General features: G+C 47.4%; 4 protein-coding genes and 1 non-coding gene across 6 annotated transcripts in view; 1 reads left to right on the top strand and 4 right to left on the bottom strand.

The window, feature by feature from the left end:
• Positions 1-15,738: 15,738 nt before the first annotated feature.
• Fzd9 (frizzled class receptor 9) lies at positions 15,739-18,035 on the top strand. The gene has a single exon (XM_042268480.2). The coding sequence runs from the start codon at positions 15,947-15,949 to the stop codon at positions 17,723-17,725; it is 1,779 nt and encodes a 592-aa protein (XP_042124414.2). The 5' UTR covers positions 15,739-15,946; the 3' UTR covers positions 17,726-18,035.
• A 3,291-nt stretch (positions 18,036-21,326) lies between these two features.
• On the bottom strand, positions 21,327-81,704 carry Baz1b (bromodomain adjacent to zinc finger domain 1B). Its single transcript, XM_006971297.4, has 19 exons — positions 81,090-81,704; positions 71,635-71,751; positions 69,274-69,418; positions 64,972-65,173; positions 61,408-61,529; positions 58,888-59,085; positions 50,376-52,074; positions 47,591-47,729; positions 46,682-46,815; positions 42,538-42,643; positions 40,715-40,813; positions 39,074-39,251; positions 37,374-37,556; positions 31,322-31,469; positions 29,531-29,678; positions 26,899-27,008; positions 24,549-24,691; positions 23,466-23,569; positions 21,327-23,253 (listed from the first exon to the last, which is right to left on the bottom strand). The coding sequence occupies exons 1-19, from the start codon at positions 81,194-81,196 to the stop codon at positions 22,896-22,898; spliced, it is 4,440 nt and encodes a 1,479-aa protein (XP_006971359.1). The 5' UTR covers positions 81,197-81,704; the 3' UTR covers positions 21,327-22,895.
• A 6,432-nt stretch (positions 81,705-88,136) lies between these two features.
• On the bottom strand, positions 88,137-108,877 carry Bcl7b (BAF chromatin remodeling complex subunit BCL7B). Its single transcript, XM_006971298.3, has 6 exons — positions 108,658-108,877; positions 104,420-104,495; positions 94,055-94,151; positions 89,870-90,040; positions 89,346-89,425; positions 88,137-89,117 (listed from the first exon to the last, which is right to left on the bottom strand). Exons 1-6 carry the CDS (start codon positions 108,747-108,749, stop codon positions 89,025-89,027), a joined length of 609 nt encoding a protein of 202 aa, XP_006971360.1. The 5' UTR covers positions 108,750-108,877; the 3' UTR covers positions 88,137-89,024.
• LOC121825552 (U6 spliceosomal RNA) lies at positions 105,816-105,924 on the bottom strand. Its single transcript, XR_006067879.1, has one exon. It is a non-coding gene; the product is annotated as a U6 spliceosomal RNA (small nuclear RNA).
• An 8,209-nt stretch (positions 108,878-117,086) lies between the features above and the next one.
• Tbl2 (transducin beta like 2) overlaps positions 117,087-123,479 on the bottom strand; it is an 11,933-nt gene continuing 5,540 nt past the window's right edge. For both annotated transcript variants that reach the window (XM_042268478.2, XM_042268479.2), the window contains 4 exons: positions 123,380-123,479; positions 122,579-122,705; positions 121,329-121,481; positions 117,087-120,874 (listed from right to left, as the gene is read on the bottom strand). The exon at positions 123,380-123,479 is cut by the window's right edge and continues 52 nt beyond it. In XM_042268478.2, coding sequence (XP_042124412.1) covers positions 120,412-120,874; positions 121,329-121,481; positions 122,579-122,705; positions 123,380-123,479 — 843 coding nt within the window. In that variant the 3' untranslated portion in view covers positions 117,087-120,411. The remainder of the gene's footprint in view (positions 120,875-121,328; positions 121,482-122,578; positions 122,706-123,379) is intronic.

Genomic DNA, 123,479 nt, shown 5'->3' with positions numbered 1-123,479 from the left:
GCCCAGCCGGGACCTGGAGGGTAGAGAAACCAGGTCAGAAGTGAGGAGAGGGCTCAGGCCCTGACACCTGAGTCCTGGAGGGAGCTGAGTGACTTCTCTTCATTTACTATTATTGTTGTTATTTTCTTTGACACAGAGCCTCATGTGGTCCAGGCTGACCTCAAACATCCTATTAGACAAGAATGGCCTTGAATCCTTGACCCCTCCCGTCTCCATCCCCAAGCGGAGATGTATTCTGCCATGGCCAGTTAATGTAGTGATGGGATTCAAACCCAGGGCTTTGTGCATGCTAGGCAAGCACTCTATCAAGTGAGCTACAGCCCAGCTCTTTCCCCTTTCTCTTTTTCCTTTCTTTCTTTCTTTCTTTCTTTCTTTCTTTCTTTCTTTCTTTCTTTCTTTCTTTCTTTATTTTTTTGTTTGTTTGTTTTGTTGTTTGTTTTTTGAGACAGGGTTTCTCTGTGTAGCTTTGGAGCCTGTCCTGGATCTTGTTCTGTAGCCCAGGCTGGCCTCGAACTCATAGGGATCCTCCTGCCTCTGCCTCCTGCGTGCTGGGATTAAAGGTGTGCGCCACCACCACCCAGCCTTCGTTCCTTCCTTCCCTTCCCTTCCCTCTCCCTCCCCCTCCCCCTTTCTTCCTTCCTTCCTTCCTTCCTTCCTTCCTTCCTTCCTTCCTTCCTTCCTTCCTTCCTTCCTTCTTTCTTTCTTTCTTTCTTTCTTTCTTTCTTTCGGTCAGAGTCTTCTGTGTAGCCCAGGCTGGCCTTGAACTCTCTGTTCTCCTTCCTCAGCCTCTCCAATGCCGGGTGTCAGGTGCCTCCCACCAGGCGGTTCTTCCCCACATTTTGGACAAGAAAATCAAGTCCCGCTTGGGCGTTTCTTATGAAAAAGTGTAGGGTCTGCACTCCCAAACCCACGGAGCCTGCCGAGTGCCTGCATTATGTAACCAGCCACTCTAAAGGAGGAAATGCCCCCATTTTGAAGCCATGGAAACCGAAGCCAGAGGACAGCAAGCAACTGATCCACGTCAGAGCTGGGGACCAGGTGCTGTGGCTGTCCAGGAAGCGTCCCATGGGAGGAACCCATGTCCAAGGCTGGATGGCAGTCATTTCCTTCCTAAATCAACGCCAAGCAGGCACAGCAACCCAGAGCTTGCCATGCACCCCAGATCCCCTTTCCGGAAAGTTCGTCAGCTGGTTTAGCCCCCTGCCCAGGCCCAGGCTTCCTCTTTGGGGGTAGCACCTGGAAGGGAGGCAGGGTAGGGTGCCCAGGGCAAAGCACCCAAACCTTCAAGAGGATCTTGACTTCCCAGAGGTCAAAAAGTCTCAGAGAGTAAGGGCGCAGCCCGTGGGGTGCCGGGGAAGGAAAACCCCAACTCCCCTTTCTCCACCCCAGGCCCCAACTTCTCTGTATTTGTTTATTTACCTTGGAATAGGCCCCAAGGCCTAGGCAGGAAATGGGCCAATTCCAGCAGGCTGAGCTAGGGAACAAGGAGCCACATTGTGTTCCCTGACTGCGTTCCCCACCCTGGGCCAGCCACAGAAGCCCTGGGACAGGAGGCAGCGAGGGAGCCCGGGCAGGAAGGAGGCGTGGCCCGCGCTGCCCGCGCTCAGAGCCAGTCCTGTGAAAGAGCTTCTCTGTGGGGTGGGACGGAGGGCTGCTGCTCATGGCACCACTTGGGAGGGACCAAGGCTGAGGAAGGGATCGGAAAGAGTCCCAGTCACAGGCTAAGGTACCCTATGGCCGACCTGTGAGCCCAGGGTGGAGGGAAGAAGCCTCCAGAGGCGGCTAACCTGGCGCTGATCATGCTTATCCTGGGTCCAGCCTACTGCCTAGCATCCTCGCCCACACCTCACCCACCTCTTGTCATCCTATCCATCCACTTGAGGGGCCGGAGGCTGGACAGCGCTGTGGTCAGAGCCAGCTAGGGCCTTCGGACCTGATGTCAACCCGATTATTCTTCCCTGACAAATCAATGCTCCTGATCTGTTCATCCATTCATCCAAGCGTGCATGCATGCATTCATTCATTCATGCACTCATTTGCTCACTTATGTGCACATTTGTTAATTCATGCATTCATTCGTGTATACATTCATTCATTTTTGTATGCATTCATTTGTATATGTATACTATACATTCATTTATAATCATTCATTCATATTTTTATGCATACATTCCTTCCTTCATTCATTTGGGCATGCGTGCAATTCAAGTCTTCCTGTCCATTAGACCAGGGTCACCTTTTCACTCTTGTCCCATCATGCACCTCTGTTGACGGCTGACAGCGACCTTCCTCACTCTCTCTCTGTACTCTGTACTTTTTTTTTTTTTTTTTTTTTGGTTTTTCGAGACAGGGTTTCTCTGTGTAGCTTTGCGCCTTTCCTGGAACTCACTTGGCAGTCCAGGCTGGCCTCGAACTCACAGAGATCCTCCTGGCTCTGCCTCCCAAGTGCTGGGATTAAAGGCGTGCGCCACCACCGCCCGGCCTGTACTCTGTACTTTTATTTCATATGTTTTTGGGGACCGAGTCTCAAGTAGCTGAGACTGTCCTCCAGCTTGCTATGTGGTCCAAAACGACATGGAAGTCCTGATCCCCTTGCTTCTGTCTCTTGAGTGTTGACTTTACAGGCTGAACCATCACCCTTGGTTTATGTGGTACCGAAGACAGAACTCAGGGCTTCATGTATGTCAGGCAAGCAGACCACCAACCCAGCTTCTTTCCCAGCTCGAAATATGGCTCTGATAATGTCATCTTGTTTTGTTTTGTTTTTGTTTTTTGTTTGTTTGTTTTGGTTTTTGAGACAGAGCTTCTCTGTGTAACAGCTCTGGCTGTCCTGGAACTCACTTTGTAGACCAGGTTGGCCTTGAACTCACTGAGCTCTGCCTGCCTTTGCTTCCTGAGTGTTGGGATTAAAAACATGTGCAACCATTGCCCAGCTCTGATAATGTCATCTTTTTAAAATTTAATGTTAATTAAGATATTTAAAATTAAAATTTTTATTTTACACTAGTTTTGCCTAAACATTTGTCTGTGTGAGGGTGTCAGATCCTCTGGAACTGGAGTTACAGACAGTTGTGAGCTGCCATGTGGGAGCTGGGAATTGAACCTGGGTCTTCTGGGGGAGCAGCAAGTGTTCTTAACCACTGAGCCATCTCTCCAGCCCCAATGATAATGTCATCTTTACCTCAAAAGATCAACAAAAAAGGGAGCTGATGAGTCAGATGACCTGGGTTTGGCTCCCAGCACCCACATAATGGTTCACAACCATCTTTAACTTCAATTCTGGGGGATCCAACACCCTCTTCTAACCTGATGGTCACCAGGCATGGATACACACATATGTGCAGGTAAAATACTCATACACACTGTGGTGGTTTGAAAGAGAATGGCCCCCAAAGGGAGTGGCACTGTTAGGAGGTGTGGCCTTGTTGGAGCAAGTGCGTCACTGTGGGCGTGGCTTTGAGGTCTCATATATGCTCAAGCCACAATCCCTGTGTCACAGCTCACTTCCTGCACAAGATGTAGAACTTTCAGCTACATCTCCAGCACCACGTCTGCCTGCACACCACTGTGTCCCACCATGATGATGATGAACTAAACCTCTAACTGTAGGCCACCCCACTTAAATGTTTTCCTTTATAAGAGTTGCCGTGGTCATGGTGTCTCTTCGCAGCAATAGAAACCCTAACTAAGACACACATAAAGTAAACCTAATTTTTTAAAGTTCTACAAAATGGCTGGCTTCTGCATATGACTATTCAGTGTCCACAACACTAGCCCCCAGGAATCCCTTCCTTCCACTGTCCGTTTGGATCTTCATGCCCCAGTCATAGCTCAAGGTCATGGGCGGAGCAAATACCACTACCCCAGTCTACAGGGAAATTAAGCTGTTTGGGCTCCCAGGGACGGAGGATGGAGGAGGGGGTCCCTGCTCCTAACCCAGTGATCAGGGAGGATGCGTGATGGATGAGTCTATCCAGCCGGAAGACAGAGCCCATAGACGTCAGAGACGGAACTGGGATCGGGCCTGGCGGCACATGCCTGAAATCCCAGCACTAGGAGTCCCTCACTGAAGTAGCCGGGGTTCAGGGCCAGCCTGGGCTATAAAGTAAAGGCCAGTCTCAAAACACCAAAGAAATAAACTGGGCTTGGGACCTAGCTCAGCTGGCAGAGTACTTTCCTAGTTTTCCCAAAGCCCTGAGTTCGAATCCCTTTAGCACAGACACTGGGTGTGTTGGTAGCATGCCTATAATCCCAGCGTCCAGGAGACGGAGGCAGGAGGATCAACAGTTCAAGTCATCCTTGGATGCATCATAAGCTCCAGCCTGGGCTACATGATACCCTGTCTTAAAAAAAAAAAGACAAGATGAGACATGAGTACCGGTTAATGTAGAGGTGGGCCTGTGGGAGTCAGCAACGGAAACGAAGCCAGGGCAATTGAGCCATCTCTCAGGACCCTGGGCACCAGGCTCAGAGGCTGACACATTTCTAGAGGTTTCCAAAATGCTTCTACTTGTTTTAAAATCAGAAGGGGAAAAAATCATGTAAATTAATTCTTTGATGTGTGTGTGTGTGTGTGTGTGTGTGCTTTCAAATGCGTGTTTGTTTACTCAAACAAGCCCTGTGTGTGTTTGTCCAGGCCTGAGGACTATGCTGAGTGTCTTTTTCTATTGCTCTCCAATTTTTTAAGGATTTGTTGACGTTTTGAAAAGAACCTGTATTTACTCTGAGGAACATGCCACAGCACTGTATGAAGGTGGTCCTCTCTTCCCACCGTGTGGGGACAGGTAATTGAATTCAGGTTGTCAGCCTCTGCAAGCACCTCTGTCCACCGAGCCATTTTGTCGTCCGTCTCCACCTTGTCTTGAGACAGGAGTTCTGTGTGAACCTGAGGTCCACCACTCTGGCTAGGCTGCCCGGTCTTCAAACGCTTAGTATTCGGCTGTCTCCGCTTCACAAGGCTGGCTAGGGTTAGAGGCCCATGCAACCACGCCAGACTTTCTTGTGGGTGCCAGGGACTTGAACTCAGGCCCTCCGCCCTACACAGCAAGTGCTCTTACCCACTAAGCCATCTCCCCAGTCACCAGCACACTCGTCCTTTACCAATACAGTCTCCTTTCTATTTTCTCCTGTTTACATTTCTTTATATGTTTTTACTGGGGGGAGGGGGAGACACATGCATGTCAAAGCATACATTTAGAGGTCAGGGGGCAGCTTGTGGGGGAGCTGATGCTCTCTTTCTACCGTGGGGGTCTCAGTGATTGAAGCCAGGTCATCAAGCTTGGCGGCAAGCGCTTCTCTCCACTGAGTTCTCTTGTATCTCTTTTTATGCCCTTATGCACGTTAGAAATCATTATACACAAGAAAGCGTCCCCCCCCCCTTTTTTTTTTTTTTTTTGGCTTTTTGAGACAGGGTTTCTCTGTGTAGCTTTGGAGCCTGTCCTGGATCTCACTCTGTAGCCCAGGCTGGCCTCGAACTAACAGAGATCCCCCTGCCTCTGCCTCCCGAGTGCTGGGATTAAAGGCGTGCGCCACCACCGCGCAGCAAGAAAGCGTTCTTAGGCATTTCCTTCATCCCAGCACTCACAGACTGAAGTGAGTTCAAGGCCAGCCACAGCTACACACAGAGACCCTGTCTCAGAGAAACATGCATCCTCACCACACTCTGGCCACTGAGCTATGCTCCAGCTCTTGGGTTAAAAAAAAAAAAAGAATTGTTTTATTATTTTAATTAGACATGAGGGGTGGGAGTAGGTGCACTCAGGTGGAGGTTCAGAGGCGTTAGCTTCCCCTGGTGCTGGAGCTGTAGGCGGACGTGAGCTGCCTGGCTCTGGTGGCCCACAGAGGCTGTCTAGTGAGATCTTACTCAGGATCCGAGAATCTGAGCTTGCTTTACCCAGCAGGGCTGCATAATGGGATGATCTGGCCAGGGGCATGGTTACCAGGTGTTTGGAAGGGGCTATGCTTGGCTGCTTTGATCTTGCAAGGGGGAGGGCTTTTATATTGGCATATTATAAAAAGCCCTTTTGAATAAAGCTCTGGACGGCTGGGTACTGACCCAGGACCCTCCTGAAGCTGTCCTGTCTCTGTCTTTCCCCTCATCACTAGCTCTCTACCTAATACTTCTCATTCCTTTCTCCTCCACCCAAGAACCCTTCAAAAGGCGGGAGCAGATCAGAGCTGGACTCCCCCAGACTCCCACACCTGGCATGGGTGCTGGAATTGAACTCTGGGTCTCTGCAGGAGGGCCTCTGAGGTCCCCCCCAGACCTTCATGGGATCTAGACAAGTACTGACCCTGGACTGCTGAGCTACATCACCAGCCCCTAAACCCTGTTTTGAGACAAGGTCTCACTGTGTTGCCCTAGCTGAACTGCAACTCACTATGTAGACCAGGCTAGCCCCCAACTCAGACATGGGCCTGCATCTGCCTCCCAGGGGCTGGTATGAGAAGCTTGTGCCACCATCTCAGGCTGATCCCTTTTCTTTATTATTTTGAGGCAATGATACTGAGGAAACTGGGGTCCCTTCTTGGGGTTCTTAGACTCATTAACAAAAAGATTTAAGAGCAGACTCAAATGGAAGCGTGAGGATGATTTTGAAGAAAAACCCGGGGCTGGAGGGTCGGTTCAATGGTTAAGAGCACATGTTGCTCTTGGTGAGAACCCAACACCCGCATGGTGGTTCATGACCACCTGTAACTCCAGTTCCAGAGGATCCAACACCACCTTCTGACCCCAGAAGGCACCGGGCACACAATGGTACACACAGAGACATGAAAGCAAAGCACTCAGATACGTAGATAAACCTAAAAGAAAGAGAGCTCATGAGGCGGTTGATCTGCAGATCTTGGCAGCTGCCTTGAGGAAGGGCACAGAGAAGAAAGAGAGATTGAGTTTAACCAGCCAGGAGGTCAGCCACGGCGTGGACAGGTAGCCACATGGTGAGGAGGGGAGCTTCGGAGAGAGAATGAAAAAGCCCAGAGTGCCAGGAAATGCTCATCTGGGGCCAGCATCCGAAAGGACAGACAGACAGAAAGACAGACAAGGGGAGAAATAGCCCTCTCTCAGTCACAGTAGCTCTTAGGGACCGTGTTAGGGGCGGGAATTCTGGGAAGAAAAAGTATATTATCTCATTAAAGGGCTAATTATTCCTCCTACCTCTGCGGTATGGCTTCGGGAACGTGCTTCCTTCCTGAGAAGCGGTTCCTTGGCCAGAAGATTGCCAGTCCCGCTGGACCAACTCTTAAGGGGACACAGTAGCGGGTCACCATGACCCAGGAGTAGGTTTTCTTCTCCTTCCCCCGGGATCTTCCCCTTAACGTGCATGCCTCCAAGTCAGCTGCGCTACCAGACTCTCACCGAGTTGCCCTCTCTGGCCGTGAATTCACTTTGTGGCCCAGACAGGCTTTGACGGCTCTAACCCAGTGGTTCTCAACCTGTGGGTCGCAGCCCTTTTCACGGGAGTCACCTAAGACCACCGGGAAACACGGATTTTACGCGATGATTTATAACAGTAGCAACATTACAGTTAGGAAGTGGCGACGAAAGTCATCTTACGGTTGGAGGATGACACCATGAGGCACTGTGTTAAGGGGCCACAGCGTTAGGAAGGTTGAGAACCACTGGTCTATCCTGGTTTTGCCTCTGCATCCTGAGTACCCTGGGGTTCCAGGCCCGCACCACCCTGTCTCTCGAGAACCCCACATTCACCACTAGTGTGAATGAGTGTGTACGTTTTTTGTCTCATAGCCAGCTTCGTCCCAGTTCCTTACCTCGTTGTCTCTGAATTCTTTCTTGGACAATAAGACCCGGAAACACCGGGCGCGGCGCTCACACCTCTGCAGGGCCCTCCCACGGCTTCCCTAGCCTTCACTCTTCATTTCCATCCTCACTAAGCACGCATGCGCTGCCCGCTCCAGTCTCCTCCCACAATTCTACCAACCTCGCGTGGGCCCCACTTGAATGGCCACCTTGTTTGTTTATGTACCCCTGCCCTGGAACTCCTTATGCGGATCAGGCTGACCTCAAACGCACAGAGATTCTCCCACCTCCACCTCCTGCGTGCTGAGACTAAGGACATGCACCATCACACCTGGCTCCCGCCCTTTTTTTTCACATTTATTTATTGGGGGTTGGGGGGATACACATGCCTCAGCAGGTGAGTGGAGGTCAGAGGACAACTTTGCGGGGTGTGTCCTTTTCTTTTCCTATGTGGATTGAACTCGGGTCTTCAAGCTTGGTAGCAAGCCCTTTATCTAATCACACACACACACAGGCACGCACGCACCACACCTTTTTTTTTTCCCCTTTGAGACAGGATCTTCCTACGCACTGGAGTTAGCCTTGAAATCATGCCAGACCTCCTGCCTCAGCCTAAAGAGTGCTGGGATCACAGGTACACGCGGCCACATCCTGGTTATCTAGTACTATCTGCCTCCTATCGCGGCCGCCTCCGCGGACCAGTCCTGGATGAATTTGGTCACTAAATTTCCAACTTAGATCCAAACCCGAGCAGCCATAACTGCTCAGACTGGATGGGAAAGACCTCAGATGAGGCTTGGGATTGCAAAGTTCATCCATCCCAGGGGTGAACTCCTGCGGCTGGCCAGTCAAAGTGGAGGACTCTTTGGTGAAGCCAAGAAGTCCAGCCAGGCCCTGGCAAATGTTATTGGGACAAGATTCGGCCCTGGCAAAGGCGGGGTGCCCCTCCCACCGGGCTGATTCCCACCCTGGGCCATTCGCCACCCCAGAGGAGGGCTGGCGTCCTGTAGAGAGGCTTGCTGGTCGAGGACAGGCCTAGTGTGGGCACCCCCAGGGCAGCTTGAGGCTTCTCTGCCTGGCGTTTTGAGGCCCCCTCCGGGCTGGGAAGGGCTGTGGAAGTTGGCAGGGCCTCTTTCCTCCTCGCTAACTCAGCAGCTGAGGCTTTTTTTTTTTTTTTTTTTTTTTCACCCGCCCGGGCCGCTGCCGCCGCCGCACTGGATAAATAAGCAGGAGCGTCCAACGTCAACGAAACAGGAGCTCGCTCAGGCCTCAGCTGCACAAAAGCCGCTTTGAGCAGAGGCGGGAGGGAGGCGCCCCGGGCTGTCGGGGCTCCCCCCAGCCCAGCCAGGCTGCACTTGGCTTCATGCTCGCCCACGCCTTTTCCCAGCAGCGCCCCCGGCTCTGCGCTCGGGATCCCGCCTGCCCCCAGCAGAATCTGGTCCTTTCCGCCGGGCTTAGAAGGCGCTCACTCCTTTATATAGCTTTCCCTTGGCTCTCTTTTGCCCCGGGGGGATCCCCCAGTTCTGTCTGGGGACCTCCTCTTTACTCCACCAATGCCCCCGCAAAACATGAAGCTTCTCTCCCTCCCTCTGTTCTTCCTTCCTCTTTCCATCCCTCTTCCCCCTTCTCTCTTCCTTCCTCCCTCCGCCTCCTCTTCCCCTCTTCCTCCTCTCTTTCCTCTTCCTCTTCAAGCCCTCACCTCATCCTAGGTCTTTCTTCTATTTGGTGTTTTAAGACAGGGTCTCTTGTAGCCCAGGCTGACCTCAAATTCTCTATGTAGCTGAGGATGACTTCCAATTCATGATCCTCCTGCCTCAGCCTCCCAGGGGCTGGAAGGAGTTGTGCACCCACGCTGCTCATCTTGATCACCCTTCTCTTTCCTTCTCCATGGCTCCCCTTTAGGGCTGAGCTTCAGCGCGGCGGGGAGTGTCACGTCTCTGACTTGGTCCCCTCCACTCTCCTTTCTAGACATTAGCTGGACCATCTGGGACTCCAGAGGCGTCCTTTCCCTCCTCAGTCCCCACCTGTGCAGTGAGGGCTATGGACTGCAGGGGGCGCAAAGGAGCCGCGTTGTCTGGCACCGAGAAAGCCCTTGTGGCGCAGGCCTTCACTTCCAGCAATCGGGAGGCAGAGGCAGGCGGATCTTGGGCATAGTGGTAGAGGTCTTAAACCCTAGCAATCGGGTGGCAGGGGCAGGTGCATCCCTGTGAGTTTGAGGCCAGCCTGGTTTACATATGTGAGTTCCAGGCCAGCCAGGGCTACATAGTGAGACCCTGTCTCAATAGATTAGATAGATAGATAGATAGATAGATAGATAGATAGATAGATAGATAGATAGATAGATAGATAGATGATAGATAGATGATTGATAGATAGATAGATAGATAGATAGATAGATAGATAGATAGATAGATAGATAGATAGATGATAGATAGACAGACAAGAAAATCCTGGTATTATTACTTACTCTTAGGTAGGACGCTTCAAGACTTCAATACCTCGGTTTCCTTATTGAATAACTACAACCAATAAATAAGTCCTTCGGGGAGAGGGCTCAGTGTGGGTAAGAATACCTGCTGTGCAAGCATGAGGAGCTGAGTTCAAATCCCCAGCACCCATAGACTCTCTCGTGGCCACGTTTGTCCGTAGCCCCACTGGGGAAGCAGAGACATGCGCACTGGCTTCAGGTTCAGTGAGAGACCCTGTCTCAAGGGTGTAAGGCAGAGCATGATAGAGTAAGGCACCCAACACCCACCTCGGGCATAGAGGCCCATCCACACTGCATACAACACGCAACACACATGCACACATACTCATGCACACACACATGCACACATACTCATGCACACACACACATGCACACACACATGCGCACACACACACACATGCACACACGCATGCACACACACACAGGCACACACAAACAGGCACACACAAACGCAAAGTGTCTTATAAGGCATTACGGGAATTAAATGAGATGCAAATTAATTCTGAATAAATGGTGTTTACGTTTAAGTTTACTATACTCCCATGTGAGAGGTGCAACAGTTATGGATACTTTGGTCAGTTCTGGGTATTAACAATTTATTTTGCGGTATGACATTTGCATTTTAGCTGCAAGATAGTCATGATTTGGACCCAGCATGGTAATGACTTCATAAGTATATTATAGTCATATGCCAGAACTCAAGTTATGTTTCTTTTTCTTTTTTTATTTTTGAGACAGGGTTTCACTGTGTAGTCCTGGCTATCATGGAACCCACTCTGTAGACCAGGCTGGCCTCAAACCTCACAGAGATCCACCTGCCTCTGCCTCCTGAGTACTGGGATCAAAGGTGTGCGCCACCACCGCCCAGTTGAGTTCTTTTCTTTTCTTTTTTTTTTTTTTTTTGGTTTTTCGAGACAGGGTTTCCCTGTGTAGCTTTGTGCCTGTCCTGGAACTCACTTGGTAGACCAGGCTGGCCTAGAACTCACAGAGATCCGCCTGCCTCTGCCTCCCGAGTGCTGGGATTAAAGAGGCGTGCGCCACCACCGCCCGGCTATTTTCTTAAAATATATGCGATTTGGGTCTGGAGAGATGGCTCAGTAGTTGAGAGAGTGTACTGCTCTTGCAGAGGATTCCAGTTGGGTGGCCATGTTAGGTTACTCCCAACCACCTGTAACTCCAACTTCAGGGTCATCTCGCACCCTCTTCCGGCCTCCAAGGGCACCTGCACTCGTGTGCACACACACAGTGATACATAAATAAAAATAAATTCTAGGGCCAGGCATGTGGTGCACGCCTTTAATCCCAGCACTCAGGAGGCAGAGGCAGGAGGATCTCTGTGAGTTCGAGGCCAGCCTGGTCTACGGAGCGAGTTCCAGGACAGGCACCAAAACAACACAGAGAAACCCTGTCTCGAAAAAACAAACAAGCAAACTTTTTTTTTTTTTTTTTTTTTTTTTTGGTTTTTCAAGACAGGGTTTCTCTGTGTAGCTTTGCGCCTTTCCTGGAGCTCACTTGGTAGCCCAGGCTGGCCTCGAACTCACAGAGATCCGCCTGGCTCTGCCTCCCGAGTGCGGGGATTAAAGGCGTGCGCCACCACCGCCCGGCTACAAGCAAACTTTTAAATAAAATTTTTTTTAAGAAAATGCTTTGTTAGGGTTGGTAAGATGGTCCATGGGGTTAATGTGCCTGCGGCCACTCTAGTCCCAAGAGTCAGGCAGTGGAGGAAAGAACCAGCTCCTGCAAGTTGCCCTTTGACCTGCGAACATGCCACTGTGGCACACATACTGTAACCGGTATATACCCCCGCCCCATAAACAAATACGTGGAACAAATTTTAAAAAAACCTTTTAGCATTTTTTTTTTTCAGTTTCACTCTGTAGCCCAGGCTGGCCTCAGACTCACAGGAGTCCACTTGCCTCAGCCTCCTAAATGCTGGGATTAGAGTTGTGTGCCACCTTGCTTGGTTATCACTTTTTCTTAGTGTGTGTATGTGTGTGGGTGTGTGTGGGTGTGGGTGGGTGTCTGTATGTGTGAACACAACTGTCCATGTAGAAGCCAGTGGACAACCTCGGGTTCGAGTCAAGGCTTTTTCGCTCTTTGCCTCCATGTACGCCAACCTAGCTGGCCTGTTAGCTTATGGGAATTCTCCTGTCTCCACCTTCCCATCTCCCTGTAGAAGAAGCACTGGGATTACAGGTGCTGGCGACCATACCTGGCTTCGTGCGACGTCTGGGGACTTGAACTCAGGTCCTCACACTTACACAGCCAGCTGCCTGGCTGCCTCCCCCGCCCTCTTTAAGCGTTTTTAATGGTCCCTCTCATTCAGACATTCTTTTTACACAATGGACATTTATAGGCGCCAACTCCAGGCCAGGAGCCAAAAGCCTTTTGGGGCATGGCACAGTGCCTTCCTCCGGGAGCTCCCAGGTTTTGTAGGGGTGAACAGGCTCTGGAGCGGCTGGCTGCACTCGCCAATGGGGTGCGGGGTAGGACTCATCCTAACAGAGTCTGTATCGGAGCCGAGGTGGGGTCTGGCGGAGGGGGTATGGGCTTACCCTTGAAGGGAGGGTGACTGGTGGTTTACACATGCAAGAGAGGCCTCTGGGAAGGTTGGAGGCAGAGCGTGGTGAGGGTGGGAATTCAGGACAGAAGGCTGTCCCTCCCCATAGCGGGCCCCCAGCCAAGGCCCCTAGCAGGTTGGCATCTTCCAGGGAGGTGGAGCTTCGGGGGGCTCCCGGGGGGCGGGCATTGACGGTGACCTCCCTCCATCCCTGTCCTCCTCATCATCTCCCTTTCAGTGTAGGCCCGAGGTATTGTTCCTCTTTTGTAAAGAGGGGGATCGGGTAACAAAGCCGGGTGGGTGGGCAGGCAGCCCGAGGGGCCTCTTCTCTTCTCTCCCCAAGCTGCGTCTACACTGAGGGGTAGGCAGTTCGGCAATGTCCCATACATAACGCGTACACCTCTGGCTTCCCAGGAGCTGGCTGTTGCCATAGTGACAGGCAGGCCCTGCATCCCACTGGCCCCTGGAGTACGCTCCCCACTATGGCTGCCAGAGTTAGGGCCCCCAACTCTTTAGCATCCTGGAGTGGGAGGCAGGGACATACAGAATAGGGCTCCCAGGCCGGGCTCTGCCTCCTAGATGGCATTTGGAAAGGGACTGCTCCAGAGAGTCCTAGTCACTCCGACAGGTGTTCAGGAGGCAGGATAACCCTTGAGATAAGAAAGAAACGCGCACTGACCCTGGGGCCCGGTGTGGCTGTTGGCGCTCGGGAAAAGGAAGGGAAAGCTGGACAGAGGGCTCAAGGGGTGACTGGGGACCCCAGAGCTGAGCCTTCAGCTCTGTCCAGAGGAGGTGGGGATTGCCCCTAGGGGGTGATCATTGAGTCTACTGTGATAGAGAGGAAATTAAAACAAAAACAAACAAACAAACAAACAAAAAACCCCACAAAAACCTCAGCCTGGGGGGGGCGTGGCGCACACCTTTAATCCCAGCACTCGGGAGGCAGAAAGAGGTGGCCCTCTGAGTTCAAGGCCAGCCTGGGCTACAGAGCGAGTTCCAGGACAGTCAGAGAGGTTTTACAGAGAAACCCTGTCTCAAACACAAAACAAAACAACAACAAAACCTTAGAGAACGGAGGTGTGAGGGTAGGTTGTGGGGTTGAGAGGAGAAATATGGGGGGGGGGGCTTTGCCTGATAGGGCTTCTGAGGATGTCACCTCCAGGGATCTTCCTGTCTCCTGCTCCCCAGCAGGAGGATCACATGTGTGTACACATGTGTGTATTACACGCCTGGCTTGGCACATGGGTGCTGGGAATCTGAACCCAGGTCCTCATGCTTGCCGGGAAAGCTCTTGACTGCCTAAGCCATCTCCCCAGGCCCCTGTTGAGGATCTCCCAGCAGTGCCTCTGGGGACTCCCAGGGCTGAGTTTGGTGCACAGGGCTGGCTGGATCCTCACAAAGCCCTTTCTCCTCAGTTCTTTGAGAGGTAGAGGGGCTGGGCGCATGCCAGTGACAGCATATGTTTTTCTTTGTCCCCGCCAAGCTCCAGCTCGGCTCTCAGGGAGCCAGGGGACACTGGGAAGTGACTACCCCACTTTCTCACTGTGGCCATCAGCCCTGTCCCAACTCCTTCCTGAATCCCGGCTCTAAATATAGCGGGATGGTATTGGTCAAGTCGGAACATTTGGGCATCTGACTTTCCGTGTGTGTGTGTGTGTGTGTGTGTGTGTGTGTGTGTGTGTGTGTGTGTGTAAGAGAAAGAGAGACAGACAGACAGGCAACTTCAAGCAGGGAAACAGACCGCCTGCCAGTCCTGACACCTAGGAGGCATGTGAATCTGAGTAAACACTTTCACCTTCAAAGTTGTACAGTGGCCACAGGCTTTCCTGTCGGACCATCAAGAGGACTGGAAATATCGCTCTGAAATGCCTGGCTCACGGGCAGGAAGTAGTGCATGCCTATCATCCCGGCACTTGGGAGGTGGAAGCAGGCAGGGGCATGAGAAGTTCAAGGTCATCCTTGGATACACAGCGAGTTTGAGGACAGTGTGGACTACGGGAAAGTCTCAGAAACAAACAAACGGGGAGTTTGAGAGATGGACCAGGGGTTAAGAGCACTGGCGGCTCTTCCAGAGGACCTGGGTTCAATTCCCGGCACCCACATGGCAGTTCACAATTAGAGTTCCAAGACCCTCTTCTGGCCTCCAAGGGCACCAGGCACACATAGACATACACACAGGCAAAACACCCACACACATAAATAAGAAAATTTAAAAATGAAAGACAAAGCGAAACAGGCAAAAGGAGAATCCGTAGATGGCTCAGCATGAAGTTTGGGATGACCTAAGTTTAGTGGGCATGGTGGAAGGAGAGCTGATGCCCCCAAATTGTCCTCATGGGCGTGCAGTTTTGTGAATGTGTGTGCGCGCGTGTGTGATAAATGTAATGAAAACCAAACCAAACCACCAAAGCTTGGGCTGGGCAAGCGGCATAGTTGGTTGAGTGCCCGTCTGGCATACATGATGTTCTCTGGGTTCCATCCCTAGAACGAATGGTATAAAACTCAAGTGGTGGCAGCCCTTATGAGGCAGGAGGATCAGGAGAGTTCAAGGTGAGCTTGAGGGCAGCCGGGGTTACAGGAGACCCTATCTCAAAAACAAGATCAACAACAAAAACATCCTGAGAAGGAAGAGGAAGAGGAGGAGGGCCTTGCCTAGGGCTTGGAGACTTTAGGGTGATCCCCATTCCACCCGGAGAAAAAGGGCGCACCTGACATAGGGGAGGTACGCATGAATATGCTTCCGCGGACAGTCGCGTCTGCAAAGCAATGGAAAGGAGATGTCGCCCACACATCTCCAGCGTGGCAGAAAGGCGCGGCACCTTTAAAGCGCGGCGGGGGCGTGCCCGGCGAGACTGTCCCGCCCCCCCGGGCGTGTCTTCCCGCTGACCACGCCCTCGGGATTCGGAGCGGCGGCGGCGGCCGCTGGCGGAGACCGCGCCGGCTCTGGCTGGAGTGGCGGCGGCAGCAGCGGCGGCGGCGGCGGCGGCGGCAGCAGCGGCTGTTCCTCCAAAGGCGCCGCGCGCTCCGGGACACACGTGGGCGGCCCGGGAGATGGCGCGCGGCTCGCGACGTGGCGCGCAGATCCCGGGACGCGGGATGGAGGGGCGCGAGTGAGCCGGGGCGGCCGCGCCGCGGGGCGATGGCCGTGCCACCGCTGCTCCGCGGGGCGCTGCTGCTGTGGCAGCTGCTGGCGACGGGCGGCGAGGCGCTGGAGATCGGCCGCTTCGATCCGGAGCGCGGCCGGGGTCCTGCACCGTGCCAAGCGGTGGAGATCCCCATGTGCCGGGGCATCGGCTACAACTTGACCCGCATGCCCAACCTACTGGGCCACACGTCGCAGGGCGAGGCGGCTGCGCAGCTGGCCGAGTTCGCGCCTCTCGTGCAGTACGGCTGCCACAGCCACCTGCGCTTCTTCCTCTGCTCGCTCTACGCCCCCATGTGCACCGACCAGGTCTCCACTCCCATCCCCGCCTGCCGGCCCATGTGCGAGCAGGCTCGCCTGCGCTGCGCCCCCATCATGGAGCAATTCAATTTCGGCTGGCCAGACTCGCTCGACTGCGCCCGGCTCCCCACGCGCAACGACCCGCACGCGCTCTGCATGGAGGCCCCCGAGAACGCTACTGCAGGCCCCACCGAACCCCACAAGGGCCTGGGTATGTTACCTGTGGCGCCTCGGCCCGCGAGACCACCGGGAGATCCAGCCCCAGGTCCCGGCAGCGGTGGCACCTGTGACAACCCCGAGAAGTTCCAGTACGTGGAGAAGAGTCGCTCGTGCGCTCCGCGCTGCGGGCCCGGCGTCGAGGTGTTCTGGTCTCGGCGCGACAAGGACTTCGCGCTCGTCTGGATGGCTGTGTGGTCTGCCTTGTGTTTCTTCTCCACGGCCTTCACCGTCTTCACCTTTCTGCTGGAGCCTCACCGATTCCAGTACCCCGAGCGCCCCATTATCTTCCTTTCCATGTGCTACAACGTCTACTCGTTGGCTTTCCTGATCCGAGCCGTGGCAGGTGCACAGAGTGTGGCCTGCGACCAGGAGGCAGGGGCTCTGTATGTGATCCAGGAGGGTCTGGAAAACACCGGCTGCACCCTGGTCTTCCTGTTGCTCTATTACTTCGGGATGGCCAGCTCACTTTGGTGGGTGGTTTTGACTCTCACCTGGTTCCTGGCTGCAGGCAAAAAATGGGGCCATGAGGCCATCGAGGCCCATGGCAGCTACTTCCACATGGCCGCTTGGGGCCTGCCAGCTCTCAAGACCATCGTGGTCCTGACGCTGCGCAAGGTGGCTGGGGACGAGCTGACCGGGCTCTGCTATGTAGCCAGCATGGACCCGGCCGCCCTCACTGGCTTTGTGTTGGTGCCCCTCTCTTGCTATCTGGTACTGGGCACCAGTTTCCTCTTGACCGGTTTTGTGGCTCTCTTCCATATCCGCAAAATCATGAAGACTGGTGGCACCAACACAGAGAAGCTGGAGAAGCTGATGGTCAAGATCGGAGTCTTCTCCATCCTTTACACAGTGCCGGCCACCTGCGTCATCGTCTGCTACGTCTACGAGCGCCTCAACATGGACTACTGGCGCCTCCGGGCCACCGAGCAACCATGCACTGCTGCCCCTGTGCCCGGAGGCCGCAGAGACTGCTCGCTGCCCGGGGGCTCAGTGCCCACTGTGGCTGTCTTCATGCTCAAAATCTTCATGTCCTTGGTGGTGGGCATCACCAGTGGAGTCTGGGTATGGAGTTCCAAGACTTTCCAGACATGGCAGAGCCTGTGCTACCGAAAAATGGCTGCTGGCCGCGCCCGGGCCAAGGCCTGCCGGGCCCCAGGGGGCTATGGCCGTGGTACCCACTGCCACTACAAGGCCCCCACGGTGGTCTTGCACATGACGAAGACAGATCCCTCTCTGGAGAACCCCACACACCTCTAAGGGACATAGGCTTGGCTATAGGCTCTGACTGCTCCCTCCTTGCCCCCCCCCCCCCCGGAGAGACAGCTGAGGAACAGCTGCCCAGCTGTCAAGGTCAGGCCAGCGAGACACAGGGGGCGAAGGACTAGGGTGGGGGACCCAGTAAGGCTCACAGCCTTGTCCTTCCTCTCGCAGGGAGGGGACCTAGTTGAGGCCCCAGAGGGTCCTAGGATAAGAAGGGGCCTAAGAGGGCAGGGTCCAGTGTGGAGTTTATTTAATGATGTAATTTATTGTGGCATTTCTCTGGAAGCTGTGACTGGAATAAACCCTCGTGTGGCACTGCTGTGTCCTATCTGGGCTGGAAAGTTGGGCAGACAAGACAGAAGGGGGAGAAACTTCATCAACAGCTGGGGGTAAGAGGCCCAGGAGGCTCCGTGAAGGAGAGGGAACCATGGGTCTCTGTGCATTATAGGTGTCCTAGACTGTGTGTGTGTGTGTGTGTGTGTGTGTGTGTGTGTGTGTGTGTGTGTTTGTGTGTGTGTGTTCTCACTTGTCTCAAGACTGAGACCCATGCCTCTGAAGTGGAACAAGGACACCTTCAGGATACTCCGGGAGCCCCTGGGTGTGACAGGGTCACGTCTAGCCCTAGCAGTGCCTTCCAGCCTTTTTGGGGAAACAGGTAAGCTGCTTTTTTACACTTTTCTTAAAAAATAATAATAATAATAAGGGGGCCAAAGCTGTCAGGATGGCGTGGTGGGTAGAGGTGCTTGCCGCCAAGGCTGAGGACGTGAGTTCAGTCGCTGGAACCCCCATGGTGGACGAAGGGAACCAACTCACACCAATTGTTTTTGGACATCCACATGTGCACTGTGGAAAACTCCCTTCTAAGAGGACACAAAGAAATGTGGTGTCTTTTAAAAAGAAAGCGAGAGAGTTAAGACTTTTCCAAGGCATCCCCTCAACTGAGTCCAGAGGATGGCTATCGTCATCTATGAAGATCGCTGGGTGCTGGCTGGGAATGCAACTCAGTTGGTGGAGTGCTCACCCAGCACGCACGAAGCCCAGGGGTCCATCTCCAACATTGTAACCCAAATGCTTGGGAGGTGGAGGCAGGAAGATAAAAATTCAAGGGCATCTCCCAGCTCCACGAGACTCTATTTGGAAGAAAACAACACAATAAAAATCAAAAGGGAAGGGGCAGGCCAGACGACTCAGCAGGTAAAGTTGCTTCCCACCACGCCTAATTTGAGTTCAACCCCTTGAACTCCCTTGGTAGGAGAGAACCAACTCCCACAAACCTCTGAACCCCCATAAATAGATGTACAAATGTTTTCCAAAGAATTGTTTGGCAAGTTAGAAGCCTTGTCTTAAAACAAAAAATTAAAAAAAGCATTAACAACATTATCAACAAAACCCTTCAACAACAGCAACAAAACCATCTTTGGTAGTTGGAGCCCCAAGCTGTCTCTTCTTGGAGGTAAGGAGCTACTGACGTCAGTGAGAACTGTGTCTCTGGCGCCAGAATGTGTGGAAAGGTTTGGGGTGCTGACAGCAGCTGTGAGAATAAAGGTCCACAGGGATGTGCACACCTGTTGGGGGGGGCAGTTGGCACACTTGGATGTGTGGGGGGTCAGGAAAGCACCATGTATACCTGTCTGTTAGGGAAGCTCAGGGACCTCCCCATTCCTGTCCCGTTAAGTGTGTGGTTGTCCTGGAGGTCCATTTCAGCCCAAATTGGCCTCTATCTAGGCTGTTGATGGCAACCAGGTCAAAGTTGGGGGTGGGGGGAAGAGGGAGAATGTGTTTTGTCTGTGTGTGTGTGTATGTGGGTCAGAAGTCTACCAGCTCACTCAACTACACCCAGCTTTTTCAGTGTGTGCTGGGGTCCTTTAGACTTGCACAGCACATGTCCACTGCGTCAGCTCCCCAGTCCCCAGGCAAAAATCTTGCTCACTGGGCCTGGATGTATTCTACACATAGGCAGTCCCTCAAAAAAAGTTGGCTTATTTGTTATTGTTTGGTTTTGAGACAGTGTCTCTCTACATAGCTTTGGCTGTCCTGAACTATGGAGTCCAGGTTGGCCTCCAATTCAGTTTTGCCTGCCTCTGCCTCCTGAATGCTGGGACTAAAGGCGCGCATCGCCATACCTCGCTAAGGAAGGTTTTAGAAACTGTTTTATTAGACCTCAGCCTTCACTTCATGTCTTCTTGTTATCTTGCTAGTTGAAGTGGGAGTAGGAAACATGCAACACCTCAATTACGTGCAGTTATCTCTGGGAGTAGCATGTGTATGCAACTGAACCATGATATGAACCAGTCACTTGTTGCACAGAACGCTTTAATTTAGCTTTGCTGGGGAAGAACCCGGAGCTCGGGGCATGTGAGTCAGTCCCTCAGGCTTTCCTAGGAAATTCTTTATACAGTTTATTGCATGTAGGATACCCTCCACCTCCTCTCTGTAAGTATTGGTTCATCCCATGTCTGACCCACAAAGCCAGTGGCCTTGCCTTGTACCTCATACAAGGGTTTTTGCATACGAGCTTTTATAGCCCACGCTGGGAATGGGAAGGCAGTGGTTACTCAGGACTTGTTCCCGGCCCTGTCGTAGGATTTTGGCAGCCAGGCACCTGGGAAGGAAAAGGCAGGGGGCTGTACTGAGGGGAGTACTTAATGGGCAACCAGTACACCGCTCTGTCCCTGCCAGTCTGTGGGTACTTGGCTGTCTGTGCAACAGAAACAAGACTGTTGGCTTCTAGAGAAACCGGGAGGGAGATCGGGAAGCAGAGATGGGCAGTGAAGGGGATGCTTCAAGACTTCTCATCGGTCAGAGGGAGGGAAGGCAGGCCGTGTCAGCATAAGCTTCTCAGTCCTGGAGTATGCTGGGAGACCCAGACACCGGGAGCTTTAGATGCCTAGATCCTGTTTTCCCTGTTCAATAGTGGGGATGTGTTTGGAGCAGGCCACAGCCTCTCATGGGGGTGGGTGTGAGGTATATGCTCCGGGCGGGTGCTAAACCACGGTCACTTCCTGAAACAAGGTCTAAATTTCCTGGGCCAGCTTTAACTTCTGATCTTTCCTCAGCCTCTCTAGAGTCGTGGCTTTCAGTAGCTACTTTAACATCCAGATGTCACGTAGTGCCACTGACCATACCCTGTGGCAAGAAAGGTCTTTTAGGGTAAGGTGGACGATACACAACAGGGCCAGGATCACTGGCGGATGGCATGGCTCCACACCTCCGTGCCTGGGATGTGCACCCGAGGAACAAGACTGCAGACATGGGGCTGACAGGATATCAAGACAGCTCTTTCTGAGGGGCGTTTCCTCCCGTGGTCAGCGCAGGCCAGGCTGGTAGAAGTCAGTAACAGGACCCGTGGGCAGGCCTGCCCCTCTGAGACCCCTCCTGACTGCTTTTGTAGGGTGACAGAGGAGGCCCAGCAAGAAACCACTCAAATCGACTGACTTTCAAAACTGAAGCAGAGATCAAGCATGGAGCTGCAGGACAGAACTGCAGGAGCCAAGTGCATGCGAACTCCGTGCACTGCTCATCTTGAACTAACCCGGCTCCCAGGGCTGCACTGCCCATCGCTGCCCCAGGAGCAAAAAGGAGTCGTCAGAGTGGCCTCTTCTTTATAAACACAAGTCCATAATGTTTATTTGAAATCCAATTTATTACAAGCCTACCCTTAACCGCAGCCCTTCCTCCTTTAAGACAATTTAAAAAGCCACCACGCAGATGTCACTGCAGTGGAAATACCAGCTTTCTGCTAAAACACCAGTGAAAAGCAGGGAGGCCGTGGTGCCAGGGATTACCCAACCAAACCTGCAGATGAAGGGAAGGGACCCTTCCTCAGCCACTGGGCTGGGCGACACATAGAAGCCTCCTGACCTGGTGGGCTTCCTTTAAATAAGGAGAGCTGAGGGGCTCACATTTTCCAAATTCAAAATCGATAGAAAAGAAAGTTAAACCCTGTCTTGTACTTTTATCAAAATCTGGCATAAAAGGGAAAGCAGACTACAAACTTTTGCCTAAATACAACACAAGGCTAGACTGGCTACGTCGGGCAGAGCCGGCCCCCCACCTCCTCCTGTTGCTGACACCAGCTCCCGTCCACTGAGGAGATGCCCTCGGAAGGAGCACAAGGTCTGCAGAGCGGGCCCTGGAGGAGCAGGCGCCCCAGCAAAGTAGAGTGCCACCAGGGCAGGGAGAGGGCTCCAACCCCAGATCTCGCTGCCCCCTGGCCTTTCTGAGGAGGGGAGTGAAGCGAACACGTATCATAGAAACTGTACTGTACATGTGCCAAAGCAAGATGACAATTATTTTACAAGATGTTCTTTATACAATATCACTGCGGAAACAAGCAACTTTAGTAACTACAAAAGTCAATTTAAAAAATTAAACATTTGAACTTCTTCCTGCTCTTTTTCGGCTCCCTAGGGGCTTGTCTGGTTTGTGGGTGGGCTGGGCTCCAACACCCCTCTGGCCAGACCCGTCAAAGCCAAGGTCATAGCATGATTAGAAGCAGGACTCCAGTCTCTATGGGAAGTGCCTTAGTTTGCTTTGTTTTTTAATGAGGCGGTGAGTTGGGTGAGGATGGGGAAGGTTTGCCATAATGGAGAGGGCGCTCAGGAACAGCTCCAGAAAATGTCCCTCGACTCTGCCATGATCAACTCAAAGCCCACACTGTCCCAAGATGCTGGTGAACACAGAATCCTGTATGGCACTAGCGGATACTGTCACCTGAGAGGGAGGAGGAAGAGTGCGGACATAAAGAAATAAGACTGTATATAAATATAAATTCAAAAAGATCCACACCTCGGCCAGCATGGCCGGATGACGCTCCTTCCTACTGTGGGGTACAGTGCCCTCTCTGGAGACCAGGGGGCTTGGCACTGCTGTAAAGATGAGGCGGGAGGAGGAAGAGGAGGAGCTGGGCAAAGCTCACAGGAGAAGCCATGCCCAGGCATTTCCCAGCTCTCAGGACTCAGGGGGAGGCCCACTTCTGCTGCTAGCCTTTCTGGGCAGGGTTTACCAGGCCAGCATCCCACTCCCCAGAGCTCGGCATGACAGGCATTTCTGGATGCTCCAGTCACTTCCCCTTCTAGCCCTGCCAGCTTCTTTCCTGCCTCTCCCACACGTCTTGTGTTCTCCTCCTATCCCCCCTCCACGGCTGCCTCACTAGGGCCCTGCCTCGTTACTTCTTCTGTCTTCGTCCCTTGGACTGTCCAACAGACTCTGCGTCACTGTCCCCGTCATCATCGGCGAGCCGATCAGGAAACTTCCTGCGTTTCCTGCGGACATAGGGGTGGCCGGGGAGGTGTTTATGCAGCAGTGCGAGCAGACACTGCTCCGTTTTCCCCATACAGCTCAGCACATGGCTGCCACGGCAGTTGTAGAGCTCGGCGTTGGTAAACACTTGCTTCATGTCGCTGAGGAACTCTTGGACAGATCGGTAGTTCCCACACGAGCATTTGTTCTGCATGGTCTGGAAGTCCATGGGGTGATCGATCACATCGTAGTAGTCCTCGGCCTCATCTCTGGTCACAGGCTCCCTGTGAGAAAACACCGAGGGAGAACATGCACAGGCTGGAGGGCACTACAGACAAGGGGAACCAGCCCCAGGATGCTTGCAGCCGGGATCGGTCAGAGACAAGCCAACCCAGGGGCAAGGTGTGCTCACCTTCTAAGGGCTGTCACTCCCACCCCCTTGCCAAGACATGTCTCAAAAGGACGGGGCTGGAGCAGCCCGAGTGCGGGCACTTACCGGAAGGGCCAGCTGAAGCGGTACTTCACCAGTTTGTGGAGGATTTCCTCACACTTTTGCAGCTCCAGACTCTGCCTCCTCGAGCTACGCTTGGTCTGAAGTACCTAGCACCAGAGGAAGCAGAGTGTCAGTCACTGCAGAAGAGCAGACAGGACAGGGAAAGAACAAAACAAAACAAAACAAAACAAAACACCTAAACAAAAAGGAAGCAGTTTCATCACTTCCTGGGGCATCAAGGTTGGGTGATATTCAAGATGGGTGGTGCTCTCAGGTCAGATAGTGATCACAGCAGCGGAGGGCAGGCAGCAGGTGCTCAGAACAGAGAGTGGCTGGGGACGGCCACTGCGACCCTGAGACACGGCTCCAGGATTAGGGGCATAAACAAGCAATCTCAGAAAGTCAGGCAGCAGCTGACCCCAGCAGCCAGCTTTGTGGGGCAGAGTACGCTCAGGAAGAGAAGCGGCTAAGGAGGTAAGGGGTGGGGCACCCTTCCAGGCAGCCACAACCAGCTGGGACACCCAGTGGTAGAAACCTCACACAAGGTACTGGTAACTTAAGGACTGTTTGTTCCTCTCCCTAATGGCTTGCTTTACATCCTCAAGTCCAAACTGCTCTGTGAAAACAAGCCAGTTCCCGAGAGCTTCCTTCTCCTCTTCAAGTGAGATCTAAAACTAAACTACAAAAAAACGACATCGGCTGACAACAGAAGGGGGGGGGTGATGTCTCAACAACTGGCTGCAGCCTAACAGTTAGTGGCTCTGGCATTGCTGGCATTCCCACAGGGAGGCCCACCCGAGACACATGGATACTATTTTAAAACCCCCAACGAGCTGCAGGCTGCTGCTAACTAGGGGAGACTGTCTGAAGGCTAGGCAGGATGCCGGGCATAGCTGCTCCTGGAGGGCCCGCTGCCTAGTCTGCCCAGAGGCCCATCCATCTGCCGCCTCAGCCCCCAACCCAGGGGGAGGGGAGGGGAGGGAGGGAGGGAGGGGGCCTCCCCTCCACCTGTCGCCTTGTGAATCCCACATGGTGGACTAGAACATACAGAACACAAAGACTAGAGGGAGGCTGAGGAATTCTTACCAGTTCATCAACTTCTGTGTCATCCACAGGGGGGGCCTTTGGCCGGGACCGCCTGGCAGAATGTGACTTCTTACCCGGGGGTCGGCCTGGCCTTGCTGCAGGGATGACGCTCTGCTTGCCTCGGATGTTCTTTCGAGGCCTCACTGAAATAAAACATGGGCTCAGAGCAGGGCGGAGGGCAGCATGGTGTGAGTATGCTGGGGGAGGGGCAAGACCACACAAGCAAACAGACAGTGACTGTCTGGGGCTGCGGAAGGCCAGGTCCCAGCACTTCTAGCCTGTCCGTACTTGGTTCAGTCATAGTCAGGACAGCGTCTTTGCAGGAGTCAACTGTCAAGTAAGTCATCAGGAAAACATGTTTGCTAACATGGCAGCATGGCTCTCCTGCAGTCCAGACTTAGCCCGAGAGAATGCATGGACCTGCGTGTACAAGGGAATCTACACTTGCCTTGCACTTTCCTGTTACCCTACACTCAGTACCCAGTGTTTTCAGTGAGAAGCGCACTCACACAAGGGGCCACAGCATCCTGCAAATCCAAGTCAAGATCCTCTTTCTCATGTTTCTGAAAACCAAGATGGTGGCTGAGAGCATTTCCCTGAGAGTCCTGCCTGGCATCCCTATCGAGAATAAACCTGAAGGCACTTAGACCCCTCGTGTCTGGCTGATGACAGGTGCTCAGGGGCAGGCGGACCAACATTCCTTGGGATGCCCTTGGAGCGTTCTCTGCAGGGATTAGCCGAAGGCCTCTCCTCCACTAAACCATTCTCCACGACCTTTCCTTGCTAATACCTGGGGTGGGGGGAGATGACATGTGGGAGAGAATGTGTTTAGCGAGGCAGCCATGTGGAGAACCAATGAATGATGCTTCCCATTCTATTTCTGGACCATGCTAACCCTTCAGTGGCTATTTTAAGGCTTCTAGCTTCATGAGGAAGGGGAAGAAGCTGACGCTCAGGTGCTAGGGCTTGAAATTGCACCACGGAACCAACACTGGTGGCCTGGAAGGTTGAGGACATCAAGGGCTCTCAAGTACCAAAGACTTTCTAGATTCTTCTGGGAGGCAACAGCCCTAGAAGCCCAGAGAAAACAAGGGCCTCCACAGAGTAGGGGTGGGAAAGAGCCACTAGCATGAAAACAGACTCAACACACTGCTGCCGTCAGCTGTCTTCCGACCATGTGCACCCATGCCACACGTCAGTATGAGGAGTCTCTTCGTAACACCGATGGCCAGCCCTGGCATACCTGAAGTCATACCTAGTGAGCCCACAGTCCAGTGTTGTGGCACATGCCTATGGTCCCACCAATGGGGAGGTATTCCAGGACAGCTTTGGAAATATGTCTTTAATCAGGGCATTTAGAAGGCAGAGGCAGGCAGATCTCTGTGAGTCTGAGGCAAGCCTGGCCTACACAGCGAGTTCCCATTTCAAAGGGCCTGAGATGGAAAAGACCTCTGAATAGCTGTCCAGACTGTGAGAGAGGAGGTCAGTTAGGACAGACACGGAGGCCAGAACACACATGCACCACTGCAGTACGAGGTGGTCATCCCAAACACCCGCTGCTCACAGCATGGACTGTGAGTTGCACTGCTTGAGACCCGTGGTCTACTTCTATGGCCTAGAACAAGGCTGCTGAAAGGCTGGCTGGAACCACCGTCTTCATCAATGACAATACCTCGCGCCATGGAAAGAGCACCAGAAAATGAGTGGATGCTGTGAGCATCAGTGATGAGCTCTTTCCTGATGACCATCCCAGAGAACAGACTGGGCCTTCCCAACATCCCCATGACCGAACCACAGGAAAACTAGCTTTCTCTTTCCAGCCCGGCACCCCCGGCCAAAGACTCCCTGGCCACTGCCACTGTGCTGGATGGGGCCAGACCACAAACATGCGTGAGACCCTCAGTTCCACTCTTAAAGCAAGTGCTCTGCTGTTGGCTGATGCTCTGGAGACCAACCCACCCTTTCCCTGAGAGTTTAAAAGATTTTATTTCTAATTATATGTGTATGTGTGAGCTTATGTGTACATGGACATCTGTGCACATTGAGTGAAGGTGCCCAGAGTTCAGGTAAGCAAGGGTCCTAGAACTGGAGTTACAGGTAGTTGTGAGCTGCCCAACATGGACATTGGGAACTGAACACTGGTCACCTGGAAGAGCAGTACAGACTCCTAACTGCTGAGCATCTCTCCATGCCATCTGCACGGCCCTCTCCCCTGACATCTTGAAAACCAACACAGACACATGGCAGCTCAGTCGCCCACAGCCCCAAGGGAGAAGAGGAAGACAGGCAGTGCTGAACTTCTCTGCCAGTCAGAAGGACTGAGGACAACAATGCCACACCAGACACTTACACCGCAAGCCAGCCACTTCATAGTCCTCCTCTTCCTCCTCCTCCTCTTCCTCCTCTTCCTCACTCTCATCACCTTCACTGTCCTCAGAGGTAGAGTCTTCAGTGTAATTCCTGTGAGAGGAAAGGCCAAGTAGAGACTCAGTTCTGTTGACACCCGACACCCCACAGGATCCCGACATGTCCACTCATGGACCAGATGGAGCCCAGTGAGGGAGAGACCCTCAGAGTGTAGGCCCGTGGTTTCTACTGTGCTTCAGTAGTCTGCCTCCCTCTGCCCAGTCTAAAAGGGTTTAGGGGACACCAATGGGGGCGGGGGGAGATCAAGAACAAAAAGAACCTCTACTTCTCTCCACAAACAGTCTAAAAGACGATTACTTTTGTTTCACTAAATATCCGCTGAGTCAACCCTCCAGACACCGGAGCTGCCCGACTCTGGGGTGGACTGAGAGGACTAAGGACGAGGCAGGTGTTTGCTGCACCTTGACGGCTCTCTTCCAGAAGCTGCAGACGACCACACGACAAAGCAACTAATCCCAACTAAGAAGAGCGGGTCCACAGCCTGTCTCTAGAGCAGCAGGCCTTGGGCCCCTCCACTGGGAGGTGGTGGTGGAGGAGGAGGAGGAGGAGAAGGAGAAGAGCAAGGCTGTTACGGTGTGGCTGGGATCAAACAGCTCTGCCCTTGACCAGAAAGACAAGCCAGTGGTTGTGAGCACACCCTTCCACAACCTCAAATGTCAATGGAGAGCAACAGCAGCAACTGGGCAGCAAATGTTAGGTGCCTTCCAAGGTGTGGTCTGGCTGTACTGCCGCAAGTGCAGAACAAGGCGGCTCCTCTACTTGCAGGGCACCCGGCATTGTTTGAGAACTGACAGCTGGGCTGCTCAGGAGGGCCCCCAGTCTAAGGGTGTAGGACTTCTCAAAGATGCAATGCAATTTCAGCCTAGCTTCAGGCAGTTTACCCAGCAGGCAGTGCTCAACAGAGAAGATGCCAGATGCTGGGAAGCAGAAGGTACAGAGTAACCCGGTCTGTAACAGGCACATGAACAGGAGAACAGGGCCTCCAAAGTAAGGACGAGGAGTCTGAACTTTCCAACAGCTGTCTTCTGTAGGCCGTTCTGATCTTCACCAGTGAGAGGCCACAGATGGGAGGGGGAGAAGGGCTGACAGCCACCTTAGAAGCCCAAGTGAGAGATAGGTGGGAAGAACAGCAGGGGCCACAGAGAACGAGGAGCAGGAGACAGCTGACACCGGGTTAGTATTTGGCTAATTAATAAAAGAAGGGAAGTTCATGTCCAACAGATCCCAGAGAGAGGAAACTAAGCATGGATACAGAAGGCAATGATTTGGCTGCAGATAATCAGCAATGACCGCCTGTAGAAGCAGCTATGATGTAAGCAATGGAGATGCCACAGCTACCCGAGAACAAAGTGTATCAAGGGGCTGGAGAGATGGCTCAGAGCTAAGAGCATTGGCAGCTCTTCCACAGACCCAGGTTCGATTCCTGGCACACATAGAAAGGCTCAGAACCATGTGCAACTTGAGTTTCAGGGGACCCAGTGCCCTCTTCTGGCCTCCATGGGCACCAGGCACACATACATGCAGGCAAAATAGCCACACACATTAAAAAAAGAACAAACAAACAAACAAACCACCAGGCGGCAGTGGCACACACCTTTAATCCCAGCACTCGGGAGGCAGAGCCAGGCAGATCTCTGTGAGTTTGAGGCCAGTCTGGTCTACAGAGTGAGTTCCAGGACAGACAACAAAATTACACAGAGAAACCCTGTCTCAAAAAATAAAAAGAAAAAAAAATTGTGGAAAAAAAGAGAGCATCCAGAAGAGAAACAGTTGGTCTTGGTGGTAAATGTCTTTATTCCCAGCATTTGGAAGGTAGAGGCAGACACATAGATCTCTGAGTTCAAGGATATCCAGGACTACACAGAGAAACCCTGTTTTGAAACTAAAAACAAAGTAGGGAGGAGGTGGTATTAACAGTGAAAAGCAGAAATGTCAACATTAAACAAAACCAGATGGCTGAGTGGATAAGAACACTGATTGCTCTTGTGGGACCCAGGTTCACTTCCATCACCCACATGGTAGCCTGTGACTACCACAACTCCAGTTTCAGGGGAGCCAATGCACTCTTCTGACCTCCATGGGTAACACGCACACACATTATTTATATAATACATACAAGCAGACAAAATACTCATATATAAAAAAGTAAAATTAAAACCACCCCCCCCCAACATACCCCAAACCAAAGTGAGATAACAGCATCTAAACTCTTACTGCTGTACCACAAATGACCAAGCTTTGCACCCAAATGAGCTTAAAGCTCCTTGGAAACACTCAGTTTGAGTAACTGAAGCTACTTTACCTCTCAGCCTATCTGACGGCTAGTATAGCATGGAATGAATGGCCTTGAACTTGCTTTGTAGCCAAAGATGACTCAGAACTCCTGTCCTCCTCCCCACCTTCCGTGTCTGGGATTACAGGCATGGACCACCAGGCCTGACTCCTGTAGTAGCAACAGGGGTCACAGCCAGGGCATGTACAAGCTAAGTGAGCATTCTACCAAGTGAGCTATCTCCCCAGCCCTCCACTTATTTTTGAAAGGAAAAAATTCTCACCTGCCCCGGGAATTTCGCCTGGCGGTAGGAGGCTGGCAAGCTGGACACTGCCACTCCCCATCTGGTACTTCATAGAGGGCCGGCCTCAGACAGAACAGGTGGAAGGCTTTATTACACTCATCACACAGGATCAGCTTGTCATCTTCCCCTGCAGAGACAGAGCACACACATTGTTGGCGGCACAACAAACACCGCAGCACAGCGCCTCTCTCTCCCTCGTTTTATTCGTGGCCATGGTGTGTGTTCCAGAGCCTGGGAAAGCCGCAGAGAGCACTGGAGCTCCAGGGAACCCCTGACCCGAGCTCTCCGCAAGAGCAGCAAGCACTCCTGGGGGTTGAGCTGTCTCTCCAGCTCCTTTCTCTTTCTTTTAAGACAAGGTCTGGCCTGGAACTTGGGGGGGGGGGTCCTCCTGACTGCCTCCCAATGATGGGATTACAGGTACAGACCAAATTCCGCTGCCTCTTTGTTGTGCGCGCGCACGTGTGGAGTGTGGAGGCTGGAGGCTGGAGGCTGGCGGCAGGTGTCTCATTTAACAGCTGTCCCGAGGCAGGGTTTCTTACTTGAAGCCAGAACTGGACACTAGTTCTGTGAGACCTCTTTTGTCGCCACCTCCCAAGAGCCAGCACAGGTGGGCTGCTATGCCCAACCACCATTTATGTGGGGGCAGCAACGGAACTATGGTCCTCATGCTTCTGTACAAGCCTTTTACCAACTGACCTCTCCTTCCGGCCTGCTTGTTTCTTAAAATGCACTTGTTTTCTGAAAATAAGGCAATTTAGGGAGAGTTCCTACCTTATCTCCTCAGAACTACCTGGAACCGAGGCAGGACAATTAATATTTACTAAGAGGTGGCTGGGCTCTAAGAGGAAGCAGAAGCAGGTGGATATTTTTGAGTTCCAGGCCAGCCTGAGCTACATAATGAGACTCGATCTCAAAATAAGTAAACATGTCAAATAAAACAATTTTAAATTGTGTGTATGTGTGGTTTTTTTTTTTTTTTTTTGTTTTTTGGTTTTTCGAGACAGGGTTTCCCTGTGTAGCTTTGCGCCTGTCCTGGAACTCACTTGGTAGCCCAGGCTGGGTGTATGTGTGTTTTAACTAAAAGGCAGAAAAAAATCAAGCAGTGGCTTGAGACTGCCGCTCTTCTTGGAACCCAAAACTATCCCACACACGTTTGGCATGGGTCCTCTCCATTTGAAAGTATACAGTATGAACTTCACATGGCTAACTCCCTTTCCCAACTTCCATCCTTGGTCAGTTTTACAGCAACTGCGTCTACATAGTGCTTCACTCTTTGGAAACAAAGCCCTAAGCTAGTTCATAAGGTAGTGATAACCAAGGAGAAATAAATCATTCGGACGATCTCAGCACAAAACATTTCAAAAAAAAAAAGGGTTGGGGATTTAGCTCAGCGATAGAGCGCTTGCTTAGCAAGCACAAGGCCCTGGGTTCGGTCCTCAGCTCTGAAAGAAAAAAAAGACAAAACATTTCCAAATGCTCTGTACTCAGGGCTATGGGATGAGGTCTGTGTGCACAATGTGCAAAGACTGCCCCCTGCTGGAAGCACCTACCTCTAAGCTGTCTAAAGGACTGTAGTAAACCAACTAATTTGCTCCTATAGAAACTCTCAAAACTGAGACAGCAGCTGCTCTAGCCATACACTGCAGATGTGAACACACAGACTCACCAGCATGAGACTGCAAAGAAAAAACTGGGGGGGGGGGGGGGAATTGTGTACCAAAAAATTACCTCAGAGGAAAAGGATTTTGAGAATGGAGAGCCGATGCATACCTTTTTTCCGACAGACTTTGCACCTAGCATTTTCTGCAGACATATCCCACTTGATACAGGCATCAAGCATCCCGAGTAGAACGTGCATTCTGGAAAAGGTCTGGGCTTCACGGATGGCTGTTTTCCATTTTTCCAGTGCAGAGGCAACCTAAGTAGCGCGCAAAACAGCCTGGCATTATGACTGTGACCTCAGCGCAACAAGAGGGCAAGGAATGGGTGAAGACGTAGAGTTCTGAGGCTATCTGCCTCCTAGAGTTTCATTAAAACCATCCACTTATATTATAGAGCCCCCACCCAAGCCTTCAAAGACAACAAACAACCTTAGCAAAGATTACACCAAGATTAAGTGTGGAGTGGGAATGAGAAGCAACATGTCTCTTCCAGTGAAATCATAAGAATGTTGTATCATTTAGAAGTAGGAATAAACACCAGCATAAACATCAATGTTTGGTCTACAAAACTCTGAGATGGCTCAGCAGGCACCTGACTTTGCTAGAACATTCAAGTCCCCCAGCTTGGAATGCTTCCAGTGAGCCTCTGGTTAGAAGTGGATGGTAACAAAGCACACCAACAGTCCCTTTGCCCCACACCAGAAAGACAGCTATCCTGACTCAGAAGGCTACAAGAGTCTTCCCGATACACCATTCAAAATGGAAAACTTTGCTGCCTTGACAGAACACACCAACACAGGACTGTTACAGGAAATAGCTATGAAGTACTTGCATAAGAAAGACAAGCAAATTCACAAGTGAGTTCACACTTTTGGTTTTTTTTGAGACAGGATTTCTCTGTGTGTAGCTAGCCCTGGCTGTCCTCAAATTAACAGAGATCAGCCTGAGTCTGCCTCCCAAGTGCTGGGATTAAAGGTGTGCACCACCACCACCCAGCTGTGAGTTCACACTTTTAAATATTGTATGGTACTCATAAATTTGCACAATTATTAGGTATTCATGAACTTCGTGACCAGGCTGGCCTCGAACTCATAGAGATCTACCTACCTCTGCCCCCCCCCAGGGATTAAAGGCGTGCACCACCACTGCCCAGCAATATTTATGAACTTTTAGAGTGTTTAAATGGGGCTAGAGATAGCAAGGTGCTAAGAGTACTTGCTGCTCTTGCAGAGGACCTGGGTTTTAGTTCCCAGAACGCACAGGATAGTTCACAACAACTCGTACCTTCAGTTCAGGGGATCCAACATCCTCCCTCTTCTTACCTCTGTGGGCACCAAAAACACATGTGGTACACATACATACATATATGCAGGCAAGCCACTCATATACTATACATAAGATAAAAAAAATCTAAAAATAAACAATGTGTGTTTAAAGAGGGAGAATGCTAGCTCTTCTGATTTGATTACTATCCACACTGTGTACACAAACTGAGTTATATTACACACTATAAACTTTTTTTTCCCCTCCAAGACAGGGTTTCTCTGTGTAGCTTTGGTGCCTATCCTGGAACTTGAGGCTGGCCTTGAACTCAGAGATCCACCTGGCTCTGCCTCCCAAGTGCTGGGATTAAAGGCGTGCGCCACCACCGCCTGGACACTATAAACTTATACAACTAAAATAATAAACAAAAGTTAAGCCAGCTCTGGTATCTTGTAGGAGGCATGGCGGTTCTTGTGCTCAGAGATAAGCACTAGGGAACCTGGAATGCTAAACACAAAGGTTTTTGCTTCAAAAGGATGCACAACCTGTTACCCTCCCAGAAGGTAGCATGGAAGCAGACATGCATTCTAGCCTGGTGACATTGCATGATCTGTGTGGCCAGAGACTACACCAGACCCTTCCCTAGACCCTTATCCTAAGCCTGTTTTTTCTCAGTCAACCTATAGAACCCATCTTCATGTAGTATCTCCAGTCTCTATTTAGCTTACTTTGTGCTCTATTGCACAATTGTTAATTACCACCAGAAAAGTTTTGACCAAATTGTGCCGTGCTTAAACATGCCTAAAATAAACTACCAGTGTCAGACTCTGAAGTTTAAACTGACACTGTTACTTAGTTGTGCTGAATCTACCTTCTTGCCTCCCTTGGACCATTACTCTGCTGGCTGTGGTGGTCGCAGGGACTCCCACAGTGGCTCAGATCTGTAACCTGGAGGCTGAGGCAGGAAGACCACTGGCTCTGCCTCCCGAGTGCTGAGATTAAAGGCATGTGCCACCATCGCCCGGCTGCTATACTGTATTTTCTATCTTTTTCTCGCCCCCATCCTTCTAATATTTCCTGCTGCTCCTACTCAAGAGTACTCTGGGGAAATGTGGGGGTGGGCTGGCCCCCCACAATACACCAGACTAGGACTGGAGAGTTGGCTCAGAGTACTCGCTGCTCTTGTAGAGGACTGCGGTTCAGTCCCCAGCACCCACATCAGGTAGCTGACAACTGCCGATAGCTCTAGTTCTGGGGAGCGGATGCCTTCTGGCTTCTGGAAGCACTGCATGCTACACGCACATGCTGCATATACTAACAAGCAGGCATACACATCGACGTGAAAAGAAACAAATTGTTTTAAAATTTAAAAAATACACACCCCTACTACAAAAAGGACCTGAGAAACAATCTTGTAGAACTAAAGAAACTGGAGCCCAGAAGAGAGACTGACATAAACTCATGTACCAGCCTGATACTAGCCAAGGAATCCTTGGCCCTTGCTAAGTGGAAACTTTCAAAGCAGAGGACAGTGGAAAATTTTAAGCTGTGGCAAAGCTGACCTTTGGTGGGAGATGCAGGGCAGGATACTGCTAGTACAGAAGACAGCAGAACCGCTCAGCAAGTGGCCTGACTTTCCAAGAAGCTCTCCATCTCTACACTGTCTGGACCTTAAAGGGCTTACATTTTATTTCAGCTCAGGGTTTAGTACACAAAGTGCCCTTAATGGAACTTGTTAGAGGAACCTGTTGGTCCTCAGGAAAAAGAAATAGCAAGGGAAGAGGAGGCTCTTTCCCTTGAGAGCCTACCAATAAAAGCCTATACAAAGCTGGGTTAAAGGGCAACATGGCTCACAGGGTAAAGGTGACTGCCACCAAGTCTGACAATCAGAATTCTATCCCCAAGACCTACACAATGAAAGAACTGACTCCTGCAAGTTATCCTCTGACTTCCATACACTAGCTGTGGAACACAAATGTGTATGTGTGTGTACACACACACCACACACACAAACACACGATGTATAAAACAAAAAACTTCAGTTAAAAACAAAACCCACATAGCATTTAGCAAACAGTGCCTCATAAATATGTACAATGAACTTTAGAAAGTGTTTATGAAGAGAGGAAATGCTAGCCACTCTTGATCATTACACACACTGTGCACAGACTGAATTATCATATTGTACTCCATAAATTTATACAACTACAATAAAGAAATTTAAGCCAAGTCCGGTGGCTCAGTTCTGTAACCTCAGCACTTGGGAGCCTGAGGGAGGAGCTGTCTTAGACATCACATAGGTTATCTGGGTGCTAAAAGCCATTAAAAGCAACTCAGAAGGACTGTCCCAGTAAAATACCGACATAGGCAGGAGGCACCATGGTGAAGTAAACCAGCCCCTTACTCTAATAATCCTCTCTGAATCATGTTCCCCCTGTGGCCTAAGAAAAGTAAGGAGAAACACAACTGTGTACACACTCGAGGTATTTCGGAAAGAGCAGTAGACCTACTTACTCTTGAACATTTTTTTTTTTTTTTTTGGTTTTTCAAGACAGGGTTTCTCTGTGTAGCTTTGCGCCTTTCCTGGAGCTCACTTGGTAGCCCAGGCTGGCCTCGAACTCACAGAGATCCGCCTGCCTCCGCCTCCCGAGTGCTGGGATTAAAGGCGTGCGCCACCAACGCCCGGCACTCTTGAACATTTTTGCTTGCAATCACATATGCACACATAAGAGGACTTGTTGGATCCTCTAGAACTGGAGTTACAGACAGCTCAGGCTGCCATGTGGGTGCTAGAAATAGAACCCAGGTCCTCTGGAAGAACAGCCAATGCTTGCAACCGCCTTGCTAGCTTTGTAGCCTCTGAGAGTAGACTTACTCTTAAACTACCTGGCTGTGGTGATGCTTGCCTTTAATCCCACCACTTAGGAGCTGAAGGTAAGAGGATTTAGGATTCAACCCAGCTGGGGCTACATAAGATCCTGGATTTTTAAAAAAAAAAAAAAAAAAAAAAGCAAAGACCAGGCATGGCAGAGCACACCTTCAGTCCCAGCACTTGGGAAGCAGAGGCAGGTAGAATCTGAGTTTAAGGCCAGTCTGGTCTACATAAAGAGTTCCAGGCCTGCCAGGCAGTGGTGGTACATGACTTTAATCCCAGCACAGAAACAGGTGGATCTCTGAGTTCAAGGCCAGCCTGGTCTACAAAGTGAGTTCCAGGACACCCACCAGAGCTATCTGTCACGCAGAGAAACCCTGTCTCAAAAAAAAAAAAAAAAAAAAAACAACCAAAAAACAAAAAACAAACAAAATTAGATTTTTCCATGACAGAATGACAAATTTCATTTCAATCTAAACTTCAGAACCCAGCTCCCATGCCCATGGCTGGGAAGCTCTGACCACCTTGGCACCCCTCACAAGTCAGCCTAGGCACCACTCCTTTTCATCAGCACAGAAAGCCTGAACTCGTGATGGCTTGAATTCTCTTCTTCCCTTTTCAGATAGAGTCTCTATGTAGCCCTGGCCTTGAACTCAGAGACCTGCCTGCTTCCACCTCACCAAAAGCTTGTACCACCACAGCAGGTGTCTTGAGTTCTGAGATGGTATAAAAGGGATCTTTTGTGGTGATATATTGTGTACCAAATAAAATTTGCCTGAAAATCAGAGAACAGAACAGGCCACTAGATCAAACACAGATGCCAGGGAGTGGTGGCATACACCTTTAATCCCAGTACTTGGGCATCACATGCCTTTAATCCAATTATTAGGAAGGACACACTATGGCTGGATACAAGGCATGAGGAGACAGGTGTGGTGGTATTGTGTTCACCAAAATATTGTGTACTCTAATAAATTTATCTGGGGTCAGAGAACAGACAGCCACTAAATACAAAGGCTAGAAAATGGTGGCACTCACACCTTTAATCCTAGCATTCCAGAGATAGAAATCCCTCTGGATCTCTGTGAGTTCAAGGCCACATTGGAAATAGCCAAGCATGGTGACATACGCCTTTAATCCCAGAAAGCCAGCCTTTAATCCCAGGGAGTGGTGGTAGAAAGCAAAAAGATATATAAGGCGTGAGGACCAGAAACTAGAAGATTTTGGCTGGTTAAGCATTCAGGCTTTTGAGCAGTAATTCAGCTGAGACCCATTCCGGATGAGGACTCAGAGGCTTCCAGTCTGAGGAAACAAGACCAGCTGAGAAGTTGGCCAGGTGAGGTGAGATAGCTGTGGCTTGTTCTGTCTCTCTGATCTACCAGCATGGACCCCAATAACTCGCCTCAGGTTTGATTTTATTAATAAGAACTTTTAAGATTCCTGCTACAGACAGGAACAAAGCCTTTTCAGCAGAAGCTCTTTTCGGCTGAAGCTTTTTCAGCTGGAAACTCCTTTCAGATGGACCCCTTTCAGCTGAGGACTAAGAGACACTCAGAGGGTTCATGGAGACAGGATCTCGCCTCCATTTCGGCCTCAGGATTCGGTAGTGGTGAGCAATCTCTCTAGTGGCTTGTTCCTTTGTTTCCTCTGATCTTTCGGCAAATTTGATTAGGGAGCACATACATCATGACAGTCTTTGTTTAGTAGAAACCCTATGCAAACTTCCATCTTTTCTGAGCTGTGATGAGACGACACACAAGTGCAGTCGTCTCTGGTGAAGCTGAGCAAAGAGCAGGGAGTCCCAGCAGTCAGACCCTGCTATTGCGGGAAAGAACTGGGGCTTCACAGCCTACTGTAGTGATGAGGTGTCTGCCCCAGGACCATACCAACATACAGAGACTTATTAGAGCACACACGGGGAACCCCAACAGCTTGTCTTACTACTCTAACCATCTCCCCACTTCTCCTTCCTACCACTCAGTCCCCTAAAGCAAGAATCCCCAGCTCAGATTCAGTAACTGAATACCTTTGCTTCCTCAGCCATCTTTTTCTCTTCATCCACTTCCTCAGACTTTATGGAATCTTCACTTTGGAGTTTCCTTTTCTTCTGTTTGGGAGCCATGAATCCTTGCAGAAATTTCTTTATGACACTGGCCTGAAGGGCAATGACACATTCACCAAAATCCTTCAGTTTCTCCAAGGAAATGACCTACAGGAAAGAATTTAAAAATGAGTGGAGGCCAAGAGGACAAAGAAAGAAGTCTGTCTCCAAACTCCCTGCCATGAACTACTGCTGTCTCAGTTAGAAGGACTGCACATCTAACTGTGCCTCTGACTACCTCCACTTCCCCAGTGAAAGGATCCAGAATGCTGAAATCCCATCTGCTCCAAGGAATCCTTCCATTCAGTCCTTATTACCCATGACATGCAGGACAAACTAAAGGGCCGAGGCACACAGGGTGTGCCTAGCATGTGTGCGGCTGTGAGCTGAAACATCAGCACCACAAAATTAAAACCAGAAAAAAAACACAGGCAAGAAAAGCAAAGACAGTTGGAGAAGGCTCAAGCTTTCAGCACTTTCTGGCTGAGGTCAGGCACTGAGCTTTCCATTCTCCGTCTCCATTAAACCTCTGTTTAGTTTATGAATGAAGAGGCAGACACACTATCACAATTACATTCTTTCTGAAGTTGCAGAGATGGTTCAGCAGTGAAGAGTGTACACTGCTCTTGCAGAAGACCAGATCCCAGCACCCGTGTCAGGAGGGTCACTCACCAGTGGGTCCAGCACTTCTGGCTTCCAGGACAAGAACATATGCACATATCCAACACATAACCAAGATAAACTTTTTATCGGGGAGTGATGGTACAAGTCTTTAATCCTAGCACTTGGGAGGCAGATCTCTTAAGCTGAAGGACAGGTTGATCCACATACCAAGCTTCTTACCAGCCAAGGCTACATAGTAACACACTGTCTCAAAAGAAAAGGGAAAATAAAGACCTGCTTACCTCTGCCTCCTAAGTACTGGGATTAAAGGCATGCAATACCATGCTGGGCTTACTTTTTTTTTTTTTTAATAAAGATTCATTTTATTTTTAATTATATGTATGTGTCTGCTTGGAGTATGTGCACAAGAGGGCAATGCCCAAAGGGGCCAGAGGTGTCTGATCCTCTAGAGCTGGAGGTCCAGGTGGCTGTGAACTGCCTGATAGGGTGCTGGGAACTGAATGTGGGTGCTCAGTAAGAGCAGTACGTGCTCTTAATCACTGAACTGCCCCCCTTGGCTCGAAAACTTATATTACACATCATGCATTGACTTGTCAGTTACATAAGGCACACCAATTTAAAACTATATAGTCAGGCATGGTGGAGTACACCTTTCCTGCCAGCACTTGGGAAGCACAATCAAGAGATTACTACATTTGAGGCCAGCCTGATCTTACACAGTGAGTTCTTGTCGGGGCCACATAAACCCTGCCTGAAGAAAAAGAACAAGCCAGAAAGAATAACTCAATTTCAGCAAGAGAAAGAATTGAATTTGGCCCATTTCCTGATAAATATTTAGCAAACAAAAGAGATGACAAAGAAAACAATTATATGCATCAACTTGTGCTGCCACATGTATTATGCACAACACCCCCAAATGGAACCAGGACACCAGCTCTGGAAGTGACTCCCTGGTGAGCTTCTAGAGCAGCAGCATTCATGGTCCTTCCCTGCACTCTTACCCGGGCTTCAAACTCTGCCGTGCCCTCCATGTAGCCAAGCCCTCCTTTCTGCAGCCTCGTTGCCACTTCAATAAGGTCACTCCGCAGGAAGTCCAAGAGCTCCTGGTTGCCGTCACAAGCTTTTAGACCCAGATTTGGCTTCCGAGCCAAATAAATGGAGTGAGTAATTTCTTGGTACCTACAAGAATTAGGATTAGGAACAAGGAGGAGTATAGAGACTTTTAGAGGCACTTCTACATGCCCCAGTGGCGAGTAACTGGCTCTCAGTTTCTCTGTCATCTATACTGATATTGATGCGTCACACAAACAGAATCATACAATATGCAGCCTTTCATGTCTGGCTTCTTTTGCTTAGCACAATGTTTTGACACCCAGGTAGCAACACAAACTAGTGCTTTGCTCTTTATTTTTTTTTTAACGTTTATGGGTCTTTTGTACATATGTGTTCTGTGCAACAAGCCCTCCAGCTTCCATCCCTTCTCGTGAGAATATGCTGTTTGGACAGATCACATTCTGTCTTCTGATGATCAACTGATAGGTATTTATGGTACTTCTACCTCTGTCTATTGTGAACACTGACAGATCAGGTTTGAACGTTAACTCAGCTAGGAAAGCATTTGTGCAATTCTCTTAACTACCATGGCTCACAGCTTGGTGCAGGGCACACACTAGTCAAAGATCAAATATGCTACCATGGATCATGTGACCTAAAATGTGTATTTTATCTAAACAAACATAAACATGCTCAAAAAGACTACAAGATAGGAGCTGGAGAGATGGCTCAGCAGTTAAGATCACTGGTTGCCGACAAGAGGTCCTGAGTTCAACCCCTAGCAACCACATGGTGATTCACAACCATCTATAATGAGATCTGGAGCCCTCTTCTGCCTTGCAGACATACATGCAGACAGAACACCGTACACATAATAAATAAATCTTTAAAAAAAAAAAAAAAAAAAAGATTACAAGTTAAATCAACATCAAAGTTACAGACTTATTTTTATAACTGTAATAGATTATCAACAAAAAGCCAGGTATAGTTGTACACAGCTCTAGCCAAGAGCTCCTTGAGACCTACACCATCACACACAGTGTAGAGGCAGGAAGGTTAGAAGTCGTCATCTTGGCTATACAGTGAGTTCAAAGCTAGTCTGGGCTACATAAGACCGTTTCAAGCAAGCATGCAAGTTGAGGCTACAGAGATGGCTCAGCCATTAAGAACACTGACTGCTCTTCCAGAGGACCCAAGTTTTGACAGCTAAACATCTACATGGTGGCTCACAACCATATGAAACTCCAGTCCCAAGAGATTCCCCGCCTTCTTCTGGCCTTTCAGGACACTGCATACACATGGTAGAGACATACGTGGAGACAAAAACACTCATACATATAATATCAGTAAATTTAAAAAAATGCACACATACAAAAAATAAATCATGCAAACAAGCCCAAACCAAAAAAACATCTTGCTGCTGGGTACCATGGTGCACACCTTTAGTCCCAGCACTAGGGAGGCAGAGGCAGGCAGATCTCTGAGTTTGAGGCCAGCCTAGTCTACACAGAGAGCCTATTTCAAAACCACATTGCTCTGATATTGACATTTACACTGAGAAGATGTGGTAAACAAGAGGAAACCCTTACCTTTTTTCCAGTCTCTCTTTAAGCTGACTTTCTCTTATTCCCTGAGGATGAAGGCAATTTAGCAACTCATCCAGTTCCTTCTGACTATCACACAGGAACCTGTAGAAGCATAACAAACCTTACAAGTTGGAAAAACAGTTCAAATCAAACAGTGTATGGAGTCTCAGGCTGACAGTGAGTGAGAAATGCAGAACTCCAGACTGTTTTCCGTCTAAGTCCACCTAATTTACTATTTCTATGAGGCCAACATGGTCTCCTGCTACAATACAGACATCTATTTGTTTTTTTCTGAGTTAAGGTTTCCCTGTGTAGTCCCGGTAGATCAGGGTAGCCCCTGCCCCTCATGTGCTGGATTAAAGGAGTGAGTCACCACTGCTCAGCCCAGAGACAGACTTTATAAAGGCAATAGAACACCTGTCCATGCAACTTCAAACCTCAAACTAAAATAGCTAAGATATAGGTGATTGCACCAAACGTATTTTATGTAATCAAAAGTAGCAAAGACCTTCTCAAAATCTAGTTTTTGCCTAAAGCAGAATTGTACATACAGAGACCAATAGCTATTTAAACAATATTTTCAATGAATAAAATTTACTTAATGACTGTATGTGTCTTTTACTTTATACATGATTTGTAAAGTGTAATCAACAAATTCAAAATACTTCATATTTCTGAACTGAAACAGGAGCATTTGGCAATGCTACATGAAATGCAATGCCCAGCAGACTTGATGGTGCACACCTGTAATCCTACCATTTGGGATTCCTGCTATAGCAGGAAGATTTGAGTGAGCTCAAAGCCAGCTTAAGTTACAGTGACTTTCAGACTGGCCTGAGCTATAGTGTAAGACTCTATGCCTCAATTCTCTGGAGTGAATTCAGCTCATAATATACAAAATTCTATTATAAAGGCACTGATAGCTAATCTAGGTTGTCAATTGGACACAACAGGGAAGAGGGACCCTCAGGTGAGGGACTGCTTCCACCAGCTAGGCCTGTGGGGCATATCTTGACTGCTAGTTAATATAGGAGGGTCCAGCCCACTGTGGTCTGCACCATCCCAAAGCAGGTGGAAAGAAAGCAGCTGCAGGTGAGCCTGGGAGCAAGCCAGTCAACAGCATCCCTGTGTGACTCTTCCATGAGCTCCTGCCCCGGCTCTCCTGGAAGACTGTCTGTAACCTATAAGCCAAAATAAACCTTTTCCTCCCCAAACTGTTTTTGGCCACAGTGTTTAATTACAGCAACAGAAACCAAACAAGAACAAGCAGAGAAAGCAAATTCTAAACTTTGAGAAAAATAGCTTGTTACCACAAGATCACATTTGGTTTTAAAACAGTGCGTGTTTTTTTTTGTTTGTTTGTTTTTGTTTCTTTTGAGGCAGTGTCTCATGTAACCCAGGTTGGCCTTAAACTCCTGATCCTAGCCAGGCAGTGGTGGCGCACATCTTTAGTCACAGCACTTGGGAGGCAGAGGCAGGTGTATCTCTCTGAGGACAGCCAAGGCTACACAGAGAAATCCTGTCTCTAAAAAAATCAAATAGAAAAACCAAACAAATAAACCCCTGATCCTCCTGCTTCCAGCTCCTGAGTGCTGGGATTACAGGAATGTACCACCCACAGCTTATGAGCTACTTGAGATACAACTCAGGGCTTCACTCATGCTAGGCAAGCACTCTACCAACTGAGCCACACCCCTTGACCAACAGTAAGCTTTGGTATGCCAAAATCAAGCAACACAAACAATCCTTAATGTCACTATTTTAACTATTTTCTTCTCAACACTGGAAAGGAATAAACTGAGCAAGCCAATGGGTGTTCCAGTTACCATAGGTTCTGTCCTTGCTTGGGCACTGTGGTCTCCACAGCAGGTTCTAGTGCTGATCCATGGTGTGCATTCACACTTGCATTTTTGCCTAAGTTTGCTTTCTTACCTATGGAAAACGCAAATGTTAAGTTTAACATTAAAAACTCAACTCCTTGTTATAAACCTAAGCAGACTACATGCCCAGCCCCACAATATACAGATGCTGCCTACTAATCACAGAACATGTTTATAATTACTAAACAATTAAATTTTAATTAATAAGATTTAAGAACTATCTAAAACACTCCTATTCCCAGATCCATGAGTATTCATGTTATATAAGACCATTACATAATATGCAAAGTTATATTATGAGGAAAAATGAAATTCCAAACTTTGAGAAAATATCTACGTGTTAAAAAAAATATTTTTAGCTGGGTGGTGGTGGTACATGCCCTCAATCCCAGCACTTGGGAGGCAGAGCTAGGTAGATCTCTGAGTTTGAGGCCAGCCTGGGCTACAGAGCAAGATCTAGGACAGGCACCAAAGCTACACAGAGAAACCCTGTCTCAAAAAAAAAAAAAAAAAAAAAAAAAAAAAAAAAAAAAAGAAACAAACAAACAAAAAAGTTTTTAAAACAGTGGATATCGGGTTGGAGAGATGGCTCAGAGGTTAAGAGCACCGGCTGTTCTTCTGGAGGTCCTGAGTTCAATTCCCAGCACCCACATGGTGACTCACAACCATCTATAATGAGATCTGGCACCCTCTTCTGTATAAATAAATAAATAAATCTTTTTAAAAAAACCAGTGGATATTAATATCGTATATGTAGTATGCAAGGTCCCCAACTCTCTTGTTTGTAGTAATAGTGACACGCAGTTCCTATTGGAAACTGTATTTTCAAGTCCTTTCCAGGGCTGGCATTTTAGCACAGTAGTCTTGGACTTTCATAATGCTAGGCAGCCATGCCTCTGCCAGGGTAAACAGCTGGCACTGTACACTGCAAGTAGCAGCTATGGAGCTAAACTACACATCTGGAAGGTTATGTGTAATACATCCATTGAATACATAGTACATTACATTTTTAATGGGATTATCAGACACAACTGCCAAGAACATCTACATTTATTCGCTACAGTTCAACAGCTGCACAGTTTAAACCTTAGGCAAACTGATCTTTTAGGGAAGAGGTGGTGCAGCCTTTAGTCCCAGCACTCAGAGGCAGAGAAGGTGGATCTCTGTGGGTCTGAGGCCAGCCTGATCTACAAAGTGAGTTCGAAGACAGCCTGAGCTACATAAACAAACATGCGTGCACCCACACAAAAAAGATATCAGGATAGAAATGACTAAATAACTTTGTATCAAAGCAAATAAAGAAACTGTTCCTTCTGTAAGATGTGGTGGCTCAGCCTTTAATTCCAGCACTTGGGAGGCAGAAGCAGGTTGATCTCTGAGTTCAAGGTCAGCCTGGTTTACAGAGTGAGTTCCAGAACAGTCAGGGCTACACAGAGAAACCCTGTGTTGAAAAACCAAAACAAAAGTAAAATAAAAATTTACCATGAAAGCCGGGCGGTGGTGGCGCACGCCTTTAATCCCAGCACTCGGGAGGCAGAGGCAGGCGGATCTCTGTGAGTTCGAGGCCAGCCTGGACTACCAAGTGAGTCTCAGGAAAGGCGCAAAGCTACACAGAGAAACCCTGTCTCGAAAAACCAAAAAAAAAAAAAAAAAAAAAAAAAAAAAAAAAAAAAAAAAAGAATTTAAAAAAAAAATTTACCATGAAAAAGCCTTAATGTTTTTCGCTGCACAAATAAATGAGTGGTTTTCTTATCAATAATTCTGCGAGGATTAAGTTTGCATTAGGAGTGTCTCTAAAGTTATTATAACCCAATGACTCTTAACAGGGAGGGAGCTGCCTGCCACAGGCCATGTGCAGGGTTTGGAGACATCTGGACACAGCTAGTGACATCTAGCGGGCAGAGGTGGAGATGCTACCAAACTTCCTATCAAGGCCCATAGGACGTTTTCTAACTACAAAGAAATCGCCTAACTCAAGCATCTTCTAATCTGAAAAAGGTTCCTTCTTTTTGAATATATTCAACACATATACACACAACTGAAGAAAGAATCATGTATCCAGAAGAGCACACTCACATTTATTTTATTCATTAATATACCTCATGACCAGCATTCAGTAACTCTTCATAACTCTTCTAAATCACCCATTTCTTTATTTATTGGAGACAGGGTGGCTCACAAGTTTCTGGGCCTCAGCGGATACCAGGCCTGTACACATGTGGTGCACAGACACACACAGGCACAACAGCCACAGACATTAAAAAAAAAAAAAAGAAAGAAAATTCCATACTCACCCCTGTCAACTTTAAAAAAAAAGTATTTTTATTTCAAAAAGGAATAAAAATCAGGCAAGATGTTGCATGCCTGTAATCTCAGAGACTTGAGAGGTAGAGGCAGGAAATCAAGAGTTCAAGGTTGTCCTAGGCTACAGAAAAGACTCCAAAGCCAGGGCTCAAGGGCTAAGAGCACTGGCTGCTCTTCCACAGGACCAGGGTTTAAATCCCAGATCCTACATACAGGGCAGCTAACACATCTGTAACTCTAGTTCCAGTCTGATGCCCTCTTCTGACTTCCACTGGTAATAAATGCACATGGCACCACCTTGCACATACATGCAAGCAACACACATACTTATAAATCTTTTTTTTTCCTCTTTGAGACAGGGTTTCTCTGTGTAGCCCTGGCTGTCTTGGAACAACTTGCTCTGTAGAGCAGGCTAGCTTCAAATTTAGATTCACTTGCTTCTGCCTCCCAAATGCTGGGATTTAAGGTGTGGGCTGCCACCACCACCTGGCTTACTTATAAAACCTTTAAATAAAAAAGTCTTCAAAACCATCCTAGTTATGCGATCCCAAGCAAGTGGTGGTCTCCCTGTTTTGTCCCGTTCAACTCCTGGGTCCAAGCAATCCCCTTGCTTCAGCCTTCCAAGGAACTGCAACTACAGACTCCTGTCTTTGTGCCTTAGTCCCATCAGCCTGCACCTTTGAGACAGGGTTACACTATGTAGTCCAGGTTGATCTCAAAATCACAACCCTCTTGCCTCAGGGTCCTAAGAGCTGAGACTACCTTCACAACAATCAGTCACTTACATAAAGTTAAATATTGTCTATATTCTCCTTACTAGAGCTACAATCAAGTGACATTCAGGAGCTCGTCTTTTTTGCCGTCAAACCCCCAGCACACCTAAATTTGCTTTGCATAATACATGGTTCATAATTAATTTTAAAAGTAGAGAAAGAAGGCATGTAACTGTTTCCTTGGTCTCCTACCTCAATTCTAGGCTTGACACCTCTACAGACATTTCTGATTATTTATTTAGTTTTTTCAGTTTTTCGAGACAGGGTTTCTCTGTGCAGCTTTGGAGCCCATCCTTGAACTCACTCTGTAGCCCAGGTTGGCCTCGAACTTACAGAGATCCACTGCCTCTGCCTCCTGAGTGCTGGGATTAAAGTAAAGGTGTGCACTACCACCGCCTGGCTTTACAGACATTCTAAGATACAAAATCTAGAAACTATTTCTGTAAAATCTCTAACCACATGCACCAGCTCCTCTCTCATTTTGCTAGGAATACTAGGTTCTCTTCCTCTCTACATGCTCATTCTCACCAAACTGAGTCGGAAGCTAGGGTGGTCATGAAGAACACAGGCACCTGGGGTAGGTGACAGGAAAGGCAGTCCTCAGTGTGGCTCCCACCTCAAAGTCTGGAGAAGTACACAATTGCAATCCTGGCAGTTAGAGGCTGAGGCCAGAACATTGATAGTTCTAGTATAGCCTGAACTATAGAGCAAGACACTGTTTCAAACAAAAAATGTTTCATCTTTACAAGAGGAAGGTCCAAATACACTCAATAGGAACAGCACTTCAAATTTACATCTTTCTCCAAGACAGCAATGTACAGCACTGTTTCTGGAGCAATGGTGTAGTCACAGATCTCAGGAAGTCACACACTCACAAAGGAGAACCAGTACTCCACAGTGCTTTGTGCTGCTCCATACTTCAGACTTCATGTATTTTGGACATTACCACTTCCCACCTGTGACAGGCTGACACCATACTCTAAGTCAACAGCCTCTGCAGCACATATACTTACTTCGGGGATAGTAATCCTCATCAGGTGAATTGTTGTGGTCTTTGCGGTGATGCTTGAACCGGTAGTCAATGCTGTTATGTACCCAGCCCTTTTCAATGAACAACCCTGGGACTTCATTTGAGAAGAGCCAGTATCTACAAAGCACAACCAGCACTTAGTTAATAACACCCAGGATAAGTGAGACCATGGACAGGGGGGAGCAGGAACCCAGCTGGCAGTGCCTTCCTCACAATCTGACAGACACAGAGAAGTGGTAAAGAAAGAAAAGGTAACAAAGATGCCTTGGCATCGGGAACTCAGCTAAGGCCTGTGTCATTTCTGTAACGTCTATTCTGTATCTTTAGGTTCCACACAATGCATGAATTTAAAATACTTAAAAAAATGATTTTATATGTGTCAGTGTTTTGTCTTCTTGTATGTATATGTGACTGGTGCCTCACTGGGATCAGAGAGAGTGTCAGATGCCCTGGAACTAGAGTTACACATGGCTGTGAGTCACCAAACTCAGGTCCTCTACAAGAGCAGTAAGTGCTCTTAATCACTGAACCATCTCTGCAGCCCCAAATTATTAAACCATTTTAAAAGAAGTATTTGGATTACAGTTCATCTGTCTGCTATTTAATTTCCTATCTATCTTCAAGGACCAGAGCAGACTCTTCCCACCTCCAGCACTAGGAATAGAACCCAAGGATTATGCAAGAGCTCTGCCACAAGCTAGCAGCGAGCCTGGGAGATTGTCTTATCTAACTTTGTAAAGGTAGCATCAGCACCAGTAATAGTTAATAAAGGAACAATAGGCAATCATGCCTACAAACAAGTAGAAAACTGAATAGAACAGTCCATTTCTAGCACCTAACTCGTAACAACATGACCATCCACAAGACACAGAAATTAAGTCAAGTAACTTACCTGTTATGGTTGCGGTCTGTACCGATAGGCGTCCGGCGGAGGACGAGTTTCGCCTTGGCGATCCCTTCCTGGAAAGCCTTCTCAGCAGCCGCCTTATGCTTCCTCATTCGTTCCTCTTCAGCTTCCCGTTCCAATCTCACTGGTAAAGATTAAAAACCAGAAAGTGTCTGTATGAAGTACATGTTTACTTACTGGTCCTTCCTCTGCCATCTAAAGTGGAACTCTATGATCCTCCTACAGTCCTTACATCTTCACAAGGTCACACCCCTCACTGCCACAGGACCCCTAAACAGACCGGGATGAATTAAAGAGAAAATATTTCAGTCAAGCTGGACGTGATGGCGCATGCCTTTTATCCCATAGAAGGCAGGTAACCTCTGTAAGCTCAAGGCTAGCCTGGTCTACAGAGGGAGTTCCAGGACAGTCAGGGCCACACAGAGAAACCTGTCTTGAAGAACCAACCCTCCTCCCCCAAAAAAAGAAATATTTTGGTCCAGCAGAAGCTGACAGCAATCTGTCTTTAATATGTATGTATTTATTTATTTACAGACAGGGTCTCTCTATGTAGCTCTAGCTAGCCTGAAACTTGCTATATAGATCACGCTGGCCTTCAACTCAGAGATCTGCCTGTGTCCGCCTCCTGAGTGCTGGGATTAAAGGTGTGTACCAACACTGCCCATTGCCTGAATGTCACTGACAGAAAAAAAAAACAAAAAACAAAAAGAAAGTAAGGACAGGGAAACAGAGGCAGTAATTACTGTAGAACTGGGAGTGTTTGCCTAGCACTCAAATCCAAACGACACACACACACAATATTATACCAACTAACACTTGGCTAATCAGAAAGCTGATGCTTTTTTTCCGCTTTTCAGACAGGATCTCACTATGTATCCCTGGTTGGTCTGAACTTAGGGATGTCTTATTCTTGAGTGTGGAAATTAAATGTGTAGGCTACTGTGCCTGCTTTTCCCATTCCTCTTCTTTAGTTTTCCCAGGGTTTCACAGGTTACACAGAGTTTCTCTGTGTAGCTCTGATTGTCCTGGGCTCGAACTCAGAACTGCCTGACTCTGCCCCCATCCCGCCCTGCCCCGCCCCACCCCACGCTGGGTTTAAAGGCATGCAGCACAAAGTCATTACCTGGGGGGCTGGAGAAATGACTCAGAGTTGGGAGCACTTCCTGCTCTTGCAGAGGATCTCGATTCACTTTTTAGCACACCCACATTGCAGCTCACAACCATAAGTAACTTAAGTTCTAGGGGCACCAGGCAGATATATGGTATACATATATACGTACAGACAAAGCACTGTTTTATATAAACATATAAAACAAAGAGTAATACAAGAATTAATGTTATTACTTCCTATGATAAAAGAAAAATCATGGGGTTAGGAGAGTTGAGACAGAGTCTCATATAGCCCAGGCTGGCCTCCAACTTGATTGACATGTGGAATTTTGTTCAATAAAAACAGTCCATTGGTTGGATAGTGGTGGTGCATGCCTTTAATCTCAGGACTTGGGAGGCAAAGGCAGGTGGATTTCTGTGAGTTCAGAGCCAACAAATGAAGTTCCCAGACAGCCAGAGCTGTTGCACAGAGAAACTCTGTGTGTGTGTGTGGGGGGGGAACAGACGAACAAAACAACAAATAAATAAAACCAAAAACAAACAAAACAGTCTATCAATCTAGCCTTTCAGTTTTTCCCTGTCAAATTCTACTACTATAATGTTCAGAAGACTGCTATTTACAATGTCATAATATTTACATCAGACCCTCCATCTCTGATGATCATCTCTACAATATGGGGAAAACATAGAAACATTCGTCAACAGATAGGATCTTTAAAAAATAAAGTAAAAATCTATTTATTTAAAATTTAACATAGATTTTTTAAAATTAGCTCAGTATTGTAGCATATGTATTTAACCCCAGCATTTGGGAGGCAGAGCCAGGAAGATCTCTGAGTTCCAGGCAAGCCAGTGGAACACAGTGAGATACCGCCTCAACAAAACTAAACAACATGGAAAAGCTCAGGCTAGTGGTTAGCGGTGAGTGGTGAGTGCTTGTCTGGCACATTCAAAACCCTCAATTTGATTCCTGGAACCACAAAAATATGATCAAGTATAAAATTTGTGGCCTTTAATAAAGCTTTCTAGACTGGTTAACTGTATAATTACAGCAGTTACAGAAGAGATTAAGTAAAAAAGTAAATGTTAAAGACAGAGCTGGTGAAGACATGGAAAATCAAAACCCTCACCCTGGTGATAAGAATGTAAAACTGAACAGCTGATTTGTAAAGGTCTGGGAACACTTCAAATAGCTAAGCATGGCTACAGAACTCGGTAATTTCATTCCTAGGCATATATCTCACCTGCTGAAAAACACTGTTTACATATGGTTATTATTACATGGTTTACTACCATCCCCAGGCCCTCCACTTATTTGCTTGTTTGTTTATTTCTTTATTTAATAAGTATTATGGGTGTTTTGCCTGCATGTATGTCTATGCACCACTTGCATGATTGTGGAGGCAAGAAGCGGGGGTTGGATCCTCTGGAATTAGTTGTGAGCTGCCATGTGGGTCCTGGGTCCAAGTGTCAGGAAAGCCTGAGCTAATAATAAGAGCTTGTCTCAAAACTATGAAAAAACAAAAATATCTTAGAGAGTGCGAGGTTACTACACATAGAACAAGTTAATAATTATGAGAGATACCCTACCATTATTCTAGTGCTTTCTGTTCTCCTACCCACAAAAAGGCTCTCCTGACCCTCTCAGGACAAATGTTACCTTTGGTTTCTCTCTCCTGGATCTCCCGCTTCCTCTTGGCTTGCATGCTAAGCAGCCTCCTGCTCTTGACAGCACTGATCATGTCATCTGCTTCCATTTCAACTTGGTGTTCAATCTTCACGATCTCCTTTTTCCTATCCATCTTGCCAAGCCCGTTCTCCTCTTTGCCGTTTTCTTTATTTCTGGCTTCCATCTCCTTCCGCTTTTGTTTTTCTGCTCTCTTCTTATCATTCTCCTCCTTCAGTACAGCAAGCCGCTCCTTCCACAACTCTGCAGACATCTGCTGTCTTGTCTCCATGTGGTCTTGCACAGAGTACGTCATGAGGATCCGGTGGCACAGAGCTGTCAATATTCGCAGCTTCTCCTCTGAGGTCAGCTCAAAGAACTCTGAGGTCTCAAGCTTCTCTAGGAACTCATCCTGCACCTCGTTATCCTCAAATGGGGTGGGATCTTTATTGTCCTCGGTTTCTGAGCCCTCACTGTCCTCCTGCACATCACACCTGCGCAAGCAGAGGCGGACCAGCTCTGAGACAGAATGCAGAGTGAGGGGGATCTCCGACAGCTTCATCCCCAGTTCTCCATAGTCTTCTGCAATTTCATCCTGAAGTAAGGTCTGGAGCAGAATGACCAGCACTCTGTTCAAGTACAAAAAACCACCTTTATCTGCACTCAGGGCTTCCATTAGGGACACAGCAGTGATGGGGTACTGAGCATCAGGCAAGAGCAAGCCCGAGTAACAGCTTAGGAACTCCACCACCAGGGCCACATCCCCAAAAAGGGTGTTGGGCAGCCCTTCAGGGGTATCTACCAGCTTGAAGGCCGGGAGGTTCCTGCCACCCAACTCTTGGTCCTCATATCGCTTCTGCTTTTCTAACTTCTCCAGCATTTCCTTCTCCCTCCGTTCTTTGGCTTTTGCCCGCAGCCTCTCCTTCAGCTCCTGTCGTTTCTTTTTCAGATATTCCTTCCGCTGCTCTTCAGACATCGAGGCCCACCTCTTTTTATGCTCCAGGAGCTCGTAGCGTTTCTGCACCAGAGTCCGCAGCTCTTCTGGAAGACGGGCTCTATCTTCATTGGAGAGGATGCGAGCTGTTTTGGAGATAACGCAGGACAGGGCGCTCTTCTTGTCCTCTTTGTCTTTATTTTCTTTGTAATAGGCAATCAGGTGCAGGGCGGCAGGAGGCAGGTGTTTATGAGGTTTCCCAGAGGACCTTGGCACACCCCCAGAACTCCGTGGGGCTCGAGTCATCTTCTGGGTCCCTTTGGCCATATCCAACAGAGTCATCTGCTTCATTTTGGTCTTGGGAGTCTTCACACACTTGCTGGGTGATTTGGAACTGCCTGTGGACTTCTGACCGTTCAGGATGCCTTTGCTTCTGCCCCTGGCCTTCAGAGGTTTGTCGCTGTGCTTCCCTGGCTTCCTGGTGCCTGGGCCCTTCTTGGGAATGTGGAAGCTGTGGAGCTTGTTGGGGGACATGATTTTCATCACCTCTTCCAAATGCTCTTCTGGAGACTTGGAATTCTTTGAGTTCTTCACTTTGAGTGGTGGGCCATTTAAGGACTTCTCCAAGTGCACATGGCACCACAGCTTAGGGTTGAGTGGAGAACTCAGAGAAGAATTGTCTCTTTTAGGTTTCTTTGAGGGTTTCCTGTCTGGAGATCCAGTATTCCTCCTCTTGGTGGAGGGGTTGAGAGTCATATACTAAAATTTAAGAATAGGAGCAAAATTACTTTTCAAAATGAAGAGTAACAAGCAGTATTTAAGCACTGGAACGGTGCTCTTCTCCATTACATAAGTAAAGCTACACATCCAGGTCGTCGCCACAGTGAGACTGTGTCTCCAAACAAAACTACACTCTGCCGACGTGGTGACGGAAGACCTGTAACCCCAAAATTTAGGCAGTGGAAGCAAGAGAATCAGAAGTCTATCTTTATTACATACCAAGTGTGAGGCCAGCCTGACTCACCTTAGACTCTGTCTCAATATCCCCCATCCCTTAAAACGTGCACTGTGGAGCTGTACAGTTCAGTGATAGGATGCTTTCCTAGTTTATGTGAGAACTTGGGTTCCACCTTGAGCTCTACAACAGAAGCCCATCATCCTGTGACTTAGACGGTTTACACAGCTAGCTGTGTTTAGATATGCATGAGGTTCTCAAATAGTTCAATGAAATCTATGAACACTTTCTCCAGCTGTAACAACATATAAAAACTATGCCTACAATTTCCAAAGTCTATCAATGAGCCCCAGATTAGGAAATAACTGATCCAGAAAACAGCAGCATCTCAAGACTTTAAGAAGTACTACTCTGGGGGAGGGGAGGACTAGGAGAGAAGGAAGGGGAAACTGCAGTTGAGATGTAATATATGAGAGTAAAAACAAAAACAAAAAATAAATAAAAAACAAAATACTACTCTCAACCTTGGGTATGGCTCAGTGGTAGAGCCCCTGCCCAGAGTCCCCCAGTGAGGGGCCGGGGTGTGGCTCAGTGGTAGAGCCCCTGCCTAGAATCCCCCAGTGAGGGGCTGGGGTGTGACTCAGTGGTAGAGCACCTGCCTAGAATCCTCCAGTGAGGGGCTGGAGTGTGGCTCAGTGGTAGAGCACCTGCCTAGAATCCTCCAGTGAGGGGCTGGGGTGTGGCTCAGTGGTGGAGCACCTGCCTAGAATCCCCCAGTGAGGAGTGAGCTGTGGCTCAATGTAGTTCACATGCCTAACATTAAAAGCTTGTATTCCATCCCCGAAAATGTGGGGTTTGGGAGTAGTCCTGTACTTGAAGAGTCAGATCTTAATCCTTTAATTTTATGTCTCAGCTTCAATAGTTTGTGCTTTAAGTAGAATATACTATCTAAATACATTTGTCTCAACCCAGAGGCACATGTTACTATGAAAACATAAGTATGGAGAGTGACAACAACGCTGTTCAGATCAAGAACCCTCCTGACCTTGGCTCCTGGTTTCTCAAACTTTTCTTTGTCCTCTCCCATGATGAGAAACTCACTTCTATGAATACATGAACTACAAGCTCATTTATTTTATACAGCTCTTATTCATCCTGTGTGCTGGGGGTTGTATGCACATGCCATGGTGGTGTGTGGAGGTCAGAAGAAAATGTGAAGGAGTTGGGTCTCTTCCCACCATGTGGGTCACAAGGATTGGATTCAGATGGTCAGCCTTGGCCACAAGTATCTGTACCTACTGAGCTCTATTGCCAGCCCCAAATGCTTACAATAATTTCAATGCCCCCGATTCGTTCTCACTGGTCCTCTAGTTTACAATACTCCAATCTCACAAGACTTTACATCCATCCCTTTTTATCACATTTTCAACATCTCAACCTGTTGGTTCTTCTTTTTTAAGAGATGAGGTGTCAGAGCCAGGCATGGTGGCTTACACCTATGATCCCAGCACTCAGGACTGAGAAGCATGAGGGATTCCCAAATTTCAGGACAGCTAGGGCTACACAGTGAGACCCTATCTGAAAAAACAAACAAACAAAACAACAACAAAAAACAAATACCCTTCCAAATAAATAAAAATAGGATCTCATTATAGTGCCAGGATGACCTCAAAACTCTGGACTCAAACCATGCTCCTAAGCAAGCCTGGGGAGTAGATAGGACCCAGTAAGTGGACCACCATGACTGGCTTCCACCCTACTTCACCTCAATTTAATTCTAGGCAATCATTACAATCCATCTCATAGAACCCTACAATTTTCTTCATATTCCGTATTTACTTGGAAACCCCCAGTTTGCTCTGCCCCAGGCTGTACATGTCCATCGTAACCGTGGCTGGAACAGAAAAGACAACAAATCCCTTGCTGGCACACCAAGAGACCCGAGCTGGCCCCACTCCCAGTGCGTTCCCTTCGAGTCCATTCCCCTTTCCACCACTACACTCACGTCTTCTGGCTCCTCAAGCCTCCACACCTCATTTCCCTCACACAGAATTAGTTAAGAAGTGGCCTGGCATGATTGCTCATACTTACAATCCAAGCCAAGAGGCTGAGGTTGAAAGACTGCCATGTATGAGTCTGAGATCAGCTTGGACACTCTATCAGAAATAAACAAAATAAACAAAAGGTAGGTGGGGTAGAGGGCTAGTGTGGAACCACACCACACACCTGAAATTCCAACAGTTGGGAAACTGGGAGGATTTCCTCATGTTCAAAGTCAGACTTCACTATAGTGTCAGACCTAGTTTCAAACACAAACCAAAAAGACTTAAGAGTTTAGAATCTGGTCCACTGGACACAACAGCAGTTTCTGTTTCAATATATATTAAAATTTTTAACTGATTTTAATATTTTAAAGAATGTAATTGTAAGTCAGGTGTGAAATGTACAAGCCTGCAATCCCAGCAGGGATTGAAAGATGGGCAGGAGGGTTAGGAGTTCAGGGCCAGCCTGGGCTACAGGAAACCATGTCTCAAAACAAAACAAAACAAAACAAAACAAAACAAAACAAAACAAAACAAAACAAAACAAAACAAAGAAACAGAATAAGCCAAAATAGTAAAGTTAACATTTAAATACAAACTAAGCCGGGAGCTATTGGCACACATCTTTACAGCACTTGGGAGGCAGAGGCAGGCGGATCTCTGTAGGCCAGCCCAAGTTGAATGAGACAGTCAAACAACCGCTCATTTTAGGAAAAAGACTGATGACAACTTCTCCTCTGGGCAGCAGCTATGCATGCGGACACCCATTCTTGAATGGACAGGGCTAACTGAAGAAAATCGTGGGAGTGGATTGCACACAGGCCAGTGAACAGGGCAGAGACTACAAAACATGAGCTTGAGAGCCCCTAAGATAGGCACAGGGGAATAGCTAAGGTGATAGAAATCTAAGAACCAAGAGGTAAAAATATGATGCTCTGAAGAGTGCTAGAGCTGCCAGGGTTAGAAACCGTTACTAAGATGTCCAACAATGTCAACTGAGGTTTAGCCAGGCATGGTGGAACATGGCTGTTATCCCAGTATTCAGGAGGAAGGAAGGGGAGCCATTCAAAGAGGACAACCTGGGCGGCACAAAATTCTGTCTCAAAAAAGAATAAGAAAAAAATTAAACATTAAGGACAGAATCAAAGAAAGAAGCCCATAGAACCACAAGAAAACAGAAAGCAAAACAGTTGGACTTGAGAGGCTAGGCCACAATTAAACTCTTCTGGCTAGTAACTAAACCCCCAACTTTAAAGCCCAAGCTGACTTCAGAATTCCAGGGCATATTGGCACATGACTACCAATCAGTCCCTCAGGAAGCTGAGGCAGGCCTGGCTATATAATAAGAGTCTATCTCAAAATGAGAAAAAAAAAAAAAAAAAAAAAAGCCCTATCAACTATAGGTTAGTCTTAAAAAAAAAAAAAAAGATTTATTATGTATAATGTTCTGTCTGCATGTATCCCTGCAGGCCAGAAGAGGGCACGAGATCTCATTACAGATCTGGCTGTAAGCCACCATGTGGTTGCTGGGAATTGAACTCAGGACCTCTGGAAGAGCAGTCAGTGCTCTTAATCTCTGAGCCATCTCTCTAGCAGCATAGGTTAGTCTTTTAACTGGCTGCTTTAGTGCCCAATTAAAACTGAATGTTTTGTTCCATAGCAGCCTTCTCAGGACAAAAGTTTCACCATCTTACAGAACAACTCTAACCATGACTCCTGAGATACCTTCCCCCAAAGTAGAATTTCCTAGTTGTAGTTTCCCAGAACTAAATATCAAAATGTTAAAGAGGAATAAGCAAAAGTCAAAAACTTATTCAAGGTTACATTCATTTATAGACAATAATAATATAAGTATTTCAAATAGTGGAGTATTTCCGAGACAGTCTTGCAAACCCCAGCAGCAAGTGAAAACAAGTGTATGCTTTCAGACTGGCCTCCTCTTCAAGCAGCCCAAACAACTGCAAACAGGACAAACACACTAACACTCCAGCTGATGCTCAGGTGCATACTAAAAGTCTTAAGAAAAAGAGACTATTCAGGTGGCGCACGCCTTTAATCCCAGCACTCGGGAGGCAGAGCCAGGCGGATCTCTGTGAGTTCGAGGCCAGCCTGGGCTACAGAGCGAGATCCAGGACAGGCACCAAAACTACATAGAGAAACCATCTCGAAAACCAAAAAGAGAAAAAGAGAGAAAGACAGACAGACAGACAGACACTAGCCGGCAGCAGTGGCACACACCTTTAATCCTAGCACTCAGGAAGCAGAGGCAGGTGGATCTCTGAGTTTGAGACCAGCCTGGTCTACAGAGTGAGTTCCAGGACAGCCAGGACTGTTGCACAAAAAAACCCTGTCTCTAAAACCAAAAGGGGGGGGGGGAGGAGGAGAGAAATGAGACTAATCAAGACATAAAGTTTCATTTTAAGATTTTAAATAGATACCTTTAACAGGTATCATTAGAAATAGGATGTCCAACTCAATGATTCTATTTCTTTTTTTTAAATAATTAAATAAAATAATTTAAATACAATTTAAAATAAGGTGCTTTCACTTCTGCTTAGAAGTATACTATTAGGAAGAAATAATATGGACAGTTAATTGAGAAGAGTTCCAGCCACTATTCTCATCAAGTCATACCACATTTAAAGAAAAAAATTTGTTTCTTCCTAAAAAAATGAAGAAATAAACTCACTCAACCCCCTCCCAAAAGGCCGGCTCCCAGCGTGAGCAGTCCTTCAGTAGCTGGATCATCTCAGCATGAAGCATGCTGGGTAGTCACAGCCAAATGGGAGCTGGCATGGCTGGACTCAGGGGGATCTGAAAAAGTATAAAACCACTTACTTATGTGCTAAGGGTCTCCCCTATCTTCCACTCAGCACAATTCTACAAGACTGATATAGAGGGGAAGAAAGAATGGAAAAACCGGAATAAAAATATGAAAATTGTTTGGCGAAGGCCCTTTCTCACTGCTCAATAGTTACGACAGCAACGTGAGAGGCCACAAGTAAATCAGAATGTATAGTATTCTACTTTGTTCTCATCACAAAGAACAGGGCCACCAGGACTGTATGGCAAAGAAAATGTTTCTGGCTCTATGACAATGGGGAAATAATCTGGAGCAATTCAATCTGAAACAGAATTAATAATAAAAGCAGTCTATCTACGCAGCCAGGCCAATGGGAACCCTTGTCGATGAGTGCCTGGTATCTTAGTAGGTGTGTCTGTTTCTGTCTTTATGTGATTCTGTACACATGGCTGCAGGTGAGCTGAGTGGCCAGAGGTGTCACATTTGTAGGAGTGAAGGCAGTTGTGAGCTGCCTGATGTGCTGAGGTTGGGTCCTCTAGGAGAGAAGCAAGTGTTCTTAACCATTCAGCCATCTCTCCAGACTCACATACCTGATTCTTATTCCACTAGTTTGGGTTTTTTATTTGGCTGTCTGTCTGTTTTGAGACAGGGTCTCTCTATGTAATCCTGGCACTTACTGTGTAGACCAGACTACAGAGTTGAACCCACAGAGATCCACTCACTTCCTGAGTGTTGGGATTGAAGTCAGGCGCTACCATATGCACCTATCTCGTCTCTTTCTTTACTCACTGCACGGGGGACAGAGCCAGGGCCTCTCATGATAGACAAGTATTCTACCACCAAGAGACAACCCCAACCCTTCCCACTCTTCTCAGTCACTCAAAACAACACAGCAGGAGTTTGAAGGCAATATTCATATAGAACTTATCTCCATCTCTGTTTTTAGTAAGTTAGTTGGGAAGGTTTTTTTGATTTTGTTTCGTTTTGCTGCAGTGCTGGATACTGGGCCCAGAACTTCCCAAAGAGAGAAAGAAGAATGGAGACAGAGGAGTTGCGGGAGGTGCCTAAGCCAAAATCTTGGCTTATCACCCACTTTTATTTGGTTCTAATTAGTGCTGGCTGGCCTCTAACTCAGAGATCTGTCTGCCTCTGCATCTCAGATTAAAGGTGTGCATCACTATGTTCAGCACATAAATTCAGTTTAGTTAATAAAATTTTTAAACTTTTATTAACATCCTGGTTAGGTTTTTGTTAGCTACAGTTATCTGGAAAAGGAACCTCAACTGAGAAAATGCTTCCATCAGACTGCCCACAGGCAAGATTATAAAGCACTTTCTTGACTGATGATTGACTTAGGAAGGCCCAGCTTCCTGTGGGTGGTGCCACCCCACAGCTGGGAGAGTGGCTGCAGTTGTATAAGAAAGCAGACCAAGCAAGCCACAGAGAACGAGCCAATAAGCATCATCCATCCATGATCTTTGCTTTAGTTCCTGAATGAATTATCGGTTGTTTAGAGTTCACAAGCTATCTGGGCAGTGGTGGTGCACGATTTTAATGCCAGCATTTGGGAAGCACAGGTAGGTGGATCTCTTTGAGTTCAAGGCCAGCCTAGTCTACCGAACTAGTTCCAGGATAGTCAAAGCTACAAAAAGAAATCCCGACTGGAAGAGTTCAAAATCTGCCATAAATCTAATTCTACTGTGAGTTACTAGAGAACAGGAACTTATCTAGCAATGCTTTATTTAGGTATCCAACATTAACAGTGACCTTACCTTATACGGGTCAAGTAAAAAGTCACTGAATTTGCTAGGCAGGGAATATTTCTTCACCAATTCATCTTCTACCACCCAAGGTGCATTTTCACCAGTACCAGCCCGTAAGGCATTATGCCGAATAAAGTACCGAAGTATCTCCTTATTTGGTGGTCTCTCTGTTCGAATCAAGCTGTCTGCTGGCACATTGCTGATGATCTAGGTGAAAAAGCAACAAAGAACTCAGCACTGGGACCATAAGCAATTAAGCAATGAGAACAAACACTTCGTCTCCAAAAGAGAAAAAATGAATTGTAACTCCATGGGGGAGGGGGAGGGGAACGGACGGATGGACACCTATAAATTAGAAGAAAAGGCAGAATTTTGAGATAGAATTTCAACTGAAAAGAATCCATAGGTAATTTGTCAATAAAATGTCAATTAAAATGAGTATACACTTTCCAACTTCACACTAGCAACTTCTCTAGTTACGACTTTATCTTGGAAAGTAAACAGGAAGTCTTTTAGTAGAAGAGGATGAGGATTACCTAAAGATCCATCCATCAAGGATTCATGCTTGGTGCATTCCTATAATCTCAGCACTGAGAGGCTGAGGGAGGATGACAGTGAGCTTGTGGCCAGCCTGGATAACATATAGCCAAACCTTGTCTCAAAAATACAGAAGAAAAGCGGGTGGTGGCGGAGGAATCTCCATGTTTCATAAGCTACCCCAGTGACTACTTCACACACTGCTATTTCACTTGACAGTTTAAGAATATTTAATGAGCTGGGGGGTAGTGGCGCACACTTTTAATCACACCACTTGGAAGGCAGAGGCGGATCTCAGTGAGTTCGCGGCCAGCCTGGTCTACAGAATGAGTTCCAGGACAGCCAAGACTGTAATACAGAGAAAACCTGTCTTGAAAAACCAAAAAACAAACAAAAGAAAACCACAGATGCTCATTCTAAGTAAATGAAAGGGGCAAGATACAAACAATACATTTATTATATTTTTTTCTCTACCATTAAAAGCCACTGGAGTCCTAACTACTGATAACCAATTCATATTCACCAATGATTATCTCCAAGTGTGGGATAACAGATCATCTATTTTTTGGTTGAACTTTATCTTCCCACAAACTGTACCATCATTAGGAAAATAAATGAAAGTAGATGAGTTTGCCCAGCATCTTTTAACTAGCTAATCATTAAATGAGAGTTAAGAAATCCACCTATGTGTTCAGATCACTAACTGTAAAACAGTAGGAGCTGTCAAAATGCTAAGCAATAGGGAGAGAGAACAATACAAACAAAAAAGCTTCTCCTCCCTACTTCCCCCTCCAAAAAAAAACATGGTACCACACTCCTATAATCCCAGCACTCAAGACGAAGTTTGAGACCAGCTTGGATTACACAGTCAGCTTTAGGCAAAGCCACAGCTATACAGCAAGACCCTGCCTCAAAGTAAAAGACCAAAGATGGTTGGCGATTCTTCCCATAGAAGAGCTTTGCCAGTGTTAAACCTCACAGGGCTGAGCAGCTTCTTGTATGAAAGGCTTATCTATGACAACAAACATACGATTGTCTTCAACATCCTAGTCCTCTTTGCAATTATATTTAAAATTCTATTCATGTACATGTAGAAACATGAAAATAATATGCCAATATTTCTTACATCTAAGGTATAGTCAATGAAACATATATTTTATTTACAACTTAAAAACTGTTGTTTTCTGACTCAACGTGTCATGTAGCCCAGGCTCCCTCAAGCCCACTGTGTGACAAAGGATGACCTTCAACTCCTGAGTCTCCTGCTTCCATACCCAATTACCAGGATTAGAGCGAGGAAATAAGCCCTTGTCAGCTGCTTCTGAACACATCCTGACTCTGAACATGATAAAGGATATATTCCAAAGCAAGCCTGGAAATAGCTCCACGATAGCACTTGTCTAACACGCAGGAAGGGATGGGATTGAGCCTTAGTCCCACATGAAAAATTAAAAATGTAAAAGCCAAACACCTTATAGCTGGGGGTGTAACTCAGTACAGAATATTTGCTTACCACAGCAAGGCTAAGTTCAATACCCAGCATGAGAGTAGAAAGAGTTTAAAAAAATCAAAAGTAAAAAAGTAGTACTATGAGATGTTAAGGGTACCAACTATGACATGTTATTAGCTGAAATTTTACAAGATTCCTTATAAAAGCACTATAGGAGGTGATTCCTCTTGTAACTTCACTTATGTTACAAATACCTCTTCTTTTACTTTGAAAAAAGCAAACGAAAATTTCTTAGCAATGATGTGACTAATAGCAAAAGTTTCTAGTTTTCAAACTGAGATGCTCAGATACAAAGTTATTCTTACAGTCTGCCAATTACTACAAAGAAAAGGCATACTACCTTCTAGAGAAAAATGTCAGAACACACTCCAAATTTCTATGATGAAGATATTCCTTTACATTTTTCCTCAGCACATTTTCTCCAAGAAAAGCAGCCCTCTAGAACTGTCTTAAAATCTGCTCATGTAAGAGGTTTAACCGACCTTATCTTCATTTTGCAGCTTCACGTCGTATTTGTGAGGCAGGAATTTGGGAGGAGCCCATTTCCTTTCTCCTTTCTTTAACGAAGTAGGAAGTTTTCGTGGAGACCTCCGTGCTCTGTCATCTGGTCAAATCAACAGAAAATTAGCAAATAATAATAATAATAATCAATTATTTTAATCCAGCTTATTCACTCACAACTAATAACTCGACTTAGTTCCTCCTTACACCAGGAAATGGTGATGTGACCCAAAGATGGGATGTGATACCTGTAACTTCAAGGAGCTACACAGAAAGTCAGTTAAGTAAATGATGACAATGCCACAATACAGTCTGACAAGCACAGGTACTCTGAGCACAGAAAAGGAATACTCTGGAAAGTGAGCATCAAACACCTAAAAAGAGTATGAGTAATGGGCTAGAAAGATGGCCTGGACCTGGGTTAGATTCCCAGCACCCACATGGTGATTCACAACTGTCTGTAACTCCAGAGGACCCAATGCCTTTTTCTGGCCTCTGTGGGCACCAGGCATTTACATGGTAAAGACATACATGAAGGCAAAACACCTATACACATAAAATAAGGAAATAAATAAAACAAGGTTAAAAAAGTCAGGATAACCGCCAGTGTTAAATCTAACAAAAAACAACTAGGACTAGTGAGATATTTCGGAGGTTCAGAGCTGCAGAGGTTGCTCTTTCAGAGGACCAGGGTTTGGTTCCCAGCACTCACAATGACTCACAAGCATATGTGATCCCAGTTCCAGGAAACTCTAATGCCCTCTAGTGGCCTTTGTGGGCACTGCATGCATGTGGTGCACAGACATACATGCAGGTGAAATAACCATCAACAGAAAATAAAGTTAACAAACAAACAAACAAAAACAAACTGGCTATTTCTCCAGAAGACCTGGGTTGGATTTCCAGCACCCACATGGCAGCTCATATCTATCTATATCTCCAATTCCACACAATCTGACACCTTCTGGCCTCCATAGGCACCAGGCATGCAAGTGGTGCACAGACATACATGCAGGCAAAACACTCACACACATACAATTTTTAAAAATTCAAAAAGTAAAACAAGTCTTAAAAAAAAAATTTCTGTACCTGGCAAGTAAGAGGTCATCTGCAACCTGATTAAAAACTGTATCGTAAGTCATTAGAAGGCAGAAATTAATACAGGCGTGGTGGTAAACATTTGATATACCTGTAAGCCCAGAACTCAAGAGAGTAAGGCAAGTATGGGTTACAGAGCAAATTACAGTCCTAGGCTGTCAAGGAGCCTGTGAAGAAAAAGTGCCAAGTACTTGGTACACTTGGTGCACAAGCCTATGACCCAGTATTCTCCAGGTAGAGGTGGAAAGGTCAAGAACCCTCAGCTACAGTGGGCTTGAGGATAGCCTAGGCTACTTGAGTCCCTGTTGCAAAGCAAAGAAGTAAAAAAAAATGTAAAAAGTAAGATAGAAGTTAAATCCTAACAGTACAAAGGGACTAGCCACTGGTCAGTAGGAAGAGCAGACAATATTCTCACCAGGACCTAAGAGTATCATTGGGTGTGGTGGTACACCATATCTACAATCCAAACAGGAGGACCAGAAATTCAAGGCTAGTCTTGGTCACAAGAGATCCAGTGTTAAAAAAACAAAGAATAAAACATCAAGCCAAAATAAGAACACATAGCTAACACGTTGTGTTCCTGTTCACATATTAACCCTTTTCTCCTACCCCACAAAAACAATTTGCAACCTCAGGTAATCAGAAGTCCCACATTTTGAGGGCTGGCAAGATGGCTCAATAGTTAAGAGCACTTGCTGTTCTCTTCCAGAGGACCCAAGTTCGGTTCCCGGCACCCACATTCACAACCACCTGTAACTCTGGATCCAGAGGATCTTTCTCTTGGCCTCTGTGTACCTACACACATGTGGCATACACTTACACAGACTCACACACATACACACAGATACAAATAGAATAAACTTATAAATAAACAAAACTTCAGGAGAGAAACTGGAAATGGTAGGCATGTGCATTCACAACAGAACTAACAACACTTCAAGGCCAGCTACAACTAGTCTCAGAAGTGTCCTTCAGACTACTATAAGGCCTTCCAAAATAATCAACATGGATCCAAACCACCTAACATGACAGAATGGATGGCAGACAAAGTGGCAGTTCCAACAGTGAAGTGAAATTATTTGATCAGCAGTTACAGATCATATACAACAAACACTGTGTAATCATTCTGAGACAAAAGGATTCTACTGCAGTTAATTTCCTTATCTAAACAGTCAAAATTAAATAAATGATAAAGGCTTAGGATATGGGAGTACTCTCAAGAGTACTTTTCCTAGTGAGCAATGTTTTTAGTTCTTTTAACTGTAAAACATTATTTTAGTCCCCAGGTCTGTAAAAATTATTTTTGGACATCACAGTGATTCTAGTGGCCCCTAAGAGTTAGATAAAAAGAAACAAACAGAAAAACAGAGGATCTGAAAGCCACCACACTAGCTTGGACTGTAAAGAACAGGAAGAATTAGAATGTGCTTTGTCTATTTAAAAAAAAAATGGGGCTGGAGAGACACTCGGTGGTTAAAAGCATGACTGCTCTTCCAGAGGGCCGGGGTTCAATTCCTAGCACCCACATGGCAGCACATGACCGTCTCTAACTCCAGTTCCAGGGACCTGACACCCTCACACAATGCACATGAAATCAATTTAAATAAATCATTTAAAAAAAGAAAAAAGAATGTGATTTGTCTACCTGGACCACTGCCTCCTCTCTCTACACCTACACTTTTTCAGCTTTCAGAGTAAAAGAGCTGGAGAGACGGCTCAGTGGTTAAAAGCACTGGCTGCTCTTCCAGAGGTCCTGAGTTCGATTCCCAGCACCCACATGGTGGCTCACAACCACCTATTGTGGGATCTGAGGCCTTCTTCCACTATAAAGGTGCACAGGCAGATACAGCACTCATATACATAAAATAAATAAATAAAATCTTTTTAAAAAAGGAAAGAGGGAAGGGCGTGGTGGCACACATCCTTTAACCCAGCACTATGGAGTCAGAGGCAGGCTTATATCCGTGTGTTCCATGACAGCCTGGCCTATCTAGTAAGTTCCACGCCAGCCAGGGCTACATTGTAAGACCTTGTCTCCCAAAAAAAAAAAAAAAAAAAAAAAAAAAAATCAAACCAACAAACAACCACCACCAAAGAGTAGGAAAGAATCCTGGGTGAATGTTGGTGCATACCTGTAATCCTAGAATTTAGGAGACAGAGACAAGAGGATCTCTCCAAATTTGAGGCCAACCTAGACTACATATTCAGACTTTGAATCAAAAGGGGGAAAAAAAAGGAAAATTAAAGGAAATCCAATTTTCTTTACATCTTGGTTAGGAATAGTCTTAATTATTTAGGGAGTTTTAGTGGCTTTTTGAATCCTAATGAATACAATCACGTCTGTATAAAAACGTACTTATGCTGTGGTTGCTAAAGACTGCTCTGTTTCTGTACTGTAACAAACGAGTCAAGTCTCGACTGAGAAGCAAGGCCAGCCCCATACATACTAATACTCTCTCTCCTGCCTTCATCCTCTTTGGCCACGGTCTCCTTCTTCGGATGGTCCTGAGCCATCTGACTGGAGTTCTCTTTGTCACTTGATGGAGAATCACAGGCCCCATCAGATTTCTTCTCAGCAGCCTCTTCATCAACTTTCTCCAAAGGATGAATCTTCACAATCTTTACCTTGAGCATTTTCTCCTTTCCAACCTATACAAGTGATAGAGAAAATTAAGAGATACTTAATAAATAAATAGAACTAGAGACCTAAAGAAAGAGAAAACATGACCCAGTATACATGCCTAATGTGGTGATTTGAAGTAAGAATGGCCCCCAATAGGCTCATATATTTGACCGCTTAAGTCACCAGAGAGTGGCATTTTTTGAAAGGATTAGAAGGTAGGGCCTTGTTAGAAGAAGTACGTCACTGGGGGTGGGCTTTGAGGTTTCTAAGTCCAAGCTAAGAATCTCAGCACTCAGGAGGCTGAGACAGGCAGATCTCTGTGAGTTTGAGGCCACTACAGAGTGAGTTCCAGGACAGACACCAAAACTACACAGAGAAACTCTGTCTCAAAAAAATGAAAGGAAAAAAAAAAAAATCCAAAGTCCCAGTATGCCTGTCTGTCTGTCTCTGCCTGTGGATCAGGATGTAACTCTCAGCTACTGTCCCATGCCATGTGTTCCTCCATGCTCCCTACCATGACGACAATGACCTAAGACTCTGAAACTGTAAGCAAGCCCTTAATTCAATGTTTTCCTTTACAAGAGTTACTCTAGGTTGGGTGGTAGTGCGCACACCTTTGATCCCAGCACTCAGGAGCAGAGGCAGGCAGATCTCTGTGAGTTGGAGGCCAGCCTGGTCTACAGAGTAAGTTCCAGGACAGCCAGAGCTACCCAGTGAAACCCTGCCTCGAAAAACAAAACAAAACAAAGCAAGTTACTTTAATCATGGTGTCTCTTCACAGCAACAGAACAGTGACTAAGACACCTAGCAGACAAAAATTCATGAAAACTCTTAAGTATCTAGGCACAGTAAACTTTGTTTCTCAGATTTCTAGGCCTAAATAAAGTATCTTAACAAATAAAATGAGCCTGACATAGTATCATGTCTTGGAAGGGTGGGGAAGGATTGCTTTGAGTTCAAAACCAGTCTGCAATGCATAGTGAACTCCAGGCCAGCCTGGACTTCAAAGACAGTTTCAAAAATTGACTAAACCAGTGGTTCTCAACCTTCCTAATGCTGTGACACTTCATCTGTGGTGACCCCCAACCATAAAATTATTTCATTGCTACTTCATAACTGTAATTTTGCTGCTGTTATGAATCGTAAATATCTGCTATCCAGGATATTGGTTTTGACCTACAGGTTGAGAACCACCAAACTAAACAAACTAACGATCTGGTACAAAAATATTAAGCCAATCCATAACCCCCAGGAGGCTAAGGCAGGAAGATCAGGACCTCTCCAGCATCCCCTACACAGTGAGTTCAAGGTCAGCCTGGGCTACACAGCAGAGCCTTGTTTCAACAACAAAAAATTTAAAAATAGAATAAAGCAGAGGGCTGGCAAGATGGCTTAGCAGTTAGAGCACTTGCTCTTGCAGAGGACAGGGGTTTGGTTCCTAGCACCCTATGGTACTCACAACTATCTGTAACCCCAGTTCTAGGGGATCCAACAGGCATGTGTTTGGTACACATACATTCATGCAGGCAAAACATTCATCAAGTAAAATCAATCTTAAAGAAATAATACTTTATTGCATAATTCATGTGCTAATGTACTAAGAGTAATTGCAGTGCTAGCTTAATATATACCAAGTACAGTTCAAGAACCTGTGTTGCTTTTTGGTTTATTTTCTGAGAGGGGATCTCACTGTAGTAGTACAACCTGGAACTCACCATGCAGAGCAAACTCACCTAACCCCTGTGGTAATCCTGCTGTCCTTTTCTCTCAAGTCCTAGGATTACAAGGTGTATCACCATATCCAGACAAGAACCTACTTTCATTTTTCAAAAAGAAACTGTATAAATCAATATCCAGTCGTTACAGAACCCATCTGCTAAAGGACTATCTTTTCTCCACTTACTTGCCCTTCAGTGCCCATTACAAGTCAGTTGTCTGGTCTCTTTTGAGTGTCAGTCTACTGCACTGTCTAACTGTCTCAGCACAGACACTGACTGAGCTGGGTATGGTGCACGTGACTGGCCCCAGAACTCTAGAGGAAGCTGCAGGAGGACTGACAGAGGAAGGCAAGCCTAGTCCTGCGGACTTGCGGAGCAGCCTGGGCTACAGTCAAACCCCGTCTCAGACAGACACCAAAACAGAGACTGCAGAGGGCTCAGGGACTACAGCGTGCAGGGGACCTAGGGATGGTTCAAAGCACCCATGTCCAAATGTTCACACAACCGCCTTTGACTCCAATTCAAGGGGGATCAGACACCTCTGGTATCCATGGACATCTGCATTCACATACTCCTACCTACATAGGTCATTAAAAAGAAATCCTAAACACACACACACACCCTGCATTCACATACTCATACCCACACGGGTAATTGAAAAGAAATAAAAGAACTGCTAAACTCCAGAGTACTGGGGTTAAAGGCGTGAACCACCACTGCCCAACTCATTTCTACTTTCTGGACCCACTGCCTTCCTTTGTTTCCTTGAGGTTTGTTTAGAAATGACAATCTCCCTACTGCTCATAGCAACCAGGACTTCTGGTGAAGTGTTCTTTGTGCTAGATCAGACTGTTGTCCGACTTCAAAAGTCCCTTTACTAAACTCAATTCAATTACACCATTCAAGTCCACCATCTGTTTTTTGTCAAGATGTGACTGATACCAGGAATTTGATTAGAACTCAATAGCCAGCCAGGTTTATATAGCATGCACTTAAAGGGAGAGACATACGGATCTCCTTTGAGTTGGAAGTCAGTCTGGTCTACACAGTGAATTCCAAAACTGGTAAGGCTATATAGAAAGACCCTGTCTCAAAAACAACAACTACAAAGAGACCAAGCCAGAGAACTGCTTAAACATTAAGGCCCGCCTAGCATATAGTGAGACTATCTCAAAATCAAACCAGCCGGTAACACAAAAAAATCACTGATAACCTCAGACATTACAAATAAAACTATAAAATACACAGAATGAGTGTAAATTCATTAAATACATTAATGAAATAAAGTGCAAACAGAGTGAGGTATCAGACAAACATATATGAACTGAATGTTGATCTCATCACTTATTGGCTACTACAGCATACTCACTCTGCCACTGAGCAGACAGCCTGCCACTTAAAAAAACCAACAATCACATTCTTGGTTTGCAAAGACGGGTAGTTATTTAAGCCAACATCTAAGTAATAGCATGCAAAGATTGCTTTATTTTGTTTCTGGAAACATTTTCTTCTCCTACTTAGAAAAGCATTTCCTGGAGCCACTTCTACTCACCGAAGTTCTTTCTCACTTTTTCTTAATAAACTTATGTTCATGCTGGCAAGATGGTTCAATGATAAAGGCATGTGCCAACAAACCTGACAACCTGAGTTGTGCAAGTCAAAACCCAACTCCCATAGGCTGTTCTCTGACCTCCACATATGTACAGGAGTGCCCATACATATATAAACATCAATATATAAATAAACAAACACAAGGAGAACTTGTGTTAAATAAATCTGTCACACTACTTAAAAGAGAGGAGGGAAAGAAGCAACAGCAGCAAGAAAGTATGTGGTATGTTCATCTATGATTCCCACTGGGGAGGCTGAGGCAGGAAGAGGCCCACAACTCAGAGGACAGCCTGAGCTGCACATAAGTTCTGAGCCAGCATGGGATGTAGAGAAACATCCTAAGTCAAAGCAACAAAAAAATGAATAAGATAAAACTCTCTCAAAAAGTATTTCATCATCGGGTGGTTGCACCGCACACCTCTTATCCTGGTACTCCAGAGGCAAAGGCAGGTGGATCTCTGAGTTCAAGGCCAGCCTGGTCTACAGAGTAAATTCCACGACAGCCAGGGCTACAGAGATATTCTCTCAACAAACAAACAAACAAACAAACAAACAAACAAACAAACAAACAAACAAATGTAAACAAGAATGCAGGCACTCAGCCGGGCCGTGGTGGCACATGCCTTTAATCCCAGCACTCGGGAGGCAGAGGCAGGCGGATCTCTGTGAGTTCGAGGCCAGCCTGGGCTACCAAGTGAGTTCCAGGAAAGGCGCAAAGCTATACAGAGAAACCCTGTCTTGAAAAAACAAAAAACAAAAAACAAAACAAAACAAAACAAAAGAATGCAGGCACTTACCTCAAAGTCACACTCCTCTCCCACGGCATATTTGGTCATAATCTCCAGCCAGGCAGAGTCCACTAACTTCTCTAGGGAGGCTGTGTTATGGTGAACCATTTCCAGAACGAGCTTCTCGTACCAGGTAGGGAACTCTTCCTTCAAACTATATATATAAATGTCAAGGTTAGCAAGAAAACACAAAAAAACTTCACCCAGAGATTCATTCAAACTCTTTTTAAAAAGACTTAGCATTTTAGAGCAATTTTAAGGTAACAGCCAAACAAATACTTCTTAAGAAAAATTTTATTACTTGAGGATTTCAGACAATGTGTTTCACTCCCTGCCCTCAAAACAAACATTTCTGCAGCAAATACATGCAGAGCACTGGGAAAGAAACAAGGGTTCAAGAGCACACAGCAGGCTGGAGAGAGGGCTCACAACAGGGAAGAGCATTTGCTGTTCTTGGAGGACCCAACTTCAGGTTCCAGCACACAAATAACAACTCACAACCACCCCTAGTATTAGGGATCTAACGTCTCTCTGACCTCTTTATGTTCCAAGAAAGCATGTGGTGCACGTACATGCAGGCAGGCAAAATACTCCAATGCACAAAATACAATAAACAAATCTAAAAAAAGTGAAAAACAAAGCAAAACCCTGTGCAGCTGGCACTGAACTCAGAGATCTGTCTGCCCTGCCTCCTGGAAGGTTGGAACTAAAGGTGTGCACCATCACATTCGCCACAGGAAAGGTTACAAGTCAGTTCCTGACTTGAATCAAACAAGTTACCACTTTCACTCATTTATCTAGCAAAAAGTAATTATAACTGTCACACCAAGGATGGCAGTGAACACCACAAAGTGGTCCTCAGACACTGATGACAGCCTGCGTCAGTCCTTTTGAAAAGCAACTGGAGGGATGAAGAGATGGCTCCGTGGTTAAGAACACTGGCTGCTCTTGCAGGACCCAGGGTCAATTCCCAGCACCCACATTACAGCTCATAAATACCTCAAACTCCATTTCAAGAGAATTCTAGCTTCTGAGGGCACTGCACTCACATAGTGTACAGACGTACATGCAAGCAAAACATCTATACACAGAAAATAAGGTTAATCTTGAAAAAAGAAAAAAAAGCAACTGGGTAACACTTATCAAAACTGCTATATATGCAAAGATACTCACAGTTGGATTCCTTTAACAGAAAATACAAAGCAAACTAAATGGATAACTAGACATGCAATTTCAACCATATCATTTTATACTTATTTGAAGCACTGGGGAGGAGTGGATCAAGTATGGGAACAATCATAGAAATGCCAGGGTTAAGTGTGCCTAGTGAGGTACTAGAGATTGAATGCAGGGGCATGTCAGCAAGCCTTCCAAAGAGCTGCACTTCCAGCCTCGTGTTAGGTTTGGATTATCTTGCTTCACTCTATACCATCCATAGCTACCTATACTCTACAAAGTCAATCTCTTTCCATTAATTCTCTCAAATCAATCAAGTTTTAAAAGTTCATTGTCTGTGGTTATTTCAGGAGAGAGAGGCTGAATAGTAAGTGTTCAGATTCTTTTACTCTAGATTACATATCTTTTTAAAATAAAACTGGACACTATTTTTTCTTAACAATGCTAGAGATCAAACCGGGGACCCTGAGCATGCTGGGCAAGTGTTATACCATTGAATAACATTCACCAGAATACTGCCATAATCAGAAAATAAAGATTTCTACCTTAACTAAATCCCCTCGCCTTTTTTAAAATTTATTTTTAGGTTTTCTTTTACGTTATGTTTTACCTACATATATATATATACACATACTACACGCATGCCAGATGCCTAAGGAGGTCAGAAGAGGGCATCAGATCCCCTGGAACTGGAGTTATGGATGGCTGTGAACCACCACGTGGGTGCTGGGAACTGAACCCAAGTGCTCTGCAAGAGCAACAAGTACTCTTAACACACAGCCATCTCGTCAGTCCCCTTTGCTCTTTTTCAATAATCTGCCATCGCTTCTTACATTCTATTCTTAGTTACCAAATCACATAAAACATTTCCCAAGGGTATTTTGCAGAACTTCTGGCCAATACAGTTTTAGTCTGATTTTTGTTGCCTTGATATTACTTCTAGATCTTATCAGCCCTTTACTTAGAATTGTATTTCCAAAGTACTTACAAGGTTAAAAAAAACACCCAAAGGCCTAGTAAAATACCCAGTAAGTGCACACTTTTAAATACCAGCAAAATGCTACCAAGCAAAAGCACCCAGACGCCAGTACTGTACACAACCACAATGTACTCCATTCATGCCCCAAACCTCTACATGCAAACACTGCCTTAAGGGTGGATTATCCCCACCCAAAGGGCAAGGCATCTACTCACAGTTCAGCAACTTCCTGTTCCTCCTCCCAGGCCTCCTTGTGTGTTAGCTGACTGCTTCCAGTGCTTTTACAGGTCCAAATGCGCTCGCTGTATCTTTCCAAGCGGGCTTCATACTCTCTGTCAGCAGTAGCTCAGGAAAATAGTCAAGCAACAAAAAACCAACACATCTACACAGAGAAGCCCTGTCTCCAAAAACCAAAAACCAAAAACCAAAAAACAAACAAACAAAAAAAACCAACACACACTCAGAAAACACCTATCTATAGGAAAGAAAAAAAAAAATCCAAGTATCCTTTCTATAATGTAGAGCAAGATAAAATAAGAATGGAATCTGTTTAAGTCATAAATCCAAAGTATGATCACAGTTGAAGCATGATAACAGCTGGCCACATTTTACAACAAAATAATAATAATGGGCCATTTAGTTGGCTCAGTGACTGAAGACATCACTACCAAGCCTGATGAACTGAGTTTGACCCCCAGAATCCGTATGGTAGAAGAAAAGAATTGATCCCAAACAAGCTGTCCTCTCACCTCCACATGTGAACCATGCACAATAAATAAATTGCTGTAAAAAGAAATTTTAATATTTTGATACAAATGAAATTTCATGAACTCACCAAGGTTTCATTTCACAATTTTGACAGTAGTAAAAATTCAAAAGAAAACTGTAAAAAGCTAGTCATGGTGGCACATGGCAAAAGGCAAATTAAAATACAAGTCATGGGGCTGGAGAGATGGCTCAGCTGTTCAGAGCACTGGCTGCTCTTCCAGAGGGCTCATGTTCAATTCCCAGCACCCACATGGCAGCTCACAACTGTAACTCCAGTTCCAGGGGCTCCGACACCCTCATACAGACATACATGCAGGTATAACACTGATGCACGTAAAATAAAAATAAACCATTTAAAAATAAAATACAAGTCATGAGGAATAAAGACTTTTTTAGACAAGGGTCTTTTACTTGTAACTAGCTGGCTGAGAGTGACTTCCAGCAGGGATGGTGGGAAACTTGACATAGTGTACGTATGTATGGCACTATTCTATTCTCTTCTCCCATCTCACTCAGGAAGTGAGTGAAGCCATAAACCCAAAGCAAGTCTGCATGCCTCTCCTTTCCAAGTGCAGGAATAAGGATTTAAGGTTAAATGAAACTGTAACACAACTCAGATGGTCACAAAGTTTATTCCACAGGGGCTGGTGAGACTGCTCTTCCAGAGGACTCTGGTTCAATTCCCAGCACCCACATGGCAGCTAACAACTGTCTCTAATTCCAGTTCCCGGGAACTCGATATCCATGGCAAAACACCAATGCATATAAAATAAAAATGAAAAAATAAATAGTTTATCCCACAGGGGCTGGAGAGATGGCTCATCAGTTAAGAACACTTACCGCTCTGGCAGAGGGCTCAGATTAGGTTCCCAGCACCCACACAGTGGCTCACAACTATCCATCACACCAGTTCCAAGGGATTCAGTACCTCCTTCCTTCCTTAGACACCTGGCACGAATGTGGGACATACACACATGCAAGTGAAACAGTTCTAAAACAAGATAAAGAAACCTAAACGGACTTTAAAAACTCAGTCTACAGTAAGATAAGATGACCACATGCCCAGGCAGTTTGGGGTAAATGCCATCAACCCTTCTATCTACCTTGGAAACACTTGTTCCTTCCTAAGATTTAAAAAGCAGATTCCAGGCTGGGACTGTCACTCAGTGGTAGGGCATCGGCCTCGGCATGCGTCAGACTGTCCGTCCAATTCCAGCATCACAAGACAAAATAATTAAGCCAACTGCATACACTCCTAAACATGACTTTGATATACAATTTATTCCAGTCTTTATGTTGGCTCTGCTAACACTAACTTCACCAAACCATTAACTAGTTGTTCAGTCTTCCTGAGTGAGACGGGAGAAGAGGACAGAAGAGTACAACCTTCCCACCATCCCAACTGGAACTCACTATCAGCCAGCCATACTCAAATTCCAATAGCACGTAACTAGTTTACTTCTGTGCACCAATAGTAACAGATGCTATACGAGAAAACAAACTGAGCTGCAACTAGAGTCAGCTGCCCACCCCAGTGTGTCCCAAGCAACATGCTTTATCTGGGCTCAAAGTAGTTAAGCCAGCAGTGGCACTCGCACAGCTGTAATCCCAACACCTGGAGGAAGGGGCAGGAAGATCGGGAGTTCCAGGTCATCCTCAGTCACACAACTTGGGCCACATGAAACCTTGTCTCAAAAAACAAAATTAAAACGGGAAGGGAGGGCATCTGTTAAAAGACTACTAAGTCAGGAGCCTCTAAATTCTATTTTAGATTTTAGGTTACCAAAAGAAGTCACTCACTCCCAAGTAACCACTCACAGAAAATGTCAATTGAGGTTTTTGTTCCAGCAACTGCTGTACATGTAATTGAGACCAAATGTCAAAGCAATTCTCCAAAGGTTAAGCAATCTATAACTGATAAGGTATTTTCAAATCCTAGACTGTGTCATTCTGCATTTACTCTTCGTGACTTGAAGAACTCTTACTTACCACAGCATGCTGCTTTATTCTCTTTAGCCTAGTAACATTTACTTCTTTCAAAAGTCCCTGACTCTGGTGGTTTCAATGAGAATGGCTCATGTATCTGAATGCTTGGTCTTAGGAAGTGGCACTATTTGGGGAGGACTAGGAGGTGTGACCTTGCTGGAGTAGGTATGGCCTTGTTGGAGAAAGTGTGTCACTGGGGGTGGGTTTGGGGTTTCAAAACCCCAAACTAGTCTCAGCGTCTTGTTCTATCTGCTGCCTGTGGGTCAGGATGTCGAACTCTCAGTTTCTCTGCCTGTGTGTCATTATGTTCCCACTACCCTCCCACCATGACAACAATGGTCTAAACCTCTGAAGCTGTAAGCAAGGCCCAATTAAATGCTTTCTGTTGTAAAAGTTGCTGTAGTCATGGTGCCTCTTCATAGTAATAGAACACTGACCAAGATACCGACATTCTTTAAAAGTGGCCCAACAACATATGGAAGTTTAAATAACATAACTAAAGAGGCTAGATAGATGGCTCTGTGGATAAGAGCACCTGTTGCTCTTGCAGAGAACCTAGGTTCAGTTCCCAGAATCCAAATTCACAACTATCTGTAGAGTTCCAGGAGACCTGATATTCTCTTCTGACCACCAGACGCTAGACATGCAGGTGGTGCACATACACACATGCAGGAAAAACACCCATGCATAAATTAACAAACAAACAAGAAACCCAAGTAACTAAAGATGGGCATGGTGGTACATACTTGCAATCCCAGCATTCTAGAGGCTGGAGTCTGTCACAAACACACACAAGGATAGTCCTAAGAATACTAATAAAGCCAACTCTCAGATTTGCTTTTTAATTCTATCTTTTCTCTCTTTGGATCATACTGCCAATCAATTAACAACTCTAATCTGGTATAATCTATTATATTAAATTAACTGGGCATTGTCATACACTTGTAATCTCAATACATGGAAGGTGGAAGCAGGAAGACTGCCCCAAGTTCAAAGCCAGCCTGTGCCACACACAAAGTTTGAAACCAGCATGAGCTAAAATGCAACAGAAAGATAAAACCCATCAAAACTACAACTTTGGGAGATGCAGAGATGGCTCCGTGTTTAAGATCAGAGGGCCTGGGGGTTTATTCCTAGCACCCACATCCTAACTCCAGTTTCCAGGAATCTGTCCCCCTCTTCTGGCCTCTGAAGGTACTAGGCACACGCAGGCAAAACACCCATACATATAAAATAATTTTATTTTAATTTTTAAAGATTTATTTGGAGCTTGGTATGGTAGCACATGCTTTTAATCCCAGCACTGGGGAGGCAGAGGCAGGCTGATCTCTGTGAGTTCCAGGACAGCCTGGGCTACAAAGTGAACTTCAGGACAGCCACGGCTGTTACACAGAGAAACCCTGTCTTGAAAAACCAAAACCAAAACCAAACCAAAACAACAACAACAAAAAAGATTTATTTAAAACTATAACCTGAGGGCTGGAGAGATGGCTCAGAGATTAAGAGCACTGGCTGCTCTTCCAGAGGTCCTGAGTTCAATTCCCAGCAACCACATGGTGGCTTACAATCATTTGTAATGAGATCTGCTGCCCTCTTCTGATCATATATGCTGTATACATAATAAATAAATCTTAAAAAAAAAAACCCAACAACTATAACCTAATTCTATTTACAGTTACCAAGTCTTCAAACATGCTCTGCTCAGTCTAAGAGTCAGATACACTGTGCAAGTAACAACAGTCCCTCATTAAGGCATCTAAGAGTTCTTGTAGCACACCACAAAACTCTTAAGATGGTTGTTTCTAAAACTGAGCAAATACGACAACTAATGCACACAACAAAAGTATGAGTCTACAGTAGGTTGTTGGTAGCTCCAGCTCCTGCTTAAAACCCAGCTTTACTTAATAGACCATCCTCTGGCCAAATAATACCAAAAACTGTTAGCTGGGTCGAGTGACACACACCTACAGTACCACAAGTCAGGAGGCTAAGGCTGGGGGGACTGCCTCAAGTTCCAGGCCAGCCAGAGCTAAATAAGACAGACACAAACAAAGTAAAAACCAAGTAAAAGCCAGCCTGGATTTCTTTAAGTCAGACTATAACTCAAAAAACAAAACAGGGCTAGAGGGTTGGACATGTGGAACACACCTTTAGTCCCAGCACTCGGGAGGCAGAAGCAGGTGGATCTCTGTGAGTTTGAGGGCAGCCTGGTCTAGAGTGAGTTCCAGGACAGCCAGGGCTGCATAGTAAGACCCTGTCTCAAAACAAACAAACAAACAAGGCTGGAGAGATGACTCAACGATTAAGAGCACTGATTGCTGCTCTTCCAGAGGATCCAGGTTCAATTCCCAGTACCCACATGGCAGCTTGCAACTGTCTGTAACTACAGTCCCAGGGAACCCTACTCTTTCTTTGGACCTCCGTGAGTACCAGGAACACACCTAGTGTGATTTATTTATGCAGGTAAACACTCAGACACAAAATAAATCTAAAAGCAACAACAACAAAAAATATATACCAAACCTGATTCTAACAAACTAATTAGATTCTAGCAAGAGTATCTTGCCTATGGTACCTACGGCCTATCAAAGAATAGCCCAGATTCAAAGGGACAATACAATTGACACAATCCACGATAATGATAATATACAATTATTAAATGCATGAATGATCTGCAAATACGTTTTCTTTTTTAAAGATTAAAACCAATTTGTGTGTGGGGGGGTGTCTGTGAAGGTGTGAATGAATGCATGCTATTCATGTGTAGTACCTACAGAAGCCAGAAGAGGGCATTGTATTCCTTCGGAGCTGGGTTTACACAGGGTTGTGAGCCTGCAATCTGGGGTCCTCTGGTAGAGCCTCAAGTGCTCTTAACACCGAGGCATCTCTTCAACCCTTTTGTTTTTGAGACAGGGTCTTCTTGTACGTAGGCTAGCCTAAAATCCCTTTTCCTCCTGCCTCAGTTTCAGAATGCTGGGATTACAGCCATGAGCCACCAGTCAGCTTACACAGTAAATTCAAGGAAGAGTACCAAGTACTGTCAAGAACACAAGGGGTTAATTCTTTAACCTGAGAACAGAAAAACTTGCTGTAGCTATACATGCAATCAAAAGAGAAAATTAATCTTGTTAAAAATATAACCATAAATATAAACTGAGGAGTAGTAATACTTCAAATACAGCTGTTGCTCAACCGTACATCTGCTCTCCTCTATGGAACCACTAATAGCCTCATAAAGAAACATGCCAACCAGCCAGCCACACAGTCCAGAGCTCTCTAAACCACCCTCAAAGTGTTCCCACTTCTGGAAATTTCCAGGAGAGCAATTTGCTCTAAATATAATCGGTTTAAAGAATTCCTCTGTTAAAAAGTTCTAAACACTGGTATAGGAAACTCAACTAAAAAAAAGAATGCTTATTAAATACATACCATTGAAATGATTCAGGTTTCACTTTTCATTAAGAAAATGTCTGTAGGACTAGGGAAATAGTACTATGGTGGTGCCTGCCTAGCATGCTCCACAATGTACACCATGGTACACACAGGATTACACACCCACTTCCCCATACAATAAATAAATAAACAAAGCCTTGGCTAGTAGCTCTTAATTAGCTGGCTATGGCCATTTTTCAAATGGCTCAGTATACCCGTTAGATTTGGAATTTCTCTCTCTTTTAAAGTATTTATTATACTGCACTAGAATCAGACTGAAAAACAAAACCACCTCTGATATTAGTGTAATCATCAATAGTTCAAAAACAATAGCTGGGTGTGGTACCCTACAATTTTAATACTATCATTCAGGAGGCAGAGGCAGGCAAATAAATGAATGAATGACATATACAGACTATGTCCCAGAAGTAAACTTTTACTCTACCAATATCATGGAAATTGTTTAAAATAGCAAGTATGGTACCTTTGAAATAATGTACTTAGTAGAGCTAAATACACTTAATATCATCTAATCATAGCTTATATATATCACAAACTGACGGAGTAGACTAATATTTCAATAAATGTGGGGGGCACTGCTAAAGAGATGGCTCAGCAGTGAGGAGCACTTATCCTTGCAAAGGATCTAGGTTTAGCTCTCAGCTAGTAATACATAGTGACAACCATCTATAGTCACACGTGGTACATATACATACATGTAGGCAAAACACACATGCACATAAAATACACAAGTCTTAAAAAAAATTTTAATTCAATTAAACTCAAAGGAGGAGGTGGGGCCTGGTGGCACAAGACTGTGATCCTAGCACCCAGAAATCCCTCACCTGGGAGGCTGAAGCAGGATTAGAGCTCAAGGGCAACATGAGCTGTGTCCCAGACACTGCAGCTCAGTAGTACAGCATGTACTTAGCACACACAAGGCCCTGGGTTCCATCCCGAGTACCACAATTCCTTGTTCTTCCCTTGTTCTTTACCGTGACATGGACTGTAACCCCAACTCTCATCATCTACACTCAGAGTGTATGACCTTTAGCATACCCACTTCAACTCTTCTGGTCCATCGGCATACAGACAGGAGATCTAGACCACCTCTAAGACCCATTTCAGCTCAGACACGCTAAGGGTATACATGATCAAAATGACCCCACAGGGGCCAGGCATGTAGTAGTGCACGCCTTTAGTCCCAACACTTAGAGGAGGGAGAGGTAGGAGCAGCTGTGAGTTTCAGGCCAGTTTGGTCTACAAAATGAGTTCCAGGCTTGACAGGGCTACACAGTGAAACCCTGTCGAAAAAGAACAACAACAACAAAACCATACATGGACTAGAGTCAACAGTGAGGTTAAGTGCAGAGGACCTGGGTTCAATTCCCAGCATCTACACGGTGCTCACAATCATCTGTAAGTCCAGTTCCAGGGCATCCAATGCTCTCATCTGGCCCCCAGAGGAACCAGGAACATGAGTGATACAGATACAGACACAGGCAAAACACTCAGACAGATAAAACTAACAGGGAGGGAAAAAAAGACTCTGGTCCAAGACTCTCTGTAGGTGAACTGGGATTCAGAACGGACACTAACAAAAACGAAGCTGTCCTGGATGGTGCTGGGGTAAAGGTCTATAAGCCCAGTTCAAGGCCTGCCTAAGCAACACGGTGAATTCAGAGCCAGCCTCAGCATTTTAATGATGCCCTGACTCAAAATAAAGACAGAGGGCTATGGATGTAGTTTACTAGCAGAGCAAGGCCCTAGGTTCAATCCCCCAAGCACTGAGGAGGGGAAGGGAGTGAAATTACCCCAAGTATTCAAAACACTACATTAAAGCCAAGATCAAGCTGAGCAGGTAGACACCTGCAATTCCAACACTTGGGAGGTTGAGGCAGGGGAACTGGGCATTCAAGGCCAGCTTCCAATACATAAATTAGAAGTCATCCTGAGATACAAGAAAATGAAAACAAACACCAATGAAGCAAAGGGCAAGAGTACATTGAAGTAGTTCACCAGAATCCTTTCTGATCTACAGGCACAGCAGAAATTACAACAAAATCTAGTTTGTTAAAGGAAAGGGGATGATAAAAGTAGTTTGATACCGAAATCTATCTTTTTAAAAAACAAACCAATTAACAGGCCGTGATGGCAAAGGCCTTTAAACCCAGCACTCAGGAGGTAGAGGCAGGTGGATCTCTGTGAGTTCGAGGCCAGCCTGGTCTACAGAACAAGTTCCAAGACAGCCAGGGCCACAGAGAGAAACCCTGTCTCAAAAAACAGTAAGCCTTAAAAGATTCATTTGACATTTCCCCAACCCTGCAAAAAAGTGATACAACTTTTAACTAAGAGGCTATGCTTGGTCAAGAAATCTTAAAGCAATGATCAGAAATGCAGACTTCCTATTTTAAAACACCAGTTTCACATTCCTAAAACAAAAACGTTCAGGACGTCTCGGTATTTTTACCTACTTTTAACTCTACTGAATGGTGGCCCAGGTTTGCATGTAAGGTTGATCAAGCCGAGGCAGGGTTACTGCAGGCTGTGCAAGTGGTTTAAAGACAGCATGAACAACATGGTAAGATTTCTGTCTCAAAAAATAAATAAGTAAAGAAATAATAAAATTAAAAAAAAAAGAAAAAAGAAAAGGAAAGAAAGAAACCAGTTGGGGAGGGGGAAAAAAGAAGGATCAGGAATTCAAGTCCAGTCTCGACTGCATACTGAGTTCGAGGCCAGTCTGAGTTACACAAAGCACCCTCTCAAAAAAGAAAGAAAAATGAAACTTGTACATTTCAAACCTCCCTGTTCTCGGGGAAAGAAAATGCCACCAGTACCATCAAGGTACCTTCCTGCTCCCTCCCACCTTCAGTGGGTGAGAAGTTAACGCCAGGTTTTGTGATTTACGGTTCTGTCAGTTCATCCCTGGCCTGAAGTCCACTCGGGGGGAGAAAAGCAAATCCCACAACCCACCCACATCAGTGTCCCTGCACAGCCCAGACAAGACGCAGTGGAAGCTGGCACACGCCGGATCACGCGGCCGCGCCGGTCCAATTTCAAAAACTTCACTTGACGCTTTCATGTATAGGGAAGGGAGAGAAAGAAAATGCGCATAGGAAACCCGGCTCCCCTCCCGAGTCACTCAGGGCCCGGAGCCAAGTTGGGGAGGAGGGAATTGGTGCCGCGATCGTCACCGAAGCCCCGGGGACAAAGTGAGGGAGGAAGGATGGAGGCGCGCGGTTCCGGGAAGGACGGCTGGGGACGGCCGGAGGGATCCCGCCGCGCCGCGGAGATCCCGGCCCGGGGAGGCTGGGCCCGGGCAGCGCGGCCCGCCGAGGGCCCGGTGCGGTGACAGCTGCCCCGCGAGCCGCGCGCGGCCCATTCGCATCTCGCCATCTCCATCCCTCGGCCCTGCGCAGCCGCGGCCGGGCGTCCACATCGCGCACAGGGGAAAAAAAAGAAGGGGGAGGAAAAAAAAGGATACTCCCGGGTGCGGAAGGCCTCCTGAGTGTGCGGGATGGTGAAGAGCGGCTCCTCGCCCGGCAGCGGCTTCACCAGCGGGAAGGGCTTGCGGCCCAGCAGCGGCGCCATCGCGGCGGCGGCGGCGGCGGCGGCGGGGACCGAGCGCCGGAGGCTCGGCCGCTCCGCCTCGCAGAGCTAGGCCCCGGCGGCTCCGAGCGAACGAGCGGAGCGAGCGAAGCGCCTGGCTCCCGGGGCGATGGGGGAGGGGAGGGGTGAGAGGGCGGCGCGAACTCCGGCTTCCCTCAGAGCTGGCGGGACCGCGCCACGGCCATGGGAGCAAAGGGGGACGCCGCGAGGGGAAGAAACCGAGGGGTTCTCCTCGCTCCTTCCGGCGGCTTTTCACCTCACGCCGATCTCCGCCGCGGCGGCCGCCGGTCACGACTCCTCTCCAGCGGGGCACGGGAGGAAATTATTGAAAAATGGCGGGAGATTCCCTTCCTCCCCCCCGCTGCCGGGCCAGCGCGCACACTAACTTGCTCCTCCGTGGCGCCCTGGGACGGAGGCTCCGATAGGCGGAGGGCGGGCCGGCGCTCACAGTTCATTGGCTGCGAGCGGCTGCCGCTCCGCGCCCGAGTCCCGCCCCCTGGGGCCCCGCCGCGAAGTTGGGTTGCGGCGCGCCAGAGGGCAGTCTGAAGGGGTGAAAGGTCACGTTATGTAAGCGCCGGGGACTGGCGGGCGGGCCTCCGGTGGCGGACTTCAGAAGTAAGGGGACAGCGAGGAAGAGGGGGGGGGGACGCGAGGGGGAGGGCTCCAAGAGGTCAGAGCAGAAAGCCCTGTCACCGGTGCAGACGCTGCGCCATCTGTCACCGACGGCGACACCGACATCCGGGCACCCACTGTCCGTGTGGTGCGCCGGAGGGGGGAGGGGGAGCGCGCGGCCAGGGGCTTTGTCTTTCCACCCGCGCTCCGCCCCCTCCTTAAAGGGGCCGTGCTCGGCCACGCCCGGGGATACGCGGGTGGAACTGGGCTGGGCGGGAAGTAACGCTGGCCCTCCCCAGACAGGGGGTCCGCGTTCGGGCGCCTGGGACCCCCAACCTTGCTCGACCAGACCGACATCCGTGCGGTTGCGAAAGGGAGATGAACAGTCGGCTGGTTTCTAAGGATTTACGGAGACGGATAATGTAGAAGTTTTTTTATTTATATATATATATATGGAAGAGGGGCGGCAGGGCCGGCCCAGGGGTTAAGATCGTGTACTCCTCTCTCGGAGGACCCAAGTTCAATTCCCGGGCTCCCACATCTGGTAGCTCGAAACTGCCTGTAACTGCAGCTCCGCGAGTTCCCTTTCCTCTTCCTCCTCGGGCAACAGTACTCAAGCGCACATTACTCCCCCACCGTGCGCGCACATACACAACTTAAAAATAAATCTTAAAAAAAAGTAAATAAGTGAAAGGATAATGTAAAAGTTTCATATCTATATGAAATGTATATATGTGTGTGTGTGTGTGTGTGTGTGTATATGGGGGTGTATATGAGTCAGACTAAGTGATGCATGCTTCTGAAGCTGGAGGATCCAGAGTGAGTTTATGGCTGCCCTGGGCTACAAAGAGTCTCACAAGCCAGCCTGGGCTGAATAGCAAGACCCTGTCACAGTAAGTAAATGAGTAAGATTATATTAAGTTTATATAAATATATTATATTTTATATATAATTTTTATATATAAAGATTGGGGCTGGAGAGGTGGCTCAGCAATTAAGAGCACTTCCTGTTCTGATTCACAACACATTGAGGGCTCATAACTGCCTGTAATTCCAGAAAGATGGACATGAGCAATCCTGTATACATACCCCCCATGGGCATCATTTAAAATAAAAATTAAAGAGGTCTGTCAGAGATGGGTTAAGATTAAGAACATATACTGGCAGGAAGGTTGGTGGTGGCGCACGCCTTTAATCCCAGCACTCTGGAGGCAGAGACAAGCGAATCTCTGAGTTTGAAGCCAGCCTGGTCTACAGAGTGAGTTCCAGGATACCAGGACTACACAGAGAAACCCTGTCCTGAATTAAAAACAAACAAACAAAAGACTGATCTTGCAGAGGATCTGAGTTGAGTTCCAGCATCCACATGGGATGGCTCACAACTGTTTGTGATTCAAGTTCAAAGGGAGGCCAGCATCCTATTCTGGACTCTGAAGGCCGGTGCACACACACCCAACTCCTCTCCCCCCCATTAAAAAATAAGTACATAATGAGACTCTAAAATTAATAATAACAATAATAAATTTGAACTTACAGGGCTGGAGAGATGGCTCAGGGGACCAGAGTTGGAGTCCCAGTACCCACAAGGTAGCTCACAAAAGCCTGTTAACTCCAATCCCAGGGGGTTATGACACCCTCTTCTGGTCTCCATGGGCAAAGCACACATATACATAAAACAATAGGGCTTTAGAGATGGGGATTTGACACCTAGTGCTCATGGAGATCAGAATCCCAGCAGTGGAGAGGAAAGGTGGGTAGAGCCTTGTGAGTTCAAAGCCAGTCAGGACTATGACCTGTCTTAAAAGTGGGGGTGAGAGAGAGAAGGAAAAGAGAAATCGAAGTAAAAAAGGAAAGGTAAAGAAAAGGTTTTTACTTGGCTGGGACAGAATTTTGCTGCATTGACTCAGACTCATAGGCATGCTGCCTCAGTTTCCCCGGCTGCATCGGCTTCACCCCTGTGCCTCTGATCGCTTCACTGCCTTCTGAATTCCCCTCTCTAATTGTTCCAAGCACATCCCCTTCACTCCATGATCAGGGCTTTTGATCAAGGCTTACTGTTAGCATACATGATTTATAGGTAATTACATGATGGTGGGTTTCCTCATAACGTTTTTATACACGTTTGTCGTGTTTTTATATTTATTATTTCTTTATTTGTAGGGGGAGCATGGGTGCTCCTGTGCACATGGGAAGGACAGAGGACAATTTGGCAGGAGTCAGTTCTCTCCTTCTAACACGCGGATCCTGGGGATTGAACTCGGGTCCTCAGGCTTGATCATACTCACCCCATTACCCTCTCGTGTCCTCCTCCTGCTCCCTCTGACTCTCTATTCTGAACAAGGACCACTCACGTCCCTTTCTACTTCCATGTTGGGTTTGCTCTTGGTGGTCTTGTCTTTGGTTTGTTTTTCTTTTTGTTTTTGTTTGTTTGTTTGCTTCTTTATTGTTTTTCTGTGTGGTTTTTGTATGTGTATGATGCAACAAGGTTCATGACGGCTGCTTTCAGGAGCATGGATAGTTTGCCTCTGACTCCCCCAGCAGCCATTGGCTCTTACAGATCCCCAGGGAGGGGCAGGGCCTTTGAGTCCCTGTCTTTCGAATGTGGTCCAGGCTTTTGAAGGTCGTTTGCAGTCACAACTCAAGGCTTTCATTTTGTTTTTGAGACTGGGGTTTCTTTCAAGCCAAGCTGGCGTCTAACTTACTGTGTAACTGAGAGAATGACCTTGAACCTCTGCTTACCACCCCCCAGAGCTGGGCTTGCAGGTGTACTGTGCTCAGTGTCTGCTGCTCAGGGGTTCAGACACATGGCTTCATGCACGCTAGGCAAGCTCTCTACCAGCTGAGCTACACCCCCGTGCAAGACTTTTTTTTAATCATAATTTTAGCATGATTACTCATGCGATGTATCTTCTCTCCCATTTGAATAAACAAATTAGTACTAAAGGACAGAGATTAAAGTGGGCGGTTCCCAGGCATCCTCTACAGCCCTCCTCCTGTGTCCGTTCCTAGTCTGCAGGAACTGGTTTCCTGCTGGGAAAAGCACCATTTCCAGATGCCCATGGGCGTCCTCATGCATTCCCCATAGGACACAGACCCAGCCTAGAGCTTGCCTTGTACTCTGCTGATCCCCATGGATCCCTTCACAAGCCTTCACCCAAGCGGCTCAGCAGCCACCTGGTCTCTTCCTGTCTGCCCCATTGGTATCTCAGACTCAAAATATCTCCAACCTGGGGCATGGTAGTGAGACCCTATACTCCCAGAACTTGGGAAGTGGGAGAAAGAAGATTTAGGAGGTCGGGCTCATCCTAAGCTATATAGCAAGTTGGCAGCCAGCCTCAGCTACCTTAGGCTCTGTCTTAAAAACAAACAGCCAGGTGAAATGGCCCACACCTTTCACCCAGCACTCGGGAAGGAGAGGCAGGCAGGTCTGTGAGAGTTCCAGGCCAGCCTGGTCTATATAGTCACTAAACCAGCCAGGACTATATAGTGGGACCTTGCCTCGGAAAAACAAGCTAAGCCAAATAGGATAAAAAGAACAGAAATAGGGTTGCTGAGGTAGCTCGGAGGTTAAGTACTTCTTGCCAAGCCCAAGGCCTTGCGTTCACTTCAATCCCTGGGACCCGAATATTAGAAGGAGAACCAGCTCTTCAGGTTGTCCTCTGTCACACACAAAGAATGAATGAACAATAAAACACACCCCTTCCCATAGTCTACGATCTTTTACACCGTTGCCCACCTTCCTACTAATTCCACGGACACAACCTTGACCTCTTATGTAGCAGTTAGCAGCCAGGGGGCAGCCAGATGATGTCGAATCTGCGGTCTTAAAATCTTACAGCTGGGTTGGGGATTTAGCTCAGCGGTAGAGCGCTTGCCTAGTAAGCACAAGGCCCTGGGTTCGATCCTCAGCTAAAAAAAAAAAAAAAAAAAAAAAAAAAAAAAAAAAAAAAAAAAAAAAAATCTTAACAGCTAGCTCCCTCTCTTGCCTTCTCAACAGTCTCCTACTTGGGGGCCATTATTATTCCTGGCGTAAACCATATTATAATGACTTTCTGCTTTAAGTTTTCTCTGGTGGAGGGCAGCAAAATGGCTCAGCAGGGCCGGGTGGTGGTGGCACATGCCTTTAATCCCAGCACTGGGGAGGCAGAGCCAGGCAGATCTCTGTGAGTTTGAGGCCAGCCTGGGCTACAGAGCGAGATCCAGCACAGGCAACAAAAAACTACACAGAGAAACCCTGTCTCAAAAAAAAAAAAAGGCACAGCAGGAAAGGATCTTGCTGTGGCATCTGAGGACCTGAGCGTGATCCCTGGACTCACGTGTTGGAAGAGAACTGTCTCTGGAGGTTGTCCTCACACTTCCATTACCACACTGTATTTCAGGCACACACACTTGAAAATTATTATTACTTTTTATGTTTTGAGACAAGAGTTTCTCTGTTCAATAGCCCTGTGCTTTGGGATGTTCTGTATGGCAAATGTGTTGCTCTGATTGGTCAATAAATAAAACACTGATTGGCCAGTGGCTAGGCAGGAAGTATAGGCGGGACTAACTGAGAGGAGAAATAAAAGAACAGGAAGGCAGGAGGAGACACTGCCAGCCACCGCCAGGACAAGCAGCATGTGAAGATGCCAGTAAGCCATGAGCCACATGGCAAGGTATAGATTTATGGAAATGGATTAATTTAAGCTATAAGAACAGTTAGCAAGAAGCCTGCCACAGCCATACAGTTTGTAAGCAATATAAGTCTCTGTGTTTATTTGGTTGGGTCTGAGCGGCTGTGGGACTGGTGGGTGACAAAGATTTGTCCTGACTGTGGGCAAGGCAGGAAAACTCTAGCTACAGCCCTGCCTGTCACTTGCTTTGTAGACCAGGCTGGCCTCGAACTCAGAGATCCTCCTGCTTCTGCCTCCTGAATCCTGAGATTAAAGGTGTGCAGCACCACCACCACCACCACCACCACCACCACCACCACCACCACCACCACCACCTGGCAAAAAAATATTTCTGAGATAGCCTCATGTAGCCCAGACTGAGTTTGATCTGACTCTGTAGCCAAAATGGTCTTGAACTTCAGATCCTCCTGCTTCCACCTCTGAAGTGTGTGGTCACTTGTGTATGTGTGTGTGTGTATGTGGGGGGGTCCAAGGTTGATTTCAAAAGTCCTCAGTTGATCTCCATCTCATTCAATGAGGTAGAATCTCTAAGTTGAACCCAGAGCTCACCAATATGGCTAGGAAGCCAGGTACCCCACCCCACCCCTCACCCCCACCACACACACACACACACACACACACATACACACACACACACACACACACACACACACACACACACACACACACACACACACACACACACACCTCTGCCTTCTAAGTGCTTTTGAAACAGCATCTCTCTGGGTAGCCCTGGTTGTCCTGGAACTATGTAGGCCAGCCAGCCTTGAATTCACAGAAAATCCTCCTGCCTCTGCCTCCCAAGCACTGAGATTAAAGGTGAGTGCCACCATGCTGAGGCTGACCCTGAATGTCTGGTCTTCCTGCCTACACTCTCCAGTGCTGTGAGTACACTCGTGTGCCTTGTTCTCGGTACAGAAGAGAGAAGCCCTGGTTGCTGAGCTGCCACGTGGGTGCTGGAACTAAACTCAGGCCTCTGCCAAGAGCAGTGCTCGCTGTCCTAACCAGCAAGCCCCATCCAACCCATATATGTACGCATGTATATAACATATGTATGTTCATGTGAGTGCCAGCATGTGCCACAGAGTTCACATGGAGGTCAAAGGATCACCTGAAGTGTGGTCTTCACCTTCCACCCTGTTTCTCGTTCACCGGTACAGTCCAGGCTAGCCAGCCCTCGAGCTCCCAGAAGTCTCCTGTTTTGTCTCCCAGCTCACATAGGAGCGCAGGGATTATTTATGGACAGCACCATTGCATCTGGCCTTATGGAGGCAGGGCTGGAACTCGGGTCCTCACACTTTTGAGGTAAATGCTCTACCCACTCCAGCCATTTCCTCAACCCTAATTTTTTTCTATTTTCCTGAGACAGGGTCTTTCCATGAAGCCTAACCAGGCCTTGAAAACCCTAAGTAGCCCAGGCTGACTCAAAACTCAAGATCCTCCTGCCTCAGCCTCCTGGGTGCTAGCATTCCAGGCTGCTATTATACTTAACACTCACATTAATTTCAAAGGTTCTAAGAACATTCCATGGGAGTAAGACAATGGACAGGGCCAGCCATGTTGACTTCACAAACAGGCACCTACCCCAAGCCTGTTCTCACAGCCTTGCAGAAAGAAGCAACCAGATGCTAACAAGACATATTTCAAATAGTTTAATTTTAAAAATACTCTATTCAGTGCTAAAATAGGTCTTCACTTGCTGTTGCCCATTTCCATTTTTTCTTAAACTTTTCTTTTTTCAGACAAAAAATAAAATCATAAAGTTCAGTTAAACATGCAGATTTTAAAGAAAAGGGAACTTTCTAGAAAGTCTGAGCTGAAGCAGGTACTGTGGTCAGAACCTCCAATCCTGGCTGGGGTTTCTGCAGCAGGAGGCAGGGATGCTGGAGTGAAATGGACAGTGAAACCGGAAGCTGCATGTGTGCGTAGTGAGTGTGGGGAGGCAGAAGGTTCTGGCAGGCACAGGGCTGGGAGCAGCTGGGGCATCCTCTCAGGGACAGGATGCAGTCCCCCATGGGTCGCCGCCTGCCCACAGGTGGAGAAAGCCCTTCCCTCCGGGGAAAGCCTCTCCCCACGGCTCTCCACATCTACCGATCAGCCCCTCTTCCAGCAGCAGCCTACAGGGCCCGGGCCCTGTGGCTAAGTCCAGGACTTTACAGTCTCCGTTCAAGTTCAAGTAACCTAGGCACCCTTCTCTGGGGTGCCTTCCACACCGTTCTCCGTGAGGCAGCGCCAGCAGCTCCGTGCAGTGGTTCTGGAGGTGACAAATGAACCCCCTGATGCTCTGGCCTACTTGGGGTGCAGAAAGGACGTGAGTGCTCTTCTGCTCAGGAGCAAGCAGACACAGGTGTCGGGGACAGGAAGATGAGGTGACGACCCCACGCCCTCCGTCAGCCTTCTAGCCCAGAGGGCTCCCACACAGGCTCTGGACCCTCGTGCTTGCCTGGACCCCAGCATCAGCGCTCGGCCAGACCAGAATGCAATCAATAGAGGCAGGGGCCGGGAGGCGAGGGGCCGGGACGCTGCTAGCTTTCCAGTGTGCTCTGCGGCACTGTGGGTTGGTCCACACAGAAGCGCTTCAAGGGCGGGGCACCCGAGTCCTCTTCTTCCTCAGTGGTCTAGAAACAGCAGGACAGAGCATGATAAGCCATCCCTCCGAGTAGCCCTGCCCATTCACCCCACGGCAGCCTCCAGCCTACCCTCCGCCTGCTCACAGGTGACCAAACCCTGCCCTACTTGAGAACCTGGTGACTGCTTCCCCAGCAGACTCTACCCCCTCCCGCAGCACAGCTGTGCTATCCAAATTCCTCGGGGCTTTCCTTCCCTTCTTAGAGCGGCCCTCTTACCTGTGTCTCTAGTGGGACCGGTTCTTCCTTCGTGAGGGTGGGAGGTTCATCTGCGACCTCAGATGCAGGCAGTGATGGTTCTGAAACAACAGCAAGATTAGCCCAAGATAGGGGGAGCCCAGCCTCGGCCCGGGAGAGTTCCTGAGTCACGGCAAGAGGATGGAGGCCTGGGAAGCACATGTGCAGGCCTGGCTGAGGAGCCTCTGGCCCTCACGTAAGATGGGTAAGGTGTGACTGGACCACAGAGGACCACTATCCCAGCCTGGGTGGCAGACACTGGGGAGCAAAGCTCACCCGCCATTCCACACATATCATTCCTACTAGGCCTCCCTGTCCTAGGTGAGGCTGCTACAACATTAGATAAACAGATGGAAGGAGCTAGAACAGCACACAGCTAACAGCAATCACACAGTATCCACACCCAAACAAGTTCAATTTTGTGGCTCACTGGTAACAGGTTTAAAAAAAAAAAAACAGAGGCTAACAAGGGCCAAAGATGTATAGGAGGCACCTCCACAACTCACCCTCCAGGATCTCCTGGCCCAGTGTGGGTGGCTGGGAGTCATCAGTGCGGAAGTCTGAGGTGTGTGCAGGGCTCAGGGACTCGCTCTGCTGGGGGCTGGGGCTGGAGTTGGTGCTGCTGTCCACCTTGAGTTGATAGACATCCGACACGGAGCTCTGGTTGCTGTTCTCATCTGGGAACCAAAGTAAAGGAACAGCTGGGTGACGCTGGCCAAGCAGCTCAGCCAGAGCTGCCAATAGTTACCACTGATGCAGAGGCCTCTAAAAGGAAGCCTGAGCTGGGCAGTGGTGGCGCACGCCTTTAATCCCAGTGCTTGGGAGACAGAGGCAGGTAGATCTTAGCGAGTTCAAGGTCACGCTGGTCTACAGAGTGAGTTCCAGGACAGCCAGGACTGTTACACAGAGAAACCCTGTCTTGAAAACAAACAAACAAAAAGGCTGTGTGGAGTTCCTGGTACCCTGGGAATTATCTGCAGAGTTGAAGCTTATCTGGGGATAAGACAGAGCCAGCCACTAGATTGGACATAGAGGCCACACAGTGGTGGCACACATCCTTAATCCTATCACTCAGGAGGCAGAGATCCAGAGAGAGTTCACAGCCACATTGGGAACAGAATCAGGCAGTGGTGGCACACAACTTTAATCCCAGTGCTTGGGATCTCATGCCTCTGCTTGGGAAGCACACAGGCCTTTAATCCCAGGAAGTGATATGGCTGGGTGGAGAACGGTGTATAAGGCCTGAGGAGACAGGAACTAAGCAGCAGTTCAACTGAGACCCTCAGGGGTGAGGACTCAGAGGCTTTCAGTCTGAGGATTCATGGAAACAGGATCGGCTGAGGAGTTGGGGAGGTAAGGTTGGCTGTGGCTTGTTCTGCTTCTCTGATCTTTCAGCTTTCACCCCAATATCTGACTCTGTTTTTTTTTTTTTTAAATAAGACCGTTTTGCAATTGGTGTTACAGACAGGTGTCACTCTGTAGACCAGGTTGGCCTCAACGTTACATTGATCCTCCTGGTTCTGCTTCCCCAGTTCTAATTACAGGTGTGACTCACCACATTTGGCAACAATCACTATGTGGCTGAACTCACTATGAACTCTGATCTATCTGCTGTCATCTTGAGTGCTGAGCTCAGGGCCATGTACCTGCTTTGTGTGGTGCCGAGGATGAGGTTTCCTGTGTACTGAGTGAGCGCTCTACCAACCCAAGCATTTTCTCCTTGACAGTATATAGTCCATGCAGCCCAAACCTATGAGCACACCATTTCTAACCCAGGAATGTGGAACTCTGCTTATATAAGCATGCTTTCTATTGCCTACCGATTACAGCTCTGGCCTGGTAGCTTCTCACTGCACAGTGGGAGGCAGGGGACCATCTGTGCTTCCCCAGGCACACAGAATGGCAGCACCACGTGTCTGGCCCTCCGGATTCCTGAAGGAGGCTGTGGTATCTGGAGGTGGTCACCTCAGGCTCTCAGCCACATGACCGCCCCAAAGGATGAGAGATGAGAGATTACAACCTGGGGCTCTGTCTAAAGGCTTAAGATCACCAAGTAAACTAAAAGCAGAGGCGTCTACTGTTCCCCCTCCAACATCGCCTCCACGAGTCCCAGTCCTGGCCACTCGCATTTGTTCCCCCCTTGAGTGAAGCCGCAGTTCAGACCTATCACTGGCCTAGCCTGATGTGACGGCCTTGAATCTCATGGCCTCACACCACAGACAGAGGGAACACTCCAGCTGCGCGAGGATGCTAAGGTGGAGAGTGCTCCATGCCCTGCACTCCTTAGAGCAGACAGAGGACGATTTTGCCCTCAGGCCTCACTGTCCGCCAGTCTTTAACCCGGAGCCTGGCTCCAGCAGGTGGAAGCTGACCAAGTGCAGCTCCATGAACCCTGTCTCTGCCGACAGTCCTGCTGCTGGCTGGTATGGCTTCTCTCCCCAGACTCTCTGGAAAGCTCCTATACGTTTGCAACAACACCCTGTGACAGCATCACTTGCTCCGTGGAGCCCCGGTGCTCACCAGGGTGGAGAGGCCCATCCTATGATTCTGATGCTTCCACTGGCCCTGTGCACACACTGGTCACCTTTCTCACACTGTAGGGCAGTCTCTGGAGCGGCCTGTCCCCAGATCCCAGTGCCAGCCCCAGGCAGTACAAACAACGGGATGAGGTGGTGACCAGCAGGCTGCGGCTCCCTGTCTCCTGCACACCCTGTCCCTGTGCCTCCTTCCTCTGTGACACTGACCTTGGTGGGAGGAAGGCAGACCGCAGAGTACTGCAGCTTCGCATGCAGTTCCAAGGAGACAGTATAAGTCCCCCTCTCAGACCAATCTCCCCCACACTACAGCGGAAGTGGCATTTTTTGTGAAAAAGCGAAAGTTCTGACCCAGGCCTGGTGGCACAGATCTATCTATAACATCAGCCACTTGGGAGGCTGAGGCGGAGGGTTTCAAGTTCAAGGCCAGCCTGGGAAACTTACTGAAGTGCTATCTCAAAATGAAAATGAAAATGGGGCTGCATCCACAGCTCCGAGGCAGAAGCCTGCCTGGCACTCACGAGGCTGCACATTCAACCCCAACACTGCCACGGCAAACAAGGAAGGGGGAAGTTTTGTCACTGGCGCAGGTGGCTCTGGGAATGTCAGGCTCTTTAAGTGGGGTGACAACAGCCGCGTGCTTGTACCATGGGCTGACAGAGGGTGAAGACGAGGAACGCCATGAATTACCTTGTCAGTAAGATGCTGTGTCGGTGGGAAGGGCAAGGATGGTTCTCAACCTTCCTAATGCTGCGGCCCTTAAATCAGTTCCGCAGGGTGTGCTGACCCCAACCACAAATTAACTGTCCTGTTGCCCCTTCGTAACTAACTCGGCTGCGGTCAGGAATTGTAGTGTAAGTGGCTTTGCTTTCTGACGGTCTTAGGCGACCGCACGAAACAGTCATTCTACCCCAGAGGGGCCGAGACCCATGGGCTGGAAACCTCCGTACTAGAAGGCAGTGGTGCCGGAGCAGAGGTCACTCAGGCAGGCTGGCTCCGGAGGCAGCAGCCTTGACTGGGGGTGGCCCACTCTGCAGCAGCATGATAAAACAGACACCCTAAAAAAGAGACAGCTTCTAGCGGGCAGGGGTGGCACACGCCTTCACTGCCAGCCCCTGGGAGTCAGAGGCAGGCGGACCTCTGAGTTAGACACCAGCCTAGTGTACAGAGTGAGTTCCAGGACAGCCAGGGGTTGTAACACCCACTGGTTACAGGACTGGAGATAGCCAGCCTCAGCTCCAAGCCTCGTCTCCCAACCCTGGACAGTGAGAACAGGAACCTTGCAGGGCTATCATCAGGATTAAAGGAAAGCCTCTCGGAACTGAAATCCAAGCGAAAGCACAGGACTTGAATGCCGGGTGGTCGTTTTCCAGAGAGAAGACCTCGCAGTGCTGGGGAGGGATCCCAGGGCCGTGAACATGCTGGGCTGCGCTGCTGCTGGGCCACACTGCCAGCCCAGGCAGGCGCCATGTCCTTTTCCTTTTCTTCCCCCTATGTATGTTTTTATTTTTCAGTGTGTGTGTGTGTGTGTGTGTGTGTGTGTGTATACACAAGCGCCCAAGGAGACTAGAAGAGGTCAGATTCCCTGGGGCTAGAATCACAGGCAGCTAGTTGTCAGCTGCCTGATGTGGGTGCTGGGAAGTGAACTCATGTCCTCTGCAAGAGCAGTTCATACTCTGCCACTGAACCATTTCTCCAACCCAGTTTTTAGTTTTTCCAGACAGGGTTTCTTTGTGTAATCCTGACTGTATTGGGAGTCACTCTATAACAGACCAGGCTGGCCTTGAACTCAGATCTACCTGCCTCTGCCTCCAGTGCTGGGATTCAAGGTGTGCGCCACCACACATGGCTCCCAGGTATGTTCTAATTCTTGTAACTTCACTGAAGTTTTCTCGTTTTTTTTAGATGTATTTTTATTTTATGTGTTGAACATTTTGCCTGTGTGTGTGTATGCGCACCACACGTGTGCCTGGTGCCTGTGTAACTCAGAGGGCATCAGACCCCCCGGAACTGGCGTTATGGATGGTTGTGAGCCACCACGTGGGTGCTGAGAACTGAACCTGGGACCTTGCAAGACCAACAAGTGAGACCACTAAACTAGCTCTCTAGCCCCAAGTTTTCTATTTTCTGCAAGGAAGACATAGGGAATCAACTCACCCTGGAATTCAAGAAGGAGAGAGGAATTGGCTGAGGCATCCGAGGGAAAGCCATTAGTTTCCCGGGTTGCTGAACTGTTCGATTTGGACTTTTCTTTCTATAAAAGAAAAAAAAAAAAAAAAAAGGAGGAATATGACAGAGCTGAGCGGGAGACTCACAAGGAGGGGACAAGGACACTCGCTGTCTAAAAGTCCCCAGAGCATGACAAAGGGAACTGCCGAGCAGAGCAGCTGAGCTGCAGGGGTCAGGGAACTCGGCCTCTTCCACAGCCCCAGGGCTCTCTTCTACCCCGACCACAGCGCTCAACCAGCCCTTCCCTGTGCGGAGGAGTGACCAAAAAACAGGGGCATTTGAGAAAGACCCTTGGCTTTTTCTGTTTGTTTTTCGAGACAGGCGTTCTCTGTGTAACAGCCCTGGCTGTCCTAGAACTCTCTCGGTAGGGCAGACTGGCCTCAGCCTCACAGAGATGCACCTGCCTCTGCCTCCTGAGTGCTGGACTCTGACCTTTTTTTTTTGACCTCTAGTTTAGGGAAAAGGAAACAATACAGATGAGGCGGGGCGGGGCGGGGCAGGGGAGGGCAGGGCAGGGCAGGGCAGGGCAGGGGAGGGGAAAGCGTCTATTGGCTTCACTGCAATCGCTAGCCTCCTCTCAGAAGGCTCGCCTAACCCCTGCTCCCCCTTCTTCCTTCACACAGAACGGGGCTGTTCCTACGGGGCCACAGTGGGAGGCGTGTGGACTGGCCCCTCACCCAGCAGAGGGCACACCAAAAGCCACGGCTGAAATCGGTAGTCTCGGACACACCAGCTCATGCCTTTCATACCTAGTCACTGCAGCTGCATGACTGACACAGAGCAGGGTTAGTAAGCCCGAGTTTGACCCTACACATACGTCACCAATATTTATTTTTTCTTCACCTTCACTTTTCATATACAGACCTACCGCTTTTTTAGTTTTCTTTCTTCTTCTTTTTTTTTTTTTTTTTTTTTTCCGGGGGTTTCTCTGTGTAGCCCTGCCTGTCCTGGAACTCACTCTGTAGACCAGGCTGGCCTCGAACTCAAGAGATTCCCTGCCTCTGCCTCCCGAGTGCTGGGATTAAAGGTGTCAGAACTATTTCTTTAACTGATTAAATGACATTTAACTGTTTATTTTGTATGTGTATATATGTGAACTTGGGTGTTGGTCAGAGGACAACTTGTGGGAGTCAGTTCTCTCCTTCCCGGGAATTGAACCTGAGCCACCAGGCTTGGTGGCAAGGACTTAACCCATTAAGCCACGCTGTCTGCCCATGCAGAACTAAATGTAATGTAATTGTGAACACTCACCACTTACCTACATAAATACACTTCTTAGTAGTTACACAATATCCTATATGCCATGATTTACCCCAACACTCCCTAGCTATGGGATATGTAGCTTTAAGCTAGTTACAAATATGTTTATTACTACAAAGGACAAGACCATAATAACTTCACTTTTTCTCGATAATTTTGAAAAAAAAAAAAAGAAACGAAACAACTCTATCTTTTTAGGTCAAAAAGTATAACCACATTATTAGTATTTTTAGGATGTCTATGTCTCGTATTAGTTTTTGCACTTTTGCACAGTGGGGATTTTTTGCCCCACAGGAGCAAACAGTCAATCCAACAAACTAGAAAAAGACTAGAAAAAAACAGGATCTCATGCATGCTAAGGACTCAAGCACTTACTACCATGGAGCCAGTACACTATAAAAAAAAAACAAAACTCAAAACTATCCCAGCAAATAAGCCTCAGAGTTAGAGAAAATCAGAGAAGAGCTTAGGAAAAACTTGTAACGATAACTCTGTCAGAGACATGTTGACAATCACGAATGCCAACATTTGTGAGACAGCTGTACTAGGCAACAAAGAAATCAAATGAACTTTTGAAAAACACAACAAAGAAAATCCACCTTTAAAAAACCGGCTGGAGGCCGGGGAAGGGCTCAGTCCTGTTGTGTTAGCCATGCAAACAGGAGGATCTCAGTCCATATCCCCAGTACCCACCTAAAAGCCAGGAACAGAGGCATGCCAGTGATGCGCGCGCAACACACACACACACATACACACACACACACACACTGAGATACAGTTCAGTGGCAGAGTGCTTGCCTAGCATTTGTGATTTTGTGATGCCCGGGCTCCATCCCCAGCGCTGGGTGAAGTCAGGCATGATGGTGCATGACTGTAATCCCAGCACTGGGGAGGCCCGAGGACCAGAAGTTCAAGGTTGTCCTTGGGTATATATGTGTATGTAGCAAGTTTGAGGCCAGCCCAGGCTACATGGACTATCTCACAAACAAACAAATGAACAAACAAAAAACCAGGGGCTGGAGAGATGGAAGAGCAGTGAAGAACACTCCCTGGCTTCTCTCCCACAGGACCTGGGTTCAGCACCAACACGGCAGCTCACAAACATCTGTAACTCCATCTCTAGGGGATCTGCTGGCCTCTTCTGGCCTCTGCTGGCACCAGGCATGAACATGGCACACAGGCATACATGCAGTCAGAACTCCCATACACACAAAATAAAATAACTAAACTAACAAAATTGCCCCACACAGGAACAAACAGTCGATTCAACAAACTAGAAAAAGACTAAGAGTCAACAAATGAAAAGAAAGTAAGAGAAAAAAGCAACCAAACCAAAGATCGATAAAAATGACAGTATCGCTCTTTATCCAGGTTTCAGGAGCAAAATAATCACCTCCCGTGGAAAGGCTACAAACATGCCACAAACGAGTGAGAGGCACAGCAAACAGGCAGGTGAGGTTTGGGTGACTGTCGGTGTTGGTTTCAGTTTTGGTTTTTTGGGGTTTGTTTCTGAGTCTCATTGTGTAGCCCTGGCTGGAACTCTGTGTGCTACATGGTGGAACTGTGGGAAGGGTGAGATGTGGCCTTGCTGGAGGAAGTGCTAGCTAGTTTTAGGTCAGCCTGACACAAGCCAGAGTCACTGGGGAAGAGGGGACCTCAATGGGGAAAGTGTCTCCATCAAATCGGCCTGTGGTGCACTGTCTGGCTTGATGATGGGGCAAGCCCTGGGCTGTGGTCCTGGGTGCTATGAGAAAGCAGGCTGGTGGGCCAGGCAGAAAGCAGCATTCCTGCACAGCCTCTGCTTCAGTTCCTGCCTCCAGAGTCTCACCTGGAGTTCCTGCCCTGACTTCCCCCGAGGACTGACTGTGGCTTGAGAATGAATGACTGACCCCAGAGCTGTAAGCTAGAATAAACCTTCCTTCTCCAGGCTGCTGCTTATGGTCATGGTCTTTATCACATCAATGAAAACTCTTAATACAGAGAAGGTGTGTCAGCTGGAGTGGGCTTTGAGTTTTCAAAAGACTTACACTATTCCCAGTGTTCTCTCTGCCTCCTTCTTGTGTGAGCCTGCAGCTGTCCCGGCCACCATCATCACAGACTCTAACTACCCCTCTGGAACCATAAAACCAACTAAACTCTTTCTTTTATAAGTTGTTTTGATCATGGTATCTCATCACAGGCAACAGAAAAGTAAGACAGTATATAAACTAGGATGGCCTAGATGCCTCTGCCTCCTGCGTGCTGAGATTAATGGTATACAATACCATGCCCAGCCCATGTGATAGGCTGTATGACACAAAAGAATCTTCTACCAAGCTAAGCAGCGGTGGCGCATGCCTTTAATCCCAGCACTCAGGAGGCAGAGGCAGGAGGATCTCTGAGTTCGAGGCCAGCCTGGTCTAGGAGCGAGATCCAGGACAGGCACCAAAACTACACAGAGAAACCCTGTCTTGAAAAAAAGAAGTTACAAATGTAAAGACACATGGATAGCATAACAGACATTAAGCAGAATTCCCACAATTCATAAGAAAAAGACTATGGGAGAGATGGCTCAGTGGTTAAGAGCACAGACTGCTCTTCCAAAGGTCCTGAGTTCAATTCCCAGCAATCACATGGTGGCTCACAACCATCTGTAATGAGATCTGGTACCCTCTTCTGTCACGCAGGCAAACATATATATACAGCACTCACATACATACACACATACATACATACATAAATCTTTTTTACAAAGGAAAAAAAAGGGAGAAAAAGACTCCATAAGGAAATTGCCAAGCCTGGTGATGCACCCCTGTAATCTCAGCACTTCAGAAGGTAAAGGCAGGAGGACCAGAGAGTCAAGGCTACCCTCTGTGGGTTTGGGCCAGCCTGAAACCCTGCCTCAAAAAAAGAAAACAAGAAAAGGACTCTGCACACAGGGAGAGATGGGCAGAAGACCGACACAGGCCCTGCCCTCAAGGACGTGCAGACAGCTGGAGAGGACACACGGACAGGGCTTCTGCTCCAGAGGAGAGTCACCAGTGAGCACATGCTTAGGGCTGGCCAGGCCGCAACAGCCTGGGGTGCAGCCCCTTTTCCACTGCAGTGTGGTCCTGGTGGAAAGGAAACCCCTGTCGCCACTCTGGAATACAGCTCAGCATTAGTTACCACAGGCCAAATGTACCCTGGAGACCCATCGTCTGGAATGCTGGGGGTGCTACTTGATCTCCACACTGAACACCAATGCTCTGGGGGCCCTGTTCTGTGTGTGACACACAAGCCAGGCATCTACACACAGGACATTGAGAGAGATGGAGAGGCGGCTCAGTAGACAGCAGGCTTGCTGCGTACACAGGCAGGAGGGGGTGTAGACCCCGGCTCCCGCAGGAAGGCTGGGCAGAAGAGGCGGCCCTTCCTGCTACCCTAGTGCTAGGAGGGTGGGGCCAGGATCCCTGAGGTCATCTCTCCAGCTAGACTAGCTGGGCTTAATTCAGAGAGCTTACCTCTGAAATCTGTGGAGAGTAACAGAGAGACACCTGTTATCAACCTCTGGCCTCCTCACGTGTAAACATACATGCATACTACACACATGTGGAAGAAGGGAGTAATAACGATCAGGCCTGATGGATCAGGCCTATAATTCTAGTACTCTGGAGATATAGACAGGATATCAAAAGGTCAGCCTACAATTCAGACAGAAGTCCTCTATCAGTAAAACCAAACCGCCAGGCATAATGGCACACAACTTTTTTTTTTTTAAAGATATAACATTTTTTAATATAATGTAAGTGGACATATGTGTGGACAAAGTCCTATAATTGGAAAAGGGGGATGGGATACTCTATATTCTAGCTGTTGCCTCAAATTATAAACTGCTAAAAATGTATATCAAAGCAATGCAATAAAGGATTACAGTGATGAATTTTATGAGATTAAGCTGCAGTTAATTTCCTTATGCATTTAAGATTAATAAACCACTAATTAGAATATGTAAATAAGGGTTTCTGAAGCCTAAAAAATATTTTATTAGCACCTTACCAATAAATCTCATTCAGTAACTATTTTGTTGTGTAGCTGTGGAATAACAGATTGATGGGCCAATCTAATTATGTGAAATTTGCATGTGTGTGGTGCTTTATAATAGAGGACATGAACTAATGTTAAAGTAGGGGGAAGTATTTGTAACATTCATTACATTCATTAGTGGCAATTTTTGACTAAGTTTGAAAGTTCTTTGTGCCACGTACACCATGAGGCAGCCTGAGCATTCTTCTTCTGCACCTGAAGCATCACTGCAGATGAGAGAGAGGCCATGAGCATCGCTGGGATGCTCACATTTACTCCTCACATGGTGCAACTGAGCATATATGTTGCTAAAATGTTGCTGCTCTTCCAGAGACTGTGAGAACACCAATTGTCTCATTATAAAAGTGCAGAGGTAGTATTATTTCTTATACCTTTAGCTCTATCCCATATACATAGAGATGCCTGTTTTACAGCAAGCACCATATAAAAGATTATTAATGGTACACAACTTTGATCCCAGCACTGAGGAGGCAGAGGCAGCAGATTTCTGTGAGTTCAGGGTCAGCCTGATCTACATAGCAAATTCCAGAATATCTACAACTACACAGAAAGACCTTGTCTCATCCCTCACCCTCACCAAGAAAAACTATTAACAAAGAATAGAAAAAGAGAAAAAAAAAAAGTAAGCTCAATACTGCAAGGAAAAGGAAAAACAGGACCAAAGATAACAGGAATTGTTGTGATATGAACTATATCATAAACAGACCAAAGACAACAGGGATTGTTGTGATATGAACTATATCATAAATACAGTGCTAGGCAAAACAAGAAAGAAATGAAAAACAACAAACAAAAACCATACACAAAAATGGACACTTTATGATTTGTTTTTCAATTTTTATTTCCTGTGTATGGGTACATTGCCTGTATATGTCTGTGCACCACATGTGTATCTGGTGTCAGCAGAGGACAGAACAGGGTATCAGATATCCTGGAACTGGAGTTACAGAGGGTTGTGAGCCACCATGTGGGTGCTGGGAACTGAACTGAGGTCCTCCGGAACAGCATCCAGGGCTCAAAACTGCTGAGCCATCTCTCCAGCCCTACGATTCATTTGTATAAAGTTCAAAATCCCTAAAAATGATCAGAGTGATAGTAAGAAATAGACAAGAGAGTGGTCACTCCTAGAGAAGAGGGCAGAGTGGCACAGGGTCCTTAGAGTCAGGGATGCTCTATTGGACCACGGTGTTTCCATTTATTCACTTGAGACAGGGACTCACTCTGCAGCACAGTCTGGCATAGAATTCCTAATCCCAGGGAGTGTTGGGATTGCAGGTGTGTACCACCCACCCAGCCGTACCTAGATGTATACTACAAGGACACAGACCCGTATTTATTAGACTGCAGAGTTCTGTTTCAAGTATGTTTCTATACATAGACATACACATTTTTTCAGTGCTAGAGAAGAAATAGAGCCTCAAGCATTAGGGGAGACTGACCACAGAGCTACACCCCAGGCGTTCTCCGTGTACTTCTAAAAGGGTTGTTTACGTGCATGAGTGCTTTGCCTGCGTGTATGGCTGTGCACGGCGTGCATGCCTGACACTGGATCCCTGGAAGTGGAGTTACAGGCAGCCTGTGAGGCACCATGTGGGTGCTGGAAATGGAACCCAGGTCCTCCACAAGAGCAACAAGTGCTCTTATTTATTTTTAATAAATGTAAGATGACACATGCCATAGCATGTATGTGGAGGTTAAAGGACACTTCTGTCGGCTCTCTCCCTCCACCTTTACATGGGTTCCAAGTATTGAAATAAGGCTGCCAGGCACATGCAGCAAATCTCAGCACTCTATATGTTTTTCTTTAAAATATTTATTTTTCTTGTTCTTATTTTTCCAAGACAGGATTTCTCTGTGTAGCCCTGGCTATTCTGGAACTTACTCTGTAGACCAGGCTGGTCTCAAACTCAGAGATCCACCTGCCTCTGCCTCCTGAGTGCTGAGATTAAAGGTATGTGCCACTATCACCCAGCCTAGCTCTATTTTACTTTTTATTTATGTGTGTGTCTATATGTATTAGCCCATCTATGGGGACCAGAAGAGGGAATCTGCTGCAAGCCGCAGGAAAACATAATGGAATTCAGCTACTATCACAAAAGCTACTACTTGGAAAAGTCAAGGACTTCTCCAAAGGTCAAGCCACAGCTTAAGGAGTCTTGGTGATATTTCAGCTGTTGTATATATATTGCTGGTTCCTAAAACGATTTTCTTGTATGCTTCCAAGAACTCCTAACAGTGTATTTGTCTAAAATGCCTATCAAGCATCCAAGGCCATACAAAACAATACCCGTTTCCTAGGTCAGGCAGATAGCTTTATTTCTTGTGCAATTTAGGGTGAGGTCCTCCTTTCCTATACAACCTTACTAACAGACTCCTAACTCCTTTCCTAACCACTTCTTGGAATGTAGACTGAGCACATAGATCCCTTTTTGATACACTAACCAGTCATTAGCACTCAGGTGACCTCCTCTTTCACCACTCCCGTTTTGGATTGTAAAAGAAAGCCTGGTGGTCACTGCCTGAGGAAATTCTTACCTGCCTTTATGACCCCATAGAATTCAAGCCTGATGACCTGGCTGGACCAGGGGATTGCTATTGCTTGGGTTTATAACTGGACTCCTGAGAGACTTAGGGGAGACTGAAAGAACAGAGAAATGGGGAATGGAGAGGGATAAGGAGGATTTTGACCAGATGGAAGATGAGGAAGAGTCAGATGGGAAAGTACTAGCTGGGTAGGAACGAGATGAAAAGGACCTCGATGAGGCAGAATTAAGACCAGAGAATTAAGATAGAACCTAGAGGGGAGCAATAGATAAATATAGAGAGAAATCAGACAAGAAAGGAGCTAGACATGAGAACAGAACTGAAGCTGTGTAGATAGGATGTTTTGTCAGAGGAATTAAAGCAAGTGGACTATAGAGCTCCGTGTGCTGAGATTCTATTTCCCGAAAATAGTCCTCGCCGTTCCTAGTTCTTTCTCCTGAGCCCCCGGGATGTATACTATTAAGGCTGGTCCCTCTAATATTATACAAGAGGAATCAAGTCTCTTGGCACTGGAGTTACAGGCATTTGTACGTTGCCTGATGTGAGTTCTTGTATCAGAACTCTGGTCCTCTGGTAGGGTAGTAAGTACCCTTAACTACTAAGTCATCTCAACTACTATATATGGTTTTCTGAGACAAAGTTTCATGCAGCCTAGGCTGACCTCGAACTAACTACTGCAGCTGAATCTGGCTTTGAATTCCTGATCCTCCTGCCTCCACCTCCTAAGTGCAAGGATCACAGATGTATCTTAACATGTTCATCTTGAGTTTTATATTTGAATGTTAGAAAAAGACAATATGAGTATTTTATCACCCTGAAATTTGTGTGACTAACTGTGGTCAATGGAAATAAGAAAACAATTTGAGACTCCAAAGCAAGAGCTCTATCTATAGTGATGCATACATGTGGAGCCCTCAGAATGAAGGCTAAGAGAAAAACCAGAGAGGGGAAGGGGCTCATAGTCCACGCTGTATGTATTTCCCCAAAGCTGAGGATGGAACCCAAGGCCTTGCACACTCTGCAGATGTTCTACCTCTGAATCATACACCTCATCCCTAGACATGGGTTTTGCAGAGAGTCTACATATGAACAAGGCTTTTTTCTTGAACACATGGACACCTGGATGAACCTGGGGCAATGACTCAGACAAGCATGTAGCACAATTAGGTGTGTAAGCATACTGTCTATACACTGCAGGGAGGGCTCACCAGATCACAGCAGGAGGCAACTACCTACCCTTTTAGGACAGGGTCTTGTAAATGTGGCTGTGGCTGGCCCTGGACATCAAGCACTCTTCCTGCGTCTGCCTCTCAAGTGCTGAGAATAAAAGTGTATGCCACCACATCTGGCTGCTAATTTTCTTCAATCGTCTGATAATAAATATTGTTTGGGTTCTGTAAGCCAGTGAATTTTAAAGTAACTAACTGCTACTGTTAACTCAGAAACAGCCACTGACAGCAAGGAAACCATACTGTGTCCAAAAAACTAGACTGATAGCTGGGTGTCAGCGGGAATAACAACACTCAGGAGGGGGAGGGGGAGGATGGTGAGTTCAAAACCAGTCTGCTCTACATAACCCTTTTTCAGTCCAAACTGAGCTACCTACACAGAGAGACCTAGTCTAAAAACCAAAATGAAGCTGGGTGGTGGTGGCTCACTCTTTAATCCCAGCACTTGGGAGGCAGAGCCAGGCGGATCTCTGTGAGTTTGAGGCCAGCCTGGGCTACCAAGTGAGTTCCAGGAAAGGCGCAAAGTTACACAGAGAAACCCTGTCTCGAAAAACCAAAAAAAAAAAAAAAAAAAGGACCAGAGTGACGGCTCAGTGGCTAAGCACATTTGATACTTTTCCAGAGGACTCAAGTTTGAGTCCTAGCACCCACATGGTATTTCACAACTGTCTGTAATTCCAGCTCCATGGGATATGACACCCTCTTCTGGCCTCTGCAGGCACTGCACACATGTGCTATGCAGGCAAAACACACACACACATAAGATAAAAATAAATAATAAATACTTTGAACATGTGGAGGGGCTGGAGAGATGGCTCAGCAGTTAAAGAATGTTCACTGCTCTTGCAGAGGATACGGGTTTTATTTCCAGGACTTAGTTAGTGACTCACAGCCATCCATGACTCCAGTTCCAAGGCATCTGATGCCCTCTTTTGACCTTCCTGGGGATCAGGCACAGATATGGTGGTGCACTTGCGTACATGCAGGCAGAACACCCATAATGGAAAACAACAACAAACTACGCAGACAAACACAGGAACGGGGCTTAGACTACAGTCTGGCTACAGAGAGACCAAAGGAGTTTAGAACGAAGGAAGGTCTCGCACAGACCATGACGAGAGAGCCTGGGGCGTTTTCAACTCAGTTCCGGGAGAATAAGAAAATGCTACCGTCTGCTGCTGGTCCCCTCACTTACCTCCTTGCTGTCTGTCACAGGCACCCACTTGAATATCCTCAGGGAGGTGTCACCCACAGTCACCCATTTCTTCTCCCTGGAAGACGAGCATGAATTAGAAGAAAGCACATCTGTGGTTCCTGTTCTGCGTCTCAATACTTTGATCTGGAATGCCTTTCTTTTAAACTTTATTTTATGTGCATTGGTGTGAAGGTGTCAGAGCCCCTGGAGTTACAGACAGTTGTGAACTGCCATGTGGGTGCTGGGAATTGAACCCGGGTCTTCTGGAAAAGCAGCCAGTGCTCTTAACTGCTGAGCCATCTCTCCAGTCCCTGGAATGCCTTCTATACTTCCCTATCAAATTACACCTAAAGATAGGATTGTATAACAGGATGTAAATAAAGTGAAAGCCAGCAGTGGTGGTGCATGCTTTTAATCTTCGTGTGTGGGAGGCTACGGCAGGAGGCCTGCCACAAACTGGGGGTAGAGGGAGGCTCTAACAGGCAGTGAGTGTAGCTCAGTCTTAAAGGGCTCCTTTAGCATTCACAGATCCTGATTATGATGGGGGGGGGGGGCAATGAGGGCCGTAGAGAAGATTTCTAAGCTCTCCAGACTGTTGTGTTTATCTTCCACTCGAGATCCCTCCAAAGGGAGACGATCACGGAGAAGAACAAGCAGCGTTTGCATGCTGGGTAATCAAAACCCACACTGAAGAAACCCGCAGATTGTAATCTTGAAGTTCAACGCTTTGTAGCTACCCTTGTGTCTCTGGACCGGGAATACGACATAGTGGGCGGCACCAGTTTAGCATGGCCAAGGCTGTGAGCTCCATCCCCAGCACACAAGCAAAACCAATCCCCTCCCCCAACATTCTTCTCTGTCCTGGTGAGGTACAAATAGCAGAATTACCAGTATTCTAGCAGAGCAAGGTCACCCTAAGTTAAACTAAGGCCTCACCCGTCTCCAGGCTCAATGGAACCAGGCGAACCAATCAGCTTTCAGCATTATTCCTGTTTGGGGTGGGGGATGCAAGAACTAGGGATGGAATCCAAGGTCTTGGCCATGCTAGGCAAGTGCTCTACCACCAAGCAACATCCCTAGTCATTCAAAAATGCTTCTTTTCTGTGTGTGTGTGTGAGAGAGAGAGTGAGAGAGAGAGAGAGAGAGAGAGAGAGAGAGAGAGAGAGAGAGAGAGAGAGAGAGAGAGAGAGAGAGAAGGGGGAATAGGCACTCGTCGTAAATTGCCTAGACTGGTCTTAAACTTGTGATCCTCCTGCCTCAGTTTCCCAAGTAGCTGGGATCACACGTCTATGACATCAGGTCCATTTCCAGCTTTCTTTTTTGTTTCTGCAGTGCTGGGGACCGATGGTAGGCAAGGGCGCTACCACTGAGCTCTACCCTCAGTCCTTGAACTTTCCTAAGTATGGAATTCTTCATGAATTTCCATGTCATCCTTGAGCAGGGGCCATGCTAATCTTCTCCATATCGTTCCAATTTTAGTATTTGCATCTGTGTTCTGCCGGTGCAGGTACCCAGAATAGATGTCACATTATCTTCCTTGATCACTCTCCACTCATATCAAGTCAGGACCCGGGGAGCTAACGGTGGCTTGGCAGTTAAGAGCATTTATTTGTCCTTGCAGAGGACACAGGTGAGATTCCAGCACTCACATAGTGGCTCACAAGTGTCCGTAACTCTCGTCCAAGGGATCCGATGCCCTCTTCCCGCCTATTCAAGCATCAGGTGCAGACCTGGTGCACATGCAGGCAAAACACTCATACACAAAATAAGGAACTTTTAAATAAAAGAAGCCAGGATCTTTTGCTGAACCCAGAGCTCAGCAACTCTGGCTGGTCTATCGAGCCAGCCTGCTCTGAGGTCCGCAGTCCCCGCTTACAGAGAACCTGATTACAAGCAGAAGCCACAGCACTAGCCCTGCTTGTTGTCTGGCTGCTGGGGAGCTGAATTGCAGGCCTACTTGTCTTGCAATAGCTACAGTCATCGCCCTGTCCAAATGTCTCTCTCTGTCTTTGAGACAGACAGGGTCTCACTAAGTAGTTCTGGCTGACTTAGAACTTGCTCTGAATACCAGAATGGCCACAGACTTACAGAGATCATCCAGTTTTTGCCTCCTGAGTGATTAAACTTCTTTTTTTTTAAGAGAGGTATTTCACTATGTTGTTTAGGCCTGGAGCACATAGAGACTCAGGTAAGTGATTTTCCTAGGGTAGCTGGGGAAGGGCAGGTTGTGTTTTCCTGCATCTAACTCAGTATTTCTGAGTTAAAAAAAAAAAAAAAGTCAAACACCAGACTGGGGTGTACATAGTTCAGTGGCAGAGAAACCACCCAGCATGAACAAGGCTGTGGGCTCTACCCCAGAACTGGGGAACAAGGGTTGGTTTAAATGTGAAATGTCTCAAAGTTCAACCTAACACAGTTAAGGAAAAGTCTATGAAGGTGACCTGATCTTGAATCTCAAAATGGGGCTCTGAGGAACCAATACTTAAAAAAAAAAAAAAAAAAAAAAAAAAAAAAAAAATTGAATATTTTATTTATTTTTATTTTATTTGCATTGGTGTTTTGCTGCATGTATGACTGTGTGAGAATGTCAGATCTTGAGTTACAGACAGTTGTGAGCTGCTGGGACTTGAACCCAGGTCCTCTGGAAGAGCAGTCAGTGCTCTTAACCACTGAGCCATCTCTCCAGCCCCCTATTTTATTATTTTTATGCATGTGGGTGTTTTATATGTATGTGTGTCTGTATGCCATGCACATGCTGTGCCCACAGATGCTGAAGAGGTTGTGGGATCCCATAAAACAAGTTACAGCTGGTTATAAGCTGCCATGTGGTGCTGGGAAATGAACACAAGACCTCTGCCAGGAGCAGCCAGGAGCTTTTAACCACTGAGACATTTCTCCAGCATTCAAACTTAAAAAATTAAAAAAAAAAAAAAAAAAGAAAAGAAAAATTTTAATTATATGCCTGTGTCTTCTGCATGCATATACTCCAAACTAATAGTCCATCACTTCAGCCCAGACTTTTCAACACAACTAGAAGTTAATTGGGCACAGAGATGGCCTGCTTCATTCATTTCCTTACCATTAAAAAAAAAACAACACTAAAAAATATAAGGGGGAGATCATGAATTACATAGGAGGCAGAGGAATGCCATGAGATGTGGATTAAAAAAAAAAAAATCTTGCCGGATGGTGGTGGCGCACGACTTTAATCCCAGCACTTGGGAGGCACAGGCAGGCGGATCTTTGTGAGTTCGAGGCCAGCCTGGTCTACAGAGCGAGATCCAGGGAAGGCGCAAAGCTACACAGAGAAACCCTGACTCGAAGAAAAAAAAAATCTTGCCGGATGGTGGTGGCGCACGCTTCAATTCCAGCATTCGGGAAGCAGAGGCAGGCAGATCTGAGTTCCAGGCCAGCTGTTCTACAGAGTGAATTCCAGGAGAGCCAGGGCTGTTACACAAAGACACTGTGTTGAAAAAACAAAAATCAAGAATCGCCTGTACGGTGTTAGTTACAGCACTTGGGAGGCAGGGGCAGGCAGATAGATCTCTGTGAGTTCAAGTTCTAGTCTAAAAACAAAACAGTAACGAAACTACCGATCGTTAAGTGAGGGGGAATGGGCTCCAAGAGTTGGTTCAGAACGGTTTAATGCAATGAGATTCTGTCCTAGACTGTTCGCTCCATCTGGATTGGCACTAACCCTCCGCAGGGACGGTCCCCTGGGCGCCGAGGGCTAATGTATCGAAAACGCACTGGCTGGGGGCCGCTGATCTACGTTATCAGGAATTTCTGTCCCGACAGTCAAGTGTTTACAAACTCTCACTCAATTTCAACCCCTTATCCCACATAAGACTTGGCAACAACGGACATCACCGGGCAGTTGTGATGCGCAGGAGCGGAAGACGAACCGGGAGCGGCCGGACAGCCCTTCCGCGAGGTCCTGTAACCCGCAGGAAGTGCAACTCTGCGGCGCCAGGTCCCGCCCAGCTACAGCGGCCGGAAACGAACACATGAAAGCCAGTGGGAGGGGCCACGAGCGGACAGTGCTTTTGATTGGCTATTGCGAGGCGGACTCTGACTTCACGCAGACGCTGCGCGCCCTCCTTTCGCTTTTTGGCTCCGGCCCCCTCCCCCCAAGGGCCGGCCTCTTGGTTCCCACTCTGCCTGTACTTGTCTGGCGATCCTCGGCGCCGGGTCTCCCGCAACCCCACGTCGGCACCCCCTCCGCTCCCGCCCCTCACCATTTCCGCACTTTCTCGATGGCCGCCATCACCTTCTTGATGTCATCTTTGGCCCGGCTACGGGTCTCGGCCCGGACCGAACGGCCCGACATGGCGGCGGCGGGGAGTGGCTTGGGCCTGGGACACTGCTCCCAAGACGCGGGATATCACGCGCCTCACGCGCCTCCGTCCACCCGCCGCCGCCGCCGCGGCACGTCACCGCGACCGTCGCCCCCCGCCGAGCGCGCGTGCGCGAGGGACCGCGCGCACCCGCCCGCCCCTTGGGCCCTGGAAGGCTCAGCGCGCTTGCGCACCCCGCCCGGGGCGTCCCTGCTGTGCGCTTCGGGAGACCCACGGGTTCCTCACTGGCAGGCAGAGCCTAATGCAGCCCGCACGTGGTGGGTGCCGGGCGAGGCTGCGATGGTGACGGTGGTGGGATGAGATCTCAAAGTCGCCACTTCCCTCTTCTGCAGCTTCAATGAACTTTTTTTTTGGGGGGGGGGGGGGAACAAGGTCTCATTATGCAATTGAACTTGCTACGTAGCCCAGGCCCACCTAGAACTCAAGAGCCACCTGCTTCTGCCTCGGAGTGTTGTTGTGTGCCAGCCACCACACCTGAGAAAAGAAATTTTTTTTAAGTGTGTATATGGTACAGAGGACCAATTTGTGCGAGTCGGTTCTCCCGTGAGTGTCAGGTTGTCAGGCTTTGTTGCCGTTAAACACATTAACCCCATGGTGGTCCCCGGCCCTTCAAGGAATTGTTTATGCTCTCCGTGTTCATGGAAACAAAGACCAGGGTCATCACTGTCCAGAACATCTTTGCTCCGCAGCTAAATAGCTGTGTCCCAGAGTCAATTCCACACCTTTCTTCATCTTGACTTCTATCCTTGTATTCATCGTTGTTACCCATCTGGAATTTTCTTCTCTTTGAACCAACTACTTTTCCAACATCCAGCTCAAATTGCAGCTCTTCCTGAATATTCTTCATGTGATTCATACTTAGTACTCTACTGTTGTGGAATTCATCAATTCTGGATAAAGCATTGCCTATTTCCTGTGCACTGGACCAACTACTGAGGTCCTAAGTGTTCCTCCTTTGGAAGAACTCTAGACCAGGGGTTGTGACCAACTTTTAATCCCAACAATTGGTAGGCAGAGCCAGGTGGATCTCTGTTGAGTTCAAGGACAGCCTGGTCTACAGAGTGAGTTTCAGACCAGCCAAGGCTACAAAAAGAACAAACGTCTGATACAGTAGAAGATGCAGACTAGAAAACAGGTGTGTGAAAGGCGATGCTAACAAAAACACTGAGAAGTATACACAGTGACCTTGCAGCTGACAGTATGTGCCCCGTAGGTCCTTGTTTGAATGAAGACAGAATTTTACCTACAGTTCCAGGGAGGTCAGGAGTTCAAGGTCAGACAGCTACGCTGAAAGTTTGAGGCCAGTTTGGGTTACATGAGACCCTGCCAGAGGAGAGGAGGATGAGAAACGTCCAGATAATGTGTAGGAAACCCTGAACTTGACAAAGCTTCTGATTTAAGACTGTCATCCTTTCAGCTAAGGAACACCATGGCTGGAAAAGTCTATGATGTTTGCTGGTCAGGGGTTCCTGAACAGCTCCTACCTGGTGGGTGGAAGAGCCTGAGTAGCGAGTGCGGGGAAAGGATTACCGTTGAAATAACAGGGTCGAAGGTGACAAATCTGTTCCCCACACCGGGGGCTGCTCCAACATAAGTGGACCCAGGCACTGCCCAAACATTATGCCCTGCACTGCAGGATGCAGGGATGAAGGAGATGCTCTAAGCACCACTGAGATGAGAGTAGGGAACAGGAAAAGAATGCAAGGCAGAGCAGCGGTGTGGTAGGTTTCACCGGTGTTCATGGACACCCACTCCCCTAGAAGAAGTATGAGGCCCACCACCTAGAACAAGGAGGCCCACCACCTGACAGCTATGTCTTAATTCTCTCTCCGCCAGAGTCCAAGCCATTGCCACCAGGAACTCCCTTCCTTCTGCGCTTCACGTTTCTACGCCAATCTTCCTTTTTTAAAACTTTTGTATTTTTGAAATAGGGTCTCTTCGTGTAGCCTGGAACTGTATATTGTGCAACATGAGCTACACACAAGACACTTTCTGAAATAAGCAGGACACAGTGGCCTATACCTCTAATCCCAGCACTCAAGAGATGGAGGCTAGAAGATCGGGAATTCAAGGTCAAGGCCAACCTCAGCTACATTGTGGTTTCAAGACCACTCTGGGCTCCATTAAGACCTAGGTTTTGAGAAATAAAGAAAAAGGTAGGCTTGGAACTAGAGGATCGTTCAGTCATACAGCACTTACCTAGAATCATCCAATAAAGGATGGAGTGTGGCTCAGTGGTAAAGCACCTGCTAGAATCAGCCAGTGAGGGGCTAAGGACATGGCTCAGCATTAGAACATGTGGCCTTAAGTTCTATCCCAAGTATCACACATGAACACACATGTACACAAACACATACAAATGAACTAAGACTTACAAAGCCCATACCCTTAAGGGATCACCTCGTGGATGGCAAAGTCAAAGGCTCTACAGAGAGAAATACTAGGAACAAGTCTGAGCTCTCTATTTCGACTTTGGATTGAATTTGTGCTTGCCACGAAAGCTCAGGAAGTCTCCATTCCTCCATCTGCAGTCTGGTCATAGTTCTGTGCTACCTCAGAAAAACTAATACAAGTAAAAGTGAGTTGACTTATGGTGGCATGTGCCTGTAGTCTTAGGATTCAGGGGGCTGAGGCAGGAGGATCTCAAGTTCTAAGCCAGCCTAGGCCACACAGAAAAGAGAGGTTATAAGAGGTCATTTGCTGTGATGGTGCTGAACATGAAAAACAGGGTCCTGCACATACAGACAAGTACTTATTCACTGACCTACATCCCTAGCCTTCAAATGTTAGTACTGTTTCCAGTATGTGTTACTGATTTTAGAAAAAGGCATGCTTGCTGTAGAAAATACACATAACATAGAAATAAAACTGGATGTGTCATTCCTAAGATGTTAGAGTCTGAAAAGGTGTTTTGGAAAGTGCTATATGCAAGTTACTCTGGAGCTCTAAATGGTCAGCACCTCTGTGTACATCCATCCCCTTGGCATCAGGGAATAAGTATATATGTTTACTGTGTTAAGCCACGAATATGAAATAACCAGGCTTGGAGGGTAGCTCAGAAGTAGAGTGTGAGGTAACCATGTACAGTGCCTACCCCATGGCTACACCACACACACACTCACTCATGTATCAAGTATCTACTGTGTGCTCCTGAAGGGCTAATGCAAGTGCACCACGTAAGAACAGTGACCATGAGGGCACGCTGAAAGGAAGAAGGGAAGACTGGGCTGGTGAGATGGCTCAGTGGATAAAGGCACTTGCTGTGTACATCTAAGGTCCTGAGTTTGATACCTGGAATCCACAGTGGAAGGAGAGAACCTACTCCTGAAAGTTGTTCTGACTGCCCCATCCATACTCTAGCACATGTGTGTCCCCCCACATACATACTCTCTGGAATATGACAGGTCACTCTTACATGGTACCACTATTTTTATCTGTGTTCTATAGTTTAAAAGACTGGATGTGTTGGGTGTGGTGTCTCATGCCTGTAATCTCAGCTCTCAGGAAGCTGAATGTGCCAGATTGCCAGAAGTTCTGGGCCAGCCTAGGCTATGTAAGTTTGGAAGTGGTATTTCACTAAATACAAATAGATGTGAAAAATTAGGTGGGCATGGTGACTCGCTAGCACTTGGGAAACTGAGGCAGTCCAAGGCTGCCAGGGCTACACAGCAAGGGCCTGCCATAAAACTACAAATTTTGAGATGCCTTTAATCTCAGCACTTAGAAGACAGAGGAGACAGATCTCCGAGTTTAAGGCCAGCCAGGGCTACATAGTGAAATACTGTCTTAAAACACAAAAACCCAGTGTCAGCGCAAGCCTTTAATTCCAGCACTTGAAGAGGCAGACAGAGTTTGAGGACAGCCTGGTCTAGAGAACAGAGAAACATTGTCTCAGAAAACCAAAACAAGTAACCCAAAAATTTAAAAAGCAGATATTGCCTTCTTCTTCTTCCCAGATGCCAGTGAGGTGGCTGCCATCTCTTTCCAAGCATCACGGCTGCCCTCTGGCATCTTGTAAAACAAAGTCATCCAAGATGTCCAACACTGGTTATGGGAGAAAGAAAACCAAGCACACGCTGCCCGGTGGCTTCCAGGTCCGCAGCATCAAGGAGCGGTTCCTGCTCCTGGTGTACAGTCACTCTTACTATGCTGAGTGCTTCCAATAAGAAAAAGGCGAGTGCCTTTTATCCACGGAGCCGTCGCACCTGCCTGTCTTTTCTTCCTTTCAGCGTGCCCTCAGATTGGCCATTCTTTAACATTATTTTGTTGTTGTTGTTTTCCTGACAGGGGTTTCCTGTGTAACAGCCCTGATTGTCCTGGAACTCCCTCTGTAGCCCAGGCTGATCTTCAACTCACAGAGATCCGCCTACCTCTGCGTCCCGAGCGCGCCACCACCACCTGGCTATACTGGCCATTCTTACGTGGTGCACTTGCATTAACCCTTCAGAAGCACACAGGAGCGTGCGTGCGTGCGTGCGTGCGTGCGTGCGTGCGTGCGTGCGTGCGTGCGTGCGTGTGTGTGTGTGTGTGTGTGTGTGTGTGTGTATGCACGTGTGCATGCCTACATGTACATGTTTGCACTTCCAAGAACTGCAAGCCATCTTGGAAAGAGCACCATCAGAGTCACCAACGCCCAGGCCAGACTGTGAAGAAAATGGACAGATGGCTCACTCACATGCATGATTTATTTGTGCTTAAATAAAACCACAAGAACTGCACGCAGCAGCAGCAGCAGCAGCAGCAGCAACTTGTATACCAAAAGGCAAGTAGAAACCATAGTTACTTTCCAAGCCTAAACTGCCCCAAACAGCCTGTGTAACACGAAGGGCAGAGGAAGACTTTGAGGATAGGCCCAACATCAGAAGACAGGCACGTTTGTGATCATTGCAGCTGCAGATTATACCAGTTCTGTTCCATGAACCTCAGTCCCAAAAGGTATGCCCCAAAAGCAAGCTAAGGAAGACCTGTTTCCGTAACTTATGGAGGACCTGAGTCTCCAGATGAAGTTTCTAGATACTGGGACAAGTGGAGACAATGTTGGGTTGATCCAGCACAAAGAAAGTTGCTCCCCAATCATAAACAGAGACTTTATGTCTGTTGTCCCTAAAGGTAAGAGATGGGGTTTGTGTTCATCAGGCTTCTCTTGAACTTGTGGACTCAAGTGACCTACCTCAGTTACTTCAGTGCTGAGACTGCCTGTGTGCACCAACAATCTTTAAAACAAAACATTTTGAGTGTAACTGTGTGTACATACCCGTGTGTGTCTGTCTGTCTGGGTGTGAAGGCCAGATGTTTCTGGTGTCAGGGGTCTCTCGTTGGCCTGGAGCTTGCTGACTGGGCAACACTGGCTGGCCAGCGAGGACCCGGATTCTCCTGTCTCTGGGATGGTAGCATGCATCACCACCTCTAGGTTCGTTTGTTGTTGTTTTGGCTTTTGGAGACAGGGTTTCTCTGTGTAGTCCTGGCTGTCCTGGAACTTGCTTTGTAGACCAGGCTGACCTTGAACTCACGGAAATTCACTTGCTGCTGCCTCCCAAGTGCTGGGATTAAAGGAATGCACTACCAAGCCCAGCTTCTTCTTCTTTTTTTTTTTTTCTTTTTTTAAGCACTAAAAAAAATGGTTGTGCCAGGCAGTGGTGGCGCACACCTTTAATCCCAGCACTGGGGAGGCAGAGGCAGGTGAATCTCTGAGTTCAAAGCCAGCCTGGTCTACAAAGTGAGTTCCAGGATAGGCTCCAAAAGCTACACAGAGAAACCGTCTCGAAAAACCAAACAATTGTTGTGTATATGTACACATAGCATAGCACAAGTGGAAGTCAGAGGATAACCTGCAGGTGTCAGTGGGGACAGAATCCAAGTGAGGCCGTCAGGCATGGCAGCAGGCACTTTTTCTTTCTTTCTTTCTTTTTTTTTTTTTTCGAGACAGGGTTTCTCTGTGTAGCTTTGCGCCTTTCCTGGATCTTGCTCTGTAGCCCAGGCTGGCCTTGAACTCACAGAGATCCGCCTCGCCTGGCTCTGCCTCCCGAGTGCTGGGACTAAAGGCGTGCGCCACCACCGCCTGGCAACAGCAGGCACTTTTACCCACTAAGTCATCTATCATTAGCCATTTTTGTTTTTGAGACAGGGTGTCGCTGAATAGCTCCGGCTGGCCTTAAACTCACTCTGTAGACCAGACTGCTGTTGAACTCACAGAGATCCATCTGCCTCTACCTCTCCCAAGTCCTGGGATTAAGGGTAAGCACCACCATGCCTGGCTTTTTTTTTTTTTTTTTTTTTTTTGATAAAAGCCATGGATGACTTGGATCTGGCTATATAACCACCGCACAAGTCTTGAAATGATTCTCCTGCTTCTGCCTCCCAAGTGCTAGGATTATAGGCATGCACTACCACAATGGCTAGAATAATTTTTTACATGAATACTTTCCTTACCTGGACATATATATCATCAAGAATCAACAGGCCTTTCTATGTACTTTTCCAAGTTTTCTTCAATTTTAAGTGATTGGTGAAAACAGGTTATACATTGTTATTTCTCTTTCCTGTCTTTAAAAATTGTTTTATGTGTTTTGTCTGCATGTATGTACATACACCATGTGAGTGCCTGATGTCTTCCTAGGTCAGAAGAGGGTGTTGGGAATCCACTAGGTTCACTAAAGAGCAACAAATCCTCTTAGCTACTGAGCCAAGTCTCCAGCCAGTCATTTTTTTTTTCTTTTAATTAAAAAAAAAAAGTGGGGGGCTGGAGAGATGGCTCAGCAGTTGAGAGCCCTTGCTGCCCTTCCAGAGGACCTGAGTTCAGTTCCCAGCACCCACATGGTAGCTCACAACCATCTATAGTGGAATCTGATAACCTCTTCTAGCATACAGTCATACATGCAGACAGACGACTCATATACATAAATAATCATTTTTGTGTATGGGTGTTTTACCTGAATGCAAGCCTGTGGAAGCCAGAAGGACATCAGCTCCCCTGGGACTGGAGCTACAGTTGTGAGCCACCATTGTGTGCTGTTCAAATCTATGATGGTCTTTTAATAAAAAATCCATAGTCAGATATCGGGATGAAAGCTGAAAGATCAGAGAAGCAGAACAGCCAGCCACTAGCTTACCGCTACAAAATCCTCAGCCTAAAGAGAGTGAGTTCCTGTTTCCTCACACCTTATATACCTTTCTCTGCCCAGACATCACTTCCTGGGATTAAAGGCGTGTGCTTCCCAGCACTGGGATTAAAGTACCACCACTGCCTGACCTCTATGTCTAATCTAGTGGCTGACTCTGTCCTCTAATCCTCAGGCAAGTTTATGGGTACACAACATATCACCACAATTGTGGGTGTTGGGAATTGAACCTAGGCCCTCTAGAAGGGCACCCAGTGTTCTTAACCACTGAGCCATCTCTCCAGCCTTTTAAGTTTTTAAAAATTTATAGTGTATATGCATGATACATGCAATAGAACAGGGAGTCACTGCTCTCTCCACCTTCACGTGGAACCTGGGATTGAACTCAGGATACAGGCTCGTGTAGCAAGATCATTTATCCACTGAACCATCTCTCTGGTCCTAAACTTGTTGTCCTCCTGCCTCAGCTTCCTGAGTGATGGGGTTATAAGGTAAGTACCACCATGTGCAGCTCTCCTACACCTTTTTGTTTTGAGAAATTAAAAACCTTCAGAAGTAGTATTAAATTTTGTGTTTTAGAGTCTATGTAGCACAGGACAGACTCATGATTCTTCAACTTCAACCTGCCAAGTACTGGGTTCAAGCATGCGCCACCACACACTGTGTAAAATCGGTATGTATCAGTGCTGCCTCCACCCTTGAGGACCCTAAAAACCTGGCAGTCTCTACTAATAGCCAGACACTTTTCCTAGGGCAAGAACAGCACTGTTCTAACCCTGGGCAGGCTATGCAATGACCTTTTGTAAGGCTCTCACTAGTAGGAAATAGCAGCTACCAGGCATGAAGATGCAGCTCTGCTACTCAAGAGGGCCAAGCTCAACTATCTCAAGTTCAAAGGCAAAGTATTTAGTGAGATACTAGCTCAAAAGAAAGGTAAAGAGAGCTGTGTGGTACACATGCCTTGGATTCCGGTACTCAGGAAGCAGAGGCAAGTGGATTTCTATAATTCCAGGCCAGCCAAGGTTACAAAGTGAGACCCTGTCTCAAACAAACAAAAAATTGGGGGTGGGGCAAGACCACATGTCTAATCCCCTGTGTAATACACACATGCACACTCATACACACACACACACACACACACACACACACACACACACACACACACACACACAAAGAATCAACACAGCAAGGTAGACAGGACAGCATTTATTCCCATTTTACAGATGAGGGGACAAACTCAAGACATCCGAGGTGATCACCCCACTCCAGGCCACAGGTCAGTGACGTGGCTGATTCCAGAACAGACTTCTGACTTCAGTGGCTCAGCATTCTTGGGTTCCCTACCTTCCCTCTGCAGCCATGACACCAGTTACTTCTCAAAGCCCACATTCAAAAGCAAGTGAAAGCCTTTCCAGCTGCTTCTGACAACCAAAGTAGACTGGCCCCAGACCCCACATGCACACACAGCATAAGGCAGAGCTGTGTATCCAGAACCCAAATCTCTATGTGGCCATACTGCCCTCAATATGGCTGATCTCATCAGAAACCTGAATCCACAGTGGAGAGCCGAGTGCAGAAAAACAAAAGAAATTCAATTGTTTTGTCAATTACTTCTAGTCTGAGTTCTATTTATTGAGAGCTTACTCTGTCCCAGCTATTTGACTTGGGACCAGAACAAGGCAACAAGAATTCTGCCTTTGTGAAGCTCATGTTCCAATGCATTCTTCAGCAATTCACACACTAGTGCTGGAGGCCCAGTGCGAGGCCCAGTGCGGAGCCCAGTGAGGGCTGGGGCTGGGGCTGAGCTGGAGAGCCTTTGCCTAGAATCCCCCAGTAAGGGACTGAGGCTGAGCAGGAAAGCCTTTGCCTAGAATCTCCCAGTGAGGGGCTGGGGCTGAGCAGGAGAGCCTTTGCCTAGAATCCCCCAGTGAGGGGCTGTGGCTGTGGCTGAGCAGGAGAGCCTTTGCCTAGAATCTCCCCGTGAGGGGCTGGGGCTGAGCGGGAGAACCTTTGCCTAGAATCTCCCAGTGAGGGGCTGGGGCTGTGGCTGAGCAGGAGGGTCATTGTCTAGCATTTCCTAGTGAGGGCTAGGACTGTGGCTGAACAGGAGCCATTGTCTAGCATCTAATAGTGAGGGCTGGAGCTGGGGCTGAGCAGGAGAGTCATTGTCTAGCATCTCCTAGTGAGGCCTGGGGCATGGCTCAGCAGCGGAGCAACTGTCTACCCTGCAGAAAGCTCTGGGTTCCATCCCCAGGACTGCAAAATGAAAAGCAAGGAACAATCCTTAAGTGCCAACGAGACTGATGAGCCACATAGTCCTACATCAGTGTTTGGTCCAGTTCACAGTGGTGCCTCGTTTCAAAGTAAGATGCCAACATCTAACATCTCTGAAACTGGCAACTTTGGGGAATTCTTAAACAGTATGTAGCAGCTACCAACCATGATGCATCCATGACACATGGCCAGCAGCCCACTGCAGTCTCTACCATTTCTTCCCATCTCACCATCAGGTGACCCGCCCAAGTCCCACTTTTGCCACACACTTGACTGCCCTCATCACTGGCACTGGAGCAAATACATAGCCAAACAAGATGGTTTCAGAAAGCACCAAGTCATACAAAAGAAAGAAAAGCACCAATGTAACCAATAGGACAGGATTGGTGGAAAGGGCTACTTCGGATGGAGTGTTTGAGGAGGCAACTGCCTGGAGTCAGTCACAAGGACGGAACGCACCGACAAGTCTGCCAACAGAAAGGAAAAATGCTTGCAGCACACAAGAGGGACAGCCCATACCTGGAGCCTGTCAACTGCTTGGGTTAGCAAAGAAACAGGAAGAATGGGGTGGGCTGGACCATCGCAAAGAAAGACCACAGGAGGGGCAAAACGTCAGTACACTATGCAGGCCAGAGCGAGCTCAGGGTTTTAGTCCAAGAATAGAGGGAAGCCTTTGAAGGGTTTTTAACTGGGAATGGCACGGTATGGTCTGTTTATGTTTTTCAAAAGCTGGCTAAACTATGTAGGAAGGTAACGTGAATACTGTGGCTGGAAACAAACCCCTGACATATAGAAGGTGACAGTGGAGAAGACGAGGATGGTAACAGAAGAGACGGCGACAGCAGCTGCTGCAGGCCGTCTGGATGCAGCAGTGGTGGTGGAAGGAGAGGGTGCCGACAAGGGAGCCATCAAGGTCAACTTCAGGGTCATGCCTTATTCGAACATTCTGAGGCGTTGAGGATGGCTGCAAGAGGCCCTCCTTTTAAGCCAGAGATCAAAACTAACTGAGATGGGTACTTTATGCTAGATTCAAGCCCTCCTAGATTCCTGACCTGACACCTCCTTATCCCTTGGATCCAACAGTCTTACAGTTTACATGTCTGAGAGCCAATCTCTCTCTGGGTGTATGCCACTTCCTCCCCATGTCTACACCAGCCTCTGCAGCTGTGAATGAACCAAAAGCACTTCACAGACACCAGCCTCCAGGTCCTTCCCACCACGTGGATCTTTGGCAGCAGATCCAGTCTTGTTTGTATGTGTTAGCCAGCATCACTAGCTAGTCCCATGTAACAGGCACTGATGTGTTAAGTCCACGAGGTCTCCCACAGAGAGGAGTGCCATGTTAAGATAGCATTACTTCTCAAGGCACGGGAACCAAACCACCACATTCAACCAAGATAATGAGCAAGCCAAGCCCCAGGAGCCTCAGCCTTCCTGAGGGTTGTGATTCTTTCTTATCTGGTTGCAGACCAAAGTTAGAGTTACAAGTTTATCTGAGAGTTAATGACACTGGACAGCACTGTTGTGCTCCATGCATGGGAACTTTAGAATGCTCTTAGCTTCACAACATCTTTTCAAGAAGGCCACAGAGAGCATCGTTCCCCATTTTACAAATAAGAAAACTGAAGAAATCCAGAGCAAAAAAAAATCTCTAGTCAAGGTCTCTCTCCATATGGAGCCCAGGAGGTCCTGGAATTCACTAAGTAGTCCAAGCTGGACTTGAACCCCTGATCCTCCCGCCTTTGCCTGTAGAGTGCTGCGATTATAGACCAGTGCCAACAAAGACCAGTCCTTAATTATTTCCTGCTGGTAACAGGAGTCTGGTCCAGGTGGAGACTCACTTTGCAGCATTATAAAACACATTCTGCACCCTTATACAACAGCCACCTTGTTCTCTAGTGTCCCTCAGGTTTGACCTGACACAAACTTCTTTGGGTGTCAGGGTCTTTTGCCACACAGTCAAAGACTTTGCTCTCTCTGTCTCTCTTCTCTCTACCCCTCTTCTTAGTGCTGGGTGAAGACAGATTCCACCCTTGGGCCTGTGAGAAAACAGCACCTTTCAGTCTGGGAGGAGTCAAACAAGAAGAGAGAGAGAGAGAGATCTAAGTATGCAAGAATAGTTTCAATGGGAAAAAGCAGGGGCCACCAGGAAGGGAATTGGGAGGTTCCTCCAGGTCTCCACCCCAGGGGCACCTGGGAAAGAGTGGCAACCACTGGGGCAGGCAGAGCCATCCTGGGCCAGTCACTTCTTCAGGGCCCCCAGGCTCTTCAGGACCTCCTGGGCCTGGACCAGCTGTTGCTGCAGCCTCTGGCGGGTGCTCTCACTGGAGGCCCGCTTCAGGAGGCCCTGCATCTCCTCCACCACAGCCCGGTGGCCTGGGGTATTGTGGAAAAGCCGCACGGCACGGTCCCCACAGGAGGCCAAGAAGCGACCGGTGATGTCAAAAGTCAAGTCAGTGATGCACTCCCCGTGGACCGACTCGAAGCACTCCTCCTTCTCTCCACGCCTCGTGTTGAAGAGATGAATACTGGTGCCAGTGGCCAAGGCCAGGACATGGGTGTCAGGGGAGAGCGCCAGGCGGCAAGGCATGGTGCTTGCCTCTTCAAAGTGGCCTGTCCTTAGCAAGTAGGGGTCCTGCTGCTTCTTGTATTCCACATCTGTGTCCCACAGCTTCCATGTGCCATCCTTGGAGACAGAGGCCATCCTGTAATGTGGGAAATCACAGCTAGAGCCTCAACAACCCCGGCTTGGAAAGGCACTGGAGCAGCCCAAGGGACTGCAGCTAGGAAGCCAAGTCAACAGCCTGCTGGGAATCAAGTCCTCCACCCTTCTCAGACTGCCCCCAGACCTGCAGCCCAGCTGGGCCCACTGCTCAGCCCAGCTCGCTGGTTCACACCTATAATCTCAGCACTGGGGGCTGAGGCAAGGCAGGAGGATCAATGTGAGTTCAAGGCCAGTCTGGGCTACCAGGTGAGACCCTGTGTCAAAAAACATAAACAGGACAAAATAAAAAATTGCCAGGTAAGTACACACCTATATCTCAGTACTTAAGAGAGAGGCAGGTGGATGAGGCCTTCAAGGCCAGCCTTGGCTATCTGTACCAAGTAAGACCAAACAACCAAAAGAACAAAGGAAAGAAAATGCACGGATGTACTCACCTCCGAGAGTCATTGGAGAAAGCGAAAGCATGGACAGAGGCAGAGTGGCCCTTCAGCTCAAAGGCTCGAAGCACCTCCTGGAATTCCCCTTTCTTCCCGAAGCAGACCTCCCAGACCTTCACATCTGGGGTGAAGCCACAGGAACCCACAAACCTGTCACATAACCCACACGCTTAAAATTCAAATGTTAAAGACATCTTGTTCCTAACAGATCTTAGCCATCTCTCTTTGGAGAAACAGCACCTTGTGGTGATACTAGGCATGGATCTAGGGTCTCATAAATACAAGGTAAGTCATCTACAGCTACAGCCCAGCTTCTAAGGAACCTTTTAAAAGTGTTCCCATGTCAGGCATGGAGGTATAACCCTTCAATCCCAGTTAGTCTGGAGGCTGAGGCAGGAGGATCTCTAGTTCAAGGCGTTCCTGTGCTAACAGAGTAAACAGGAAGGCAGTATAGATAACTTAGCAGGATCTTGTCTCAAACTAAAATTAAAATTAATATAGTAAGACTGGGTGTGGTGATGCATACTTTTTTTTTTAAGATTATATTTATTTATTTATTTATCATGTATACAGCAAGTGTTCGGCCTGCAGGCCAGAAGAGGGCACCAGATCTCATTATAGATGGTTGTGAACCACCATGTGGTTGCTGGGAATTGAACTCAGGACCTCTGGAAGAACAGCCAGTGTTCTTAACCTCTGAGCCATCTCTCCAGCCCTATATGATGCATACTTTTAGTCCCAATGCTTAAGAGGCAAGAATAGGCAGATCTCTTGTGAGTTTGAGACTACCCTGGTTTATATAGTGAGTTCCAGGCTGGCAAGGTCTACACACTGAGATCCTGTCTCAGAACAAATAAAACCAAACCAACAAATATTTTTAAAAGGCCTGGTATGGTGGCACAGCCTTTAATCCAAGCTGTCAAGAAACAGAGCAGGCCGATCTCAGTGAGTTCCAGGCCAGCCAGGGATATACAGTGAGCACCGGACTCCAAACAAAACAAGTGGAATGATTGAAGCCCATGATGAGGGACTTCTGAAGTGCAGTGCTTGACTGTTTGCCTAACATGCACAACGCTCTGCTTCCCACCCTCAGCACTGCAAAATAAACACACTGTAGGTGAAGAAACAAACACCAGGACTATGGGGGCTTGTGGGAAATCCTTTCACGCTTTGGAGAGCTAGGGCTTACCTCCCGGTGTCCCTACCCCATTTCTCAAAACTGCCTCTGCGCTCTACCGCGTCCTTACCTGCTACATGGGGAGATAACAGCGTACGTGTTGTTCATCTGGTTGGTATTGATCGTGGCTAGCACCTGACGTTTCAGATTCCAGATGAGGATCGTTGTGTCACTAGAGGCTGTCATGATGAACTTCCCTGATGAGGAGAGGAAAGCTGTGAGGCCAGGGATATGACCAGACCAACTGTCACCTCCCAAAGAAACATCGAGGAACTGCTCTAAGAAGTATGGCTCTTACGGACTCTAGGGAAGCACAGGGCCAGAGCTCTTGGGTCACAATGATGCCAGGCAAAACTCAGGCACTATCAACTCCTTCAACAAACACAACTCAGAAGGGCGGCGAGAGGCAGGTGGAGGTACTTGTCACCAAACCTAATGACTGGCGTTCAACTCCCATGTGTTGAAGATTGGGCTGACTTCTACAGGTTGTCCTCTGACCTCCACATGTGTACTATCACACACACACACACACACACACACACACACACACACACACACAGAGTAAAACGGGGTGGGGGGCCTGGAAAGATGGCTCAGCAGTTCAGAGCACTGGCTACTCTTTCAGAGGACCTGGGTTTAATCCCAAGCACCCACATGGCAGCTTGCTTTTGGCTGTAACTCTAGTCCCAGGGGACCCCACATCTTCTTCTGGCCTCTGTGAGCACTGCATGTAAGTGGTGCACAGACATACGTTCAGGTAAAACACCCACTACATAAAGTAAAAATGAATAAACCTTTAAAACAAAGAACAAGTTATGATTCAGGCACTTTCTCATGCCTTGAGTAAGCTCCACCCACTAGACTTCCCTACCTGTGTCAGCAATGCCGATGTTGACGATGGGCGCCTTGTGCTTTTTAGGGAAGTCCTCTGGGGTGGCTGTGAAGGTAAAGCCCCCATCTTCTCGCTTGGC

Source organism: Peromyscus maniculatus, chromosome 23, assembly GCF_049852395.1.
Source record: "Peromyscus maniculatus bairdii isolate BWxNUB_F1_BW_parent chromosome 23, HU_Pman_BW_mat_3.1, whole genome shotgun sequence".
Lineage (NCBI taxonomy): Eukaryota > Metazoa > Chordata > Mammalia > Rodentia > Cricetidae > Peromyscus > Peromyscus maniculatus.
This window is presented reverse-complemented; position numbering and strand designations above follow the sequence as displayed.

Coding starts and splice junctions, on each gene's coding strand:
- Fzd9 (XM_042268480.2), top strand. CDS start 15,947: ATGGCCGTGCCACCGCTGCTCCGCGGGGCGCTGCTGCTGTGGCAGCTG.
- Baz1b (XM_006971297.4), bottom strand. CDS start 81,196: ATGGCGCCGCTGCTGGGCCGCAAGCCCTTCCCGCTGGTGAAGCCGCTG. Junction 65,174..69,273: donor GAGAGGAGTGTGACTTTGAG/GTAAGTGCCTGC, acceptor TCACTTGTATAG/GTTGGAAAGGAGAAAATGCT. Junction 24,692..26,898: donor TGAAGTGGCTGGCTTGCGGT/GTAAGTGTCTGG, acceptor GTTTTATTTCAG/TGAGGCCTCGAAAGAACATC.
- Bcl7b (XM_006971298.3), bottom strand. CDS start 108,749: ATGTCGGGCCGTTCGGTCCGGGCCGAGACCCGTAGCCGGGCCAAAGAT. Junction 104,496..108,657: donor ATCGAGAAAGTGCGGAAATG/GTGAGGGGCGGG, acceptor CTCGTCTTCCAG/GGAGAAGAAATGGGTGACTG. Junction 89,118..89,345: donor CGGTCCCACTAGAGACACAG/GTAAGAGGGCCG, acceptor TGCTGTTTCTAG/ACCACTGAGGAAGAAGAGGA.